General features: G+C 40.3%; 1 protein-coding gene across 1 annotated transcript; it reads left to right on the forward strand.

The window, feature by feature from the left end:
• Positions 1 to 5,478: 5,478 nt before the first annotated feature.
• NRP1 (neuropilin 1) lies at positions 5,479 to 117,367 on the forward strand. Its single transcript, XM_035545500.2, is given in 19 exon segments — positions 5,479 to 5,630; positions 5,829 to 6,304; positions 9,494 to 9,668; positions 51,005 to 51,186; positions 55,831 to 56,058; positions 63,372 to 63,527; positions 66,504 to 66,670; positions 84,121 to 84,276; positions 87,118 to 87,262; positions 88,844 to 89,038; positions 89,041 to 89,174; positions 93,735 to 93,879; positions 96,780 to 96,884; positions 99,880 to 99,939; positions 107,092 to 107,229; positions 109,931 to 110,202; positions 110,704 to 110,797; positions 112,302 to 112,358; positions 113,626 to 117,367. Coding segments are annotated over 18 exon segments (2,766 nt in total). The 5' UTR covers positions 5,479 to 5,630; positions 5,829 to 6,237; the 3' UTR covers positions 113,916 to 117,367.
• The last annotated feature ends 26,812 nt before the right edge of the window (positions 117,368 to 144,179 follow it).

Genomic DNA, 144,179 nt, shown 5'->3' on the forward strand with positions numbered 1-144,179 from the left:
ATAAATAATCCAAACAAGCATTTAGCTGAAAAGCCATTTAACATCAGCTGTAATAAGTGACAAAGAAAATTGTGATAGGGAACATCTCTTGAGAAAGATGAGAGATGAATGAGAAAGGGAATCTGATCTGTAATGAATGCAGTGCGACTGCTTGTTTACAATGATTGCTGCATTGTAGCTAAAGGGGGTGCATGACAACCATGCAGCACCGCTGTGACAGCTTCCATTTCCCTAATAACATTGCACCCTTCCTAGTATTATTCTATCAGATGTAACATATAAAGTAGTGCATATAATTTCCAATAATATGATATAATTATATGGACCTGTACAGATGAATAGATTACATGAGCAGGACACTAATTTTCCAGCCAAACACAAAGCAAGACAAGAAATACGAAGATACATCTAACAGTATTTTCACCTTCTTCTTAATGATTATAGACCTTCAGTCTAGCAAAGCCTTATTTTGAAAGGAACTGTTATTTTGGCTTCTTGTAGTGGTTATCTTAGTGTAAACACAGACATTGATATACCCATTGTGCAACCAAATGGAAGAAACTGAAGTTGATAAAACAAATTTATAATCTAAGGGTCCATTATCATTGTTCAGGGGCCTCTTTTCTTCTTTGAAGTCAGTGGGATTTTGTCATTGCCTTCAGTGGAAATATAATCAGATCCTTAGTCCATATCAGTAGATTTGGTACGTATTATTTCCTTCATCACAGAAAGAGCTATTTCAGAACCCCTTGATTTCAACAGGCATTATTAGAAAGCACACTACCATAAATACACTTTCATGCTGCGTATATCCCCTACTTCCTATTTCAGAGAAAAAGCAAGTAACACTGAGAACATGCAAGTATTACTGAAGAACAGAGAAGGAGTGGGGCAACCTGGAATAACATGGTGTTCACCATGCTCAGATCTGGCAGCCATTGTACTGCAGGCAGAAAAGGAATTAAGCCTAGGAGAGACCTGACGAGCTTGTCAAAAAGGAAATGGGAATAGAGTGATATGTCTGATGACTTGCTTTTGACACAGATGAAAATATTTGACTTTTGATAATCAGATAATCAGCTAAAAAACTTTGGGTTGTGTTAATTTGTTGGAGTGGAATGTGTTTAGACAGGATGATGAACATGTTTTGATAAGGCATTTGTGAGACAGCACAGTAGTGATTCCAAGGAGTTTGGTAGGATATTTGGAAAGTCACTCTAACCCTAACAATGTAGTCAAAGGGGAGGTAACACAAATGCAAATGAATCTAAGGTTCTAAGTATATCTTGCAATATATGGTCATGTGTAAGTTTAAATAATGTATAAACCAGATAGTTTGGATTATATATATATATATATATAAAGAAAAAATATTTGCACTGGTAATGTGGAAGAGGGTAAGATGAGTGGTGAAAGAGGAAGGATCATTTAGATGCATGCGGTTGTGTGTGGAAAAGAGGTGTAACATGAGAGGACGAGGTGAAAAAGCGTTGGGTGTGAGAGACTGAGTAGGAGGATAAAAGATGTAGGAGATAAAACAGTTGAGAGCAGAGAGATATAGACAAGAGAAAATGTATGTCAGATCTTAAAGATAAGGGTAAATACCTTCAGTACAGTACAGCAAGCTATAGGAAGCCAAGTAGTGATTCACATGGCCAAAGCAACAGGAGAGAAGATGAAACAAGTCCAATTTGGGAGAGATTCTTGGGGAAGATAAGTGAAAGAAAAGGAAAACATTAGAAAGGCAATTATAAATGAGTACCAGACTACATATATGAAGGCATTAGTAGGTACTAGTCATAAAGCAAATGCATTTCTAGTTCTCCCCTAAATATTTGTAGGAAGTCTCAATTTTCAGGCACTTAATAATATGGATGGGTTTAATTTGTTGTGTTTCTTTTTCAAAATAATAAAAAAATAAAGGTGTCTTTGGCCATAGATTAATCATTTGCCAGACTTAGTTTTTAATTAAATGCATTACTGTGATATATGAGCACATAAAGGAGTAAACATCAAAGTTGCTCTGTTTCGCTATTGTTAAAATGGGAAAACTGTTTTTTCCTTTGGAATTTTAAGTTTTATATTATATGATTTAGCTCAAGGCAAATATTTTTTATGGCTGAATTATAAACTTCCTGAGAAACAGGTTTATAACAGAAGTGCAGACAATCTCCAAAAAAACATTATAAACACCAAGTCAAATTACGAAGCAAAGATGAGCCTGAACCCAAACCCTAGAGCCTGCCACTCCATTAGCTTTTACATACACTGGATTCAGATTCAGTCTTTGTAACACTAACTCATCCTCGCCATAAAATCCCATTACTGATGTGAAAATGGAGAGCTGAACAAATATGTAAGTAGCTGCAGGATCAAGACCTAAAATACCGTGACTAAAATGTGAGAAGTGGATTATAAAAAGAAACTTCTGAATGTTTCAGTTGATGCCAGTTTATATTCAAGATGATTAAAGATTAAACATTTTCAGATAAATATATGTAAACCAAGGATAAAATGTCTTCGCTCATCATTTCAGGGCAATTCATACATGGAAGATACATGCGTCTGTGTTTGTGAACCAGAGGGAAAAAGATGGGTAGAAAATCTAGACCAATGCCATTCACATCATGATAAGAAAGGACATTAATGTACCAGACTCTGCTATATTTCCTAGGCTTTGAAAATTCAAGAGAAAAAAAAATCCTGGTGGGAAACCCAAAATGTCCAGAGTGCTGAGGAAAAGGAGAAGTCCTCCTTCATGGGCCACTTCAGACACAACAGAGGCCATTCCTGTCCAGTTGTCTTTGTGGCCTTGTACATTTTTCTATGTGCAAGAGAAGGAAGCGCTGATACTCGAGACCTGAGCACACTGAAGTAAGCCTTGGTATATGGATTAGCAGTTACAAGGGAGGCTGAGGTGATAAAAGCAACCTTCATCATTAGTCTTACAATTTATCACATTGTACCATCCTCACTAATGTACATGTTCTGTCAGTGTTTAAGTATTTAATTTTTCTTTCAGAGAATGGAATATCTTTAAAATGCACACTAGCTAGCAGCACACTGTGCCCACATCTGCAGAAGGTGACTTTTTAAGCTGATATGGAAACAAATGGAAAAAATTCCGCTGTTGGTTGGTTTGTTGGTTTGTTTGTTTGTTTGGAGCATCTTTACAACAGGGAATGGGTATTCCCTCTCTTCAGATTCATAGACACCACCTGACAGGACAATGCTAATGATGGCAAGAGAGCCATCTGTAATTCACAATATGCACAATCTCTGGGTATCTGCCTACTACTTTTCACTTACAAAATTAATAGTGGCTTCTGAGACTGGGTTTTTTAAGCTAACATTTATGTATACACTTGCATATACACCTATTAGCTATCATCAGCAGATAACTTCAGAATTTAAAAATAGATGTACTTTAAAGTGTATATTGTCGCTCAGTCAATGCAGACTACGATGTGCACACATTGGACAGGACCAATTTATCTCAAGGACTGCCCAGCAGCATAAGAGTTTTAATAATCAGAGAGCACTGTTACTTCTCACCTTCTCCCTTGTTCTGGTTACTTCACTAAGAGAAAAACAGAGAGAGGGCTTAATGTGCTACCCAGAATGTATACATCCTAATCAATCACAGAAGTGCGTAGGTATTGTATATGACGATCCAGAGACTGCCTAAAGACAGAGAAATGAGCCTGAAGTAAGTCAATCTGACTACCTCCAGCCTGCCTGGTTTCCAGGCAAGGACCACGGCCTGTCTGGAGGCATGGACACATGGACATGGGCACAGACATGGGCATGGATGTGGGCATGGCCACGAGCAAGGTTGGAGGTTGAGGAAGGAGAGGATGAAGTGTGCAGAGAATGTAACAGGATCAAACTCTGCTTTAGTGCATGGTATTGCAGAACTGCAATCACAGAGGAGAGCGGGAGTGGCTGGCAAAAATTCAGAAAGTAGTGATGAGAGAGCGTGCAGTATGAAAGCAGCAGACAGATTTCCTACAGACTTAATCTCCAGACTTCAGCTGACCTTAAAGTCGGGGGCTTCAAAAGGGCAGCGAGGGAGAGTGAGTGTGGAAGGCTTAGACTTGGGGCAGGAGACAAAGGGATGGAGGAGGCTGAATCTGCGTACGATTTCTGAACACAGATGTAACACATTTGTAGTTAATCTGTGTGGCTGCAGACTTACAGCTATGTTTGAAAATTATTTCAAACATGGTTACATCTTCAGAGCAGACAGAGACTTACTGCTGTGGCTGCACTGGGGGGGGTGACCCTGCCCCAGCAAAGCCCGGCTTTTTTCCCTCTGCATCCTTCAGAAATCCTCCTTGCAGAGCAGGTCCTCTAACAGGCCCTTTTCCTGACGAAGCGTTAACAGTTTTCCTCGGCTGTGCACCAGTAACAATTGTTTTCAGACTCTGCTGTGGGAGATGAGAGTGGCTGACATCCACTGCTGGCCACAGGTCATTTTCCTAGTGTAGACCCATCTTTGGGGACCATTTAACACCGTGTTTCAGTTTTCAGCCCTCAAGCTCTTCATCTATCTCCTACCCCAGTGACTGGATTGCCTCCACGCAGCGGGAGCTCAAAGCGTTCCACATAAAAGAAGCGGTCAGGCTCAGCTAAGTAATAACTCCCGGGGTGCAGGGGCAGCCTGTAAGGCAGGGCAATGGGGCACGGGAGGGACAGGCCCCATTGCTGGTGAGCACCAGACCAAGCAGGCAAAGCAGCGGGATTCAGAGCTCGCTGGTGCCGGCTTGGAGGGATTGCTCAGAAGACAAGACCTCCCTGATGGAGATTTCATGCTACGTAGCCTCCCTGGGGAGCAGGGGGACCCCGGCCACTCCTCAGCTCCTGGGGGAGATGGACAGGCTGGGCGACAACGGGGATGGGAAGGAGGTTGGGAGGCAGGGAGTGCGGGAAGGTCCCACCCCGGAGATGCAGGTGGGTCCGGGTGAGCCCACGACCCGGGGCTCCCCCCAGGGGAGGCATCCCCACAGCTCAGCCCCACCAGCACAGCCAGCACCCCGCGGCATGGCAGGGCATGGCGGTGCCCCACGGGGGGACAGCGGGGGCTCGGGGGGGACACGCGTGGGTCTGGGGGGGGAGAAAGAAGGCAGGGGGTGAGGGACGGCGCGCCACGGAGGGGAGTGCAGAGAGGGGAGGTGAGGGGAGGTGTGCGGAGGGGCACGGCTCGGCACGGCTGCGAGGAGCCACGCAGGAGCCAACGGGGCGCAGGTGGGTGCCCCCGGCCGGCTCGGCGCTACCTGCCGGGGCGGGGAGGCCGCTCCTCTCCCCCCCCTTTATCCCCTCCGCGCCCCCCGCTTCGGCTGGGTGCCAGGGCTGGGGCTGTGCCCTGTTTGTTCGGCGGCTCTTCCGCGCTGCCGATGTCTTGGGGGGCTGAGGAGGAGAAGGAGGAGGAGGAGGAGGAGGAGGGCGGGGAGGGGGAGGGGACTGGGGCTTGGGAGTCGGCGGCTCCTCGGCCTCTCTTATTGCCGCTGAGTTGCGCTCCTCTTCCTCAGGCTGCGAGCAGGAGCCGCCCGGCCGCTTCCCCCTTCCCCGGCCGGCCGGGACTCCCCGCGGCAGCGCCGCGCCCGCCCGCTCGCTCCCCACCGGGGCAGGTGAGTGCGGGGCCGGCCCCAGACCCAGCCCCCGGGCACCACCGGGCACCTCCGGGCACCACCGGGCACCGCCGACCCCTGGGGAGCCGCGGCGGCGCCGCAGCGGGGAGCGGGGCAGGCGGGGGGGCCGCACTTTGCCAAACTCCGGCGCCCGTCCCCGCTCACCGCCGCTCTCCTCTCCTTCTCTCCCCTCCGCAGAGCACTCCCCGGAGCCCGCCCCGAGGTGCCAGCAGCAGCCGCCGGGATTTTTGTCTGTCTTGTTTGTGTGTTTTTTTTTTTCCTTTTTTTTTTTTTTTTTTTCCCCTCGCTTTCATTTGGCTTTGTAGTCTCGCTGGGAATGGCAGGGGCAGCGGCGCCTGGAGAAGGAACAAGTGTGGGGAAAGGGAGAGGGAGCCGGAGCTGAATGACAGGATGCGGGCGACTTGAGGCACGGAAAGAGAAGCCAGCCTCCCTCTGCCCCGGGGACTGCTCTTGCGGACCGTGCTTTCTGCTCCTCGCTCCGGCCGAAGGATTTAAGACCTAGGAAGAGTTGTGTGTGGAGGGCTTTTTTTTTTTTTTATTGTTATTGTTATTATCATTCATCCTCTCCCTGCTCTCGGAAGGGAAAATGGATTGGGGACTTCTCCTGCACTGCGCAGCCCTCACCTTCACCCTCGCCAGGGCTCTGCGAAGCGGTAAGTGCCACGGGGGGGGATGTCGGGTCTCAGCCTGGGGAACCGAGGGCTGGCGACGGGGCCCGGCGGTCCCAGGGCCGGCCCCGACCCGCGCCCGGTAGCAGGGAACTTTGTGCCCGAGGACCGAACCGGCGGAGTCCGAGCCCCGGTGCCCCCCGGCCGGGCACGGTCGTCGACTTTATTTTCCGCTCTTTGGGGTCGTTTTATCAAGCAGGGTGCTCGTTCTCGCAGGCTCAGGACAGCCAATTACCTTCATAGTGGTTCCTCCCATAGGCAATTAAATAAGTCTCGCCTCCGATATCTGAGAGATAATGAGCATTTAGAAAGGAAGGCTCTTTCTTCCCCCTTTCTTTTTTTTTCCAAAACGTAGTATTTCAGAGTACCGTGCATGTTACTAGGTGTATGTATACCTGCGGGCAGCCCTCAGAGAGCCCTCTCGCCTACCCCTTTGCGAAGTCTGCAGTTTACGTGCAACTTGCACGGTGCCAAGAGAGAAGCTGAGCCTCTCTGTGAAGGCTCAAGACTCTCCTTTCAGAGAGAAATCCCGTAACACATGACCGATGTAGCTTAGTTTACTATCAGGCAGCCCTCGAAAATACAACTAATTAAAAGCACCGCGCTCCTCCTTGCCCGCACAATGCCCGGGCACCGTGAATCTTTTACTGCATGATGCATTTTTAAAGACGGTCTAATTGTAGGACTGCTTGATGTTTAGGTCTCGCACACGAAACAGTTTGTGTGAGTTTTCCTTTCCCGGCAGATGCTGTGCAATTATTATTAACTAATTATCAAATATTTACTTTTGCCTGACTGGGTTTTCAATCAAAGTAATTAAAAGAAGAGAGCACCCTCCACTTAGGCTGGTATATTGTTTTAATAAGAGACCACAAGTGGAGTGTCATGTAAGAGAGAGTATTAAAATTGCGTGTTTTATGATGGAAGTTAATCTCTTTCCCAATATGTTTTGAGGAGGCTGCTTAATTTAATCAGGACGAGCTGCCTCCCCCAGTGCCGTGGCACAGGAGCGAAGGCATCAGAGGCGTGCGCCAAGCCAGGCACGGGGATGCTCCGGGAGCGCTTCACTCACCCCAGGCAGGTGGGGGGCACGGGCAGCCACCCCCTGGTCGTACATCAGCCAGGAGTGCCCCAAGCCCTGCACCCTATGAGGAGTGAGAGGGGGCATCCTGCGCTCCTGTTGCTCATTTCTTCCCTTTAGAAGATGGGGAGTGGGGCAGGGTGCTGGGCAGAAGCCTCCAGTATGAGCAGTTAATGTGGTGGCCCTGCTGGTGTCATCAAGGCCATCAGCCTCCTCCGTAACCTCCCAGACCCACTGATGCCACCTTCACCTACGTCCAGCACTAGTGTCTGCTAAATTAATTCATTAACCTTATTTAGAGCTAATGGTCCAAAGTCATTAGAAACTGCTCTTCTTAATCAAGTGTGAGAGAGATTGCACAGAGCCAGGGAGTCTAGCAGACCGCATTATCTTATTACACTGTCACTTTCCCAGAAGTCGCAGATTAAGGAGCGCTGGTGGTAGCGAGTCCACCTCAGTGTCCTCTGAAGTGACTCTGTCAAGTGACTAGAAGCAGCACTGCTTTATTTCAGGCATTTAACAGATGCCAGACTCTGCCATGTTGTTTGCAGGGCTGGAGTGGGCTTAATGAGACAGGATCACTTTCCGAGTGTGCTTACACAGGGAGGAAAAGGCAAGATTCCCTGAGAGCCCCAGACAGCGGATTAGCAAGATCAGCAGTGACAGCTTTTGAGCTTTGAGCTGCAGCGCCTTTTGTTTTGGTCACAGGAAAACAGTCTGTTTTGCAAAGGCAAAGCAGAAATAAATAATAAGATAGCCATTCCCAGCAACATGCTTAGCAATATCTGATTATGGACCACACAGCTGAGTACGTATCATCTCCTTCCCTCTTAATTTACAGCAAATAATATCTATAAAGTGTGTAGGTTTATGCATTTTTGATGTATACTTCTTCATTCATTTCCATTTGACCTGGTTTTCCTACAATAAAATCCCTTACATTTATAAATTCATGCTGAGAGCAAAGAATGCCATTTTGCTTTCACAGGGAGGGTATTAGATATAGCATTGCAGTCCCTATGTATCATTTTGGGGATGTAGTGATGTATAGGCTCACTTATGAGTGCAGACAGTCTTCCTCTCTGTAATTTACTGTCATATTTATTGCTCAAAAGTAAACAAATAGTGTGTGGGGAAAGTTTTTCCTCCCCAAAGATTTGTATGTAGAAAACCATAGTAGTAAAGAAGTGAAAACACAAATCTGCACTGGACAGTGAAGCAAGCAACCACATAGATTGGGTTTCTTGCCTCCTTATATTTTTCACACAAGCCTTAAAATGCAACCTTGACAACACTGGCCAAAGGACCAAGGTGCAGCATGCCACATGTCAGAGTTACACTCAGTGATTTTGAAAACTTTGGCAACTATTTTGTTATTAGAAATAAACCTTTGTTGTTGTTGGGGGGAGGGAGGGAGGAACAGAGGGAAGAGGAAAGGATGTTGTTCTGCTCCATTACTTTGATGCAGTCTCCAAGCATGAACAAACTTCCTTGAAGGAATAAATAGTGGATGATTTCTGCTTCACTAAAACCACTTTGTTCTCTGCTAGCCTGGGTTTGAAGAGCACAGATAGTTTCGAACTGCCTAGATTTATGGACTGATAAAACAACGGGAGGGTCTGCTGCAAGCGAGCAGGGATCCACCAAGACAATCCCAGTGGTCAGTGACACAGACCAGGCTTCTCACGGAGCCGGACAGGGGGTCAAATGGCAGCCTTTTAGCTTCCCCACCCCCAGCTTCCCTTAAAACTTCATACTTAAGCAGATTATAGTTGGGGGGATAATTGAGGCTCTGACACCCTTCTGAGGCAGCACTAGCACTGCTGCGAGGAGGCAAGGATTGAACGCTGTATGGGGCGGTGTTTCCTCAGGGGAGCTTTTAGAAGTTGAGGAGTGGGGGATCTTCTGCTCCTTGCTGGTGGGTTCTGCCGGTGGGTTTACGGGTGGGCAAGCAGTGTCAGGCCCTTGTCCTTCAGAAAATGCAGCCTTCCCGTAAGCGTGTGGTAAAAGTTTGCTTGAAGAAGGCTGCCGTGCCGGGTGATTGCCGGGGGGCAACCACAAAAAAAGCCAAATCTGTTTCATTCCCACTGCAGACAAATGCGGCGACACCATCAAAATATTAAACCCCGGGTACCTCACCTCTCCGGGCTACCCCCAGTCCTACCACCCCAGCCAGAAGTGCGAGTGGCTGATCCAGGCCCCGGAGCCCTACCAGAGGATCATGATCAACTTCAACCCCCACTTCGACCTGGAGGACCGCGACTGCAAGTAAGTGCGGGCGCCGCGCTCCGGAGCGCCACGGCGCCACCTGCCGGCCTTCGAGGGGCAACTCCGGCCTCCCCCGGCCTCCACGGGGCTCCCCCGACTTCCAAGGGGCTCCTCCGGCCTCCAAGAGGCTCCACGGGGCTTGCCCCGCCGCCGGCTGCAGCCTCCCTGCTGCCGGAGCCTCCCTGCGGAGCCTCCTCCGTGGGGCGAGGGGAGGCTGAAGGGAGGCTCGGCAACTTTTGCTCCGGGGGATACGGATATGGGTTGGATTTCGGCCTCCCCGGGGTGGGGAGAGGCAGGATGTTGAGGTCGCGGGTTGCGCTTTTTGCCACGCCAAGCACCGTTCGTTTTCCTGCTTGCTTTTTTTTTTTTTTTTTTTTTGAACGAGGCTCTGAAGTGTTAAAGAGCGGTTCTATGTCGTTTTGCGTCCCCACGGCTACTGGCAGCCTGTGGCAGAAACGGGCACCTTGTAATTTGCCAGCTCTGCTTAAGGCAGAATTAGTCTGGAATTTACTCTCACCCATTAAGATGCAGTGGACTGCAGGTCCATAGATGTATTTCCCTCTTTCTCCCCTTTTCTCCCCTTGCTGCTGATTTATAGCCAGTAGCTCTTCTTTTCCCTCCTCCTGCTCTTCTGTAGTGCTCTGAGAGGAGGAAGGGGAAAAAACAAGGCTCCTGTGCTCCTCTGTGCTTGTATTCCCACTGACCATCTATTTCCAAGAGTGGGAAGGGGAGTAAGAGCCTCCCAGAACACTGTTCTCCACTTTTCCCCAGGTCTTTGACTGGAAACCACATAGTTTGCACAAGACAACACATGGTCAGATCACTCCCCTCTTTAATACACCCTCTAAATTCAGCCTACTTATTTCATGAAGAAAATATTTTAATGACTCACTGTTTAAAAATTTGAGTATCATGGGTTTTCAATCCCCTTCTGATAACTGCGAGACTCATTGTTTATTAATGCTACCAGCTAAGATTTTCTCTGCATGTCAGAGAGAGATTAAACTCAGTTGCCATTGGTGCTTGACATTTCATGTGCGTATTCAGTATTTTACAGGCTCTGGTACTGTACAGTGGTGCTTAGCATCATCAGGAGTGGTAGTAACAGACTGTGAGGTTAGAGTGTTGGACTTAGAGAGGGACTGTACTCAAGCACTTAATTTTTATCATGCAAGCCTTTGTTCATAATGTTTAATAAATAGATTACTTAGATCATAATTATTGATTTCTCTTAAAATGAAGTTCTTTAATGATGCAGTGTGGTGGTGCTTAGCTGCTTTGTTGTTGTTTTTTATAATCTCTTATATATCAGCATTTCAGTACCACAGTCAAGTGATAATGCAGGAAAACCCTGTGCTCATAAAACTAAACTGACTCTTTGTTAAAATGAATTTTTATTGTGGTGTTGGAGCTGCGGCTCATATTCACACCATATGTTCACACGCTCACTTCCCGTTCTTTAATTTTTAATTTGCTGTACTCAGGCAATGATTCACTTCCCCATGCCTTCTTGATACAGATTTACTTTCTTTCTGTGGGACAGTGCTAATGCTTAAAAATGTCTGCGTGTGTCTCTCTCTCTTTGTCTTTTAGACAGAGATTAGGAAATTAAATCAAACATATTTCAGTGTCAGCCCCTTTTTGTTCCTTGCTAGAATACATGTTTTTCCAATGCTATAAAACCAACATGGTCTTTGACAGCAGTAAAGTGGTGTACAGCATACAATTATTTAAGGAACAAGTAATCTTTGTGGCATAGTGTTGTGCTAAACAGTGCCAGATTGAGCTGAACTGGGTCCAGGGAAGAGATTGACTCCCTCCCTTCATCGCTCCCTTCTCAATATTCATTGTCCACTCTCCCCCTTGCATTATTTCTTCCTCTGAAAGGGGGCCCAGTGCAGTAATGAGATGGTAGTGGGTGGAAGGAAGTCTCTAAACAGGGTTGTTTGCATTGTCTTTGCAGTATGTGATGGTGATGACTTTACCGTCATTTGGTCTATGCTGAAATGCTAATCTTCTAGGGTATGATAAATTACTCAGCTGCTACTTCACTTATATTTAAAATTGCTCTTTTTAACTTGAGAGGGATTGTGTTTGTGCCAAGAACCTTAGGACCAGAATAATAGAAAATGATTTCAGCAACAGAAATTTGTCAACAAGCTCTGTGGTTTCAAATTTCACTGTCTACTTACAAAATTCACATTCCTCATACCAAATATTGCGTACAAATGGAGAATAATGCAATAAAACCTATCACAAGATTTTTTGGTTTTGCAGCTAAGTACATTTTGGTTTCCTAATATTCTTCATTTATTATCAACTCAGTGTGCAATCTAGAAATGTGCAATTTAGGTTACACACTAGCTTATTGAAAGGTTTATCACTGGAAATTAATAAGCACTTAAATATGAAATGCAGATAGAAAATGAGAGATAGGGGAATTCATGTCTGGGAACAAAAAATGCCCCATACAATTAAAGTGGACTAGAAGAGAAGATTAGCTTTCTGGCCCAGCTCCCAAAATCCTCTTTATAATGCTGTTCATTGCATCTCATACCTTGGTTAGAGTTGGAAATAACTTTAATAAGAAGAACCCCTGAGCCCAAGGGGGGAAACAGTATGACTTTGGAAAGGTTACCATCTTCTTCTGTAGTGTCAACAAGAAAATCAGGAGGCCTTGCCTAACTTTTGTAAATATCACTGTATATAGAGGGCTAGGCATATTGAAATGTAAAACTGGTGAAAGGTTGATTCTCTGAGGAGAATCAAAAGAAGCAAATCTAAGTGTTAGATGTACTGAAGCTGTTTGCAGTGAGTCTCTTTGTATGTTAGGGTCTGGGATTCATTTTAAAAATGTGTCCTTGATTTACCTACTTACTATGCTGTGCTTTAGTGGATAAGTATTTCTCAAATGACTCCTAATAAAATTCATATATGTATGATTTTCTGATGATCATTTGAGTTGTTTCAAGCAAACATGGTGAAAAATCCTGTTTTTCTGGAGACAGTCCAAAGGACTCAACTTTCACAGTTTTGAAGAATAAAGATATGCAAATTATTAAAAATATGTTCACACAAGCTATGTTCATCTAACAAAAAATCTTCTAGTCAGAACTACTGAAACAGCATAATGGAAATACTGGGTCTCAACAGGAAGCATACAATCATGTCAACCACAGATTGTTATCAAGAATATTAATACATAATGAAAAAATACACAGTCTCTTTTTAACTTTTAACTTTAATGAATGTTATGCCTCCTCTTCAGGAGGCAAAGAAACAGAAATTATGGTTTACTTTAAGGGAAAACCAGTTTCTGTTTGCTGTTTTGCCTTTTTTCAAGCAAGCTCCGATAACATCCATGCATTTGTTTTAGTCAGGAACACGGTAAAAATCAATAGAAGAGACAAAACATATGGCGACATATTAGTTAAAATGCTGCAATGTTTGTTGCATGTGGTAAATGCTTTTCAGCACTCAGTGCAAGCTGTACAAGTCTCGTGTTGCTGAAGTATCCTACTGTGTAAATGTAGCCATCTTGAATCCAGTAAAACTTTATACCTAGAAAATAAACAAGAATGTCACTGATACAGTACTTTGAATTTATGAAACTTTTCCGGTTTCCCAGCAATGCACACTATCAGCATGATAATTTATAATGGTTTGTGACAAATGTTGCTGAGCAAAGAGGTGTGTGGTTACATTCAGATCAGATGTCATTATCTAGGGAGCAATAAAAATTTCACAGACACTAGGTTAAAAACATTAAGAAAATGAATGTGAAGCTTTAGAAGAAAAGGGCTTAAGAAAGGTGGAGGGCTGTGTAGAGAAAGCCCAAAAGTGGTTTTCTTACTGACAAATTATTGACTTTGTTGCCAGACTTGACTGTATTGTTTTACAAGGTTTTCATAGACATACCACACAGCACAATTGTTTTATTGGCCATCATTTATAGATGTATAGAATAAATATCATCCTTACGCGACAATTATAGAGTATATACACAATGCTGTCAAATCAATTTGGGTGGAAAATTTGGCCCATTTTGGGAACATTTCAGTCATAGGAGAGATGTCATAGGTAATTATTCTTTATATTGTGTTTACCAAGGATTAGTTACACCAATGAGATTAGGGCTGTATAGAAATTGCCGTCAGTTATAAAATGCAGAGCAAAAAAATACCTATGTTTGTTTATATAGAAGAAAGCAGTTCCTCCAGACCCTTGAGTCTGGAAAAAAGCATGGCTAGCCAGACATACTGAGTGCAACTGTAGCCCCGCAGAACTTCTGTAGCCCTTAATGATGTTAGAAATTCATCCATCTTTTGTATTTCTAAATAATGTCAATGGATTTATGCTGTAAATCTGTAGGCATAACAAACTGAGGCTGGTAAAATAAACAGGAGCAAGGCAAGCCATGGCTCAGCCTTTCTTTAGTTTCTGCAAAGTTTAAGCTTTCATTTACTTTTGTCTAAATCCTGGTTCCCATTCCTCCACACGGCGAAGGCTGCTTTCTGCAGACTTCATGGTTTGTATTTCTCTTGTGCAGAGGCAGTTTGAGCCCCAGGTGGCACTGAGCTGCTGTGGCAATGCAGCGATGTCCTACGAGACCTGTGCGCGAAGGGCACAGCTGGGCTGCCGTCAAGCCTCAAGTGTCAGAAGGATCCTTTGAACTACTAAGGGCTGCACACGTTATAGCTGCTTTCTGACTGCCTGGAGCTGTGCCTGGAGCTTGGCTCAGGGCTTTCCAGCCCTGAATTGCTCCCAAAAACTGTTCAAAGGTCATCTCAGGAGTAATGCAAGGTCTGGACCCCACACTGTCTTGTTATCGTTGAAAGCAGTGGGAATTTTGTCTTCCACTTTCGCAGAGCTGTATCCCATTCTTCTTTCTGGCTGTGAAGAAAGGTGGAACACTGGCTCTGTAAGACTTTTATAACTGCATCAGTCATGCTGATGTCAAATGACAATCAGAGTTTCCCAATTTGTTCTCCTCAGCTGCTGTTGAGCTTGGTAGGCAGTGAGGTGACTGCAGTGAGCTGACAACACCAGCTAAGCAGCAGAGACAGCAAAGGAGCAGATTACTTTGGGCCTGTGAGAGACAGGAACAATATTTGACCATGGTTGAGCACAGTAGAGAAGCCTGAATGAGTTAAGGCCTCTGAGCTTTCAACCAGAAATACAACTTTAACAGCCTGGCCCTGCTCCTCTGGGCATCAGGGCTGGACTTTTAGCCATTTGCCTCAGGACAAGGTACTTAAGAAAGGTGTGAATGTCCCCTCATCATCTGCTGAGGGCAGCTGGAGTAATGCCCATGTCCATGTGTGTCTTTTGATTTGAATGAGCTAAATCACCCATCCCACATACCTTGAGCCACCCCACCAAGCACCTCACCACAGGAGGCTGGCATATGCCTGCCTCCCTGTCGAAGCCAGGCTCGATGTTGCCATGAGAGGGATGTGGAGCTCAGCACTCACCTGCTGGAAAGGCTGCACCAGGGCCGAAGGGGTGGCTTCTCCAGACCCTTTTCTGTATCAGAAACCTCTCCTTCAATAGGAACACCTAGCTGCTTGGGGCTACTAAGAGATTATTTGGGATTACTGAGGGGATGGAGGTGCTCATCCTTCATTCTGGTCCCCACAACAAGAAAAAAAGCATTTCTGGTGGAGTTTAGGGTGAGAGTTGCTGCAGTGGACTTGAGGGACATATAATATCTCATGTTTCTGGGTGCAGTCCTAGAGCATTTCTCTATTTCATTTAAAGTACATACATGAAAGGCTTTCTCAGGTAGTGAGCTGTTGGTGACCACCACTATGTGATACTCTCTGGAAGGCTGTGGTAAATGGTGCCAAGGAAAAGAGTTAGGCTAGAGCGTGCTCAGGATCAGGGAAGCAAATAAAACCTGTTGCAGTAGAGTCAGAGTATGTTATTGCTTACACGTGTGTGCACATGGATAATACTTTTCCTTAACTTAAAGGTTCTGAATCATAGTATTTGGTCTTTGCTACAGGATTCAGTGTGTATTTCCATACATGTATCAGACACAAGTATCTAAAAATAGTTCTGCTATTTTATTGTGCCTTTGATACCAAATAGGAGTTGAAAGAAGTTGGAAATTAAATTGTTTTTCTGATTACACAGTATAATAAATAGATTCTTTTGTTGTTTATCTAAGCAGCTAGCTCTTGTGAGTCTCTATCGTTAACCTGGCTAACAATTCTTTCTTTTAGAGTGGTGGCTTGGGTTTGAGTTTTCTCAGGAAAAGTTTTTAGGGGAACCACGTCCAAACTACCTGGTCATAGCTAGACATCTCTGTTTGTATGTGTTAGGGATGGAGAAGCTGGATGCAGAGCCTGTTTTTGCACTCGGTGGACATGGGTACATGCCTGGCACTGTAGAGCCTTGATTTGGGTCCCTGTATGTAGCACAGTGCAATTATAACAACAGTTTTATGCAGGTGTTTATATTAATCCGGACAGTTAAGTGAACTCTGGGGAAAACTCTATCTTGATGTGCTACAACCAGATGCCCTTCAGACAGGAAAAAATCTAAGGGTCAGATATGGATTCCCATGAGCCTCATCCTTCAGCCTTTCTGCAGACACAGAAACAAATTCAGAACAGAGGACTGAGTCCTTTCTAAACTGAAACCCAGAATCATTGGCATTAACACCATGAAACACTCAACATGCTTCCAGTCAACCCCACCCCACTCTCATCTTCACTCCCCTCCCCCGTGCTAATCTAATTAAAACAAAAATCTACGTGTTGCTGAAAATTAGTTTCTTAATTATAGTTTATTACAAGCTATAACATTGATAATTATGATATAGAGAGAGCTGATGTAAAACCAAATTCAATTATTTTCTTTTGTAGTATTTCCAAAGAATGAAATTATGTCTGAAAACAGGATACACATGCACTCACATGTATATGTCTAGACTTATGTGTCATACAGAACAACTTGGATACAGACGTATATGTTACGTGCACATCTCTTAAGATTGTGCATACATACATACATTTATACATATAGTATAGATTTGTTAGTTTATTAGAAGTTCCTAAAGTAAATCTACTAATTAAAGCGCTAATACCCATCTTAAGGCTGATAATTAGGTATAAAGAGAAAAGGAGACAGGATTAGTGTTCAGATCATGTTCCAAATGCCTCTTAATTGGGTGTTTGTAATCAATCCTGATTGCAAGAGGCAGTGGTTTGGCAGTATAAAGAATGAAAAAGGCTTAGCCCTACTATTTTCCTGTTAGTTGACTTGGCCGTAATATTTAGGTCAGGATCCACTGTCAAACAGGGTAATTTTGTCAGCATTAGCAATCCTCATAAAATATATAAAAAACTTTTCTAAAGATATTTTCTTTCAAGCTAAAAACTCTCAATCTAAAGAGTTATTTTTATCCCGAATCTTAAAAGTGTTTTCAAAGTGAACCACAGAAAAGATTTTGTTCTCCTGGCCTCCATCCACCACTGACTTCTGAAATCAGGTCTGAGTTCACTGTGGGTCTTTCATTGCATTGACCTTGGCACTTTTCTCACCAAGCCACAGTTTTCCATCACAAAACCACACAGTTTGGTATAATGATTATTTCTTTATCCCAAGTAACCAAACAATTTTTTAAACAGGGTGACAGATTTCCCTCTTGCGTTGTGGGAAGCAAGCACCTGGCCATTTCCAAATAGAGTTTTAATGAACTTCCTGAAGGAGATTTGAGAGTGGTTTAATAAGTCACCTGCCAACTTTCTGGGAGCACAGGTCATTTTCTTTTTTCTGTACGAATTCACAAAAATGTGAGAATAACCCCCCTTCCCAAGTCCTAAACTTCCACAGAGGAAATTGATTTTCATGGGCAATATCAAAGGTTTTTAAAATTGTAACCTCAAAAAATAAAATTTCTGATCATTTCTCACACATAAGGTACTTGGAAACTGTGAGCCACAAAGCTGGTTGTGAACTGTGTGATCATAATACATTTAAACAGAAAATGATTGTCCTTATTTAGACTTATCTTGCATGTTAATAACATTACAAGTATTTTACGTAATGCTATAAAATGAAGAATTTAGATGGCTCAAAAGGACCATTGAGAAAATATATGCATATATGGAAGAGACACCCACTTGACGTGGTGATTTCTTCCAGAGGAAACTATGCACATCCCAGAAGTACAATAACCAGCTGTTGTACAGGAGAAACAGGGGCACTTGTCTGCTGCCTTCCACGCTGATGTGGAGCTGCAGTGGCCCCATGCCTCCCCTAAATACATATGTCTCACACTGAATGGGAGCCTGGGACAATCCCTTCCTTACGTTCCCACCAGCTCGAGCTCCACTGCACATTTGCCCTGTGGGCTGCCCCCATGTGCAGACACAGCCCATCAGGGCTGTGGGGCGGGAGGGCGGTTGAAGCACCCCACTGCAGCTGGGAGCACCCACACTGCCCACAGAGCTCAGCCCTACACTGGGGCTGCTCCCCACTGCTTTTCATATGGGAAAAGAAGATACAGATATTCTTTTTTTTTTTTTTTTTTAATATACTCCTTCTTCAATTGGAAGCTAGGCACCTAGGGAAAATTGAGAGGTCTGTTCACACGCACGTGATTGTTCTGCCTCAAGCTTTGAGAAATGCTCCCTCAGCCAAATTCCAGATTTTTCCTCATCATGTTCACATAAACAGTCCCACCGAAGTCAATTAAAACAACAGACTCACTTGTGCAGGGCTAGCAGTGCTTGAAAGCTAGGACATACATTTGTGGCACTATACAAATTAGTAGTCACTTTTGTAACAATGGATTTCAGGTGCTTGCAGAGAAATTTACTGTACAGTAGAAAACTCAGCTTCTATCTTTATTGTCCCCTCAATTCATAAATCACCATATGTAACTTATAATTTGTGCTCCAGAATCTGAGCTCATAAAAGTGAAGGTTTGGGACAAATTGCTAAGTGCATTGGTAAGAATTGAAGTTTGTCTCAGTGTAGAATCTTGTGCCAATCTGTCATTAAGCCAGGCAACTTCTGCCGACTCTCGTCTGATGTATTCATCTGTAACAAGGGAAGCAGATCAGCAATTTAGAAAAGCTTTAGCTTGATCACCATGCAGAAATGTAGACTGTGCTGCCTATTTCCATAGCGATCACTCAACTTTGCCAGATGCAAAATGGGAGGCTTACATCTCCCATGCTAAAAACCCTTCTTATAGGAAATGCTAGTCTGTTGCTCCATTTGAGTAGCTTTAGTTAAGTCTGGAAAAATATGCAAAGGTGGCTCTTAAATAAAAGCTTTCTTTTTCTTTTTCTTTTTTTTTTTCTTCTGTTTCATAGCCATCTCCATAATCTGTTTTGGAGACAGAGGCATAAGATGTTTTAGCATGGAAAGCATATGTTCTGATCGCTGAGCGTTTTTTTTTTTGTTGTTGTTTGTTTGTTTTTTTTGACATTCCCACAAAACCCCTGAGACTTGTGTCACAATTCTATAAACTTTATCTATTTGTATATTCCTATTTGGGCTCAAATCCAAAACTTCCTTACATATATTTATAGCAGAAAATTTAGGTTCATCTCTGTGTATTTCAGATGGCAAACAGTTAAAGCAGGTACATATTTTAACCACTCTATATAGTCTAACATCATTCTATTGCATTTCAAAAATCTTTTTGTTTGTTTCTTTTGTTTTGTTTTTTATACATAGCATATGTACTATATAATGTAGGTGTATACAACAGATGCAGGACCACAGGGAGCTGGGGAGCAAGTGAAGACTGTTCCGCTGATGCCCAATAGTCTTGCACCTGCTAGCATCTCAAACATAAAATACCACAAACATATCGTATTATGTTCCTTACTGGTTTCCATTTTCATTTATGCTCCACAGCTATAGTAGATGATGGCCTTCAGACAGTATAATAGTCTTCTTTATCTCATCTCTCTGACATCATTTTCAAGTTCCTTATTACTCTTGAACAGTGTAGCTAATAGTGCCCAAATTGCTTCTCGTTCTTCCCATCATAGCATGTCATTATTCAAGAAACCAGTGCTCTTCAGCCTTTCCCACACAAATAGCTCTCCCCCAAACTAAACTTAAACTTACTACCAAGAGCCAGTCTCAAATTTCCCAGGCAATCAGCGTACCCCTGTTGCCTAATACATTTTTACTTTCTAAGTTTTTACATATATATATGTATATTTTATTAACAATACTTGTGTGCTCCTTGAGACTTGAATCTTTGTCTTCTAAAGCCTAGTCTTCATGCACTGATTTTTGTACTGGTTTAATGACTTCAATTAGGGATTTGTTTGTGTATAGTTAAAACAATTCAGCACACACAGGGGGATACGTTTATTCTAGTATAAAGATGCCTTATGTCAGTACATTTGCAGAAATAAACCTTACTAGTGTCAGCAGTTTGTAGCAGGGGCTGTACTGCTTTATCCATAATGGTTTCTAAACTGGTATAGCTAAAGTGGCTGTAAAAACAGTGTATAGACTGGTACATAACTCTTGCAGAGATTTTTGTGTACTGTAATAGCTAATTTTGTGAGCAAATTTAATAAGATTCCCCTGCTGCTTGCAAGTTTTGGATTGCAATATATATATATACGTACATATTTATATGTACTTATTGGGGTACTTACCGACAAGTAGATTTTTTCCCAGCTTTTACTCTTTGAACGCTATGTCAGGCTAAGTGTCTAAGCTAAGCAGTTCCTCTGCGTACTGTAACTTATTCTTTCCAGGAAGGTTTTTTTTTAACTTGCCTCACTAGGCAGCTAGATAAATTACTGTGGTGTGACCTTCAAGCACCTCGCTCACTCCATGGAAATCATCCATATGCACACTCTCACCGCGTGATATTCCATATGACGTGCAATGTAGTTTATCCCTTTTTTAGTTATTCCTCCCCCCACCCCCAAGGCTGCAAACTGAAAACACATTCATAGGTGTAACCACAGCTCAGCTGATGCTCTGAAATCAAATTCTGAGTGCTCTGAAAATAAACATTTGATCACCGGGTAACTTTTGCATGTCCCCATATGCTCAGCATAGAAAGGAAAATATATCCTTCCTTGCCACATCTCAGCTTCGGCTATTTCTCATCTGAAAGATTTCAGATTATTTAAATTTATATATCTAAGGAAAGGAAGCTTGTTTTCATGGTCCACAATCTTAATTTGTCCAAAGAACACTCCACTGAAGTTAGTGGATCTACAGAGATTTATGTCAGCTGAGCGAGAGCTGACTGTACACTTTAACAGCACCCTAGAAATTTTCAGAAGACCAGCATTGTAGCTCAAACTGTATTAACTTAGAGTGAAGTCAAAGTTCTGCCATTCAGCAAGATCAGACCTCAATACTTGTGGAGAATGGGTAGGAACTTCTTAAAAGAAGGTAGAATATAGACCAAAGTCCTCTTTCTCATGTTTTCAAATATATTGAGGGTACATTTATTGATGTTTGTGAAGTCCCTAGAGACTTCTGGGTGGAAGTGTAGTGCAGTGTAATAGTTATTTGCCATTGTTTTGCATTTCTTAATCTTCTAGCTGTTAATTTATTTTTTTTAAACAATATACTGCTGTATAAAAATGCATGTGGCAATCTATCGACTTTCAGAGAGAAGTGTTATCCAAACAAAAATGAAGAATAGGACTCGTGCTCACAAGAGACATATTATCCGTGATGAGAAGAATCTATAACAGACACAGCACTAACTCAAAACTGAACACCAAATAGCATCCAAATGCAAGCAATTTCCAGTGTGTGCATATTGCCAGTACGAAACCAGGCCATTCTGAAAGCGCGGCGGCCCCCGAGGAGCCGTGAACCACACAGCAGCAGCGCTAATGGCTGTCTTCTCATGTGCAGCGAGGGAAAGCAGCACTTTAGAGCCGCCTTGGGCAGCTTTTAAGTTATTCATTCTTAACTTACTTCTATAAAGCTGTTATTGGGTGGAAGCAGATGACAGAAAGATTTGGGGCCTGCTCTGTCTGCAGCAGGGGAGACTTCTCCCTTGCACATAGGATAAAATTCTGGCCTTCTTTAAGTCAGCAGCAAAATTTCTCCCCACCTGTGTGAGACTGGGTTCTCACTTGAACTGAATAAAATGATTTTAGGCTCCAGAAAACCCTTTTTTGAAGAACATTTTTCTGGTGCCAGTATATCTTGTAAACCTTTTCTGACTTTGGACGTTATTTTCTTTCTAGCACACAGTGCACGTAGGGGAGCAAAGAGGCCCATGAGTTTTCAAATGCATTTGTACTGCTAGAGCAATAATGAAATACAAAAAATACCCCATTTTCTCTTGCACATTTAATTCATGGAGTATGGTGCAGGTTCTACCCGTTTTCCTAACCTGTTTTCAGAACAATTAGGGCTGCTTTGTGATTTGCTTGATCCCCCGATGCCTAGTCCTTCCCCATCTCCTCTCTGTGGGTGATTTACTCTCCTGACTAAAACACAGTGGTTTTCTTTCTTAATATCATCCTCTCCAAGTTTTGGATATCATGTCAGGTCTCAAACTATTGTGAAACTTTATAAAACTCCTTGAATCTCAAAAAAGACTGAGGATTTCTTTTTTATTTTAGTATATTTTTGGTGATTTTCCCCGTGATAATAATAGCCAGAAAATTCCTTCATCTTAAATGAGAAATTTGCCAATACCATGATATAAGCAGCTGATGCTTTAAAACCTGCCATCAAATTTCATGACACTGGTGATAAAAATCATGAGAGCTGGCAATGCTGTGTTCTTGTTACAGTCCCAGCTTTCTGATGCTGCTTCTTTCCTCAGCCACAGCCCTGAATCTTCTATCACTCAAGTGATAGATTTTTAGAAAAAAAATAAATAATCAAAAGGAAAATAAAATATTAACTTCCATTGATTTCACTGCTTGTCTATGTTTCTTCACCTCTCACTGCATGACCAAAACTTACAGAAAACAGAATTCATCCTAGGAAAAAAAAAAAAATCCCACTTAGTCTACCACCCTTATCTCTGAGTATATATATATGTAATAATATTAGGCATCCTACAATTATGGAAGTAAAATTTTTGTTTGACTTCAAAATGAATTTACAGAGATGAGGAGAAAAAAATAAAAATAAAGGCCAATAAGCACAAGGACATGACTTTTGGCTAAGGAAGGCACAGATCTGTAAATTACTGGCATATTTTGGGCAAAGCTCATACTGGCTGCTGCAGGGTTCTTGCACTTTCCCACTGCTCTTACCTGGCAAGTGTACCGGAGATAGTAACTAAGTGGACTGACAGAAAAAAAAAAAAAAAGAAAAAAAAAAACACTTTCTTATTCCATTTTCTTTTATGCATTGCACAAGCTTATGTTTTCAGGTGATTGCTCTTTTTCAAGTATTATACACACACAAAATGTGCAAAACAGCAAATATTAAGGGTCCCATCATCACCCTAACTATGCCATTTTTACGTTGGCATGTTTCAGGTGAAGACAATAAAGTTGTGACTGATGGCTTTGTATTTCCCTCACGGGCTGGATCCTTTCCTGCTGCAGTTACGTTAACTGCAGTGGGGCTGCTCTGATGTGCACCAGCTGAGAAGCAGCCATATAGTTCTAAACTCAGGGGCTGTTCTGAGGACAAAACTAATTTTCAAAACATTTTTATGAAGTCAAGGAAATCTTAATGCCTTTATTCTGTTATAACTCTAAAATAATAATCCCAAACTGACCTGGGAGCTATTACTCGGTGAGCACTGGCCCCTTGGAAGGTTTCAACTTGTCAAGTTTATCCATTTTTTGAATGCACAGAGGAAGTCATTAAGGCACATCAGGCTGCTGATTGCTATTAAACTCTGCAGAGAATTCTGTGTAAAAATCAATGCCATAACAGGGCTACAAGAATCTAGGAGTCAGGAAAAGCACTTCTTTACCCTCTGGAGCTCAGAAATGGATTAATAGATTTCATGAAACCTCAGAAAAAATATCGCCTTTGAGCTAGGGGCCACATGTAAACCTCCGTGACAAAATAATACAGCTCAGAAAGCTCCAAGCACGTGAAAATGGGATTATAAAAGAATTGTCACTCCCGTGGCCTCAGCTGTATGTGCTGGAGAAATCTCACACATCTGCACATGTACCCATGCACATGCTCATTTATTGTATCCCAAGGAACACCTTTTTTGCTGTATCTACACTAAGGAACTTGGAGAGAAAAATTCTGTCTAGTAAAGCATGATCTTACATAGTTCTTGCCAGAAGAGTACTGAAGAATTTTCCAGACAAATTCAGTCCCAAAAACAGTGAAACTGTATCTTAGATGGCTGGTGGGTTCTGCTTGTGTGGGAACAGCACTGAAAAATGCAACACAGCTTACTACTAGTTGAAAACATTTAACAATATTTTTTTTTCCATGGGAAGAAGTAGTTTAAATCCTATTAGGAAGCATTATTGTAAACATGTAATATATAAACAGGCAAAGTCCTTTGGCTCCAAAGCCAATTGCCATGTAATGGCTTAAATTCAAACCGTCCAGTTCTCTTCCCCCAGAAAGAGAAGTGGCAGCATTCATTTCAATTTTTGGCTTGAATTTCTTTCGATTTTTGATGAGAAAATGTTGAAACATCTTTTTTATTTGATTATTTTTCTTTGATTCTTAGATGAAAATATAATTTCACTGAGTTGTAATTAATTTGCTTCATTCCATCATAGGATCATTTGGGTTGGAAGGGACCTCAGGAAATCATCTCATCCAACTTCCTACTCAAAGGAATTGCATTTTATATGTACAAAGGCTAAAATGAAGTAATCCATATAAACGAAGTGCTTCCATAAAAACAAAAGAAGACCTTTTCATTCTGAATTAGGATGCTTAAGACCCTTTATTTCATGTCATATCCCAGCCTTTTTGCCCAAGTCAGTACTAGTTTCTCACTAGCTCTCCTTATTCATATTAAAACCTTAGATTTCATGTTTTTAATTAAAAAAAAAAAAAGTCCTCTTGTTTTTCAATTTTAAAACACATGAAAATGTCAAGTACCTCCTGGCCATCCCAGGAGGAGAGCTGAGGGGTAAGGCCACAAGCCTGTCCCTGCCTGAGTGGGCCTTGTTCCACCGTCTCAGCTAAACCCAGAAAATGCCTTTTTAAAGAGCCCAAGGATGAGCTATCTAGCATCAGGGCTTGGGGCAGGCAGGATGCAGGGCCAAAACTGCCAGCTTTGGTCCAGAGGGAGGTAACCTTTGCCCAAAGCTCATGAAGGTTGCAGATGTCCAAGAGCTTGCCCACAGTCCTGGGGAGCTGCTGCTGTGCATCTCCCTGAGTCCATGGCAAGAGCACGAGATTGTGGATGCAGCCAGTGTCAGCAACCCCACCCAGAGTATCCAGGCCCAAGACTAAGGTCTGGAGAAAAGGATCAAAAATAGGCTTTCTGCTAAGGGCTGGATCAAGCGCACGCAATGAAAAAGCTCTTAATAAGTGAGTTGTTAAAGCCTGTTTTAGTGTGTATGGTCTGGAGCGGCTACAGTGAGGGGGCAGATTGCAGCTCAGCATCGAGGATGGAGGCTCCTACACTCTCATTATAGCAGGGAAAAATCCACTCTTCTTGCATGGATAATTTGGAAGTTATGAATCAGCCTGTTGTTTTTATTTCAGTGGAGTACAGACAAGAGTTGTGTAAAATGAGGCTGCTGCCTGTCTGTCAGGCAGCTGTAGTTTTTTACCCTGCAGCCTCTTTTAATGCGCATTCTTGGCAAATTCTGAAGAGAAGCAGTCACAACTGTGCGCTCAGACATTCGAGCAGATCTCATACCCTTGTCATTGAGCTGAGGACTTCACTCGTGCATCGCCCTGTGTTTGATGCAGCCATTAAGCATCCTGACCCAGTAACCAGAAAACTGATTTGGTGTCTAAATCAAAAGGCACTTTAAAAATATGTTCTTGAATCATCTGGTTTTGAACAGAGGTTAATATTTTCTTGCAGTATATCTACTTTTCCCAGGTGTTAAATAGATCATTCGCTATCTGCTGGTTCTTAGTTGTTTTTTTAAAGTACGTGTTAAAGGCTATTTCAGCCTAACTCTACAGGGTTTTAGGGCATAAGAGATAGTTATCTGCAGAAAAAAAATGCCCTTCTCTCAAATAATTAGCAATTATCTGTAAAAACAGGAGTAAAAAAAAAAAAAAAAAAAAAAACTTCTGAATTTACTACGGTTAAAATAATTTTAAAAAAAGTAAAAAAAGTAAAAAAAAAAAAAACTTTTCATCTTTAGCTTTTTTCATCTCACCCTTCCTCCCCCTTTCTCAGCACCCTCCCCTTTTCCCCTCACATTTTCTGAGCAGGCTTTGCCAAAGGAAACGCTGATGAAAGTAACTTTCAGTGGCTGAGCAGTTCCCTCCGTCACCTCCTCCCTGTCCACCCCCTAGATTGCAACAGACATCTGCCTTTGTGCACACCATGTCAGAGTCCAGCAGAGACATTTTATGTTCATTGTTTCTCCAAAATAAATAAAAGCAGCGCAGACGATGCGAACTGGCTGTAGACATCCCATTGCTAATAATGGAGCTATGTTGGTAATTGCTAATAATGATGCAGTGTTTCAGCATGGGAACGCTGTTCTATCTGTAATGTGGATCTGGCCTGAATAAAGTGACACAGATGGTAACATTATTGCATATTTCTTTGTAGTGGAAGTTGACATTTTACTGTGGTGGAAAAAAAAAGTCTATTCCTATATTTCTCTCTAGTTATTTCTTTAATATTAGCATTACTGGCATACTTGATCCATGAACTGTGTCAGTGGCACCTAAGGAACTTGCAGAGGAGCCTGCAAAGAGAGGAGAAGCAATTGTTTCCACTTAGGGAAGAGCTTAGATGCTGTTTGACAGAACGGTATTCAAGTCCCTTGGCAGGGATGACCCATTCTGATCACACGCAACAGCCCAACAACAAACGGCCAATTTGCAGTAAATCAGACTTCAAACATCTCCATAGCTGCTATCTGCAAGACGGATCCTGGAGTCCTCTCTCATCGAGAAGAGCTCCCACATGTGCACCGGGAGTGTTTCCTTGCATTTTGCAGGCTGCAAACAGCAGGGACATGTGCTCTGCTGGCTGGCTCCTGGCTTCAGCTGCCTTTAATGCGCACTAAGTACGTGCTCCTCTGGGAACGCCCGGCATTCTCCGTGCTTACGTGCCCAAGCCCTTCAGCACCCTAGTGAGCCAAAACCAGTGGAAGGGCATGCAGCTACTTTGGCCTGACTGCAGCACGTTTCCTTTGAAAGGTGTTTGTAAAGCTGTGGCAGCATGTCAAAGATAAGAGAGGCAGGAATTGGTTGTATTTGCCAAGTGTCTGCCTTTGTTGGCTCTGGCCACAAGAGCAGCTACCCTCACTTTTGAACTCTCCAAACTTGCTGTGTGTTCACCCACAAAAATCACTAAGCTCACTCAGAGCATGAGTGTCGGAGCCAGAGTCGTCCTTCCTGCAAGATTAGGTCACAGCATTAGATCAAAGCCCTAATATGCCATTTTACACCATGCGGATGCAACTACCAGCCAAGTTTCAAGTCCCCAGCACAGGTGTCTACTAGCTGCACTGTGTACACATGAAAGTAAGGGCCAGAAGCCAAAATTATGAGCTAAATTCATCTTTGTTCCCTGGCATTACACCTTTCTCATCCACACTGATAACTTCATCTCCAATTTAAATTCCAGAAGATTTGCAGGTCATTGCTAGCGTCTAAAACTTTGCTGTTTGCCTTTCCCAATGCTGCAATCTTTTGCAATTTTCCCTCTTCCTCTGGCAATTCAAAACTGAGCTTACTAATGCTGTCTAAAAAGAAACAGTTGTGAAAGAACAATCTACAAAAGAAGCTTCTTGCTGGCAAAAGAAGTGCTGCACAATATTAATTACTGTGTGGAGGGAACATGTAGCAGAAAGCAGTGTTAGCATGTGTGTAGGAAATAAACAGTATATTTGCTGCAGAGTGGCCATGCAGCTGGAAGTGCAAGGCATGAGCCAGAGTGACAAGCAAGTGCTACTTAGAAATGATTATGAGTAAAATAGTGACAAAATGCAGAGAGTATCCTTCATCTCATTAATTTACACTCCTAAAAGCTAGGTGTCTCCTCTAACCTGGATACTTGGGCTTCTCTTCTGATTTATGGGAGGGGAAATACTTCCAGCAAAAATACTTTCCATCCTAAGGCTGATCAACAGGCTAAATCATTCTTTATAGGTGCCTCTATCTCTCTCCCCAGACTACCAAGGGATAACTAGCTCAGAGCACCTCCCTGACTTTTAGATAACTACTGTAAGGTGAAATAAATTCCTCCTGAAGTCCTCAGAAATAGCTGCCTGAAGTGGGCTGGAAAGGTGGCAGACTGAGATAGCTGCAGCCATTTCATTTCTGTCGTGGTGGGCACGGAGCTGGCTGCCAGGGCTGGTACAGTATTACCCATGTCAGCGAGGCAAAAAATTTTGCAGAGGTTTGGAAATAGTTCACCACGTGACAGGCTTAATGCACAAGTGCTACAGTCAGGTTACCAGTAAAAATGAAAACAGAAAATGAGCACAGGAACTTTATGTTCTGTTTATTTAGCAGTAAAAATTTTCTTCAAGAACTGAAACTCCTGTTTTAATATATATCACTTGTTGATGTGCTTACAGTGTAAAAGCGCGCTTGCTGGGACAGTGCTACATGCAGCTTCTGAGATGAGGCTTGCCACTGTACTTGGCTCAAAACTGTCCTGAATCCCCCCGGGGCAAGCTGACAACCTGTGCTCGCTGGTCTGTGGCATTCAGAGTCGCTCCTGCAGAGCACGTGCACCACAGGAGCACACTGGTTGGCAGTGAGGGATCTTCTGTAGCAAAGAAGAAATTTGACAGGACATAAGAATGTGAAGTAGAAGGGAATGGAAAGAAAATACCAGAGTATAGGAGCGGCATACAACATAGACCGCCTAACTCAGCAAACACATTTCATTCACTTGAGCTTCCTCAGCCTTCCCTCAGTGCATCCTCAGCTCTGTTTAACATATGCTTAAACCATGCTTAATTTAATGTGGCCAACAGGTGCTTACAATTAGGCACGTGCTTAGTAACGTGACTGAATTAAGGTCCAAATATTCCTGCTTCAGCACATGAACAAGACTGTTTCTATTAAGAAAGAGCATTGCATGCTAGGGCTTGTAATTGCTGTAGACCACACCGTGTGGAAGATGAGGCACTACAAAATGCTTCTAATTCAGAAGACTGTTCACATGCATCCATTTAGGTCTGAGCTTGAAACTTTTTCCTAATCAGGGTCAAAGTAATGACCCTGTCTTAGACCACGTTCCAAGATCAAGAAGCCCAAATCCTGAAGTTGCTATTGCTGCAAAACACCAAAAGACTTGAAAGATGCAGGTCAGACGCAGGTCGTAGACTCCTGGCAAATTGTCAGGGCAGCCTCCTCAAGTTTCAGATGTTTTGCTAAATTATAATAAGTAGTTGTGTACTTTAGAAGTCAGGAAAAATAGAGGACACTAAATTGTCACTTACAGACTGATTTGTTGTCTCTCTACCTTGCATAGTTAAAATAGGGTGGGTAAAATTAAGCAGCAATAGGGTAAGCAGCAATGATGCCAGCATTTTATTTTGCTGAGGATTTAGCAAAGCCAAGGATGCAATGCTAATCTAGAGTTGTTTCTCTTTTTCCTTAAATAATATTTTTATTGAGCAAGAAGCGGATGTCAGAGTGGCCTTTTGATCAGCTAAAAAAAAAAAACAGTGTCTCTAAGGGAATCTTTCGTGTTTATTGTATGTTGCTGCATTTGAAAAATGCTGGCCTACAGTAGAAATAGACTCCTTAGCATACAAGAAGTAGGACAAAACAGGATGAGGCCGAAATGGGAACTGTATATCACAGGAACTCAGAAAGGCAGGAAGTAACAAAAGAAGTTGAAATTCTTGATTAAAAGTATAATTGTACCAGCTTGTGCAAGAGGATAATGACTTTAAAATGTCAGCCTTTGTGCCTGTTCATAATGATAAAGCTATTAGACCATATGTACTGTTCTTAATTCCATTTCTCATGGCAAGTCATTTAGGATCTGCATCTATTCTGTCCACTAAAATCTAAAGTATTTCTTAAGCAGTATATTCAAACAGTAGATTAAAAGCAGTGCTAGCTAGAGTAGTGCCAGCCAGGGCTGCTACACAGTGGTTTAGAACATGTCAGAAATTCTGTTGTAAGCCCCTATTTTTAGGGATTTAAATTTGAGCTATAAAATTCAATCCCAAAATGAAAGTCCGCCAAAGAGTGAATATTTAAACCTAAATTCTTAAAAGAAAAATACGTCATTTTTGTATTTTAGAAGTTCTATATGTAAAAAGGAAGGCCTTAAAATACTTTCTGCAGATCTGTAACTGAAAAATGGGTCTATTTCAAAAATCAGCGCAATAAGGAATGAATTCTTAAAGCAATCAATGGCTTCTTTATTTCAGAACATAAGTTGTAACTAACAAGTTACCCTGCTTTAAAGCTGCTGCACAGTTGAATTTGGTCCATCTCTGTGTAGCTATTGGAAGAAAAGAAAAGAAAAAAAAAGGAAAAAAATAGCATTTACTTTCAATGGTTATTAGATCAAATGCTAACTTCTTCATCAGGAAGTTAGATCCTGGAAGAAGAACTAAGAGCTCAATTTTGCGACCACAATACTTAGCAAAATAGTCACTTTTAGTGTCAGTAGAATTGCCTTCAAAGATAGGAAGACAAATGTTGTGCTGGTGTCCCTCAGAGTGCTTTTGCCTTTCCCAGCATTTCTGTCAGAGTGTCAGGGCTTCTGATCCCCAGACGTGGGTTGTGGTGCTTCCAGACTGAAGCTGGTAATAGCATGTTTTGTAATTATAGGCACATGCCAACAGAAAAGCTATAGAATAAAGCATCATTACCAGATGGTTCAATGTTTCGGGAGTTGGGGAAAGATGTTAGCAGAGAATTCTGCAGCAGCTTCCTCAAACCCTACCCAGCAGGTGATATTTATGGACTATTTACAAGATTTTCGCATATGGCATGCTAAAGAAGTTTGTAACTTTTATACTCTCTCATCCAGTTTATTTATTTCACAAAAATCCCACTCCAAAGGTCAGCTATGTTTGGTCTGTCTCAACAACTCCAGGCCTAGGGAAAAATACTGAATGTAATCTCAGCATGGTGTAGTTAAACAAATGTGTTTTTAAACATAGTAGAGATGTGTCTTTTTGTGTCTTGTTCTCATACATCTTAGGCCCTGTGTCTCTTAGCTCTAGCCATCATTTAAATGAGAGGACTGTTTAGCACCTCTTTCACATTCAAATGATATATTTGTGTTCTTTTGTGTAGAAATGTCTGTATATTTTCAACACTGTTCAATTCATGTGAAAGTAGACAGGAACAAACCAAGGAGACAAAGATTATGTCAAAAAGGGTGAACAATACTGAAGTGATCATGATGCATCTATTCTTCTTTTCAAAATCCTCAGAGGAAACCCTCCTTTCCTTTTCTAGCTTGCAAGTGGCATGAGGAAGCTCATTTCAGACTCTTCCAGCCTGATGCTCTTCTCTTAGTGCTGGGTTTCCATCCCTGAGCCTCCTCTCTTGCATTCAGTTCAGGAATGGAGAGCAGACCCAGATTTAGTGACTTTCCTCCTCACCTGGCAGCAAAACAGGATGACTTCTCTTTCTCTGTCCGCCTCTTATACACATACTTTAATAGATCCCTTGCTAAGTGACAAACTGCAAGTGAAATTCAGGTAATGAACATGCCACCACTCTGGTCTGCTCAGTTCAGTTTTGAGGGTGCAAAACGTGCTTGCACACAGCCACAGATCAGCTTTTCAACTTGCATCCCAAACATAGCTGTAGCTGGGAGTTATTAGTATCGCAGAGTTAAATTTACTGTAGAAGACCAGTGAAAAATTTCAACAATTGCTTGAACAGTTGACTCTCTTGATTCACAAAAGCAGTATGATTACAGGGCAACTATTATATATACAAAGTCTGATTTGTGATATATGTATATAATCAATTGCAAATTATGTGCCTTTCAAACATCTGCTGGGGTTTATTGTGAGTCTATTAGAGGATATCTAATATCCAGTAAGAAATGATGTGTAAGAAATCCATCACCTCTGCTCTGGCAGGAGGGGTTTGCAATTCAAACAAGATGCTCTGTCTTTGTTATATAGAGCCTCTGCATTGGAGGATCTGAGACTTTCCGCTGAACCATCATGAAAATATTACAAAGACATTTCTGCTATAAAAAAAGCCCAGTACACAAACATACAGTACACAAAAATGTGTACAGCTTTAAAACAGGTAGTTTTCAAGTCAAAATTACAAAACCATTATTTTCATCAGCTGCTAATATCCCAAGGGCTGTTCCTTTAGGAATACTATCTGAGAACATAGATCCCCTTTGCTCTTAGGAGTCTGATGTACAAATCTTGGAAGCAGGATGTGTACAATGCATAGGGAGGTTTGTGATTTCTGGTTTTAAGCACGTTTTGTCAAACCACCTCAATTTACAAATTCCATGTTCTTCACTGGAGCAAGAACACTTGAAACTGCATTTCAGCTGCAAGACATAAAGGCAGCTATTAAATAAGCCTTGTGCTACATGTTTCTAGGTGTACTAAGGAGGACTTGCCTTGGGCAAGGCCTCCAAGGGTTAAATTGTGTCCACTTAAATTGATAGAGCTGTGTCAGTTTTTGACTCTGGTGGAGCTGTAGCAGCCAGACAGGACACCACGTGAGTCCCCCAGCTACCAGCATCCATGGAGTTCCATAAAAAGAAATAGAGACAAGGAGGGTGTGATGGCTGAATGCAGATTTTTGGGCCTCCCTTTTGGGCCAGGTTCCTGCCTGGTCCTCCATGCAGGAGCGCCGCTGCTCAGCTCCCCTGTTGCTCCCAGGTTGAGTTGCATGGCAGACTGATCTGGCTGTGGTTTTCCCTTTTTGTTCTCAGCCTAAAGTAAGTTCCATCATCTCTGTGAGAATTTAGCTTATGCTGAGACCGTGGGATCGGGACCATGGCTTACCCTGTTACACCTAATTAGCCCTGGGAGTTCATCTCCACCGCACAGAAGGCCAAGAATATAGGTAGCTTTAAGAAAGAAAATTCAGGATTTGCAAGGAAGATGTAGAATATCCACAATTACATTTCATATGATACAAAATAATTAAGGGATATAAGCCATAATGGTTTGTGGCACAATCCAAGTTCTAACAGATGGGGATACGATGAAATTTCCCCACGGGAAAGTGATTTTGTAATTGTAGAGGTGGGTGTATTCCTTTTACTTCTGTATTTATTTTAGCTGTGCATTTATGTTTGTATAAACATTAAGGAAAAACATCAATCTATAACCTCTGGGTATTTTTACCATTTCTTTAAAATACAGAAGCAATTGCTGCATACTTCTTAAAGAATAAAAGGGGAAAAAAATTAAAACCCTCATTTTTCCCCACCCACACGTTTCTCTTCACTTCAGAGATCCCAGCCCTCAGATTGCCCCTCCCTCTGCAAAAGCCTGGGAAAAGATTCACAGGCACATGTGAAAAATGATAGTTTCACATGGCTGCAGTAGGTTCACATCCTTATTATGTAAATGAGTGGTTTTGGTTTGGGCGTCTCTTTTGTGGTTTTTGTGCAGATGGTTAAATACTTAAACACAGTGGGCCAAAGTGTTCCTACTGGAATTTCACTGGCTGTGGCTAAGCTACACCAGGAATTGAAACAGGCAATGGAACCCAAATCTACTTTTGCTCATAATGAAATGGCCAAATGGGTAATGGGATTGCAGCACAGTAGCAGGGAGGGAAAAAGCAACCACGGACAGATTTCCCTTTGTCTGTTCAGTAATTAATGAAGTACCTGGTGCACAATAGATCTGAGGAACCTCGCCTTGCTGCTGTGATCTGTACTTCCTCCAGACAGGTAAGCACAGAGCTGTGTGTGCTGGAGACTGAGTAATTAGCCCAAGCAAGCTGTAAAATCTTTAGGAAGCAAGTGGTGTCTGTTTTCGTTTGCACAGGATGCCAAGAGATGTATTTAAAGTGTGAGAGTCAAAGGTCAGTTTGACATCATGTACTCTGAGCAAGATTCCTGTTTCGTGTTAGAAATACCGGCTGAGAGCCGTGAAGCTATTGTGCTTGATAAGGAGCAGGATTAATCTGCAGCAAGGAAACTTTAGGTTCAATATTATGAAAAATGTTGTAACTGCGAGATCACTTAAGCAAAGTAGCAGGCTGTCAAGGGAGACAGCCGAGGCTAGAAGTGACACTTTTCCGTCAGAGATGGCTTGCAGAATAATTAATAAGTGTTTCTCTTTGAACAGGGAGGGGTGTGGGGCTCCGCTAGAGGTCCCTGCCAGAGCAAATGAGCCCGCCAATGGAGCAGGCAGGCTGGGGCTGAATGCCTCGCACAGATAAAACGCAGCTCCCTGAAAGGAGTCTTCCAGCCTCTTCTCAGCTTGTGTTACATATTCTAAATGTAAATTGAATGCAAATACTTTGAGCTGCTCACTACAAAGCAGCCTACAGTCTCCTGCGCCACATCTGACCCGCTGGAAATTTAAGGGGACATAATAATGGTTCGTATAATTCTTTCAGAACTAATTGGGTTACGACAGGGAAAAAGGCTGCCCCAATCTCTATGATTTCTTGTGCCTGTTTCATATTTATTTCCATTATTTCTTGTTTCAGTTACAGTATTTCTAAGTTTTTCACCAGTCCCTTCCACTTTCAGAGTTAATGAATGTGTTAACATTGCATTCAGTGACAAAATGCATAGGCTGTATGTGAGGCTGAAGTTCTAAATATTCTGCTAAGGTTTTTATCTTCAGATTGCTCAGGCTTATCCGCTTGCACTAAACCGGTGATAACAGCGTATCTTTCTTTCTGTCTTTGCTCTGGAAAGATAAAATTTGTCATTTCCTAGCATTATATCCAAGTGCGGAAAATTGCAAAACAAATACATTACCTCTGAATTATTTGGGGGGGACAGTGTGTGTTAAATTCAATTTCAAAATCAAATTGCGTGAGGTTAAATCTCAGTCCCTAATTCGTGCCAACAAAATTGGCAAATCATCTTAACAAAGGGCCAAAGAATTATTGCCTTGATAATAACAGCAAATTTGAACTTGGCAGTTTTATAGATTGGCCTGTGTCTAAAAAGCCCATGGCTTTCAGAAGCTTTAGTAAAGGTTGTTCTCCACCATCACCAATGGAGCGGTGCTTCACAAAAGCAAACATTCATTTTGCCCACTAACAGGGGGGTTGGCAAAGTGAAGGGGGGCATATGCAACACAAAAAAATAATCCATAGCTTTCCATCCACTGCACCCTAGAAAGCCACAACCCAGGGAACTAGAAGAAAGAGATCAAAAGGCTTTAAAAATGTCAGGTGACAGGATCTTATTTAAATTATTAGGTGAGATGCATTCTTGCTTTTAACTATAGCAAAACATATCACGTGGCCTGTTTACCTCTCTCCCTTTTATGCTGTTTTTGACAGGCTGGTGCAAATTGCATGTAGAAATTGTATTTCTGCTTTCCAGCATCACTTTGGATAATGTTTGAAAACATGTTTTTGTAAAACAGTGTAATATTCAAAGGTACTTGAATCATGTAGAAGCTGGAGGATTTGTAACATACTCTTTACCAGTATTGACTGAGATAAAACTAATTTGAAACTAAAGGAACCTGCCTTAGGTGAGACTCAGGGAATGTAGGCACTTGGGAAATATAAGAAGGCTTATCTGTAATTTTGTTAAGTGATTCAACTTCAAGAATTACGCATTTCTAATTCACGTGCATGTCTTAAAAGTTTGGGGGGTTTTGAGCTTGCAACAACTGAAATCACTAAATCCATATAAGAAGAGTTTTTTTGTTGTTGTTATTTATGTTGGCTTATTTGCAGCAAGTTAGATGCTGGCCCAACTTGATGTCATGCTGAGGAACAGTAAAACCGTTCTCCGCATCTCTGTGTCCAAGCTCTATGCGGCTAAATCCTTTTTCACACGAGTAGGCTCGCTGACATAAACAAAACCAGGGTGGTACAGTCTAACTCTTAAAGTATTTCATGAACATATCAGTTCTTGATACTGTTGTTCTTATCGCAGGTTTTGTAAGGTAAAACACATGGCCTGGGTAAGAGACTGGCTGAGTATTAAACTTCTCTGGTTTACTGAGTAATTTATGTTTCTACATCATGTGAGTAGTGGATAGTACAGATTTAATAAAGCACCAGTCAGCTGAGACTGATGTGTTTAAAATGAAAGAAATGGAAATAAAAGGTCATCGATTTACACATGATTGACGATCACACTTAAAAACAGTTTTCTTCATACCTTCTAATTAGGGGTTTGCATGTCTCCATGTCTGTGTATGAAGAGTGGGCTGAAATGAGTGCAAAGACCTCTGCACCATTCTGTCTTCCTTACTTATGCTAATGCTCCAGGGATTCTTCCATAGAATAACACAAATATTATGGAATAAGAAAAACAGGATGGGCTATTTTTAGGATTCATAAGAAACCATTGTCACTTACCTTATAGCAACTCTCTGTTTTTCTTCATGCAAGGGGTGTTGGTTTAAAGCATGGGCAGGGGACTGCAAAGCTGAAGCGAGCGGGACTTGCATTCTCAGGGATTAAAAGCATTAAAATCTGTGTTGGAGAAGAGCAAGCTTAAGCTCTGGGTGTAAAGGGCACCAGTCATACTGGGTGACAGGCACTTCACAGACAGCATGACTTGCTGTAGGGAAGTGTTTCGCTAATGGTGCCTGCTTCCTCTCCTGATACCCCAGGTAGCTAAGGCAGCACCTGCATGGCAAACAGAGAGAGTCCTTACAACGTGACAGGCTCACGGCAAGGCTGGCAGGGAATACTGTTAACCTCACAAGCCCTGATGTGACTGAAGAGCCTCGAGATCTGTATGGGAGACAAGTCTCAAAATTAACAGCCTCATTAATCAAATCACAATGTTTTGACAACTTCATGGTGTGTATGCAATCTATCTTATACACAATTTGGCTAAGGCTTTCATGAAACAAGATGATTTTTGCTATAACTTTATGTGGTAAAACTCCATCCCACAGTACAATTACTGGGTTGTATGCTGATTATCAAAGGGTGAAAAAGCTTAATCAGCTGAGCTTTGAAACTAAAATACTGCCAGGAATGTGAAGGAGGTATCGCATCTCCTTGTTTCCTATTTGTTTTTTCTAGCTGATGCATAGCCATCCTCATCACTTGCTTAGAAAGTCTGGGGAAGGGTGTCCAACCTCTCACACCTGGGCTCAGGTACAGGACATAGCCCTCCTCACAGAAGAAATCCTTTGAATTCATTCACCAATTTGTTTAGTCAAGAGTGAAACACGTGGAAAACCTGCTGGGTCCCCTTAACACAGCACACCAATGCTTGTCCCTCAGCTCACCAAATCACCAGAGCAGCAGGATGCTCAGCACAGGGTAATTCAGGGCAATCCTTGGTCCCTCAGATGTCAGACAATCATTTTCTGCTCAAAAACAGACTCTCCCCCAGATCCTTTGTTCTTCAGGTTTGTCGTAAGTACCTCTTCTAAGGAGCTTAGGGATCACAGTAGCCTCCTCCCGCACCTAGGAATGTATGCAGAACACTTATTAAAGCTTTGGGGTTTTAATTGTGTAAATGTCTGCACACCTAGACAAGACTATATCCACAAGTATTTCTGGGTTATAAAGAAATGTTACTGCTTGTTATAATGTGCTTATGAGAATGAGGCATGATGTAGTGGCAGGAGTCGCACAGTGCCATATTTCATTACGCACATTTTGAAGTGGAGACTCACAAAAATACATAGTATTACAAGTCCCTTTGTCCTTCTTGCTCATTGTCCATTTGCAAAGGTAAAAATTTAAATCAAAGTTAGAAAGGATTAAGAGCAAGAACACAGTTCTTTCAACTACATTTAGCTATCTACAAAGGATGTATTAAATCGCTGAGTTAATGACAGTGTCACTGTCGTAGCCATCTCACTTCATCCAACACCTTCGAATGCTTTCAGGGAAATACCACTGATTTTCCAGACTAGGAAACTGAGGCACAGAGAAGTTAGCTGACACCTGGCTTCACTGAATAACAATGCCATGGGAACAGAGCCTGTGCTTTCAGCCTTCCAGTCCATTGCTTTGTGCTCTTTCTGCTGTCATCTCCCATCTCCATGAATGGCCCAAGCCCCATCACACTGAGGGTCAGACTCTGGCAGCTGATTGACTCCCAGCTTCTAACCTGCCACATGTTGGATGTCTGTGTCCACACTGCAGTCGAAGACATGACTGCAGTATCAGTAATGGTGCAAAAACTTTATCCAGTTAGTGGCAAAGCTGTAGTGGCATAGGTTTTATTGTCCCCAGTGGGAACATCCAGCACTGAACAGAGCCTATGACATTATTAGTACCTCAACCGGTTAAGTAAAAATAGCTCAGACATGTGTCCCTGTGCTGTAATCACATCTCCAAATGCAAGAATAGCAAATTCTGGTGGAAGTTATCACTGCTCTGAGCAGCAGCATTAATGAGAAATACTGTGATTTTCCCAGAGCATAATTCTGCACAGAAACCTTACTCAGATTCTTTCCAGCTCATATATCCTTTTGTTGTTGGCACACGAGGCTCTTCCATGATCCTTATTCCTATGGGAAAAAGAGACAATCCTTCATGAATTCCTCTCTTATCCCGCTGCTAGCTCTGATTTTGGTGAATTGCCATGCGGAATTTTCACAGGGGAAGGGCCAAAGGTTTGAAATATTTCTCAAAGTCGTCTGCTTGGTGTGCTTCCTAAACCAGACATGTGGCAATCATGCAAGGAGGGGGAAGGACACTTCATGGTGTCTGTTTTAGGAGAAATGTGTCGTAAAAGAGAAAAAGATGAAATATGGGATATTATATGCCAAGGACGTGAAAATCCAATTCTTTGGAGCTGTTTCAGGAATCTGTTTGCCTCAACATGTGTTGTTACTGTGAGTTGGGCAAAGTTTTGCCTCAGTAATATTCTGCTAGTCTCTTAACATCCCTTTGTTCAGAGAGAGAAAGGAGGACCGGCTTTACAGTGCCCGTGAGACCCAGCTCAGGTTAAAGCTAATGAAGAACGCGTACATTTAATTTGTTGAAGGGGTTTTCTGCCTGTTTCAGGAAAGAGGGGGGGATTATTACCATTTCACCCCCTAATAAAAAACAGGATCCTGTATCTTGGAAATGTTTACAACATAACAAAATGAGGTTATGTTATGTTGTAAAATTTTAAAGGGGGCTGTGCACTGACACCTAGGCTCAAGGGGCGGGCAGAGACTTTGCTGCCAAAAGGAGTCCCGAGCTCCTTCTGTGCAAGCCAGACATCTCCGTGAGCCGGCTCAGGGGACTCGGTGCAAGGAAAGGGATGGGGCATTATCTCATTTCCTTCCCAGACTTCCTACTACTGTTTTGGACAATTTATACCTTTAAGAATGCATAAGGCAAACAAACCTTGTTCTCCCCAGTGTGTGAAAACCTGTCTTTTGCATTATTAAGCTGCAAAGGAAGGCCTGGCTTATCTTGCTCAGATTCTCTGCACGTACAAGAGGATCTGGCCCAAATGTATTTCACGGCTTGTCTGTCTGGGTTAGTGTGCTGCTTGCCGTGAGTGAAGGAGAGGAAAGAATCAATGCTTAATACCACAGAGCCTTACAGAGATTGCTCTTGTATGCTTATCACTACCAAATAGACAAAAAAAATAAATGCATTAATAGATACCTGACTGGAAGTGTAAATGAAACAAAAGCTATCGAATCAGGATTTTATCCATTTAATTGCAGAATAGGTGTTTTCATCAGCCTTATAATGGTTTATTGCCTTTCAAGGCTTGTTTATTGTAATTGATTAATGAAGACTTAGAGCACCACTCTCTTATGGGTTAGAAGGGGAATGAAGTTGCAATACCATCTATGTTCGTAATTCACTGTGTTACTGCAGGCTCCCTTGATATTTGAGATAATGCATTATTATAGCTCCCTGTCACACTGTCCATCTCCCAGAGCAGAAAGCAAGGACAGAAGCCTGACCCATGAAACACAGAAGGCAAGTCTACACCATTACCCCATGCTTGCTTGGGCCCAGTAACAGCTATTTCCAAAAGACTATGTTGTTGTCTGGATCACAGCTGTAGAAACAGACAGGACAAGGATGAGAGAGAGTGGTTCCAGGAAAACATTACTGTAGACCTGAAAAACAGCAATTCCTGTGTGAGTGCATTAGTTCTGACTTATGTTTTGTGTATAGAGTGTATATATCTATATATTATATAGATAATAAATATTATAATATACGTATTATGTATAGGTCCAAATGCTCAGAAAATTTAAAAGACTGTATCTCAAAAAGTTGCACTGATGAGGGAAGAAAAGGAACTGGAAAGACAAACTCCATCCCATCTAATGAATACTTCCTTGACATATGTGCAGCTCCCGCTGGGGATTTGAGCTGGCGCATTTATGCAGTATGGTCCCAATTATTGGAGCCCACGAGCTGTGTATGTGTTTGGGTTGTGTGTACGTTCATTACCCTGCTTACTTTCTCAAGTAAGTATTTAGTACTAGAAGAAAACTATGCAAAAATCCTTAGCAGACACTTGTGAATTCTGGCAGGTTTTCAACTCAGTTTCAAAACAGTGTAGGTCAATGCACCTCTGATGCAACTCAACTAAACCCTGTAAATTTGCACCAGGGATGACGCTGATCTGCTGTGCACATTTTCCTTCCTGAAAGTCATTGTCACATGCCTCTCTTTCTAAGGAAGACATTTTTATGAGAGGTGGATCACTGGGGTGGGTTTCTTTTGCATGGCTGATTTGCCCCATGCTCCAGCCGTAACAATGCAGTTTCACTAGGTGCTGGGTCATACGGCTGACCTCAGCTAACAAGCTGTTCCTGTTTGTAGGCTACTGGGAATGTTTACTGGCCACTGTTTTCCTCCATTCTAAACACAGTTATTTCTCAAGACCCATATAAATCATAAGGTCACAAAACTCATAAAAACTGTGACATTCACTGTGATACAGGATACAAATGAACTAACTTCAGGCTTAGCAGCTTTAAACATCTATGATATATTTCACCATAATATAAATATATTCTTTGAAGTTATATATACTTTTTAGTTCAATGATACACACATTAAAATGGTAACAAAATTGCTCAATGGGACAAAATTTTATATACTGACGTTCCAAACTGGTGCAGTTTAACCGAGCTCTCTTAACAAAAAAACAAATGTACTAGAATTGTGCTAAACTGAGCTTAAGAGAAATACTGATTTGTTTGCAGTAAACATTAAGTATCCATGTACTTTATAAGAAAATGATGCTGAGGATGTTATTGAATTTCTTAACGTAGACTTCAAGACCAGAACCTTATGGTGAGGTTTGAACTAACATGCTGGATTGATAAACCCATGTGTGCAAAAACCAACTATACCTATAAGAAACACACTCAGTTATCAATACTAGTTCTATTCATAATGTCTGTACTGAAGCTGGACAACATATCAGTAGAAAATAATTGGTAGCCATTATGTATAATATATATATATATTATATAGTTTAATTTGCAGAAGTTTTCATTCTGCTTCTCTGTTGTCATTTGCTTTAGTTGTTTTGAAATGCCTGTGCTGAAAGTTTCTCAGGCTGCTTCTGTGCACAATAATGAACTTTGGAAAGAGAGAGCTGAAATGATTCAGTCTTTTTTAGTTCAAGGAATATAAAAACTCATGCAGTGGGAAGCACACATACATGCATTCACATGTTCCCATTGCAAAACAGAAGAACCGTGGGACTTTTTTCAGGCAGCTCTTCAGACCAGTTACTGAGACCAGGGGGATGAAATTTGAAAGCAGCCTCCATGAGTAAATGTTCTTTGCGCTGTTCTTGCAAAATATCGTTTAGATTTCCCAAAGCCATGGCTTCTTTAAAGTTGCCAGCTACACATATTACTCATGCTGCTTAAGGGCTGTTTGTTAAAGTGGCAATGTACACAACCAGATGATTTTGTGCTGAGATAACAGCCCGCCAGGAAGCATGCAGACATTGTAAGTGGGTTGATCTCTGAACTACAAATGCTTCTTATTCAGCTTTGTGTGCCTCCCGTGCCAGAGTGCTTCTAGATGCTATGGTCAGACACTTTGTCTTTCCATGTTTGTATTATATGAGAGAAGTAAGGAGAGAGGGTTTTCATCTCTAAGTGTTACAAGAAACTGCCAAAGGTCTTCTCAGTATTATGACAATATTTAGCTAGTAATTCCCCAAATTTCACACACCCTAGGAATTAATTTTCAAGCTAGAAAAGCTTTGAAAATTTTGATCTTCTTTATTGAATTCAAATATGTTTTTTTTTCTTTGACGATAACTTACGAGTCCATGTTCCCCACCAAAAACAAACAGAAAGGAGTTCTAATTAAACGCTGACAGCTCAAAAAAGTCAGCAATGAAGCTGTATGTTCTCCAATAACTCTACTTCTTTGAAAGTATGCCTTACACCCTAGTTGTGTGACTATATACAGGTTTTAGATCCAGTTTCAGCAAAAATCAATGCATTCATTTACATGCGTCACACTTCCAGGCAAGCAGGACCAAGAGAAATCATTTATATCAATACCAACTGTGTATATGAAGACACTAATCCAACAGTGGATTTTTCATTTTGGCCAATGGCCTGCCCAAAGGGAAAGTGATGCAGAAAACAGAACAAAGAGAAAAACATTGAGAAATATTGAGTTCTGAGTGCCTAACACTGCATCCTTAATGCTCTCTTAATACAGTTCCTAACTGAAAATAAATGAATAAATACCCATCATTTTACTGCATTTACAGAGCTTCAGGACATGGTTGCCATGGAAGAAAATTGCCGTAACTTGTGTCCTAATGCTGATATGTATGTCTGCAATTTCCTTTCTCCTTTAGCCTCTTTTAGTTTCATTAATTACGGGTGTTGCTCAGAGGGGTTATAGACAGCCCACAAGGGAAAAATATTTGAGAGTTTCAAAAGCGTGAAACTTATTTTATGTTCTGAACTTTCACAGTTTCTGTGAAAAGCTAACATCTACCTAATACTTTTGAAAGTCAAGTTCCTTAGGTTATGATTAATATACCACATAGATCCCAACAGGATAATTACAAATTAATCAGCAGTTCAAAACTCCCAAATGGAGTACTATAAGGTTGCCATCCCTTTAAAGCATTCCTTTTCTACTTTCATAGAAAGAAAAAATAATCACAGAAGAGCCTGATTTTGGTTTGATTCAGCCCTTTCTCTGTTCTTCAGGCATTTGAGGAACCAAACCTGAAGCTTCAATAACTTAGCAATTAACCAGGCTTTTTAGTGAATTCAGCAGTACTTGCTAACAGCGCTAATCCAACCACAAACCATTAAACTAGTTAGGCACATGAAAACAATGTTTAATGGATATAGAGGCATACAGATAAGAGTTTGGCTCCCTGCAACAGTGCGTGTGTATATAAGCACGAGTCTCTGTAAGTAATTTAGTCTAGCTCTCCTACAGAAATCACACAAATGTATTTGATTTTTAATTATGTGAGACTTTTCAGCCCCTTCTTCTAGTTGTACGGTTTAAGAAAACTTCCAAGTTTTGAGCCTCTGTTAAGAAGCTTTATTTGACACCCACAGAAGCTGCTAGGAATCTTTCCATTATTTCAGAAGGAGCTAGACTGACGTTACTTAAAACACGATATCTGGCTATCTAGGCTTTGTTCCTTGCTGCTTGCAAAATTTCTAGAAGGCTGTTGGCACTCCATCTCTCTCCTCTGTCTCCACATATGTAAAATGAGAATGACAACTTCACCTCAGAGGAATGTTGCAAAGCTTCACGTATAAACAGATTGGCATACTTGGGTGAAGTTGCTCAACTAACGAGAAGTGTTCTGATGGATGGGCATCTCTTGGGAGGTCATAAAAACAAAAACAAAACTCTGTAATTGAGTTTGGGGAAATTATTTTTGGGGCTTTCATAAGCCAAGTCTTATGCAAGATGATTGATTGTGCCTCCTTTTTTCTCTCTCTTATCACCTATAATATCTTTCCAAATCTAACCATGTTGACTTAGTGGCTTTATACATAACTAAACCACAGCATAACCCTCATACCTGAAATGTGCATACAAAGGAGCACAAAACTAAAATATAGTCAGTGATAAAAGCAATTACTTAAAAAAAGAAATGGACTTTGTTCCAGTTTCTTAAGTCCTTAGCTGGCTCAACATAGATAAAGTAGCTATGAAAGAACCAGTAAAATTTAGCCGGCATTTTATTTTGTGAAGAACACTGGGAAGTTGGCAAGAGGTAAGATTTTGCAGTGAAATAGGGAGGTGAACAAGTTGTAAATGACTCTAATATCTTCCAGATGGCATATTTTACTTGTGAACTGAGTTTAGAGTAATTAGAGGCATGTGAATTTCCTATAAATACTAAACTTCACCAGTTTGACACTAGAAAGCTCCATCGTCTCTGAAGCCTTTCAACTCCTAAGTGTTTCTTTTTCCCCACTTAAAGTGGAAGTCATGGATTTGTAAATTTGTCTTATTTGACAGACAGAAACCTTTTTCTGTGAAAATACAGCATTTTCCTATGCCAGAAAGTTATGAACTGAAGTTCCTCACTGAAGAGGTTTAAAATTGAATGTTTCTTCCCAGAAGACATTTTCATTTTTATATACTAGAATCATTATATTATAATTTATTACAGTGTGTGACAAGCAATGAAATCAGTGGAGTTTGCCCTAACTTCAAGATCAGATCATTTCATTGGTAAAATGATTTTTGCAGATAGACATGCTGAAGACCTTAGCAGATGAATTTTGCTCTTACTTCCCCTAGGACTCTGCAAAACTGAAATGGTAAAACCTGGTCCACAGCCTCCGATTCTGTGTGACATTGTTACATTCATTCCTGGACTGAATCCTGGTGTTCACATTTCTGTTGAAGAATTTTCCAGGTTTTATTTGGTGTAAATAGAATAGAACTAAATAAATATAAGGAAAAATATTCTGTCACCACTTCCACCCCCTTTAACCATACATCAGTGTAAACTGGCTTAGATCCATGGACATAAAGGGGCTAATCTCATTTGCAGCAGCTGAAGATCTCTCTGCTGTTCTCAGTGGAGCAGTATAGATAAAAGTACAGATATAATCTTGCTTATTTAGTTCAGATCTTTGGTTCTGCCAGTCCCAGGTATTCAAAACACATGAGCCAAACAACCAGAAGCATGTGATAAGATGAAGGATAATCGGATTTTAAAATAGTAGTGATTATTTTTATTACTTCTGGGTTTTCAACTTTTATTGGTTAAGGTATGTTGTATATCAGATTCCCCGGCCCTGCAGAGAATTAAAAGCTTGATTTTAACATAAAAGGTCAAATCCCAAAGCATTAGATGATTCCAGAAACCAGCGTAATAACAAAACCATTGCTAGCATTAGTTGTAATCAAACTGTTACAGTGGGTAACTGTAGATCTTCATTGATGTCTTTGTTACATCTTTTCTCTTTTTCTCTACAGCATTGTCTCGCACTAAAATAGAACCTCACTAGTTCATTCTTAATGGGGACCCACTGTCAGTTAATGGCATTAGTAAATTACTGAACAGTGGCCAAATCCCAATGGCCTTATTCCCAGAAATCTCTTAGGTTGACAGGAGCTCAGCATGAGTAACTTCAGTGAGTTTTGGCCCTGGATGAAGACCATGAAAACAGCAGCTTAGAGAAGACCAACTGAAACAAAAGCCTCCCAGATTGACAAGGATTTCAGTAAATTACAAATCATTAACTGATTACAAATTGCTAATTTAAATATCCAGCACTTCAGAGAACTGTGTGATTCAGATGATATACTGTTTCCCTCAGGGTGCTCCATCCACACTGTGAATCCTGCAAAGCCAGAACCAGCTTAAAAGATTCCTGCCATGGGAGCTCGCTCCCAACTCCCCTGTTTGCACAGTGTGCGTGGCCTGGCTGGTGCTAATTCAACTGTGTGTGTGTTCCCACTCTGAGAAATGATCTCCTGGGGTTTCAAATAGATTTAAGAAAGAAAGCAAGAAAAACAGAATGGTCATTTCACTCATTCTGCCAAAGACATGTCCACATCAACAGCTGACTTGGCAGGATGGAGGAAGACTTCTGTTGGGAAGTCTTCTTGCAGTGGGAGTTACCTCCCCTCTGGGTGGACACTGCCACCGAGAGTCCAAGCCACCAGCAAAGGCTGCCTCTTCAGCACCCCCTCAGAGGTGTCACCTCACCAGGGTTGGGGACAGGAGCCCTGGAGAGCAGTCGGGCTGTGCGAAAGCTCTTATGTAGAACAACCTGACAGACGCTGAGGTTCCTGGCAGAAAAACAGCCTCTTTGGGGCTGTGCCTAATTTTTTTATTTTTAACAGCATGTGCTTCTTTTTCTTGTTGCTAATAAACTGGGATTAAGGTTGGTATCCCTTGAGTGCCTGCCGTTCTTAAGCTCTTAGCTCTGGGATACAGATTGCCTTGTGCCACAAGCACTGCAGTAAATCCCACACCGCTAACCTTCAGTCACTAATGGGGCACAAATCCACAGAGCAGAACCACTCGAAACTTGTTATTTAACTTTCCTCTTCCAATGCCTTCTGTTCAGCTAGGATGGAGAATTGTGAGGAATAAAAAAGTTTATTATAGAATAAAGGCAAAAGAAAGATATATTCTGGGAAACAAATTCTCATAACCAAGGATAGTCTGTCCAGCATGGATAATTTGAATCAGGGAGAGATTTAACAACTTGTTGAAAGGGGAATCAGAGAAAGAAAAGAAACAGAGAGGTGGAACATCTTTTCATTCTAACAGGTGAATAACCAAAATATTCATAACTGCCCTATAGGTGAATGTCATAGTAGGCTGCAGAAAAATACGGCATATTCAGATGTAAATTATAGTTGTATACACTTCACTGATTGCTTCATAACATAAATTTACATTTCAGCTGAGTTCTACGTAGGTCTTAGGAAGGATTTTTTTTTAGGCAAAAGGCATAAGCTTTTGCTGCCCTAATAATAGGAAAATGTGCAGAAGCATGTAGCTTGGCAGAGTGGCTGGCTGCAGCACTGGCAGGGCTTTCCAGCACTCTCACTTCCCTTCACGTTGTGCTGTGGTGCATTTCAGTGGTCGCCAGCATGTTCACAACTGAAAACAGACGTGAGCACTGTTATCACCTACTAGAAACTGGAAATGAAAAATCCACCAAAATCTGTATTCGGCAGCTGTTTATGTTTTTTTCATTGCCCATTGCTCATTTTTATAGGTATGGGTTGGCCTTTTCCTTGAACCTATAACTTACACTTTCAAAAGAAAAAAAAAAAAAAGAGCATGCTTTTTGCAATTCCTTCAAGAATTTGCAGAGGAATTCTAGATTCCCTCATCACTCCAGTGGGAATATGTCCCAGCCATTGTGTTGCTGAACCATGAAATTAGGACCGCCTAGTGAGAGCATGCCCAAGCACTGGCTGGGAGGAGTGGGGCAGCACAAGATCCCTACCCTGAGCTTCAGCAGGCTTCCCTCGAGAGACTACCCCAAACAAAACCGAGAGTTTTATTACAATGCTAACTGAAAGTGAACACAAGTGGGATATCTGGAGAGACCCAGGCAAGCAAAAGGGAATGCTTTTTGCATGCTGGCATAGCGGCTCCATGAGTAAACCCGCTGACAAGCCACTGGCGTGGGCACACCTTTCCTATTTTCACACATGAACTCATGTGCTAGTCTTTCACCTGAAACTCAGAGCAATGGTTAGCACCGTGTTTATATTTACATCTCCATGCCATAAACCCTAAAGGACTATAACATTACAAGAAATAATTGCCACACCATTGGCAGCAGTAACTGAGCGAAGAATTGCCAAGTGGGAAATCTGAATTTGCAAACTCAGTACTCTGGGCTGTGTGCCAAGGCTGTCTGGGCGCTGCAGAGGTGACACATTCAGGCTCCTCACAGGGAAGCCAATGTGCCAACTGCATCCCTGGCACAGCATCTTCTCCTGACATACTTATGGAGAAGAACTGCTACCAAGTCCAGAGGGAGATGCAAGCTGCTTTCTGAGCTTCCTTGGCAGAAACTCCACTTTCGAGTTGTGACTGTACTTTCCCCTATTTACAAGAACAGTTGTTTGTGATACACTACGGTCTCGTAGGATATTGAAAAGTGCAAAAATGACAGTAGGACTTCGGTTTCCAAGGATAAACTAGTAAAATCCAAAGTTAATTTCCCTATAACAAAAATACTCAGTTACTGCAGCCCAGATTTCAGATGTTGCTGCCAGTGTGGGAGAATTCAAACCCATTGTTCACCCATGGTGAAAGCCATGATCCCTAAAACATGAAGGTTGTAGGGACTATCTCTAGTGCTTCCCTTTTTCAAATCTTACTTCATACCTATTGTCTCACATCTAAACTCTTCTGTCTGTCAGTAATTTTTCAGAGCAATAGAAAAAAAAATCCTCCAATTTCTGCAGGCCTGCATGACCTATAACTTGCAAAATCCATTAGAAGATAGCCTTTTTGTAACCAAATTGTTTCATTTACAACTGCATAGCAGCCAGAAAGAGCACTGTAAATTACAGTTCTGTCACTATAAGGGACAATGGAAAGGTGTGGGCAGGCTATTGCTGTAGAGGAGGAAACCTGGGAGAGCAATAGAATTTAATTTGAATGTTTTTTGCCTAATATTATTTCATATAATAGCAAAGCTGGTACTTACTCATCGATGATTTTTTTAGTGGTATATGAAAGCTTTAGTAAGACTGTAGAAGATTGTTTATTCTTAAGGTGCAGCAGAAGAAAGATGCTGAATTCAAACCTTTTTTTTCTTTCTTTCTTTATACAAATAGTAAAGTCATGGAAAATTGGATTAACATTTATAGATAAAATTGTTCATAATATGTAACAATTCAGCAGTAGAGTTCTCAATATTAATTTGAAAAATCAGGTACTTTTGAGGCTTGAGCACTGAATGGCACCTGGGTAACTGATGAAGTAATGCTGTCAGAGAAGAGCAAAGAATGTCACTCAAAATCAGAAAGGGACTGACATATCTGAACCCCACTAATGTCAGAGGATGCAAAACACAAATAACTTTAAGCATCTGCTCTTGAGCTAGAAGAAAATTCTCTGCATCACAGTGTTTGGAATGCTGTGGTTTTGAGTGGTTACTCTTTCTCTTTAATAAGCAGTTAAGGATATGGAGAAAGGTTGTCTAGTTAAAAAGTCTTAACACTTATTATTCCTTAGGGTCTGAAAACCAGCATCCTACAGCCCTGAGTGCATCCAATAGGTATTCCAAGGAACTTAGAGCTGGTATTCTTAAGTATATTTCTAATGGGAAAAAAAAAAAAAACACTCTTTCTGAAGTCTTCTAATAACTCCTTTCACAACTTTCAGATCCTCCTATCCATCACAATGAAATTGTAGCAAGAACAGAGGTTTCATTAAAAAAAATGCAGGTTACTCAAAGAGTTTGTAAAATTCTCTCATAAATGAACATTTCCTCTTTGTATTTCCACCAATTTGAAATGGGACAGTGAAGCTAGCTGAGCAATTGCTACTAGAAAAATCAAATACATAGGGGGAAATGCAGTTAACACAATATTTCACATATGTTAATGCTTACAGTTCCATCAGTGTCAGCTTTATTTTCTACTTGATATACACCAAAGCTGGCACACAGTTTTAACTGATGAGGTAATGTCATTTTTAATTTAAGGAGCCTTAAGCTGGCCACTTTAACTAGTGATATCATCTTTGCAGTTGTCTCACGGGACTTCATGTAAACATAAGTAATATGCCCTGGACGGTTTGGAACAGGGTTGTTAAAAATGACATTGGTCATCACAAAGACATTCTTTTTCCTTTGATCTCTTTAAAAATGTCAGACACTTTATTTTACTGTCATTTTTAGCTCTTCCTTGTATATTAATATGTTCAGAACATTTCAGTGAACCTAATAGTAGAATAAAGGTCTAAACAAATTAATGGCTACATTTTAATGTCAGTTGTAGTAGGCTAATGAAAAGTAAATGAGATTGTCTGGCTAACAGCAACCTGTTAAGTAAAACGGCAGCATGCCTGAGATACAAAGAATTACAGGCAGAGAAAAGCCTTTCACTACAATCCAACAGAGACCAGACCAGAACCCAGCCTCCAAATGCCACCGCATTTTAGGAAAAGATTAAACCAATTCTTCAGACTGTGTCTGCCCCTCCTTCCCACCTAGGGTTAAGTGAAATCATCTGCTAATAAAACTTAAAACCCGACTTGTCTCCGCACCTGCAGCTCATGCCTCTCTGTGACCATGATGCTCATTTGTATTCTCCGCGCTGGCTCAGTGCACCAAGATGCCGGGCTCTCCCCAGCCCACTGAAATCCAATTTGTGAGACCCAGCCTCACGTATTGGCACTTCTGGTCACCCAGCTGAGGAACCCCAACATGACTGGTGCTCCCAGGCCTATCAGTATTGCGTATTATTGCTTTTTCTTATGAAGTCCTTGAGAATCTAGCAAGTAACAAGAGAAGGATTTAGCCCAGCCTGTTCAGTAATCATATGCTGAACAAGCATAAATATTGTAGCGTGCTCTTCTTGATTCAAATACCTAAGCAAAGGTGATTTGTAATGAAATAAGTTTTGTCTGAGAAAACTGAAGTGTTGATTGATGTGTGGATTTTGAGATTCAAAATTATTTGTCCAAAGAACGGGGAAAATAACAGATTTTTCTATCACTGAGCTGCAACATGGTGGAGTTTTGAAGAAAAACTAATGTTTATGGATTTATTTATTATTCTGTGGACATATGTTTGGAGGACAGCATATGGAAATCAAAGTATTGTTCATAAAGAGCTCCAGCCAAAAAGACATTTTTGAATTCATAACAGAACTTCACAGTTTGAAAAGAATGCTATGCATTATGTATTGATAACAACACTACACAGACAAAGAAACACAATTTAATAATACAGAATTGTGCTCATGAGATTTCCTTTTTTTTTTCTTGTTAATTGGTTACTTTAGCTGACATTGTCTGCAAGCATAATGGACACCATTCTTCCTAATAGTTCCATGTTGCCAGATGATGTCTACAGACATAATGTAGTCCATTTTAATTATTTCATTTTGCTTACATCTTTCAGCATAATGCATTTTCCAAGCAAGCTAGCATTTTTCTTGATTATCTATGTTGTGTTATGGTTTCTAAATTAATTAGGTCTCCTTCTTTCCTGGAAGTTAAAAGTTTCTTCCTTCCATTTATCTACCAGGTATGATTATGTTGAAGTGATTGATGGAGATAATGCTGAAGGACGCTTATGGGGAAAGTACTGTGGAAAAATTGCTCCCCCTCCTTTAGTGTCTTCAGGACCATATCTTTTCATTAAATTTGTTTCCGACTATGAAACACATGGAGCAGGATTTTCTATCCGTTATGAAGTTTTCAAAAGAGGTGAGAAACAATTTATTGTTATATAGCTGATCACTTTGTGATTTTTGCTTTCATCACAATTTTTAGGAATGGCAGGAATATGGGAAAATGCTTGAAAGAGAAAATTGTATTGCCCTTGTCATTGCAATGTGGAGCATGTATTCAATGGGTGTAAATCGTTATGAATCCAATGGTCAGCTGCATTTGAGGATTGACTCCTCTGGGTGTAATCTGATAGTCTTCATCAGCTGTTTGTTTGGATCTTCTTAAAACCATTAGCTTTCTTCTTTTTTTGTGATAATAATTGCTGTATGATTTACCATGTTACTGCCTTAACAGCACCTTCTGAGTCCCCGTCTTATTCTGGTTAGTGCTTTGCTCTGCATTCCCAATAGACAGCTGTGAGCTCAGAAAGGACCAGAGTACACATGGGCAGCAGATGATGTTGCTGTTCCTTTCACAAATCGTGTTTGGGAGGTAAGGGAGTGGGGAAGGTCACACAGTTCAGAAATTTGTCCTACTGGATGCCTGTGCAGGGAGCACAGATAGCGGTATAGGGTGCAAAAAAGGCCCAGAGAAACAGTCCAGGGTTAACCAGACCTATAGACAGTCTTTCTTTGATAATTCTCTGAATCAATAGCTAAAAGGACCATGAGATAATTTTTTGGCATATGCTTTCCCTATAGTTGGATGGAGATAAATAATTCATATATCCCATTCCTGAAGAATATAGGACCACAACCAGATAGTATACAAAAAGACAAGAAGCTTAAGACAAGGCAAAACCAGCCAACCAACCGACCAACCAACCAAAATTAAATACTGACTTCAACATCAATGATTTGAGTCATATTTACAAAAGCAGATCAAAACTCCAAATTTCCAATGCAAACCACTCCCAGACATTGCTATGTTTTAAGAACCAGTTCAAGTCCCTTTTACGTACCTAAATCAGAGCTGGATTTTCAGTTGTGTTCAGCACACGCACTTGGCGGTAGCCGTACTGTTAATGAGGAGAATCTCAGTAGTGGGGTCTCTCTTCAGTTGCACACTAGTGCTGCTCTGCACAGTGCTAATTGGGGCCACAGACCTCTTGTTCACCATCTTCCTTGTCTGTAAATCCACTCTGGGCTCCCAGAAATTCTTTTGCTGACCTTTAGGGTCAAATTTTTTGAAAGAGCTCTGCATCCAAATGACACCAAGCTTTCCTGAAAAATATCTCTATTTATTTTGATGTCTTTAGGAGGCTAAACTCTTGAAATTGTGTCCTGAAGTTTCTCAGTGCTTATATATATACAGTACCATCTTTCATAAAGACCAAGGCTGAAACATGAGAACAAGTGAAAGAATGACCCGTGAAACAATCTATTTTAGTAACTGAGTGTTTTCAAGAAGAAGAGCTTTTATTTATTTTCTAATAGTGTAGTGGCAAGTCAGAACTCTGACAGGAATGTTGTGCTTATTTCCTTGTGTGGTCATTTACATTTCTCAGTGATACACATTAAGCACGTTAAGTTGGCATTATGAATGTGATTTTACACACACGAAAGTCAGGAAACTCAAAATTATGGCTCCCAGAGCAACTTTAACTCTAGTTCATTCCGCATAAACTGTATATTAATGCAGAAAAGTTATCACCAGGTACAGCATTAGAAAAAGCTGTGTGTACACAAAGGGTACAAGTTATAGTTGCTGTGGGAACACATCCCGTTTTAACTTCTAAGTTAATGCATAGATGCTATTCCAAATTTGCATTTTAATTTCTGTACCAAATAAAGCTGACCAGTTTACCCTGTTATGCAGATGAAGCTCAGATGTGCACACCAGACTAGCATGCCCTGTTTTAGCATATTCACCACCTCACTTATCATTTCCCAGACATGAGAAGCATTAAAATGATCCCAATCCCAAGCTCCTGCGGCACTGAGACGAAGGCTGAGCTGCACTTCAGCACTCCTACATCCTAGGATGTGAAAGCGTCTTTAGTTTTAGAAGAAAAAAAAAAAATTTGCATTACCCTACCTGTGCCCTAAGCTGAATCCTGAACCTGATGCTCAAAGTTGCCACAAGTCATGGAAATTGTGAGGAGAGACCAGCACATGTGATAAATGATAAATGCATTAAGGTCTTTGAGAGTAGGGTCTGCCTTAACTTCTCATCCAGCTCCTCAGCCATCAAAGTACTGAAGGAGATGTTGAGTTCCAGAACAACATGAAATCCATATTGCCTAACATTTAGCTCACCTGAAATGTTCCTTGTTTTGGCTCTAGCAGCCAGCCTCCCATAGGATGGGTAAGTGGCCTACTGACTAGAAGAGGATCAAGATAGTTCACGTCCAGCATTCCTAACCTTAGTTTATGGTGTAAATTGAAAGAAAAGTCAGTGTCAACCAAGAAGGCAAATGATCTTCTGGCTCAGTGACACCTATAGAGAGCAAATGAAATGATCCCTTTCTCTTTCTTTGCTCTCTCTTTTGTCTCCTCTCCCTTCCCTTCAGCTCATCCCTTTTACTATGTTGCATGCACACACACACATGTAATCTCCCTGCCTCAAAAGTATCTATTTTGTTAGGTCTCTGCAAGAGCTTTTTCTGCCAGTTTCACATGAAGACTGCTTCAAGGAGCTCATCGTAGCCTCAGTGTTGATTTAATTCCTGAGGTTTCTTCACAGTGTCAATAAAGGGTCAAAATCTGTGGAGGGCATTTTAGTGAGGCAGCTCTTCTGAAAACAGTTTTTTGTTTCTTGCACCAGATTGGCTTGAACATGTTTAAAACAACGCAAGCTGGTATTGAGATGCCATTGGTGAGTGTAAGGAGCCTGATGATCACACACTCACAGAGCCAGGATTTGGCTGTATTTAATAAAGCAATAATGGTCCTGGCTTACATTTTATATTGCATCTTTTATAGGATTCCAAGAGGAGTACAGAGCACTTTATGCTATGAATGGCACACTCCAAAGGTATTTTATCCTGGAACAGGAGCTACTGGTGGGAGTGAGGAGCAACAACTAGGATATAACCCTCCCATACATGACAAGGAGACAAGAGAATGACAGGGAGAGAAGAGAAATATCTGGCTAATGTGTACGGGGGTGATATAATTATAGGCAAAATGTAGTTTCCCAAATTGGAATGGGTCAGGTTACATGAGCATTAATATCTACATCTTCCAAAATATGCCATGAAGTGTTCTGAATATTGATGTGATAGCTCAAGCATTTCCCGTCAGTGTCTGTTGAAGGACAAAAATACCTGAACTGACTAAATGCATTCAGCCCTCTCTCTTGCATGCTGAATTTACTTGGGAGGTGGCCAAATCTGTGGGGGGTAATATGTTTGGCACATTCACAAGGAAAACATTTTCTATGGTGAAATAAGAGTATTCATATATGCAACAAGCCAGACTGTTTTCCTTCAATGATCTGTGTTAAGCATTGGAAATCCTCTAAGGCTCCTGACTACAGTCTCTAAGGAAGCTGGGCATCCTCATCCACACTGAAAGCTCACACACACTTATTCCCCAGCACAGACCTGTTCCAACCAAACTCGGTTGCCTGTGTCCTTCTTTTACTCCATGTCAGAAGAGCTTCATCTGAGTCATCCTACCCAAACTCCCCAGGTCAGCTGCCATCCACAGATGTCCCAAACCCTGTAAATCACTTTCCATTAAACTGGGAGTGTCAAAAGTCAGAGAGGGGGGTACCTGAGTTGACCCCATGGGAAGATGTGTGGGCAGTGCCTGCGGCTTATTGCAAGCACACCTGCAGATGTGGGATCCACAGAGAGGATTCCCGAGGGACCTAAATAAAGGAGAAACATGATCTGTCAACAAGAGATGGACTCATTTTAGTCCCTTGTATTCGCAAAGGCAAGTCCAGTGACCTGGCCTCGCATCTGCAGCGCCACTTTCCTGCTCTACCAAGAGCAGTGTTGGGAGCATCACTTTATGCCATGGTGGGGACATTGGGGAAACCAATGTGTCAACATTGACATTAGGTGACTTCTAGCAACACCGCCTGTAATCACACAGTTTATCATGCCTGCACTAACAGCAACATTTTACTAGTGCACCTGTGTCAACACCACTCAGAATGAGTCACTCACCCTTGGTACATGTACGAATTACCTTTCACATTTAGTTTGTCAAGGAGGCATAGGTCACATCTGGCAGAGTTACTGAGTCAGTGCTCCAGGAATCTGAAACCACTACTCCCTCTACTGAATTCACTCACCCGCTTTTGGAAAAAAAAAAATCTATTTCACCAATAAAAGCCTGTCAGGCATAAGATTTAAAGATTTGAGCTTGAAGGGGCTATAATTATTTCTCTAGGGCTCTGTCGAGATTTCTGCAGCTTACACTTTCATTGTTCCCACATGACTTTGTATTTGTCATATTTTTTTCCAGAGCTGGTACAAGTTTTCATATTGTTCCATACAAATTGAAAATTGGAGATCAGACAGTGTATGTGAATTGTGCTTTAAAACCTGACTATCAGTAATACAAACAAGCTGGCTGAATGATTAATACAGTGATTAAAATGAGGTGTTTCATTGAAAAGCCACCTTTGCTGCTGGAGAGACAATACAGCCTAATTTGTTTTCCAGCTAACTACTTTGCTTAGTAGCATAGTGTTAACCCAGGTGATTTTTTCTCTCTCTTGCAGGCCCTGAATGCTCCAGAAACTTTACTTCATCAAGTGGAGTGATAAAGTCCCCTGGATTCCCTGAAAAATATCCCAATAGCCTTGAATGCACTTATATTATCTTTGCACCAAAGATGTCAGAGATTATACTGGAATTTGAAAGCTTTGAACTAGAACCTGATTCAAATACCCCAGGGGGAGCGTTCTGTCGCTATGACCGATTGGAAATCTGGGACGGATTCCCTGATGGTAAGAGAAAAATGGACTGTGATACACATAACCATTACTCCACAGTGTGCTGCAGAAGGCATATTCTCATTTTTTTAAATGCCAGAGTAGAAAGGTCCTTGTTTGATTTATATGAAATGAGTTGAATTAAAGAGAAATGGGGAAAACGCTCTGTAAATTCATTCAGTAAAGCATATCACAGTGTGAAGTACTTTTTTTATGAAATATATGTACTTTTGAACAGTTGGCTTGGGAAAAAAATGCATTTTTAGAGGGAATATGTGATGGACTTCCTACACTAAAATATGAAACCCTATAACGAGTCTCAAGCTTTCACAGATAAAACACAAGGATTTTTCAAGTAATATCCAAAAACTTGCACAAATTGGAGTTCAGGTACTAACTCTCCAGCCTGAGGAGGAACCAGGTTTCAGAACTGCTGTCCAAGCAGAGAATTTCTTTGCCAGAGCAAATGTGGTATCCATAGTAACACTCACTGAACAGTTCCCTAGGTCAATGGGCAGTCCCATTGCCATTCAGGTGGCATTGGTGATCAGGCACCACAGGGTTCCTCTCCCACAGTGCTCTCTCTTCCAGCAGCATAAACAAATCCAAAGGCTTTATCTTACTTTGCTAATTTATAATCTCCGATTAGCTGGGCACACGTGCCAAGGTGGGTGTGTTGGTGCCTGTCTGGAACGTACTTCTCTGACATCTGAATAATTTTCCACTTAGTTGTTGACCACACTTGACTTTGTGTAATTCAGTAAGTGCCTAACTAGATATTAGCTAACTCTATGGAGCCAATGAGCCCTCATTTCACCCCACATCAAATCTCACATCCCTTTTTTACACTGAGACTGGTAAACAAATTAGCTGTGTGACTTCTTTATTTTTTCATCTAAGTAAATTGTCCCACAATAGCTAAGTCCCCTCTAGGTAGGGCAACCATGGACTCAGCTCATTCGGCTGCAGCCTGAAAGGGGCTGCTCAAGCTGAGTACTTAACCTTTAGGATGCCCAACCACCCATACAAATTGTGCAAACCTCTATGTAAAACTTTTTGTGATGCCTTTTTCACTATTTCCATGTATGGTGCAGACTGATAAAGAGAAGCATCATGTAGCTGCCTTTTTTCTTCTTTCTTTTGTAACTTGTTGCAAAATTCATTGACTGATGAAAATTCATGATTGATGTTGTTTTGTTGGGTGCTAATTACAGATATTTCAGTTTTTCCCTGGTGTGCTAACCCATATTAATAGATATTTTCTGGCAGTTTCTGCAAACTGCTAATGCTACATCAATATTTCATTTAAATGAAAACATGAATTCAGGAACATATTTTAATAACACATCTAAACTTGCCTGCTTTCCTAGATAAATCCCCAATATCATTTTAACTAAAGTATTTATTGATGCTGTGGTAAATAGGTACGTGCTTTTTAACATATATTTGTTCTTCCTTTTTGTTTTATGCTTAATGGTTTTATCATGGCTCTTTTCAATCCACTCCAATAAACAGCAAAGAAAGAGCCATAACAGTAACTGAAAGACTACTTAGTATTTAATGCCTCAGTTAGGAAAACAGTATTCTAACAACACAATAATGATGTCTGGAACATTTAATAATAGCTTTATTTGTATATAGGCCAAATCTTTTCAAGCTAAATTCCTGTAGAACTTGGATTTCAACTGACTTGTGAAAAGATGATCCAATCAATCAATTTATGTGTAATATTACCAAAAAGAAATGCATTATTGTTAGTGTCAGAGGGTTTCAAAGTGGTAATTTCCTGGTTCAAGAAAGTGACTGAGCCATACTGAAGAGCAATTAACAACAGGCATTATCTGCCTTCCAATTCCCTCACAAACAGTCTAAATCCAAAATGCTCCTGACATCCAATAATGGTGTTTACATGTTTGTAAATATTCAGCTGAATTTGTAGACTAGAAAGAAATGTTTCCTTAGATACAAACTATTGGAGCTTGTAGTGGTTGTAGGGAAGCATTTCCTACATCGTTTCACTGTGGGATGCTCTTTAGCCAACAGTCAGGCTTTCTTGTTTAACTTAACAAAGGCAGAGAGGATGCGATTGCTTCTGTATACATGCATCACAGGATGAATACTTGAGAGGGAGAACTATTTCAGCCAAAGAGCAAAGATGACACAGGAAACTGCTGGTATGATCTGGCAATAGACTGAAGATAGGGGTGGGAGGGAAGAGAGGCAACATAAATCTAATTTGCGTCTACATGGAAGTAGTACATTTCTGAAAAATATTCAATAATGTGGTTCCCTTTGAGCAAGGGAGGCTCCTCCAGGATGAGTCTTTGTTCCTGTTTCCCTATAGTCCATGAAACAACATGTTGAGGATACGTTTTGAAGCACCAGGCTTGAGTCTCTGGTTGTGTGTACTGCTTAATCATTGGCATGCACCCTTGCACAGTTTTAGCCCACATCAGCTTACACTTCCCCACGTAATTCCCAAGCATGGTCTGGAGGGCAGCAGGAGCTGGGGGCTGTTCCCAGCAGGCATGCTGGTTATGGCCATCCTGCTTCAAAAGGAAGAGCCATATGGGAGCGAGCTGTGTCACACTGCTAGTCTGGTCCCAGGAACAGTCCCTGGCCACTGACCGCAGGTCCAGAGGATGCTCCCTGGCCAGCTTTATTTCCTCATGTGGACATAGACATAAAGAAGGAAGCTATTTCACTTTGCTATACTACATTACTGCTCACATGCCCAGTTGAGGTAGAGGTTAAAGCCCCCATTGCACTACACTTATATAAACACAGAGTAGAAGGATGTCTAGCTCTAATAATGGGGCAGACAGCTGGCCTTAGAGGAAAGCAATGTACAAGGAGTTTAACACTTTGTTTTGTTTTACTATAAACTTTTATTCTAAAAATGTTTGGGAAAAAATGTATGTCCTTCAGTTCAAGTTCCCTGATCCAAGCAACACAGCTCTGGTTTGCAGAGATTATGATTCTTCTTGTTGTTGTTTCTTTCTTTTTTTTTTTTTTAACAATATGACACAGAGAACAGTTTGGTGGAAAGTAGTCATAACTGTAACCAGTGCAGAATGAGGTGGGCAGTCTGCTGAACATGGTGCTCTCCCCTAACTCTGGAAAGCAGGCATCAATGTTTGAGCCAGGTACTGCCAGTCCCTGAGCAGAGAACACCACCCCTGCACCAGTCTCCTTCCCCCCAGAAAAAAAAAAAAAAAAAGAGAGAGAGAGAGAAATTTTCTCTTAAATAAAAAATAACAATGATATTTAAAAGGATATTTTTTGTTCAGAAAATTCACCAGCAACCATAATGATCATTCATGAAGAAGTTAATTCTGAAATCTCTGTCATGTTCGTGAAGTCCTCAGCCTTCCTGGTCATCCTTTTAGTTGGTTGAATCTGGCAGGTGCTGAGTACTTGCATCTTGATTCTGCAAAACAAGTGCTTATCTTTGGAACACACGAGCGGTTAGACTCACTTCAAAAGGAATTCACAGAGGACACTTACAGGTCTGAAGTTAAGCACTAGTGTAAGTGTTTTGTTGGTTCAGGATGGGAATGGTAGGCATTCAGGAATGCCTTAATCCTGGTATTTTGTTTCTACATAACTGTATGCCACGGGAACCCTTTGGTCTATTCTTTAAAAGAAAGCAAAAAGTGAAACACTGTTGGAGAGTATTTGGGAATTACATGTGCATTTTGCAAATATTGTGCAGAAAAGGGATAGTGGTTTGAAGACCGTAACAGGTAGAGCAGGAGCAGGAGAGAGTAGATCACAGAATAGAAATGTATGATTTTGAATAAATAAACTAGACACCAAAAATGTCTTTGCCCAAAGCACAAATACACCTCAGCGAGCCTTGGCCAAGAACAGTCCATTGATGACTTTGAAGAAAAATAGCCCACTCAAAACCAGGACTAGCTTAAGTGATGAATTGCACATATTCATCATGCAGCTCTCTTTGAAACACTATAGACTGTCTACTAGGGCTCAAAAGTAATTTAAAGAAGTTTACATACGGTTTGAGAACCACAGGCTAAGCATTGCTGCTTCGGTCAATACCACAAGAGCTTCCACTGAATTACAGAGCAAAACAGGAGACTTTACTGCAGTTGTTAACGTCAGTGCAAATGAAGGTTGCTATTAATCTGGATGTTTTCCTCCTCTATTGTGGTTGCTTTCTACACTCTTGTGAGAAACCATTACGATATAAGTGTATGTAAGCTCAGTGTGACTAGTGGACTGCGAGAACAGGATTAATTTTTCAATTCTTTTCTTTTTAGCATCCTAAATAGTGTGCAAATGTTTTGCCAATAACAATCACACTGCTGTGAAAATACTGTTCACAGCACACCAGCACACTTATAAAGGCCAAGTTTAAAATTCAGTAAAATGGCTAGTTAACCGAACATTTCTTCTAATATTTTAGAATTTTTTTCTAATATTCTAAAAATATAGAATATTAAGCATATTCTAATATTCTAATAAAATATAGTATTTTTCATTGCTTTTTTTTTAATTATTACTGTATTCCAAAAGCTCAGATTTCAACCAAAAGAACAAATACATATTTCAACAAGTCTCAAAATTAGCTGATACTTACAGTCTTTGAAGGCTAGAAGGGCAAACAGCAGATTTGGAATTAATTTCACCTTTTATGCTGTCAGTTGTATGAAGCAAAAGAAAAGAAGAATAAGTAGGGACGATGTTTCTATTTAGCCTTAAGCTGTCAGCCATATTCTATACAGATGATAACTCAGATCCTGTAAACCTTCACACATATTTACTAAGAATAACCAAGGATTTATTCAAGCACTAAAATTAGACTCTGCATTTTGGGGAAAGCTTGCAAAACAGCCCTCTCAGTTATTCCTCCATCATTTAATCTGAAAGTAGCTGTTTCTACTACAACATACCATGCCAGTGGAGAGAGGAGCCAAAGTCTTAGGAATAGCTAAAGCATGTGCAGTCAAGTGAAGTAGCAGGCTCACAAAAATGCCTCTGTTCTGCAGGTAATGTAGAAGTGACCTTGAGTGAGGATATCTCCAAGTGGCTTATATTTGGAGTAAGCCTTCCTGTGGGATGCCAGCAAAGTGACATGATGGTCTACAGGCAGAGCCTGCAAAGAGCTTTCTGGGCCTAATGACTTTTCAGCACCTGCTAGCCTAAAATTCCCATCTGGGGCTATATCTGGTCTATTATGAAAGCTCATTTCAGGTCATAAAGAAGAGTCAGGAAAAAGGAAAAATGCAGGAAAAAAGAAGAATTTTAGTTGTGTTAGCTATTTATATAAGAAAAGTAAGAATCTCTATTTGATCCAGTTCTGCTTAGATCAATACCATATTAGCTCAGACGAGTAAGGTTTACATGTTGTGCAAAAAAATTCAATACCTTTTTCTGTCATGTTCTGCAAGTTTTTGGCTCCCGCATCTACACAGCTAGCAAAGGGAATAGTACTGTGATAGCAGTGCCAATCTGCAGAAGACTGAAATGCAGAAACATTAAATGTGTCTTAAAAATTATAAACCAGTGAGTCATGGGGAATCTTAAAGCCTGTCTGCTTTAAACAAAGTTCTCTTCTGTTTGTCATTTGAAAGAGGCTTCCCTGCAGGAAATGGGAGGAAGGAGGCTCAGAATGTCCTAACATGATGGCCTTATACTCCCTGTTTTCTTGCAGTTCAGAGCAAGATCAGCGACTGTAATGTCAAAAGACCATCATGTGAAAGAGCAGGATCAGAGCTGTTTACACATACAGAATTATATATATGTACCAGAACTGCAGCAATTGGATCCTGAAGTGGGGTATTATTTTGTTTTAAAAAGGCTAGTAATGATAACAGTCAAAACAACTACTTTCTTGCTACAGATAATAAAACTATAAAGCTTTAATAATTTCTAGAATGAAAAAGAATCCAACTCATATGCTCTGTAGGGTGTTCCACACTGTCAATACCACATTGAACAACCCTGGTGAAAAAGGCTGGACTGGCAGGTACTATAAATGCCCTGAGATTGCCAAAGTAACTGAAGACTAACTCTGGCCAGAATATGGTTTGAAAAATAGATGCTGGCAGGAAAAGCTATATCATCTGAGCTCTCTCTTTCTGGCAACTCGAAGGCCTTACAGAAATGTGTAGCTTACATAATGAAGTTATTCCAAGCTGGAACTGTTTTACATGTTGGAAAATGCCAACAAATGACTACAAAATGATGTTAGCTGTGGATTTTCTTTGAACTGTGAATAATTAGGATATATAAACATTTTATATTTTAAACTGAAAGTTAAATGGAGTTCCTAGAGATATGACAAGGTGTTAATTTAAGCCTGGAAACCAGTGGTGTAAGCATTAGAATGACGTTCTCTGATTAGTTTTATGATTGACTCCATGCATGGTGTTTTAGCATTATCTGTTCCTATTGTTTGTAAGCACAGATGTATCACTACTCAACAGCCTAGAGACCTATCTGTAGGGAATGCTCAAGTGCAAGAAGGCCACATATGTTAGTTGTGATTTGAGTAGCTTAATTAAGGGAAAAGATTATCTCACTGCACAGGAAATCCAGAAAAATATCAGGAACCAGTTTATACATTATTAACACTGAGAGAAATCATGTATATGTGCATGTGTGCTTGTTCTGTGACATGGAGATATACTTAAGAAAGCCTTGCACTTTTGAACGGATTAATATTTTCCTCTTGAATTCTTTTACAATATTCTTTAATATTGAGCATATGGGTGAACAATCCATGAGGATGTCCTGAAAGTCTAAATAGGAGGGAAAAAAAGATAATCTGGTCATTGCCTCAATACAAGAGCATTTTTATTTTTTTTTCCAAATCTGCTATAAAATTAACAGATTGTCTGCAGCATTGGGCATAAATCCTGGAAAATGCTGTCTGAGCTTTTCCCAGAACTAAGGGTATTCAGCATCTTGTTGGCTGGGTGGGCAAATCAGGACATTCAGATGTCCTTGTCATAAATAGGTGCTTCAACCACACTTTGGAAAATACTTTTGCTGGTTTGTACATGTAATTTTGTGCATCATTGCCCTCTCTGTGCACTTTAAAGGACACGTTTTTGAAATCCTGGTTCTTTACGTTTTCAGAGGTTTTATGGAGTGTTATCTGGAACATTTTAGAAGTAAGATTACCGGGGCAGGGTAAGCAATTTATTGTTCATTGCTAAGTTATTGATGAGGCTGTGATTTTAAACCGTTGTAGAGGTTCACTTATTCCTGTTGAGGGAATCTCTTTGGGAAGCTATTGTTGTGTCATCTATTGTTGCAGCAGAAGTGGTAGTTTACTATTATATTCTGTCTTTTTGCAGTTGGCCCACACATAGGGCGCTATTGTGGGCAGAACAACCCAGGCCGCGTCCGCTCTTCAACAGGGATTCTTTCAATGGTATTTTACACCGACAGTGCAATAGCAAAAGAGGGATTCTCAGCAAACTACAGCGTGTCGCAGAGCAGTGTATCGGAAGGTCAGTATTTATCCATCCTGCAGAGCTTCTTGGAAAATATTCTCTGTTATGTCTTCTTGCACACCAGGTGTTGCATTAAACTTTAAAGAAACCTTAAATAAATAAGATGGCGGGGGAGGGTTGGTTCTGTTTTTCTTTCCCTTTTTTTTTTTTTTTTTTAAGTACAGCTACCCTTTGAAAAGCTATGTTTTCCTCACAGTTTTATTCCTCAGTATTGCCAGGAAGTTGGAAGAATTATCATGAAAAACTGTGCTGACCGAGGAAACACAGGAATGCAGAGCAATTGAACGGTTACATTAAAACAATGAAACATGAACAATGAATGCACTATCCAAAGCCTTCTTTTATTACATGGAAAAAGCTTTGATGATCGATTTCTTGAATAAAAAGAACCCATTTAATAATACGTGCTCTTGTTAAACCATTTCATAAGCTATCTAAGCTTTGTTCTCTGTCTGTTACTTTTCTCCCAGTTGCCTCATTTTCATGCTTACTCTTTGCACAGAGAATGAAACAAAGTGAGGGAGACACAGGAAAATAATGGGCTGTGTTACAACATGTCCTTGCAGATTTCCTTGCTTTGCTTGATGATAAAACATGCTTTAAATCAAACTCTCCTTTCTGTGACTGAGTTTTGAGTAGATTCGGAGTTGATGTAGCTGTTTAATCAAAGAAGGAACAAAGGAAAAATCAGTAAAATGAAATTATTCGTGTTTCTCCTCACCTCTCCTTTGTCCTTGCATCTTCATTAGCTTCCATGTAGATGCATAGCAAGGAGGAGGTAATGAGACATACCCCAGCTGGCATGGATGGGAAGAATCCATCAGACTGGACACCTGTTTTTTAGATCTTTTAATATGACTCCATGTCCTGGTTTCAGTTAGGACAGAGTTAATTTTCCTCCTAGTAGCTGGTAGGGTGCTATGTTTTGGATTAGGATGAGAAGAGCGCTGATAACATGCTGATGTTTTAATTGATGCAGAGCAGTGCTTACACCAAGCCAAGGACTTTTCAGCTTCTCGCTCTGTCCTGCTAGCGAGCAGGCTAGGGGTGCAGCAGGAGCTGGGAGGGGACAGACCCAGGACAGCTGACCCAAACTAGCCAAAGGGGTATTCCGTACCATCTGATGTCATGCTGAACAATATATAGGGGTGGCTAGCCGGGGTGGGGGGCCGGGCTGCTCAGGAATAGGCTGGGCATTGGTCAACGGGTGGTGAGCAATTGCATTGTGCATCACTTGTTTCGTACACATTATTAGTAGTAGTACTATTATCATCATCATCATCATCATTATTATTATTATTATTATTATTATTATTATTATTATTATTATTATTTTCCTGTCTTAATAAACTGTCTTTATCTCAACTCACAGGCTTCACTTTCCTGTTTCTTTCCCCCATCCCAGAGAGGGAGGGGGGAGGGTGAGCGAACAGCTGTGTGGTGTTTAGCTGCCGGCTGGGTTAAACCACAACACTCCAACCTACCATGACTTGTGCCCTCTGTAGTGGCTAATCCTCCTGATTCCAAGCAGAAGTTGATTTACTTGAAGTCTTACCCTAAAGTACTTCAGTTTCAGTACTTCACCCAAGACCCCTACTACACTGAAGCAGCAGGGAAATGGGGAAATGGGTGGTACACCACAGGAAATGCAGTTTTTTCAGCAAGCTTGATAATTCAGTTATGGAGCACCTTAACTACAAATTCGTCTCCAAGGCTAAGTCAATTTTCACTTTCACACTTTACAGAATGCTTTCTACTCTCCTCCTCTTCAGGTCCAATGCACAGAAGCAGTAAGCTGTAGCTCTCAAAGCTCAAGATTGCATTTGCTCAACAGATGAGGTGAATCAGAGGCAGCAACGGAGCAGGCTTCCCATAGTAACATGGAAATAGTAGTCCTGACCTTAGTACTGAATCCAGACAGCATTCTCTAGTAGGGGGTCTTGAAAACTTTGACTAAGCACCCACCCCTCTGTTAGAGACACAGCTACTTCTCTCAGATCCAGACAAGGTGTGCGAAGAACAACTATGTACCCAAATGTCAGGGCCTCTACTTCACACACTGGCATTTTGTCTTAAGCTACCAGTAAAGGAATGATTTATACTAATATATGGTGAAGTTCCCAAACTGAAGTGTAGGCACATGTTCTGCCCTTGCAATGCAGGTGGTAAACCCCTGGCAGAGGTCCACAAGCAGCTGTTTCTGAGGATCCATCTAAGGCCACTGGCTTCTATTGCTTCAGTAGTAATATCTTTTTAAAGAGTGAGAAAAGAATTCAGACTCCGTGCCCTATCAGCCTTTGAACTCACTATATTGACTGGATTGTCAATTGACTCTAAATTATCTAGGTAATTTTTGTGTCAACAGAAAGAGATTGGAGGGAGATGGTCAACTCATTTAAAATACAGCACATTACAGAAGAGGTGGTAATTCCCTTGTGTCAATACTCTTCTGACCTGGATTCAAATTTAGTTGATCTGTTTCTTTTCAGTGTCCAGGACCTAAAAAGAATAGCTTGAATTTTGATAATATTTTTAAACCATTTTACACTTTTTGTACTGGAGTAAATAGTTCTAAAATAAAATTGTTTTGTACAGTCATATGGTTTGTCTTTCCTGGCTTTGTGTATAATTATGAGTTGAACATACATTGTTTTATATTATGAATCTACAGAAGTGAGTGTGCTACCCTAGAAAAGAGAATTCTATTGTCCTGTATTGAAATGGCAACAATGTTGGGCTAAAAATATTTGTATAGCATTATTATTGCAGGAATTGCCATGGCAACTTGAATGACAGTATTAAGAATGACACTATAAGCCCCATACTGCCTCACTTAAAGTTGCTAAAGAATTCAAAGTCACATAAAAATAAATTCTTTAGATATTCATATTCAAAGCAGGAAAATGTTCTCATTATTCAAAGTCTATATCAAAAAGCTGACCATAGTAATGATGGTAATTTATTTTTCTTCAGATTTCCAGTGCATGGAACCACTAGGTATGGAGTCAGGAGAAATTCACTCTGATCAAATCACTGTCTCCTCCCAGTACAGTGCTATCTGGTCTTCAGAAAGGTCTCGGCTAAATTACCCTGAAAATGGATGGACCCCAGGGGAAGATTCTACCAGGGAATGGATACAGGTAAAAAGATAATACTTTAAGGATATTATTAATAATACTCTGTGGAATTTTATTGAACGTGGAGAATGCAAAAGAAGGAGCAAAATAATACAGTAAAGTACTTCTACATAATCTAAGAATCGTTGCAAGTGAATAGCTCACATTCCTTATTAGACACACACAAAAAGACTTACTCCCAAAGGTATAAAAAAAAGGAAAGGTCAGGAAGATTAATTCTTCTGCTTCCTACGTCTATTGTTTTTTCAGTATTCTGGGCACAAATAACAGAGATTTTGGTTTAGTGGAAAAGTCAATATTAGCTTAACATGCACTTAAAGTGGAATGTCCCAGTAAACTGAGCATGTGCTATGTCTCAAGCTGATTATAGTTAAGCATTAATACAGGGCGGTGTTTTCATGCACTCAGATTTCACCTCAGAAGACCTAAATCCCTTCTAGAATATCTCACATATGAGATGAGTTTACCTGTCCCTGTACAGTGGCTATTCTTCCACGTCCTTAAACACAGCTTTTTTAGCAAGACTGGACACTTGGGCTTTGAAGTGATAGTGCAGGAGTAATCCTGCAAACATGTGCCCCCATGAAGGGACTTCTTGGGTTCAGCAGGTCTGCTCAAGCTTGTTGCTTGCTAATTGTAACAAGCTCCAAGGCATTATGGTGCATGATTCCTGAACAGGATAAAATTGCTTCTATGAATTACTGTATGCAAATAGCAATCTATAGTAACAGGCCAGTATTAATTTCATTAGGTGAAAAACACTGATTTATCTTGATTATGTGGGTTGACTTACACTTATTGTTGTATTCTAGTTTCTATTTCTTTTGGCAAAAGAAAATAAGAGAAGGACTTGAGCATATTAGACCAATATTAGTGATATTGACAGTTTGTTCATGTATGTGAAACTTTCTTCCTGCTCCTGTTGTTTTCTGTAGGAAATTACTAACTGACATATAAAAACAATGCCTCGTTAGCCATCAATAAGAATGTTCACATTGGTTTTTCCTGTGAGGTTTGCTGTCTGCAAGAAAGCTTAAAAACATGTTGAGTAGCAGTTAGTAAAGAGAAGAAAGAGGGGGAAATCTTTCATTTCTGATCCTTGGCACACAATGGGACTCTCAGGTGTCCTGTTTAGGAGCCCTTACATGTCCTGAGCTCTTGGCAACTTGGTAATTGTGTATGATGGACCTAATCAGGCTACAGAGTGGCAAAAAATTCTGTTGATCCTTTTTCCTTACTTCGGAATAAAAGTTAAAATCTCCCCAGCCTTATCTAAGTGCTAGGCTTGTTATTAATCATTGCCACTTGAAATCTGTGGAATGCATGTAGAAAAAGGGTGGAATGCAGCAGAATCAAAGTCCATGTGTTTCATATGGTCAGAAGGCTGGCACTTTTTCTTTATTTCCTTCTTTTCTGCTGTCACTTATGCATTTATGACTGGATAATCAAAACAAGAGAACTAGTCAAATCTCATTCATGTGTTCTATGTGCTTATTAACTTTATTAAGTTATGATGACTACATACGTATATATATAGCTTAATCCTTTCACTTAGAACTAGATCTTTCTGAGAAAAAGTTTCAAAGGCCTTTTTTAACCATTAACTTTTTTAATAACAAACACATAACAGAATCCAAGCTACTCTGCGGTTTAGGCTTAAAACATCTGAGAGTACCTCAAGCCTCCTGCCCAGGAATTTCTCAGCCTCCTTTGTGTTCTGCCATAAACCAGGGTGCTCAGTGGCTGAAACAACTACCAAGCAAAACATTGAGCAGCTTTACGGTGCCTCCAGGTACCCCATCAGCCAAGAAGTTGGAGGTTTATTGTATGCTACCCTGCTCATGCCACAGCTCTCACCTACTTCACCCAGTCCCTGGTTTGGAAAAGGTAGCATGTACCATTTCCCTGAGTATTCTAACACTAGGACATCTCCTCCACTGCCCAGAAGCCATGCTGGGGGGACAAGCACCCCAGAGGCAGACTTCGCACCAGAGAAACTAAGCTATAGCAGCCTCCACTGCAGAGCTGGGTCTTGTTTGCAAGACTGAGCCTACAAAATCCTGCTTGAAGATTAATTGCATTGTATATGCGTGCTTTACACGCGTTGCAGAAGAACTGTTAATCATACCTACCATTAATCCTGTGTAGCATCTCATCTTATCACTCATCATCTGTGTAGCAGAAGTAACCACACTGATAAGCTAGTCTGGGGACTTGCCATTCCCTGGCTTTTCACAAGGTACAACAGCCTAACTCCTCTCTTGTTCCATTTGTGTGATGAGAATATGAATTATTATAATTAATTATTATAGTTTTATTCAACAACCATACTACTAATTCAAGACTCCAAACGTGCTTTAGGTACTTCCCCGTTAAAGTTAACTGACAATCTTGAGATGGGTGCTAAGCACTTCAGATCACCAGGTACCTCAGTAGCAGTGTCCTTGAGCACGTGAACCACCATCTTCTACAAAGGCTTGATGCCACTGGCAGTAAGCATGTGCTGTGGGTTTGTATCTGGATAAAGTATTGAAATCCCATGTTTTCTCTGTACAAATATCCCCAGGAACAGATGTTCATCTCCATAAGAGCTTACAGACAAACAACCAAGGACATGCAAATAATAAAATGCTCTGAAATTACCCGTTGAAAAAAATCGTAATATTTTCTAAAAGGAGGAAGGCACTTTTATATGAAGGACTGAGGTCACTTTGTTCTGTTTTGTTCTGTATGCTATTGTAAACTAGTCATTTGTGTGAAGTATATGCTTTTGTGCAGCACAACTTAAATAGTGTTTGTGGCACAGTGCAAGAGCTCTAGATATTATTCAGTAGCAAAAAGGAGGCTGAAGGATACAGCTGTGACGAACCTGGAACTTTTAAATTAAAAATTTCTGCCTATATGCCATTGTCTGAGAGACAGAGTTTTTATGTATATCATTATTCATTGATCATTCCACATTTTGCAGGTTTCCATACCTGCACACACACTGCAGCTGGTTAAGTAGCAATGTCTGCCTTTAAACTGCCAAGACACATATGCAACTAGGGCATATATTTGAGATATGTACAATTATACATGACCAAAACAGCTTGAAAATTCAGCTCCAAATACTAATTTTGTTAGTGTATTTTTTTTTTTTTGTATAGGGGAAATATTATAGGTCTCCTTTCCTTTCCTTTTAGCCCTCCCTTCAAGGTTAATGTTTTTGCTAAGACAAAAGAAACAGAAAACCTCAGTTACGTATCAGCAAAGGGAGATTGGTATCTACAGAGGACGTCTAGAGGGCATGCGATATGATTGTCTCCTTTGAGGTGTTGACGTCTTTTGGACCATTTCACTGAAAATAATTAGGAAAATAATGTTGTCTTGCTGTTAGCAACGGATTTACATGAATTCCATCTGTGGACATGAAATCCATTCTTTGGTGGAAAAACAGGGTTTCTCCTTTGTGTCTGACAAGGTACTAGCTCCTGGGTGCATCCAAATGCTGCCTGCCTGCCAGGCTCTGTGAAACGAAAGCTGCCTGTTCATTCCTTTCCTTACTTGTTTTGAAATAAATGCCAAAGCTTAGATTCAAAATATCAATAACATGCTCACACCATCAGTCTGCACAGTAACTTCTCCATTGTTTTTACCCTCAAATACGCTTTTTAAAATTACTCAACTGACTTGAGATTTGGAGTGACTCCATAATCAGAAACAGAGTCACTCCAGATTGAATTTCTTCTTTAAAATTGCATTAATAAAGTCTATGGACTTTCTAATATGTATGAAATAAAGATATGCACGAGGCAAGGGTTGCCAAAAATAAGCACGAAGTTAGTTTATTGTCATATGGGATGTTATTAGCTCCTCAAGCTTAAGCTAAATGTCCTTGTTTATTACACTTAGGTTTTCCACAGTCGGCTGCCCTTCAGTGTGAAATAGCATAATTTAAAATAAAAAAATAAAAACAGACTTTTAATTTAATCAAGAGCAGGGAACTGCCATTGCAGTGTAAGTCATTGTCCCTCATTAATGTATCCTTTCACAGGAAAAATAGTATAGTGTTTCCATTTCTGTAATCTGAACAACAAACATGTTAATAGGTATCAATTACCAGCCAGTTTCAGTACTTAGAACCAGTAAGAAGGCCAGTGCAAGGGTTCCACATCTGGTTTTAGTGAAACTGTTCCTGTCTGTGGTATTTAAAATTTAAAGAACTGCTGTTATTGTGCAATTGGGAATCCTAGGGGAGTACAATGTTAATGAAATCCATAATGTGCAGGGATTTTATGATTGCATTTTCAAGGCATTCCTTCAAAAGGGACGACTGATTTCTGCCATGGCAGCAGTAATTGCGTTTTTACAGAGTAGATTTAATGTTTGCATTTAAGAACAGCAGTCACGTTTACACGCATCTGAAAAAGTAACATGCGGAGTCTTCGCGTTTAGGAAACTTTTTGCAACTCACTTTTGAATCCCTTGAGCAGGAGCCATGGCTGACTGTGCATGGCAAGCCTTTGCTTTATCAGGTCACACCGATGAGAGGTGGCAGCGGCGCCCACAGGCAGGGATCCTTGTGGAGTGCCCGGCCAGAGAGTGCCTTAAGGCAGAGCCACTTGAGACCCACATACGTGTGGTTTTGAAGGGAAACTGATTGCCTATTACCAGGGTCACTGGGAACCTCTGCTGTCATCAATCCTCATAATGGTGTGGGTTTTCAAACCCGCAAGGAGCAACACCTTCTGGGTACTTTTACTGCAGAGTCTGTATGCTTTCAATCAAAACGTTTCTTCTAATGCATATAACACAAATCTTTATACTCCCACCAGGCTGGACGATAGTTCCTGTAACACTGAGCAAGACCTACAGCTTGCCCAGAAAAATAAATAAATAAATAAATAAAATAAAAAACAAAAAAGCATGTTTGTTAATAGTACAAGATCCTCAGTTTGTATTATGGCTGAGGTTCAACACAACCATAAATTATTCAGCTTTAAGAATCCTAGTATCAGAGTATCAGATCAAAACTTTGCAGCCATAAGACAAAAGGCATAAGACAGAAAGCATAATCTGGTATAAACACACTCTGCCAGTTCAAATTTGTTCAAAAAAGTTAACAGGGGGTTAACATAAATAGACATTATACTCTGGATTGGGTATTATCTGCCATTCTGCTGCTGACACAGGACCATACAGTAAGATGAACTCCATATTGTGTGTCCTGGCTAATATGACAGAAATGGCTCATTCAACCCAAATTTACACTGCTGGGTTTTCCAGCAGGGCACAGATCTGGAATGAAGTGAAAACAGGGTCAGAGGTCCACAGGGGAAGCAGGCCTGGTGTGCTGCCCCTGGCGTCCTCCTGCCCACCCGGCCCTCTCCCCACAGCCGTGCCTCTGGCACCCAGGGCTCTCACAGGGCAAACCTCTAGTCCAGCCGCCCCTGGGAATATCAGCTGACCTGGTGTAAAATTATCCCTCTGCATCCTGCGGCAGTTAGGGCTCTGGAGAAAGGCCAGGGAGAGGTAAGAAGTGGCCTCCTCACAAAGCAACCTGGGAGATCCCCTCGCCTCCACTGATTGAAATATCAGTTGTTTATTTAACACTAACTCTCCCGTGCAAGGAAAATATACTTCCATTGATTTAAAACACTTCTATGTATACACTGCTTCACCAGAATGAGAGGGACCTCTAAGGTGGAATTTTCCTTCCACATTTGTCTTCATTCCTTTACATTTGCGGTAACCTACCTTCTCTGTTATTTGCTCCTTTGTAAGTGAAACCCACGAGCATGCATAGTTGATGTAAACTGGTATATAGTTTAGTACAGATTTATTCCTGCACCACTTCTGAAAATAATTGCAGTTCATCACTTGGTGTCTCGACCTTTCATCTGTGTCATAGCTTATTTCCTTATCAGGTATTCACTTAAAAATGCAGTCAGTATTTATATATTGCTGCTGCACAGCACATTTGTTTCATTAACAGGTTTATTCTTACATCAGGCAGCTGCTCAGGTTGACTTTACTGAGCAATCTTATCTAAATATTTCACATGAAAGCCCAAGGAAGTGCAAGTCAACAATGCCTCTTGGTTTTATTCTTATTATTTCTGCTTCTTTTGGAGTTTGATATTGCAGTGAAGAGCATCGTCTTTCTGCACAGAACAACATGAAACCTGGGAAACCTCAGCTTCCCACTTCTTGTAGCCTTTGAAGGACTGCCTGAGAACTGAGGTTCAGAGGCTTTGTGGCAAGGCTTGCCCATCATTAGGGAGCACACTGACATGAAAGTACAAAAACTGTCAGTCCTTTGTCTTCTCTACCACTTAAGAATACACGTTGTGCATGTGGTTCATGTCATTTTACAGTTCATAACTGCACTCCAGAAATTACAAAAAGCAGAGTTAGCTTTGTGTGGAAAAGTGTTACAGTTATCTCATGGTCTTAACATACGTTTGCACACGGGCAAAAAATGACAAAAGAATATTCCTTTCTGGAAATCACAGCCAGTGCAGGCTGTGACACAGTGCAGAACTGGGGTTAATTGACCCAGCAGGATACATTCATACCTTTATTTACTGTGACATGGGAATAAATGGTAGAGTTTCACAAAGGCAAGTACTGAAATTAGACAAGAGGGAGAGGGAGAAATAAAAGGGCCCTACAAAGTATGAAGGTTTTTTTGATTATTCAAAGTGCTTTAAGAGCTATTTTAGTACCAGAAAGTTCCCAGCCATAGATTTATCACTCTGGGGAGGCTGAAGGGATGCTCAGAGAGCTGTGTGCAGCCGTTGGCAGCCTTATTGCTCCAGAAGTGCAGGTGCAAAGTGCAGTTTAGAAGAAAATCCTCTCTACATCCCACTGACATGTTTCAGCATCAGCCCTAATACAGAGGGGAGTCCTGTGTGGCTTCGAGCAATCCTGCATGCAACATATGGAAGAGCAGCAGAAGCAGAGCCCCTCTGAGCCTCCACCACCAGCCTAATCATTATAATAGTTGCAGTTCTTTCAGGGGATCCATTATGCAGAGATCTGAGTAGTTTGTATATAACTCTGTAATTACCTATGCAGCCACTTCCCAGTCCAGCCCTACATCCCTTCAATGGCTGCAAGACAGATGGCCTTATATAGCTGATATAGCGAATTAAAAATGTGTCCAGCAAAAGCACTGAATCAGCAACTCCGAAAATAATTTTGTAAATTTGTCTCACTTTTGCTAAATAGTTGGTTCCAGGAGGGAAAGAAATGAAAACCTTTAAATATGCTTTTAAAGTAAATGCCACATAGTTTTGTTGTGTTGTTTGTTTTTTTTTTAATCACAACATCTTTTCCTTCTACTTTATTTCACAGAAATTAAAACCACTTAAAAACATTCAGAACAGGATGATTCTTCTCCCTCTTATTTTTCCCCCCCATTCAATGGGTTCATGTGTTTAGCGTGACTCAAACCATTTGTTATTGTTTGCTGATTTTTTTAATTGCCATCAAGCCAAGAAAAAACAGTTGTTTGTGCCATGCTGCTTGGCGGGGGAGCTCTCTCCCAGACACTTCGCAGACCCCATGTGGGCTGAGGCAGCCTTGCCCATCCAGCACCACAATGCATCTGCTCCACCGCAGCCAGTGCTTCATGCAGAGGTGAAGGAAGGTATCTCAAAAGAAGATTTTTCTGTGTCCAGCAGAAATAAATTAATCTACAAGACCAGGCAGGTGTCCAACTGCAGGCAAGGCAGAGCTTAAGGCTAGAAGTTAAATGACTAAGGGTAGTGGTAGAAACACAGTCTTGTGTAGGAACACACAGCTGAGGCATGTTATAATAAGCAGAGTTGTTACTGAGCTAAAGGTCTCTGCTCTCACGGGGCTGACCCCGGGCTGGAGATGATAGGTTCACTGCTGAGTGCTTTGCAGAGACGGTTGTGCATTTTTATTCACTCTTTCCACACCTGCACAGTAGTATGAAGCTGAGGAGTTCATGAGTCCTGTGGGTCTTTCTCCATTCCGGCATCCATGCTCCAGATTTTCTGTTGTTGAGTTATTATTTGCCTCCCCTGCCCTTGTGTTATTCTGCTTCTCTGTCCCACTTTAATTCTGTTCTGCCCATTAGGTGACATTTTCACAGCAGTAGCAAAATAGGTAAAGTGGAAGGATAAATGACATTTCTCGCAAGTGGTAAATACCTGCCCTTCAGACAGCAATTTGTCTTCTTTCCACAAAAAAAAAAAAAAAAAAGGTATATTTCAACAGAGAAATACTTCCATTCTGCTTCACCTCTAACGTTTTTGTTCAAGGTTTTAAAAAAAAAAATTCTTTAAAAAGTCATCACTGTAAACTTCACGGCCGTCTGATAAACAAAGCCTACTGGCAGAGAATGTGAACCAAACATTAAGCTGAGTTTGGGTTCCTGCATCTTCAACAGCAACTGGCTTCTCCTCAGAGGAGCTCTGTTTACAGACAGCTTCCAGCAGCCAGCGGTACCTGTGCAGTCTGGTCTTTCTCTTCTCTGCAGCCTCCTGTGTTGAACACTTTGGCCAAATTCATTTCTGGTGTTGATCCTCTGAAGTTGCTGAAATGATTAATTTGTCCTATTGCATGTAAAACCAGGGAATATTTTAACTGGTCATATTTAGGTTATAGATGATTGTAGTAGGGACTAAGGTGGCTTTCAGCCTTAACACAGACAGCAGCAGCTCTTCCATTACAAATCCTATTAAGTTCAAACTGTGGGCTGAAGGGCTGACAGAGCACAGAATAATTTTAAAATGCTGTTATCAGGCTGTAAAAATTAACAGTCCATAGTGGTGCTCCCCCTTTCTGTGATATGCTTAACTAAGAAAATACATCCTGTGTTTATTTTACAAAGCCACAGCACTTAAAAATCAATAGCTTTGCCCTTTACATAGACAGAGATAGAGCAACTTTTAGAGAGACAAGGTGGGAGTACACAAACCAGGCACCCTTCTTTGGCCAGCAAAACCCTGAATATGAGATCCCAGCAGCTGGAGTCTGAACACGCTTTGCTGAGAGAAGGGCAGAGCTGGGGAGGAACCAGTCTCCTGCTTTGCTTTAGCACCAGAGAAGTTGCCTTGGTAGTCACCAGCCTGCAGTATCCCTTCTGTTGTCTCCATCCTCCTCCTCCTCCAGCATGGGACAAAAGCACCATGCTCAACAGTGGGTCTTCCAAATCACAGCCTCAGAAGGATTTCATCCACATCTGAAGCTATGAGGGAAACACCAAACAGGACGATCTTGGCATGTATAGCCTCTCTCTTGTTTTTCCCTGAACATTTACGGTGCCTTCACCACACTATGTAACTGTAGTTACCTGACATTTTTCTAGAAAGTAGCAGAAACTCATATTTTTTTAAAAAGTGTTGACTTGTTTGGTGACCCAGTAGTAAATTAAAATCATCATACACAATGTGTATGAAATAGAAAATCGAATTTTGGTGCAATGAAACTGAGAGTTCCATTTAACAGAGAATAAATGAATGCAGGCTCCTGTGGATGACTGACTGATTTAAAGAGACTGTGCCGATTTTCTGAGATGAGAAAACTGATCACAAAAAAAAAACACATACATTTCTATGTGACACAGGCTATATACCTATTCCAATTGCCAGTGAAATTTGGCTTTAAAAGTATTAAATCTCAGATGCTGGCATTTTTCCACATTTTGCTGCTACTTTTATAGAAAACCCAAAGTTTGAACTTTATAGCAAATTCCAGTGATTTCAGTGGCACTTTCTCTGAATCCAGTGATCACAGAGTCAGATCTGTCTTCACTATCAAGGTCTGAGACAGGTTTAATACTGCATAACACATCATACCCTCACATGATGAGCTTCCTACACAATTAACATAGGCATGCTGCTAAACAGGAAGAAGCAGAGGTTATTTCTGGGTGTTTATGCATGTGTAATATTGTACTTACATTTAAAATGCCAAAACGTATTTCAAATCTAGCCCTGCTGCCTCTACCCCCTGATTTCAACAGGACAGCAGCTGGAAAAAAAATGCTCCATGAGAACTTCATAGGCAAAATTCAGTGTTTTCTACCCAAAGCCCAGTTATTCACATGTGAAGCAGTCTGATAGAGAAGCTTTGGATTACTTGTTTCCCATTTGTGCATTAGTTGCTCAGTACACTTGGGGGGAAAAAAGTCCTACAATTATGTCCCTCTCTCAGAAAAGAGTGGTTCTGCAAGTATTGCTATAGAGTTTCGCTTTTCTATAGTTTCTAACACAAACTGGGGAAGGTTACATTCAAGCTGCACTAAATAGTTGTCTTCATTCCAGATCAGAGGATTAAGCTCAGGTTTAAAATTAAATGTAAATTACAAATAAGTATTCAGAAAACGTTAATTAAAAGTATTACGTTCCTGACTCATTTATGGCTCAGCAAGGGTTCCTAAGTATCTTAGCTGGAGAAAGGGGCCATTCACATTCCTCCTTTTTTGACCAAGTCATTGTAAATGTCTTAGGTTATCCATTTGCAAGTTAATGTAGTGCTGAAGCAAAGGTTTTCATTTTAAAGAAGTAATATTTCACAGCAAGATATGCTCCTGCAAGACGTAAAACAATCTTTTTCTAAAGCACTGGGAGTTAATCAGCCTTTCTCTCCATTGCTACAGAGAGGTTTCGAATGGCACAAGATGCTGATTACTTGGATCCCAGAGTCTATAGAAATCCCAATACTATTACATTTTCCTCTCTTTGTTATCAGAGTTTATTGTATCTCGGTGTTCAGGTTTTAAGTAGTTTTGAAGTAAGAAATAAATTAAGAAGAAGGTATTTTCTGAGCCTCCTGAATAACGATCACATCACATCAGAGCCCTACCAGGACGCATAAGGTGGAGCTTGGGAATGATCGCTCCCTGCCACTGCACGGGCACTGGCTGCGTTTCGCACAATACAGTTAGCCCCGTCCAGGGGAACAGGGCATTGCCCGAGCTTCTACACCCAACCCCTTCAAAGCCTCACACTCAAAATATCGTGCAGAGATAATGTGTACCAGTGGCAGCGCTTCTCTCAGCCTACTCGCAGCATTTCTCTTTCACATTTGATCTTTATAGTTTCCATACTGGAGCGATTTGGTTTGCTGAATTCTGGAAATGTCTCAAGTTGAAATGCTAGTGTATTAACCTGCTGTACTGAGTCTCTTTTGTTTCTCTTCACCAGAGTGCTGCTTGCCAATTTTTACAACTACAGCAGATTTTACTATTCAAACAGAACCAGATGGAACACCAGTTCAAAGAACATGTCAGAATTAAATATTTCTTTTTTAATTAGTTGCTTCTGATTTATGCAAAAAAAAATTAACATAAAAGTGGGAGAATGTGCCATGAATCCAGATGCAACACAGCCCACACAAGCATTATCTTTTCTCTGTCAGAGACACAGAGGCCTTTTCTTTCATTTTTTCTTGTCTTTTCTTTTTTCCTTTTTGTTTCTGAATTTCATTTTTCTTATACTTTCTGCATATTTTCTTTCTTCAGCCAGCCCCATAATGATGACCAAGGTTCTTTTATGTCTGTCAGTCATATGTTTTCATGACTATCTTGAATATTCTCTTGGAGAAACTGGCTGATCTGCCTCTGCAAAAATAAATAAATAAATAAATGAAATCACTGAACTCAATACTGCAATCCCAGCATTGGTATCTCAATGCGATAGCCTGCCTTGAATCAATTCTTTGTTTTCAGACAAGGAATCTTTACGCTCACGTTTTTTCTGCTGCAGAAAAGCATTTGGGCAGAGGGCAAAGAGTGTGAGGAATATTTCAACTGCTAAAGAAAGTTCATTTCCTTTTCTCTGCCAAGCGTTCCTATTTCTTTGGCAAGAATATTTGTTCATCTTTGCTTTCATACCTTCCCGTTTTTGCCAAGTCACATAAGCATCAGTTCAGTAAAGCATACTGACTGAGGGCAGTTGTTTAGCACAGGCTAGAAGTTGAGCATGTGATTAGCTGCTTTCTCTTCTGGGGCTTTCAGTATGTTGCTGTCAAGGTCGATGAGAAAGACTTTAGTGACTCAGGAGAGATCCTACTAACAGCATTATTTTCATCTTGCTTTGTTTATGGAGCTGTCACAAATAACACCGAGAATCTTGCACAAAAGTCTGAGATGGTTTATAGGTTTAACTACTTTCACTTAAACTCAGGATGAATATTCACACCCTGTCATTAATCAAGGAGTTGTGCTCTTGTAATGATGACTTATTTCAGGGATGAAGACTTTTGGAAGTAATTTTCCAACCAAATTAACAAAACTGCTTTCAGAATTTGGACTAGAGGCTGTGCCATTTTTATTTAGCATTATAATCTTTTTTACTTCAAGCTCAATCAATAAAAGAATTAAGTGATAGTTTTGTATACATCATGGGAGAACATGATTGGTCAAAACAACAGCAACATCTAATAAAAAATATGGGCTTAACTAATGAAAAAGATCAGATCTTGCTTAATTAAAATATTTGACAGAAGAACAGTGAAGCATCACAACAGTTAATCTAAGTCAGAGCACTGTATGCTATCTAGGGAAATGACACAGTTCTCTAAAAATATTTACTTTGGTGTGTTGTGTCAAGTGATGGATTATACAGCTTTTCAAGCCACAAGAGATGCCCACAACAAAAAGCTTCCTGTTGTTAATCAAACTCCAGCACTTTGTCCTTTATTTTCTCAGGCTGTTGAGCAGACCTACAGTAGGAGTGTTAAAAGCTCGTGAAACTGCTCCCTTGCTACAGCTCCCTCAATGACTGTATTTTATTTAGCAAGGCAGATTTTCATTCTGAAAATAAGGACTTCCATACAATGGCATGGTTATGTATGACAACAGGGAGAAGCAATATTCATTTCATATCATGCATGTTGTGTGCTGTTCGTTAACCAGCAGTTTGCTAAGACTTGCTACATGATATATTGTGCAGAGCTAAATGTTATTCTTTTTCCTTCTCCTTAACTGCTCTCAAATCAAATGTGCATGCCACCACTTGCATGTCTATGTCTTACAAATGTGTCACCCACCCACATTTTTTGGAGACAGTAAGACAGCAATAAAAATATTTTTCCTGGATGCTAAAAGATATTGCAGAATAAATAGTAGGGAAACAATTCATATATAGAAACCACTACTGTCTTGCAATATGATTTCACAGGAAATAAATTGATTTTAGAAAGAGGAACAACTGGGGCTTTTTTACATGAACATTTCTCTCCTGGAAAAAAAAATACACACTTGAGATATTCCTCATTTCTTGTAAGTTCGAGGCTCATTCCTTTAGGCAGGTCTGCTCCCAGTCTTGTACTTACCAATAAAGGTGGTCACATTGCAACACAGGCAATTTGTTGGATAAGGCCCTAAGGCACCATTTTCCAGAAGGGAGATGCTTTTTAGTCTGAATGAAGGCGAGCAAAATTTTGAAAATGTGTCAGTGTACTACAGTTAGTTAAATCTAAAATTCTGGTCATGGAAACGAAATGTCATGATTTCAGGCTTGGAGACAGCTGCCTATCTTGATCACAGCCATACAGCATGCAATAACTTACAAAATCATTTGCATCCTGTAAAATAAATACCAGATGTTTGTTTATCATACTTGCAGAAAGTTCAATGTCAAATAATTGCAGGGAAATGCATTTGATGTTCATCTTCAAAAGTACTGTGTTTCATCACCATATCTCTCTGCAGTTCATTTTACATGAAATACAAGTTCTTGAAACAAAAAGGACAAGAAGTCCAAAACAAAAAGCTAGATGTTAAGGATTCATATTAATGTCTTGGCTGGCAGTGACTGGATCTGAGAAAAATGGTTTACCTCTGGTCATGTAAACACTTGGAGACCTCTGTTGAGAGGACATATTAAGCTGACTGGAAATTTCACGACTCATGAAGCAAATGTCTCCAAAAAGCATAGGAGTTCCTAACCATTTGGTGACACATCTATACTAGAGCTACTAGCTACCACTCTGCAGTGGTTCTTGTGGGTAACAGTACAGAAGAGCTGTCTTACCTCTGTTACATTTTGGTACCTTCAGATTCCAGTCATTATTAGCAGTTGACATGGTTGAGCTCCAACCCCGAGCAGTCCCCTTGACATTTAAAATGTGTACTCTATGCACAATTTTGCATTTTACAAAAGGTAAAGCTAAAAAAAAAAAAAAAAATTCATCACAAAGTGATTAATGAAGATGAGTTTAACAGCTTCTTTAAGATGTTTCATGCAGTTTCCAAGGTAGTCTTCTACATAATTTATTTCTATCCCCTTACTTAGAGAAGAAGATTGGTAAATTTAGAACTTGATTCACAAACACACTTAGGCACTACAGAGAGGTGCTCAGCGTTGCAATTCTGTTTTTATGCACCTGGAGAGGAGCAGTTCCTCTGGAGGCCAGAGCGAAGAACAGCCAAAGGGATGAAAATGCCTTAAGCTCTACCTCTCCTCTGGACCTCCGTGCTGAGACCAAGCTAGTACTAATTCCAACCCTTCTGCTTCCCAGCTGCTTAACCCCACCTTTTTTGTATGCACTGTCCCTCTCTCACAAAACACTGATGGAGAAATGTGATTCTTTTTCCTCTATCAACTTGTGAGCAAACATCCCTATGCATGCAGCAGGTCTGGGGCTGCAGCTTGCCTCTGCAAGGGATTCGAAGCTGCAGCAGACAGTTGAACACTCCAGCCACCTGCCCCTAGGTGAGCTAGGGCTGTTGTTGACATAGCTCCGGTTTTCACGAAGTACATGAAGATTTGCTGATCTGGGGAGAGCACATCTACATGAAGAGATGTTCTTCCTAATGATAGCAGATGCCCCCCTCCTACATTGTATTTCGCAGTTACCAGGGCCGGGAGCATGAATTGCCTCTTCCTTACCTGTAGGCCAAAAAAAAAAAAAAAAGGAGGCCTGCTCAGAGTCTCTCTCTCCCAATAAGCTGTTAATTTCTGGCAGGAGAATTTCTGCCTACCTTTTGAATTCTGTCAGGTTTTTTAGATTAAAGTATTTTAGGATTTTCAATGCCCCAAGATTTAAGGGGGTATATTGAATATTGGTGCCTGGGCCTAAGCAAAATTAGAGCGCTTGAAGTTCTTTGATGGGACAAGCATGAGGTGCCTGAACAGCCAGTGATCAGTAGCTGTAATTGTCCGTTCAGGCATCAGCTAATAAAATCTTCCCCTAAATCCCCCATGTTAAATTTTAACTTGTCCTCAGATGTCTAGAACTCTTGCAATAGGCCATTGCTTGACTTTATTCACAATGAAGTACTTACTGTATATTAAAAAGCCACTACTAGAATCATTTCAAATCAGTTGGAACGGTACAGGCTTGGGACCCTAATCATTTCAAAACTGAAGAGCTGTTTCAAATTGTAAGAGAAGCAGATCATTTAAATAACTTAGCTCTGCACTCCCTCAGACTTCCAGATTTTCAAGTGCACTTCAGCCTGAAAGTGAATGTGGTATTGGACATAACTCAGTGCAGCACACTTTACAATCAGCAGAGTACAGTTTGGAGAGCATTTGAAGTTAAGCTGAGATTGCTCAGTGCAATGATGCCCAGATTCCCCCATTAACTTTCAGATTGCAACAATCTAACATCTGAGACTCTCCAGTTACTTTAAATCACTTGATTGTTTTTGTAAGGCGGTGCTCCCATTTTTTTATTTTTTTTAAAGACTGGATTTTTTTTTTTTTTTTTTTATCAAGACAAAACAAAATGTTGCAGTATTTCACCTCCAAAGACCAAGGCTGAAATATTTCATATAGACTTTACCAGCTTTAAAATCTGTGGAAGGGGCAGCAGCTTTGTGCTGAAAGCCAGTTTTATTTGTCGCACACAAGGCTCCTATTCTTGTGTTGGAAGACTTCAAAATGACTCGTATATGACATGGGCATTGAGAAAGCAGCCAGCCTGTCCTCAGTAGCACTTCCTTCAGCATTCTGAGAGAGAATGCAGAGCATGTTGATTTAACCCCTCCAGCGCCTTTGGATATATGACATACATCCAGGAAAAAGGATGCCTGTGGGACACAGGGGACCTATATGCTGCATCCTGCATGCTTTGGAAATAATGAGAAGGCCTGAGACATTCATAGGACATTTACATGAGAAGGGTTAATTCAACCTATTATTGTGCTACTAAAGTCTGGACAACTGAAGTTGAGGCAAATTAATTGCTTTGATTGATAATTTGTGAACAGTGTAATTTTGTGTTGAAATTAAATGGCTTGTTTTAGGAAACAAAGAGAATATTCTAGCTGTGGAGAAGGCAGGGTGATTAATTTGATTTTAATCGGTTTGTTGCTATGGCTAAAGAAAGGAAGTAAGGAAATGGCAGGTGTTTCATACTCTGTGGTTATCGACCAGGCAGTGAGAAAGTTTTGTGCCTAGTTTCAGCCATTTGGCAGCTGGGACAAAGGTTTCTTTTGCTAGCAGAGCTGACTTTGGTAGCCATGCTCTGGCACCCAGCATCATCCTCCCAGCTCAACTTCAGTGATGCCGTGAGATGAACTAGATGAGGAAACAGATCTGTATTGCAAATAATTTAGGGGGGAGAGTAAAGGGGGGTTAACCCACATCAATTCTCCATTTGGTTGCAATGTAACCTCATGAGGGAAAGAGAAGGAGAGAGTGGTGGAAGAAGACAGAAAGCCTCCAACATGCATTCGTGTGCACACCATAGCCTCCATTTCTCCAGCAAGTTCAAAATGCCAGTGTTTTCTAATGACCGAAGTTCACTACAGTTGTCAGTTGGAAGAGAATTATTGCACTTGTGTTAATGCTGCCTTCTTTTTTTCCTGCAAATACCTCATACAGTGCAAGCTACATTTGCCTTTTCCACTACAAATTACACCATGATTCATAATTATCTTGTGACTAAGTAATACACTATGGGTTTCTTTTTTCCCTGTCTGTTTGCAAGTGATGAGCTCCTGGGTTTCAGCAGAATTCTTGTTATCGTTCCCTAAGTGCATGGCTTTGATATTGTACTAGTAACTAGTATCTTCAGGGTCATTCAGCTCTCACTGCTTTACTCTCCTCTGTATTGGCAATGCCTGGCAGCTTTGTGTCCTCAGCAAATTTCATTAGCATCTATGCAAGATAGTTAATGAGAGTATTAAGGAAGATTGTTCACCAGACTGGTCCTTGAGGAACTTCACAAGTAACTTGTCTGCAGTCTAGTGATTGCCAGTTGCACTGATAGGGTTTCTGGTTCCTCCCCCGTAGAGCAAAAATAAATCTCTGGCATGTGGGTAACACTCCTGAGTGATCAGGCAAATGTTCCTGTCTCCTGTGAGACACTGTTAGCAAAAGAGGAGACTATGACCATGTTGTTGTCAACAATATGCTGCAATTTCCCTTATACAAATCCTTATTATCTCTGCAAAACATGTGGGGATGGTGGGGTCACGTCTGCAGCACTGCTGTTCTCTGAACTGATTGACCTCACATCCCCATTCGTTCATTACCACAGGTGGATCTAGGCCTTCTCCGCTTCGTCTCTGGAATTGGGACCCAAGGAGCCATCTCTAAAGAAACAAAGAAAGAATATTACCTGAAAACATACCGCGTAGATGTCAGCTCCAATGGAGAGGACTGGATTACACTTAAGGAGGGAAACAAGCCTGTTGTAAGTCTTTTCTCTTTTACCTCTCTTTGTCCAAGGAATAGATTACTGAACTCTTTAGTTACTATCTGTTCTAAATAAATAAATAAATAAAAATAAAGGTTTAATCAGCATGATCAAGGTTCACAGTATCCCAAATCCAAAAGACAGAAACTGTCTCAATAGAGATGGGCCACAGAAATTATTTGTGGGCAGCCTCGAGCAGGTGAAAAGGTGCTGCATCGCCCACTGTAGCCATCAGAATTAGAGTGGTTTGGCTCATTTCCCTGGAGTGTGCTGCTGTTTCCCAGTTTGCTAGAATTTCCTATGTGACCTTGAGAAAACAATATGGGGGACCTTTTAAAAAATGTATGTATGTATCTGCTGCAAAGCTCTGGATATGTGTGGTTTCAGTACCTCAGCATAGCCCTGCTGTCTTGCAGGAGTGCTACCAAGTCATTAGTAATTTGTTAGACATCTAAGCATTTCAGTGGTGGAGGTCATGCAGGCAGATAATTAGGCATACCTTTCCATCCTTATAGATTTTTATCACCTTTCCATTTATCAGTGCATTTACTCCTTGTGACCCCCCAATCAAACAGCTTTAGACACTCATAAGAAAAATCTTCATTATCTGCTACCGTGAGCATAAAGCTCGTTACTGAGAAGTCAGTTCTGCTCCAGCTCTCACGTGAATAGTCCCAGTGAGGCTGTGCCTCCCTTTCTGCCTCACCTGGGACATACCCAGGGGCAGCAGCCCCAGCAACTGCCAAGGAGCTGATGAAACTGGAAAGGTTTTGTGCTGACTCTCTTCAAAAGAGCTTTTTTGTGGCCCTTCTTCAAGGATTCAGAATGGCTGTGTAATATTAAGTTGTCAGTGTAACCATATCTAGCTGTAAATATTTGGTTACTGGTTTGTCCCTTACTCATCTGTAAGTGCTATGCCAAGGCTGCTACACTTATCTAGTCAAAACGGTAGCAGTGATCAGCGTGTTCATCTTTCTTCTTTGAAACACTTTGTAAACAAACAAACCAAATAATAATAATAATAATAAAGAATCCTGAAAGCCTCTCTTTGACAGGTGTTATCCTGGTTTTACAGTTGAGAAGGAACTTTAGAAGGTCACATGCCTCACTGTGGGCACTATGTAATGATTTGCAAAAGTACAATATCTGACTTGCCCAAAGTCACAGGAGGAGCCAACACTGCAGCACATACAAGACACAGAGTTTCCTGGCTCTGGTTCCCATAATCTGAACAAATGCCTCTTTCAAATTCAGACCATGCCCGATTTTCATTATCAGCTTCAATTTGTAAACTCTCCAAGAGTGTATTTTACATGAGTTTCCATTGTACGTGCTGTCTTTAATTCATAGCGAACTGAACTAAATGTCTCATATTTGTTCAGAGGGTTTATTTAAAAAAATCAGGGTTCTAAAATAACAATATTTTGCTGTTGATTAGGACAAGAAAAAAACTGTACAGTCGGTCTCCCTCTAGTATCTTTACTCAAATCAAAAGTTAAGGAGGCTTGGCTACGGAAAAATGACAGGCAGCCACCAATGTCCTGAAGGAAGCCTCAGCGAGTTGTGCACTCGTCAGGAGCTGTGTGCGTTAGGGAGACTCACTGCCTTGGATAGGGGCACACCTCGAGAATGGCAGCATGTCCTTCAGAGAAAAAATAATAATAATAATTGCTGAAAAGAAATGTAGATTCATTTAAAATCTCTTGCTGGGCATGAAACTCCGATATTAAATTATTTAAGAAATAACCAGGCCTGATGAGCTGGCAGCTGTGTGCTGCTGGCCTCCGCTGCAAATTAGTGCAGTTATTGCAAGTAACAAACAGGAAAGTAGACACCGTATCTAAGAAATGGAAGAATATCCCATAAAAAGCCAGAGGCCCGCGGCCCTGGCAAACAACAGGAAGTCGGTTCCCTCTACGTGAGAAAGAGGCAGGAAGCTGAATCACCTTCTTTGGACTAGAACATTGCAAGGTTTCAGCTCTGCTAGGAAGGAGTGTGTTTGCAGGATCCTCGACATGAAAGCACAGCACAATCCTGTCTCTTCTCGTGGAAGTCTTATTGTTCATCTGATCTGCCCATTAGCCTCAGGGGACTCAGAGAAAATCTTAGAACCTGCTATATAGATTGTAAATAGACTTCCATCTCAGTATGCAAGGAGATAGAAATACTGAGTGTTTGTTAAAAGGATTTAAAAACAAAAGGTTAACACAGCAAGGGTTGCACAACACACTCAGAAAAACACTTAAGTCCAAGGACAGCAAAACAATACCTGTTTTTAGCTTAACTCCATACAGGGATTTTTACATGGTCTAACTGAAATCCAAACCTTTAACTTGGGCATGAGGTTTTGTAGTTTTTTGCATCGTTCTGTGAGCGTGCAAGGAATAAAACTCTCCTAATTGGGCAGTGAGAGATTATTCCAGGACATGGCAATCCTTGATTTGCAAAGAGCTGCATACAGACCTGGGCATTAGGAATACCTTAACATTGGCAAGGAGTGGACAGAGCTTTGCTGTGTTCAGGGGGGCTCCTGCTCTCCTAGTGGCCCTGAGCTCCCCTGGTCTGCTCTGCAGCATTATGGTGTGCTATGGGACGTGGCAGGTGTCAAGTATTTTTTTAATATAATTGAACATTTTTTCCTCCTAAAGGAAAGCTTATTTTTCTGCAAAATTGTGTTAGCAGTTTAATGAGATAGCTCTCCATGAAAGTCTTTTGTCTCATCCCCCACGAAAATAATCCTGGCTAGACCTTGTATCACTAGTATCTGTAAAGCACAGAATTATAAACACCATTTAAAAGAAAATCTAACATATATATACTTTTTCTTTCCACACAAAGGTGTTTCAAGGGAATAGCAATCCCACTGATGTTGTTTACAGACCTTTTGCCAAACCAGTTTTAACACGGTTTGTGCGAATTAGACCTGTGTCTTGGGAAAATGGAGTATCGCTGAGATTTGAAGTATATGGTTGCAAGATAACAGGTAGGTCTTGGGAAGGATTTTAAAAACAAGGGAACTTCTTGTGCCTATGATGTATATTTTATTTGTATTACTGAAATGCATCTTCACTATTTCCACTGTGGTCTGAATGTAGATATGTAAACAAACTGAGGAAGAAAACCCAACAACACAAACATCCAGTGTTATCTTAATGTTGTTTTAGCATTCTCTTTTAAGTGTTCGACTTTAAGAAGTTTAATAAATAAAGTGCAATTACTTTTCATGTAGTTCTTTTACAGCTCCATGCAAATTACCTGAGATACACAGCTATTTTCCAAATTCACCTCCTGTTTTCCCTTCCTTACCCTCCTGTCCCTCTCTCTCATGACTGCTATTTGTAGTTTGATCTCAGCAGATTTCATATACATATCTAGCTTTATAAACACTGCAAGGTACAAACCCTGAGATCTGAAGCCTATTCCAGCATCTAGACATATAAAACCCAGCTTCCCACTGGTGCTCACTTCTTGGAATGTAACTCCTTTATATCACACAGACACCTACCCAAATAACCGCCCAAGATACTTTCTGAGGTAACAGCAAAAGGTGTTCACTACCATGAAAATACTATCTTGAAAAAAATAAACAGGCACAACCAAGAATTATTTTAGACTCCTACAAAAATGTATTAACATTTTATATGTAAAGTAAAAATAATCTTCTATAAAACCTTTTACAAGGTGTATATTAAAGAAGATGTTAATTATTGAGTATTTTTATAAATCTGATTTTTCTATAAAATGTCATTTTATAGTACTTAATACAGTTTACTGGCACTAATTTTTAGTAGTTCTATGATTTTTTTCTTTCCTTAATGTCTTTCTTCAGTCTTGAAAATGTTTCTTAGTACTGGCTGCCATGGAGTAGGAAAATAAGATTAATGAATACAGAGTTATAAAATTCCAAGTCAATCTATGAAATCCTTCCAGATTAGATAAAGGTAAAATCAGTAGAAGTGGTATTAGAGTCTATATTGGAAATCTTCATTCCTTGTTAGTAGCTTTTCCTACTTTCAACTTATATTTATCTGGGACTATAACAGAAGTAACTATTTAGTTTCTGTGTCCTTTGAAAATGCCTGAGACCAAAGAAATGCAATAGAAAAACTGAGGTACAACAATAAACTGTATTTTATAGAATATATAAAAGATTTCAATTTCCAGCATCATAAGAAATAAGTAATCTGCAACTGGGTTTTGGCTGATTTGGGAAATTTTCCCTAGGGAAATATTCACAAATTCAGATGTGACCCTGCACTCTTTGGCTTAGCAAGAAGAATAGAAAACAAGAATAGAATAAGATTTTTCTGATCCTTTTGGTTCCCATCAAGCCAGAAATACTTGTGGTATTTTGGTACTTCCATTTCCTGCCAAAACTAGGATGTGCAAGTTTGAACAAATGAAAATTATATACAAATCCAAAAAGATTATTTTGAATATAAGAAAGAAATAAGAAATTGCTTATGAGAGTTGAAATGATTGATATGTCCTGTTTCTGTTTTGGTGTTTGTTCAGATTAACTATTTAGTTCATTGGTTTTTTTTTGTTTGTTTTTTCTTTGTAGATTACCCTTGCTCTGGGATGCTGGGTATGGTGTCTGGGCTCATTCCTGACTCTCAGATTACTGCATCTACTCAAGTTGATCGAAACTGGATCCCAGAAAATGCTCGCCTCATAACAAGCCGTTCAGGTTGGGCGCTGCCACCAACTACTCATCCATATACAAATGAATGGCTTCAAATAGACCTTGGTGAAGAAAAAAGGTGAGGGGCATAATTGTCCAAGGAGGCAAGCACCGAGAAAACAAAGTATTCATGAAAAAATTCAAAATCGGCTACAGCAACAATGGATCAGATTGGAAAATGATCATGGATTCCAGCAAGAAAAAGATAAAGGTAAGGAGGATTTCTCTGCATGGGGAGGAGCATCATATTAAATTTTTTATACCTTTATCTCTGATCTTGGAAAGGCACAATGTTAGGATGAAGCTAAACAGGAGGGTTTTGTAGGACAAAAACACTGAAGGGATGCTGTGGTAGTGGTACAATGAGTGCAGGAGCTGATCTCAGGACATTAACCACTCTGGCAAAGGTTTTGTGTATTCAGCAGCTAGTTCAGAAGATGACTTCTGCCAAGGGTGATGCGCCTCTTCAGCCCCTAGGTTACTCCAAAATCCCATGTAACTGTAATATCCAGCACTACCAAAAAAGTAGAGTTCCATCTGCAGTTTTCCACTGACTGTGAGTGAGCTTATTTGAGACACAGAATTATTTTTCCTCTGCTTCTTTTTTTTCTAAGCAGCTGAATGAGGATGGTGTTATTTAACTCAATGGGGTACCTGTTGGATTTCTGAACTGCCTGTAGGCTGCTTTGAGAGCTTCACAGGCTCTCCATGATGGTCTGATCTAAGTCGCACTGCAAGAGTGATGTCATTTTTGACGTTATCCCATCATAGGTGGAAAGTACTATTGTACTATTGCAAGTGAAGCATCTTGGTGCGTGATTGGGAATAAAGGGCAGCTGGTTTGTAGGATCAAGCAAAAACCACAAGGGATTTACAGGGAAGGGTCAAATGAATTGCTGGGTTAAATGACAAGAAAAAGAAAATGAGTACTCTCCAGAAAAGCTTCTGAGAATGTACCTACTTTGCTTTGTCTTTGAATGTATACTCTTCGGGACATAAAATGTACTGTTTAGAAAATTTACCCCAAATCCCATTCATTATTTTCCATCTAGTTTTGCCACTGTTGCTCAACAAAGTGTATTTTTGCCTTGAGAGTCACAACCCTTTCTCAGTCCTCCTTCCTTTCCCTTGAGGGAAGCAGTGGGCACACACAATTGTTCAGGGACTGGTGCTGCAGTACTGGAAAGATCAGGGAATCTGATCCGCCAGAAACGTGCCCTCAAAAGGCAAATCAGTACAGTGTTTGGCAGACGGAAACCTTGAGAGTTGTTCCATATCTTAGCTGTGTCAGTCTGGAAATTAAATGTAAAAGCTGTTTTGTTATAGAGACTCTTCAATTGGGCAAACCTATGTTTCGTTAAAGGAAAAGCTGAGTGGGCCCAGGGATGTAGCTTTTCCAGGCACATTTGGTAAATATTGGACTTCATTCTCTCCTGTTTTAATCTCACTGAATATGTCTGCATTTCTCACTTCTCATCACTTTTCATCATTTGTTTTGGGGATTAAAACTAAATGAATTCAGCCTTTGCAGTCAGCTCCTTTCTCTTGTTACCATGAGTTTTGACTTCATCATAAAGTGTGAAGAGAGTGTAAATCAACAATGGGATCTAACCATTTTCTTTCTAAAATAGATGTTGTTTTGACATGTACATGAGCACTGTGGCTCAATGAGGGAAAAAAATAATGCCATATGCTTTCAAAGCAGTGCGCCGTCTGCTGCATGGCTTTCTGTTTTCTAATACAAGCACTTGCCATCATTGTCAGAAGTTAACGGTTTTGACAAGAAAACTAGAGTGCTAACTAACACACTGAGCCCATCCTCAGCTTTCATCACTACCAGAAATTAACTTTCAAAGATTAATGGAACTAGGAGGGCTGGAATTCAAATCTCTTGTGGCCTAATTATAATCCTTCCCCAAAATTCAAGACATTTAATAAACTTTCCTCCAAAGCACAAGTTTTCTTTAAAGAGAATTAGATAAATCCTATGATTTGGGAGTCTGAGGGATTTAAAATGTTAATACTGGAATGTAGTATTTTTAAATGTAAGTAGAGCTGGATGGGACAGAATGCTATAATGAGTCACAGCAGGAACGTGGATTAGAAACAGCCCTGCTTTATGAAATGAAAACACATCGTTTCACTTGGTTAAAGTCTTGACTTTCAATAAACAAACAACTGCATGTTAGGAAAAGAAAGAGCAATGACAAGCTAAATGTAAAACAGAATATGTCCAAAGGACGAAACATCACCTTGGTCCTCAATGGAATCTTGTCATCCATACCTGTAGCTCCTTAGGACTACCATAACTCTTTCCTCTTTAGCTGACCCACTTTCCGCTGTTTTTTACTGTGCAGAATGTTTCCCCCTTTAGCCTCTATCAAGCACACAGAGGAGTGAACGCCACTCAGATCCTCAAATGACCATGCACAACTCCATACTCATTTCAAAATCCAGCTGGTATTTGTTCTCCAAAGTCTTGCTCAAGCTTACTCAGTACATTCATCTTCGTCTTCCATACTTCTTTCCTACTTCCACTTACCGACTGATGACCTTTCTTGTTTTTCACACCTCCTCTGGTCATGTCTTGCACAATAAATTGAATATCCTGCCATCTGGAACAACCTTTTTAATTTCTCTGCCATATTTATTTTGATTTAAAAAGCTATTAGGAAGACTTTTTTTCCCTCTTGCTTATTTATATTCTCTTTTGTTTAGCAATTATTTATTATATTTGTTTTTGCAGTGCGAGTAGTATGCAAGAAGTAAAGCGATTTGTGACATAGCCTATAGAAAAGACACTCACAAAATGAAGTTTTACTGTATACTTTTTTCTCCTCCCCCACAAAGAATATCAGTATGTGTTTTAAATGAACAGTCAAAATTGAATCACAGGCAGCTCTGCACTACAAAGGACAATGATTCAATATAATTATGATTCAATATAATTCTAGATGCCTATTGAATTCTAATGTCTATGTGTCAGTACTCCAGTATTGATGTCTTTTATAAAACATTTTTCATTATTATATGTTGCTATTAAGACTACTATTAAAAAGGAAGCAAGGATTCCAAAGATACATGTGTCTGTCTACTTTTTGCACATAAAAAGGCATTCATTCTTTCTCATATGGTAGGTAGCTTTTCTGATCATTTGCACTACATTGCTGTTGAAATATAATAATATATAATTGCATGTTAATTAGATCTGACAGGCCATCTACATGTGAATTCTTGACAACTGTCTTCCATGCACTGTCAGAACACCAGGTCAGCCAGTGCCCCTTGAAGGCACCTTGGAGATAAGTCTTCCCTAGGAAATAGGAGCAGAAGCATTAATGTAGAAATTATTTCTTTTAATCCAGTTGGTCATAGCCACCCATCATCATTGGCTTTTGTGACTGGCACTCTAACCAAAGGCCAGAAGGGATTTTGGACCATTGGTTCATTAAACAGATGCAGAGCAAAAACAAGCAAGGCTTTTAGGACTGCACTAAAAATACAAGAAGCAATTGGTTTTACCTATGCTTTTTTCTGTCTTGGACAATGCAGCCTGTTTTTCCCATGGCTTCTGTTTTCTCTGTCCCAGGTCAATAGGAAGAGTTTATTGCAGGTTGGGTTTTGTTATCATTCAAAATGAAAGACAGACAGGTGGTGGTTTCTTCCAGAAGAAGCTTCAGACCTCACAGCTATGTGTTGGAAGTAACAGCGCTTCTAAACAATTCATATAAGTTAGTTTTAATGATTTGTAATTTAACTAATTCATACAAAGAAAAGTTGAAAACACTTTACTTTACTTCATCGTTGTATGCATTTTCATATATTGTTCTTTATTCTCTATAAGATCTTCTGGAGTTACTTTTTACCATAAAATGGGCTAAAAATAACTGTTTGCCTGTCTTGGCTCATAAACACTTCATGGCAAGGACTGTTTCTTTGTACAGTTAATTCATTCTCATGACCGATTATCTCCATGGATGCACCCAGGGTGTTGCTTTAAGTACAAATTATAACATGTTCCATATGCAAAATTTCACTGACGGTAAGCTGAAAGCATAAAACAAATGCCATTGAGAGCTGTATTATGGCTGAAGAACCCAGAGTGCAATTCAGACAAGAGATTTTTGTCTGAAATGTACATTCGCTGACCTGCCTTACCCGTCAGATTATATTGCAGTTTTATCAGGAAGCAGCTTTCTTCTTTCTTTCTTTCTTTCTTTCTTTCTTTTTCTTTCTTTTTATTCTTATTCAATAGCAGTCTCACTGGAAGAACTCTTGCAGCTACTGTTCCTGGAGTTTAATTTATGCCTTTTGAAATAACTACAACTTGTGAAACTCTGTCACTGGGGGAAATCAGATTGAAATTTTCTCTTGAATAGTTGGATTATTGTTGTAACCACTTAAAAGGTGACAGGATCTTCACCTCAGTCATTTTTTTTCCCTAAGAACTGTTGAAAATGTCACCCAGCTAAACCCCAGATCAGAGCGTCATTTAAAAACATGTCTCATTAAACACTCAGCTCTTCTTATGACCCTGATGGATTGGTTGCTACTGAGTTTATGAAAAAAGAAAAATGAAAAATGAAATGCGTTACTTTTCCAAGAAGCTTAAACTGTGTATTTTCCGTTCTCATTTAGGGCAGGAAAGTCTGACACTTATTAAATGGTTAGAATCTGGCCTACATCTCACCTAATTAAAAAGCTAGAGAATGAAGAAAATGTTGAAAATATATTTTCTTTTTTAACAAGTAGCATTTGTTATGCTTTGCAGACTTTTGAAGGAAACACCAACTACGACACACCTGAACTGCGGACTTTTGAACCTGTATCGACAAGATTCATCCGTGTCTACCCCGAGAGAGCCACACATGGAGGACTGGGACTGCGAATGGAGCTGCTGGGCTGTGAACTCGAAGGTAATTGCTCTGCTAGAGATGAATGCACTTTATTATTTTCACACATACATTCTGTACTTGGACTGCTGCTGAACACTGCTGTTCCTGTACAGGCAGCACGTTGGACTCTGGCTTCCGTGACTGCCATTAGTGCTGTTTCTTGGACTAATCAGTTCCTTCTCTGCAGACATTTGAATATGCCCAAGGCACAAATATTATTCTTTCTCCCATTCCTTTGTTGAATCACAGGGATATTCTCCACATTCCCTTAAGCAACCTTATGATTATACTTTCAAGAAGCATAGAGCTATTACGAGAAAATAAAGGAACTTATATTTTGTGTTACCATGATACAACCCGGGAAGAGACACTTTCTGAGAATGCAGAGGGTGTGTTGGACTAAATACAGCAATTATGCCTCCTGCTCCTTCAAACAACGTGAAAGTCGCACCAGACAGTATAGTAGACAATGATTACTTGTCTGGATAGGGTCTGTGCTCTTCTTTTTGGGGAGCAAGGGAGGTCCCCTTTGTTCCATACCAAGCTTTAATTTTGCAGTAGTATGTCAAGAGATGAAAGACCAGGAAAAGCAAAGTTTAGACATTTATCCTTGGGCTGTTACGTGAGGTATAATAATGCTTTGATTTTTGTTATATAAACAATCATTATTTAACATCGTAGATAACTACATGAATTTCACATTTTTATGTGGTGGATAATGTTACAGTGGCATGGGTTATAAATCACAGAGCTTAACAATACATATATAGTAACAAAACACATTATTGGGGGTTTCTTATGATACCTCATAAAGAAGTAGCTGAACAGGCTCCCAAGATGAATGAAACTGAATGTTCTGCCTCCACTTCTTTCTCACCATTTCATTCCCAAGGCAGACAAGTGGGAAGTATTTTCTGTGAGAACTACCACGTTCTGTGTTGTTTTTTAGTGAAGGCCAGACTGAATAAGTGTGGTTTTTACTTGTCCCGGAAGGTGGGTAGGTTGGAAATACTTCTTAGTTCCTGCAGGAAGTCCTCATTTCCTGTGGGAATTCTTAGTTCCTGCAGACTATTGTGCTGCTTGCTCAGAAAAGAGAAAAGAAAACTCAGCACCTGCCCTGTGTAAACTCGCAACCCGTGGGTAACGTCCTCCTGCCACAGGGGTCCTGTAGCCACCTAGACGTCAAGAAGTGAACCCATGGACCACCTTACAAGAATGTGTTACTCAGTGAGATGGAGGAGCCAAAGAGGAGACTAACTAGGCAAAATGCCTTTGCTTTTGGGGAAACTGCTTCACCAAGCATAATGTTCCCCTGGGGCACATTACTTGCATTTATCTTCCCACTGTGGTGCACTTCTGAAGGTAGCTCACCTGTAGGTCACCCATGGACAGGCAAGGTCAATTTCAAAGCACCCATGGGAGAAGCATAATAAGAAAACTTTGTTGTATAACTGTGTCTTAAGGAGGGAGTTGAACGAAGAGAAGTTACTTGAGATTTCCTGAGGAGGACAGGAGCTGAGATGAGAAGAGAAGCATAGAGATAAGCACAGACAAAAGTAGAAATCAGCTCTCCAGCAGTAATGAGCAAGGGGAAGCTTTGTGTGCTCAGAGCATCCCAGGGGGTTTATATGAAATGGTGGCAGAGATGTAGGCAAGCTTGAGGCTATACAGGGGCATGAAGATCAAGATAAGAAACTCAACTCGATGTAGAAAGCTAGAGGGAGCTCCCAGAGGGGTTTTTAAAGAGACACAGGTAACAGACACTCTGTATAATTCATAACAGGTAGAGAAGTGTTTCTTAAACTAGGGCTAGATTATACCTGTAAAGCACAGATTGGGGTCCTTGTTTCAGCCCATAATATAGCTACTTCAGAAACTACCATCCCCTCTGACATTATCAGTCTAAGTGCATAGGGTCTTGTGCGGCCAGTGGACTCTGGAGGCAGTAGAAGGGCAAAGAAGAATCCACGGAAGAGAAGCATTATTGTATAGCTTATAATACAGTAAAGCATTGTTAATGACAATAACAGTAGTTGAGAACAGGCAAAGCCTGGACCATGTTCCCAGCCTGGTTATCTTAAGCCAGGGAACTATACTTAGAGCATAAAACTTAAACATAACACCAGGTATCTGTATCCTGATTTTCCAGATGTGATATGTTTTGCAGACACTGGGATTTAGATATATTTTCTGGCATCTTTCACAAATCTCAAGATCTTAATTGTAATAACGAAGGTCAGATTTCACTGGTTATGCAGCAGCTACCGGAAAGTCATCACCAGTGAGAAGCAAGCAGGTGGCCAGGAGGGATGACTGACATCATTGATGTCTTACTTATTTATAACTTCAACAAAAACAAAAGCAACTTCTTCCAGATCTTCTCATTGAGCACAAAGTGATTCTACATCACATTGCCTTCCTGCCACTGTTACCAGGACTCTGCTCAGACATTTCCTCTCTTATACGTGCTCTGCAGAGAGATTTCTTTGGCAATGTGGTAGGTGCTGCAGAATCACCACCTTGAGCACGCAGCCCTCCTGCTGCCTTGTACAGGCCTACTCACAGGTGCTTTGGCCATGCAATAAAATGATGGGTTTTCTATCCTTCCCTGAGACTCCCATTTTGCCTTGCCAGACCTTCACTCCTGTTTTTTAGGAACAAGTGTTCATCAGCCAGTCCAGGGCTTTGCTGCACAGCTCCACTCAGCCCTTGAGCTCAGACACGGCAGAGTGCCCTAGGGCAGGAGGCAGAACAGGTACTTTCCATTGCAAAGAAATGCTAACTAACCTGCAAAGTAGAGTTGCTCCTTTCCTCAAAAACAACACATGATGACAGCATATGGTACTCATTAAAATGTTAGTGCCAATTGCACGTTGATTCTCCAGCACACTTTTTAACTGGGCAACTGAATTTTGTTTCAGCTCCTACAGCTGTTCCTACCGTTTCCGAAGGCAAGCCTGTAGATGAGTGTGATGATGACCAGGCGAACTGTCACAGTGGCACAGGTGATGACTACCAACTGACAGGTGCAGAAACCATCCTCATTCCATTGCAGCTTCATTGTAGCTCATACCCATCACCAGTAACCAGCTAAATGTTTGCACTGATTTAATCACTCAGCATAAATGGACATTGGTATGCAGTTTGTATTGTCAGTGCTGTCAAAACATAGACATCTGCCTTTTACATATGACAATACTTTTGATTGTTTTCTCAGCTATGTAATTTTTGAAGCAAATAATAGTGACTAGTTGGAACAGAGGGCATATTTTTGAGCAGGAATTGTGTCTAATCAAATGTCCTAATCAAACTTCCTCTTATTAAGAAAAAAGATGGACAAACCTTTTGAGATTTATTGTCTGAGACTGAAGAACTCAAAATGAAATATTGTTTAAGCTGAAGATACTCTTCCACACCTAAAATTTAGCATAGGACTCAAATATCAGCCCCAAATCTTTCTCAGACAGAAACAAAGCAGATTTGTTTCATCAAAGCATACTCATACATACACCACCGGAAAGATTTCCATGAGCTTCCCCACCAGCACTGCATTACAGCCACAGAGGGGCTGGCATTCTCCAAACTGCCATCACTAGCAGAAAAATAGCAGGGAGGGACATAGCGTAGTCTGCATGTGGAAGGGAGAAAGCTTCTTAAATTTCCTGTGTTCTCACTTCTGCACCAAACCACTGTCCTTCTGATACAGCTGACACTGCACCACTACATTTTTTCTCTCTTCTGGGAGGTCACTTGCTCCACATAGCTCTGGGCCCATTTGAGGAGATCTTTCTGTAGCAGATCCATACTGCTACAGCAGCTAAGCTTATTTTTGGACAGAGCAACACAGGTTATTTCATCACTTCTCCCTGGTATACTTATCTAATAAATGTTTATTACTTCTTATATCCATGATATAAAATAGTATTAAAACCTGGCAATAGCTGTCCAAGAGGACTTTGGGAAATCTTAGGTAAGAGAGAGATCAGCTTTTTGGAAGCAGCCAAGTAGAACATCCGACAGCAAATACAAATGAAAGTGCAGTTTCAGCTTTCTGAGCTTTGCCAATGTCTCATGTAAATGCATGTTGCAAATCAAATATTGAAAAACAATTCTTGAGCAGAAAAGACACTGCACAGTCACTGTCACTGCTTTTCAAATCAGTGTTCCAGATGAATCTTATTCTTTATGAATAAGAGCCATGCAGGGAGTCTGATAAAATAGTCTGTATCATGTTAAGGTAGCTCAGGAAGCTTTCAATATTACTAAACGTATTTTTTTTATTTTTCTGAAAGCAAAGAGTTGGGTCAGAAAACCCTGGGGCTTCCTGCAAAGGCCTGCACTCAGGGTTGTCTTGCAAGACCCAATAGGTAGAGACACATTTCAGATAGAGGCTGTGCAAGGGGAAGGAGACAGATCTATGCAGGCACCTTCCTCTTCATTTGCTCATAGTCTGTGTGCTTCAGGCAGCTCAGGACTGCATCCCACATATCCCTTAGGGAAGGGTTATTGAGCAGAAGAAACTCCCTCTGGCAATTTTTGCAGGCTGTGCTTAGGGAGACATTTATAACCTCTAAGACAAGGGAATAGCTATCAGCCTTCCTGAACACCAGCTTTCTGGGGAACTGAACCTTTTTCACTACTAAAATTGAAAATTACTACATTGCCCTTCTACCAAAGTGCAGACACTTGAGTATAATTTACTACACCACCTAGAAACCCTGGCCAGTGCATGCTCAATTGTGGACACTGCAGAAATTCTGTGTTTTACTTATGACGCTATATATAACACAAAAATGCACAGAAGTGATTTTACCAATAATTTCATTGCAAACATTCTTTTCTTCCTCCAAAACGCATAGAAGGAAAGTATGTAAATCTCACAGCCCATTAAGGCTAGCAGAGAAAGGCAGAGGGGTTTTATCAGTGCCTTCCCCTCTTCCATCCACTCCCAGTGCGAGCATGGTGCCTGCGTTCTCGCGGGTACGGCTGCTAGAGTCACTTCCCTGATGGTACTCGCACATATGTGAGTGTCACAATGAAGCCTTCCTTGCAATTAACTGTAATTGTGCTGTAGGCCAGATTCCTTCCTGCTCTATTTGGACCCCATACAGAGCTGCTCTATTTGCGTGGGTATAGCATTTCCCATCAGATCATTCTCACAAACATAAAGCTGATATAGCTCAGGCATTCATTCTCATTGGAAGTCATCATAGTCATCCTTTCTATAATGCTTTAAGTACTTGCTTGCTGGAGAAGAGAAAAGCCATTGACTGGTAATCAGCACCCCACTGCGCATTTATAATTGCGCTAATTTACTTTTTGTTTCCCTTATCAATATAAGGCTTACCTTAAAAAAGTCAAGTATTTTTAAAATTAGTGGGCTTAGGGAGAGGGCCTGACCCCGCTCACCTCTTTTTCAACTGCTTGAAGAAGACGACAAAGGGAAAGTTCTTAATTCCTCCTGCTCTTTGAGACAGAAGTGAAACCTGCCTTAGACGATAGCCAAAAGTTGGGCAATTCCCACACACCTCTCCTGTGAGCTGGGGCTACAGCGCAGCCGAGCAGCAAGGCACAGGGAGGACCCAGCACGCAGCAGGGACTGGAGGATCTCAGGTCTCTGATGTGGCAAGCATGTCATAGCTGAATGCACAGATGGGTGAGTGTTAGGAGGGGCTAGGAAGATCAGTCACTGATATCCCATGTGATTTTGAGCAAATCACTCTCTATAAAGTGAGGACAGCCATAGGGACATGGTGAGGATTTATTAGTTGGTGTTTGCAAGGACTCCAAAGACAAAAAGCTTTATTTAATGACAAATACTAATTTTTTATTTTATTTCATTTTATTTTTATAAAGGAAACCAGACCTTTATAATGTCATATTTTCATGCTTAACATACTCAGTTACCTACATGTCTAGTAAAGGTGGTAATATTTCAGATTTATATATAGGACATTCCTGATGATTGCTGTGTCCTTTGTTGTGTCCCATGTATCATGACTTGCATAATTTCTTTTCCAGGTGGTACTACAGTACTGAATACAGAAAAGCCAACAGTAATAGACAATACACTACAACCAGGTAAAAAGAAAAAAAAAAACTTATTAAAAACGTAATAAATTCCATACCCAAATTTCATACCAGAGACAAAATAATGAATTGCAGCACTTCCTGACTCCCCATTCCCTAAAAGTCTCTGAAGTAAAGAAGCATCTGGTCTCTCAGCTCTGTACAGTAAATATTTTATTCCTTTCATCCACATGTAGACACAGCAGAGAACAAGATTTCCTTCTGCATCAGCAAATGCCAAATGCTGACAAAATTGAACTAACTTAATCACACAGTGCACTGTCTCTAAATGTGGCATGTCAGTAACACAAAGTGTGTTTGCAAACTCCAGGAAAACAAAAACAGAGCCACACAAGCCATTCACTATTTATATCCATGGTTTTACAAAACTACGACAAGTAAAGTTTGCCAGTTTTCTCCACCAGGGAGCTGGCAGTTTTACAATATTGTTTTCTAGCAATTTTTCTCAAAATGGGGTTACATAAACTGCTACCATGAACTTGAAAAGGGAGAAGGAAGTTGTCACTGGTAGCAGGTCCTTTTTACTTAATCAATACAATGACTAGCAGCTTTTAAAATCCTTACTTTGCTCCTTCTGCAGCTTTCATAACATTTTTTAATATCCTGTACAATTTACTGAGAGTGGAAGAGAGGACAGATTTGGGCAGAAAATCTGAGCCATAGAGACTGGGAACACCAGTTTAAAGCTCTGTGCATTACTGATTGCAGAGCGGTAAGGAGGTCAGTTTTCAGCTACTCCCATTTCCTCCATTAAGGTACAGTCAGGCACAGTCTTGCAAGTGATTTATTAACAGGGTGGGTAAGTGTTTATCATTGTTTCCTCAACTATGTGACACAAACCTCTTTTGCTTCAAGTAGAAGAAAGGTACTAATAATGCAAAAATTTCCTACAGGACACCAGTGGTGTCGAGCTGATAAAAAGATAGAGCTGGCTTCTCTCTGACATTGTTCCCCCCCTCGGCTTCTGCGTTCTGATATTGCAGAAGTGAATGCATTTACTGTCCCTAAAATTTGTCTCCAGGGCTGTACAGTTTGCTTGGTCAGCATATACTATTTCTAGCTCTGCCCTGCTGTATGAGTGGGGCAGATTGAGGGGTACCAGTGCCTTCGCAGGACACTTCTCTGTGCTGTTCTCCCTCAGCCAGCAATTCTCCCCCAACCCCAAAATTTAGGGTTGGGGAAGGGGAGGGAGGTATCGCAGCGGTTTTGAGTAGAACATTTGGATTTTTCTGTCTGAAACGATCTTGTAGCTTTTTATTTGGCTGAAATGAAGGATTTATTTTACAGTTCTTTTGACTGTTTTCTTGCATTTAAACAAATGCTAATTGAAAATTCATAAAGTGTCTCCGTGGTATGCAGTTTTCCTCGCTCCTCCACAGTGCCAGATGCAGTTACAGGTTGTGTTTAATCCCTTTGGCTTGGGTGGGACTCTCCAATAATAGATTGACTGTTTCTGCCAGAGATGAAGATATCCTCATTTTCTCTCCTTACTTCCCTCCTGCACCACCTTCGTTTACTGCATGATGAGCCAAGTTTTTTCTCTACTGAAGAAGTTTATGAGGTTCCCTTCAGAGCATGCCAATGCTACTTCCCTGCATTGTGTTGGTAGAAGCTGTTTCCTTCCGGGGAATAAGGAACAAGTTCACATCCCAAACTCCAGGCTCCCACATGGCAGCACATTACAAAGATCATAGATAGAGTTCAGTCAGATGCCAATAAATAAGGTTTCCCAAATCTGCAGTTTAAGACATAAAGGTTTCCAGCTGCTTCGTAATCCCTCACTGAAAACCAGCCAGAAAACTCCCCAAAAGGGGCAGCCAGTAGAAATTTGAAGAAATTCCCCTCAACATGGGGAAAGCCTTCTTGGCATGGCAGTGGTGCATCTCCCTCTATGGAGGGGGCACGGCTGGACCTCTTTGGCACAAGAAAGTGTGTCCGAGCTAGAGGCCATGCTGCAGGGAGCAAAAGCCTGCTACAGCAGCCACAAATAGCATAGTTTAAACTGGCCTTGAAGCTACAGAGCTGCTTGGGCTCCCCCTGGCCTCAGCTGGCCGAGGATCAGGGGATCAGCACACTCCAGCTCTTTCAGCTATTCTCAAGCTGAATGAGGTATCCATTTAACACACCAAGGACTGAGCCTTCAGCTTCAGCCATAATTCCCCCTAAGGTTTACCTTAAGATGCTAATACACCTCGAGGCAAATGGTGACCTCCAAGCCAAAGAGCTATTGAGGAACAGCTGCAGGATGCAGGCTCCTGCGGGTAACCCTGCATGAGCTACACATGCCATTGCCAGCCACAACAGCTCATGTCACGGTGATTCAGGACATATTTCCCAGCCCTCTCAGTACCAGCTCCTGCCGTGGCACAGGTACTTCTGCAATAATACGTGCTAACAGCTACGTTGCTGTCCACCTGCCTGCACTCATGCCTGCAAACACCCCTAATCTTGTTATCCCAGACTAACACACTTGTGTGTGTCAAAGCCTGAGATTATCCTATTCCCGCCAGCTTTCATACACTATGGAAACAGTTAAGTGCAAATAGCTGGAAAGCCTTGTGTATAAACAAGCTTTCCATCAAAGAGACTTTTGCAGTTCATTTCAAGGGGACTGAATTGTAAGAAAATAAAAAAGAATCATGATTTCAAACTGCTAAAAATGTTTAAAGCTTTGATTTTTTTTTTTAAGAGAAGATCTACTTTGCTCCTCAGACTTAAAAAGGTGCCTTTAGCAAACCTGTCCATCAACATAAATACCTTTCAGGCCTCAGTCCTACGACTCACCAACATCTAGACTTTTTTAACAGCTCTTTTAATTCCACAGAAATATCTGAAACTCTTGACTCTTAGCTATTTACATCCAGAGCAAGCAGTTCATTTACATTATGTACTCTCAGAATGTAAGCTCAGTCCTTTGTAAAGCAGTGTTCAAGAAGTAACTTATCTTGTTTTTCATCCATGTAAGAGGTATTTCAGGAAAATATAAATAAGAAATCCTGAGGTTAAAATCTACACAAAGAAATAATTTAAAGGTAGAATAGGTCTGATCCTCATTTATGGCAGGACAACTTTGCATCAATAAAGGGATGTAAAGGGATATTAAAGCACTTAAATTAAAATTTACTATCACTTAAGGTAATTCTATGCCACCAGTATAAGCAGTATAAAAAGGTGAAATGCAAATAAGAATCAGACCCAATATACTACTTTGAAGTGGTCCAAATTATGTTTGTAATTTCTCATTTTAATGTTGATGTACCCTTTGGCAAGAGCATCCTATAGAGAATTTTCATAGCATTTTTAATGCCATCATGCTCTTTCTTGCCTCTTGTCAGAAGAGTTATAAAAATATGTCAAAGTCTGTGGGCCGCAAAAGATTAATGGACTTGCAAGAAACTCACTCAACTAGATTTTCAAATGACTTTCTTGTTCGTGTGCAGTAATGGTTCCAGCTGTGAGCAAGATGTGGTCAAGAAGTACAGCTGTTGGTTATTCTTTGAGAGGATAAATCTGTTTTAATTCAGTATCACGTACCCTACATTTTCAAAAAGACATATGGGATTTCGTCACACCTCCCTCTCAGATTCTCATCTGAAGTGGTGCTATTTAGTTACATAATAGCGGGTTTTCTTCATCCTCTCAATAGGCACAAACCCCAAGATCAATCACCTCTTGGCAAGGGAATTATCTTAGCAGGGGAATGGGTCAGCGCTGCAAAGGGAGCTCACCAAATGCTACTCATCCTTCCTTCCTCTCTACTTTCCTTCCTTCCCCAAGAGCTGCCAAGCTATAGTTCAAGGACAAAGAAGAGGACAGATTGCCTGTAGATTACTGTGAGCTACTGTATCAGCCCCCTGGGACCTTTAATAGAAGAATTGAACTATTATGTCTTTTGCTGGGACAGTCCTCCTGTCCATACGACTAATGAACCTATCCTGATGCTACAAGTGTCTGTTATTAATTGGCTAGCAGGTCTATTTTTTCTTTTTATGGGTCCCTGGGAGAAGTATTGGAAGAGACTTAAGAACAGACAATAAGAGATGGCATGTTTAAGGAGCCCATAAAATGAGAGTACTCTGAAATGCCTTGCCTTTGACCTTCAGTTCCATTGCTGTGATTGTCTAAAGAACGCATTAACACGATCACTTCTGAGAAAACAGTAAGGACCTAGCAAAAAGTAGCTGACTGAGAGCAGGTTACATGCCTAATCCTGCTCAATTTCAGGGGATTCTCATTAACTTCTGCATGAAAAAGAAGTTCATTTTTATGTTACTCTATGCTGTCTGTGAGACCAAAGCCAAGGAACACAGGCATAGCCAAAACATATCAGACTTAGGCTCTTTGCCAGTTTACTGGCCTATATGTTTCAAATGAAAGTGTACAAAAATTCTTTATTAGATGGTGCTGTGAAATTTAGTCCTGCTTTGAAGCTCTCCTTCTAATCCCAGCGTTCAGAGCTTGCTTCAAACCATGAAGCAGAAGGCTTTTGTGACTCCCTGCATTTTAGAATTAACAATTAAATTTTGGATATTTTCCTCATCTATTTCAATGTCCAGTTTTCTTCGAATTGTGCTCAGCTTTAGCAGCATTCAAGGGAAGCAGTGTTGTTCACACTATATGAGAAGGTATTTCCTTTGATCAGTATTGAACTTCACTGGATGCCTCATAGTTTGCGGGCTATGAAATGGGGAAAACAGAACATTGTAATCTTCCTTCTTCTTCACCCATTTATATATTTCTCCTGTGTCCTCTGCTATTTATTTTTATTCAGAGTTGAACAATCCTTGTCCTATCAGTCTCTTTGTGCTATATGCTTATTTATGCTGTTACATCTTCAAATATATGTGATCTCTCTACCACTGTTCTCCTTTCTTGTGGTTTGAATACCACGCAGGCTATCATAAGCTTTGCATTATATAATCCTTTGGGATTAATAAAATTAATTTTGTTTTAGGTTTTCTAGGGCCTTTTTTAAAGTTCTGTTTCATGGCTCTGATGGCAAAGCCATGCAATATAGCTCTCTCTAGGCCTCCTAAACAATGAAAGGATATTTTTCACAAACTTAAAACCCTTTAATTCATTTCAATGTCACTCTGTTTCTTTAAAAAAAATTCCCCTTGATTTTCAGATGTCCCCTTTCGGACAAGATCTCTTTGATTACGGTCCCATTGTCTAGGAAAGAAAAAAAAAAAACATATACTGAAGTAAGAAACATAATGGATTGCCTTTCTGTACCCATGTGTGCACAGGCTGAGTTCTGCTTCTTCAACGTTGTGAGCCCAAAGAGAGATTGTTCACCACGATCTTCCCCTTTCCTAGAAAGGGCTGGGGTCTGCCAGGAAACACGTTTTCTCCACATTGAATTCCTGCAACAGACAGTATCTGTTTAATTCATTTGTTCCCAGTTAGGATGCCGCATCCGTGACAATGTCGGGTAGACCCCTCTGGAGGCCGGCAGGAGGGCGGGGGCGGCAGGCGAGATGGGGCAGATGAAAGGCAGGAGAAGAGACAGGGCTCAGTGCTGAGCTGCCGTAGCAGAAGGGATGGATGGGATCTGCCATGCACCCAGACCTCTCTGCTGACAGAAGGGCATTTTGGGGGGCCCAGAGGGGAGAGGGCACCGTGGCTGCCATGCAGGAGTACGATGAGTTGAGTTAAAACTTTGTCTGGGAGCGAGGTCTCACTGAACAAGGACACAGCGGGCAAGGAGAGAGTGATAGATGAACCCCTTTTGTATCTGTCCTGTCTTAACCTACTCACTTGAGGTTTCCTTTGAGGTTCATAAAATAACAGTTCTAGTTTACTTCCTATTAAAATCTGGCTTGTGAGTTCAAAAGCCTTTCCAGTCTTCCCTGGGCTGCTCACTGTGTGGAGAAGGTCTTTCCCTCTTCAGACTGGAGGAGATCCACCTCAGAGGTCTGCCCGGCTGCAGGTCCCAGCACACTTCCCACATTTCTCCATATTTTCCCACAATAAACAAAAGACATTCTAAGTTTTACATTACCTCTCTCTCTCTCTCTTTTTTTATTATTAATTTTTATTTTTAAGTAATGGGAGAGATAGCAAAAGAACACAATTGTTCCCCCAGAGCTGATAGTGATGGGAGCACAGAGTCCTTTGTTCTCAGTTTATATTTGCACAAAGTATCTCGTTAAATTAAACCTAAGTTTTTTCCTTTAATAAGGCGTGAGTCATGTCTGAGAAAAGACTTCAGAATTTGGTCACATTGCTTTAGAAAGAGTATTGCTCTAGTGGGAGTTGCCATTGCTCAAGGTGAGGTAAAAGTTCATACCAGTGGGGTAGAAATCAAAAGCCCAAAAGATTTCAAACTGGTTCTGAAAATAAGAAATACACGGGATTTATGTGCTATCTTTGTATAATATTCCCATCCAAATTCCAAGTTGTATTGAATAAAATAAGCTACTAGGTATTAAACCTTTGGGCAGAATTGAAGAGAAGCTGAAAACAAGATATGATCTCATCCTGACCATAATACCAGACTTCCCTTGTTTTATGTGGAGCTTGTTTTGAAGCTTATTTTCAGTTCACTTGGCAATCAGCCACATTTGTCCCTTTTCTGTCTCAATTTGTCCATTTCAATGCTGCCATCTTGTGGGCCTACTTGTCTGGAAGATGCTGAAATACTGTTTCACACTGAAGCCACGTATTATACGTTTCACCAGAAATCCTTTATGGACAAGAACATTTCACTAGTATTCCTGACTTTTCTTATTTTTATCCAAAGCTTATTGTGATTTGTTGCACAGTTATGGTGCAAATGTATATTAACAACCAGTGAATATATCTGATAAGCCAGAGCTTTCTTTTTGAGTCATATATATTACAACAGAGTTATCAGACAATGTGTATCAGACAATGTGGGCAAATCAGAAGAATTAATCTAACGACATAATGTCACAAAATATGGTTCATAAAGAGACAAAAACCAGGTATATCATTTACTAGACATAGCCATTCTTCATCTTTTTCCTAGAAGGGCTGCTCTTGTTATGGCTTCTCAGACTTTCAAGTGGGAATGGCTCCCTTAAATATCAAATAAATACAATTGGTTCTGAAATGCAAAATCTGAATAACGCAATTAATAATCATATTTCCTTCCTTCTTTTCTCTCTTTTCCTGCAGAGTTGCCAATATACAACTTCAACTGTGGGTTTGGCTGGGGATCTCACAAGACTTTGTGCCACTGGGAACATGACAACCAGGTGGATTTGAAGTGGGCAATTCTGACCAGCAAAACTGGGCCAATTCAAGACCACACAGGTAATCATGAGTTCATGATTTAGGCATTTTACACAGGAAGAAGTTGTTCTGTTTTACACCAAGATGCCTTCCAAAACCACAGGAGCGTGAGTTATACCTAAAATATGAATTATGGGAAAGATAAGTGTGGGCAAACTGATCTGTAATGTGTAGACACAACTGACCATAATTGTCCCTCTGTTGGGGAATAAAGATCATTTATGGTCAGGAATTGAAGATATTCCCTCCTTCTGACTAGCCTTTGGATAACTGCCATCCAGGGTAGGGGGAAAAAAAAAAAAAAAAAGAATAGCCAAATATTCTGCAAATATAACTTACCAAATGATACCGTCCTGAACAAACCTCATGAACTATTCCTGTTTATAGTTACTGTCTGCTACAGAAAGGTGTTGCAAGTAAAACTTCCCCAATGGACTTGTTTTGATGTCCTCCTCCTCTCCAACAGGAGCTGGCGATTGCAGTGATCCTTTTGCTCACACAGAGTTTTTCCAGAATTATTACCCTGGGAAATAGATTGGTTGGTTTTGTAGTATCTAACTCATGGCTCTGCATAATTAGGCAATAAATATGCTGCTGGCTAGTGGAGAAGGGAAGGCAGTGTGTGACCTGCACAGTCTCTCACTTCAGTGTTCTCTCTTGCATACGTGCAGATTAATCAAATGTGTTAGAGATGAACCCCCCCTTCCCACTTCTGCAACCCCTTTGCCTAATGAGAATGACAAGGAAATTAGACAAAATTGGACTTTTTAAATTCTGAGACATTTTCAATTGAATCTTAAGACAAGTACAGTAGTTTCAGGGAAAGAAAAAAAAAAGAAACTTATAATACTTTGACTATAAATGGCATTGTACAAATAAATGGCATCAGATTAACTAAATGCAGTTAGCTGAAGTGAAGGCTGTAATGGTGGAAAAATTGATGTAAAGTAAAGTGAAATGGCTCAGTAGGATCTGACACTGAAAGGAGGTTAAAAGCTATGTTAGCCAGAGACTGACAAAATCTAAAAGGCATGCATAAGTAAAGCTCTAATTAAGACAATGAAGACAGAGTTCCTGACCCAGCACTGCAATAATATTCTGGAAATGAGAGCTATCAGCACTTTGCCACCAAGGATTATAGAGAGACTGAACCTGTCTTCAATCAAGAGATGAAGAAATGATATTTTTCAAATGAGATTTTGTTGTTTCTGCTGGGCCCTGCTAGTGCAGAAGGCTTATCCATTCCATCAACTGTAACTTCAATAAGTCTTCCAGGCAGCTCCTTTCGATCTTTGCTACACTCACTTTCAATATTGTCCAGAATTTTCCTTCATCTCCAAGGGCACCTTCACCTGCCAGGTTTGCCATCTGGGCGGGGTGAGTGTGAACGCAGACCACAAGCAGTCTGAATGGCACTGCCATCCTAACCATACCCCTCAGCGTGGCTATTAACCAGCAAAGCCACCTTGCACATTGGCAGAACAGCAATGAGCAATCCCCAAGTATATCTTGCTCTCAGCTTTACTTGTATAAAGCTGAAGAAACTCCACATAAGTGATATTCAACAACAATTGCTTTATGACAGCAGAATATTCTATACACCACTTCAAAATGTACGTTATGATTAATTTTGGCCAGTTAGGTCGTCTGGGATGACATCCTAATGCTGTGATTATTTTCCTTTTTTTGGATTTCCCTATCACCATTCTTTGATGAGATTTGCACACGTGTTGTGCTGCTCTCTACACAGAAGCAAAGTTGGAAAGAACATATAGGCAAATAACATATGCCAGTAAATGCTGTTTCCATCCTGTTACGTGACTATATAATGTATGCAATTTACTCACCCACAACAGGTGAACTTTGTATTTTTCTACCCTAATCCTCTGCAAATAGGCTGTTCAACAGCTGACTGAAATGGCGGCTTGGCTAGTGCAAATCACAAGCACTTTACTGTAGTCAGTATCTCACTTAGCATTTTGTTACCAAATTGCATTCCCCCCTGCTTCCCTCCCAGTGTGATTAAACAAGTGATTTTTCAAAGTTAAGGGGATCCAGTGTTTAGATTTCAACATGTATAGATCCATTCTGCTCTTCAGAAAATACCAACCATAATCTTAATCTTCTGGAAAATGGCTCACAAAAATACGGAGCCCAATATATTATTGCCAAAATCAAATGGAATATCTCTGGCACCATTTGTGACAATAGTATAACTTGATTTAGGAACACTGTTTAGATTTCAGTTCCTGATCTCAGACCGTAGCTGCTCACAGCTATCTTCTTCTCCAGTGCTCTTCCCATTCTGACCTTGCCTTCTCAAACACAGACTAAACAGAGATTAAAACAGCTCTTTGCACAATCAGTGTGGAGCAGGCCCAGGGGATTTCTGCCAAGCCTGCTGCACAAGGACTGGCTCTCCTCAAGAGGTGCCCACTGACTAGTGCAGCATACGTTGTCACACTGAACGTGCTCTTGCCTCCTTTCCTGAGCAATTCTTGGCACAGGCCATCCTGGTGAGCAGCGCAGGAGACAATGGCGAGCAGATATAAACTCTCCTTGGAGCACGTGTGCTTCCCCAGAGCTCCCAGAGCACTGCCCTCAGCTGTGAGACTTGGCAGGAAGCAATGTGAGCAGGGGTGGCTGAGGCTCGGGTTTATTAGGTGAACAAATAAAATGACATTTGGTCACTATTTCTAACGCAGTCCTTCTGTCACAGCAGGAGATGGCAACTTCATTTACTCGCAAGCTGACGAAAGCCAGAAAGGCAAAGTTGCCCGGCTGCTGAGCCCCGTGATTTACTCACAGAACTCTGCCCACTGCATGACCTTCTGGTACCATATGTCCGGCCCGCATGTCGGCACCCTGAAGATCAAGCTGCGGTACCAAAAGCCAGATGAATACGACCAGGTGCTGTGGACCCTAAGCGGGCACCAGGCAAACTGCTGGAAGGAGGGACGTGTTCTTCTGCACAAGTCTGTGAAACACTACCAGGTGAGTGTGGCCATCGTTCGCTACGCTGACAGAGATGATGCCATGGAGACCTCGCTGGTCGTTTTATACGCTTTAGCAGAAAATGTCACTGGAGGATTTATGTAGACAGGTTTATACCTACAGATGAGGTGCTGCTGCTGTGACAGTAATAGTAGTGGCATATTTCATGGTATCTCAGATGACAGTGATACAAGCAATTTGTTATAGAAGACCAAATAAATACATTAGAAATCATTTCTCATCTGTCACAAAACTGCATCCTTGCCACAGTTTTGCTGCTGATGTAAAAGACTTCAGTGAAGTTATGACATTATATACATTCACATTTGCATGTGTAAGTTCAGAAAGACTTACAGTGCTGACTGACGGGCCACAATCAAAATATATGTAATATGGCATCGTGACAACTGGAGACGTGTGTTAACAGCTAATTAAAATTTCCTGAATGCTTCAATTGTGTGTTAACATGAAAACAATGTGAAAATTATCTTATTTTTCTAGGTGGTTATAGAGGGAGAAATTGGAAAAGGAAATGGAGGAATTGCTGTGGATGACATTAATATTGACAATCACGTAGCACAAGAGGATTGCAGAAGTAAGTACAAATAGGAAGAACGTATCGATATCTCATCCAAAATATGATTTAATTAGGTAGCTGGTTGGGGGTTTTTGGTTTTGGTTGTTTTTCTTTGTTTCTTTTTCTGTTTGTTTGCTTTTTGTGTGAGAAAGGGACACATAATTACTGCCTATATCGGAAACTTTGCACTGAAAACACCCTGATTTGGCCCATAGCTTAATTCATAGGCTGACCTCAGTACTGCAGTGATGCTGTCTTTTGGTTCAGAACTGGCACCCTACTGATGGGTCACAGCACGTTCACATCCTCACATCTCTCCCTGTATTTTTATTGATGTACTCTTAAAATTATTCTGCTTTTCCTAATGCTCTTACCTGACTTAAGTAATGCTCAAAATTCCAATTTAATTTCTTCACCCTTTTTAGATCATTTACCACTTGAAAACTATCCTAGGTTTTTTAAAGCACTGTATCAAACCCGCATTGGATGTGCAAGCATGGTGCAATGGCCCATGCCCTGTCCTCTGCTGTTCTGCAGCTCTGAGGTTGCTGTGACTCGTTTGCTATAGTCACCAGCTCCCAGACATATATCACTGAGTAATGTTAGATCATGGCCTGTTCCACATCTGAGCCAAGCTATTCTTGAGCCACTATTTCAGAGGTTTTATTTCTGGCCAGTCTTGAGTTATTCCAGTCACTGCTGATCATATCTGCATTGCATACTGCATGTAATTTGGCAGCAGCACCCACAGATAAACACAAGAAACTGAATCCTGTCCTTCACGATGGAGATTAAGCAATGACTTTCACATAGGAGAGGAAATAGAACTGAGAAGCGTCGGCATCAGAAATATAAACTTACGCCATCTGAGTTGGCAGCACAACTGAGAATAATAATAGAGGGTGTTCCTCACCCTTTGTGGCTAACAGCCATTTGAGGATAACATGACAGGCTTCCACTACATGGTAATTTCATTGCCAAATAAGAAGACTGTACAGTCTCTTCATTGTGCAGTCCATCTCCTGGGGTTCATCCTGGGCCACCAGAGTGACTGTTACCAGGAAAGAGAGGCAGGACATGGTGCCTGATCTTTCTGTGGTGTCCTCCTTTTAGGAGCCAAAGCCAACAGCTCAGTCTGCAGCCCAAACATGAGTGGTCTTGCTGCAGTCGGTGAAACTGTTCTTGTGATTAACTATGCCTTCACTGATGAAGTGTTATGGAATTGGGCTCCAAAATTGTAAATACAATGAATGAGATGCTAATTTATCACACTGATTTCTCTTTCCTAGGCATGGAAAACCCCTGCTGATAACTCTAAAACTGTGCCAAGATTGGGTGGAGAGGAGTTTTTAAATCCTTTTTTCTCCATTAATTTTCAGAGCCCATCATAATGAACAGTTCTGTCAAGCTGACATAATGATGCTCTGACACAGAAAAATCTGCTATACCATTATTGCCAGCATGATAGTCAATCAGTGTTTGTAACCTTAATAATCAATGTCAATTCTCTTTGCTTCATTAGAATCAACTGATGTGGAGAATGAAATAGATGAAGAAGACCCAGAAAGTAATCAAACAGGTAAAAAATGTGTTATTGTTACAAGAACATGAATTTAAAAGTGTATTTTCATGTGAATTTTTGTATTCTATTTATCTATTTATTTATAGATTGGTTCTCTTAACTGCTTATGGTACTGTGTTTTTTTTATTTATCTAGATCAAATACTAAAAAAGCTTATACTTATACTAATGATTTCATATTTTAATTCTTCTATGCCACTCAATCTTATAGATTTTCTATCATTTATAACTATCTCAAACATTTAAAATTATATTTTTATATATTTGTTACATTGCATACATCTATACGTACAGACGCTATAGATCCATAATATTTTGTTATCTAGAAGGCATGCCCAAAGCTGAAGAAAAGCTATCATTATATCTTACAATTTATGCCTCATGCGGTGTCTAGGTAATTAGGCTCAAAACTCTTCAGGCTAATCATTTCTCAGACCTTGCTGAAAATGTCATTTTATGACCAGTCTACCAAAGCATTATCGTTTTCAATGATGATAGCTGTAAATGGATCATTAAATGGATCATAACTGTCATATTGTCCCAATAATAAAATATAGTCACATTTTTTCAGGCATAGAGCTTAGGTGTTTTTTTTTTTCCTCTCTGTTACAGTCAGTGGGATTGTTATCATTGGTTTCAGTGAAAGCAGCATTTGTCCAGAAAGAGTTTTTTGCTTTTCCTGCAACAATTAGCAAAGTTTATAAGTTTATTTTATGTCCTTAATAAACTCAAAGAGGTGAGGGAAAACGTTATGATACCCAGTGAATATTTACACAAGGGGGCAGAGTGCTCTGCTGTGTCAGTTCCGTCCCTGTTTGCATTTCAAGGTCCAATCCTGAAGTCAGTGAAGTGGAGATGGACTCAAACTCGGTGGAAATTCCTGATCAGTGTCTAAGACTATAAATAGTCACACTGAGCTGTATAATATTTATTTAACATTTTGGAGCTAAATACCACAGGCAAAATATAACCAAAAGGTCTGGTTATTCATTCCCAAGACTCCTATGTAAATCAAGACAGAGTCAGACCCCTACTATCATGTAGCAGATTCAATGGCTGAAGAACAGTATGAAGAAATCAACAACTATTTGGGCCACATTATAGTTTTCAGCTGTTTATGACTACCCTCCAGGAAGCTAGGTTTTCAAATTATGTAGCAATTTATGCCAAAAACTTTATATTCTTTTTCTAAAATTCCAACTCATCAAACAAAGCTCTAACTCTAATCTGTTCTGAACATTTTGCAATTCTTTACTCCATTTCAGGGTTTACGCCTCGATATCATACAGATGAGGACTACGATGACAACATCTCCAGGAAACCAGGCAACGTCCTGAAAACCCTAGATCCAATCCTTATTACTATCATAGCCATGAGCGCACTTGGGGTGCTTTTAGGAGCCATCTGTGGAGTTGTCCTGTACTGTGCTTGTTGGCACAATGGGATGTCAGAGAGGAACTTGTCTGCACTGGAGAATTACAATTTTGAACTGGTCGATGGTGTAAAACTGAAGAAAGACAAACTAAACACACAGAATTCTTACTCGGAAGCATGAAGGTATAAAGTGAGTGGAGAAGTTTCAGAAAATCGAGATGGAAGGACATAGCTCGGTCATGCTGGGGAACTGTTGATCTTCTTTTACTGTACAGGCTGAAAAGTGCATTGATGACACTGAGCCAAGCTTTTCTCAGGAGCTTCAATGAGTGTGTAACCGATAAACATGGACACCAACCTGTGTTAACAATCTGAATCATGTACAGTCTGCTTTTTCTGTTGGTTTTATTTGAAATAATCAAATGCTGGTGTTGAGACCAAGTATGATTGACTTATAGTACATTTTGTCTTTCTTTCTCTCCCTTTCTTTTGTTTTCTGTTAATGGATAATTTTGTTTTACTGTGCAAAATCCAAGATGCTGTCACAAAATGTATTCAGTGGGGTCCTTTGGATGGACATGCTGTCTGTAGCTCAGTGCCCAGAAATTATTGGAGTAACAGCAATTTAGTGGACTCCTGCACCTGTATTTGTGTATAATTGCTCGTGTTGTGCATAGGCAAAGAAGGTTTAGGATGTTTTTGAAAGTACTGCTGCATCAGTACCAATATAGTGTGTCAGCTCTGTTTACGAAGCAATACAGTCAAATTTTATTGATGTTTTTCAGTGTTGTACTAAATTTTGTGCTTGTGAACTCCATAAAAGAGTATGTGCCATCATCAGACACAACTGGTAACTGAGTGTACTGCCTAAAATCTAAACAAAAAAAGTCCTTGGCACTGGCTAGTGTATGTCCTCTCAAGTGCCTTTTTGTTTGTACTGCTTCTCATTGTGTTAACATTGACTACAGCTCTGCTTCTCTCCAGTTGCGCCCTTGTCTTTAATCATATACTGATGGCTCACTGACTAAAAGAAAAGTATATTTTAGGGTAAGAAAGTAGCCTAAGGAAGGCAAGGGCTAATCAGATTTGACCACCTGGCTCGATTGTTCTGCTTTCTGTATTTCAACTTCATGTCTCTTGACCCTTTTGTATAAAGCTGCAATATCCCCTTTTATTGTTCTTTCATATAGAATGTATTTTCAACTGTAAAATCTCTCTCCCTTTTTCTTCTCATTCTCTCTTTCTCTCTCTGAGTAGATTGCATAAACATTTGCCATTGCCAAGGAAAGAAAACTGCAGCTTTAACTTGTTGGTAATGGCAAAGGATTTTATTAGAGTTTGTGTTAAAAAAATAAGGGAAAATTCTTAACTTTACCCTCCAAAGTCGAACTTTGGGTTTCTTCTTAACAGCATAAAGTGACAGTATCTTTTTTCCTGAAGTCATGAAACACATCTTTTATCCTGAACAACTTGCCTGTTAATTACACTAGGGAAAATGAATCCCTCACTGAAACAATTGCCTTTAAAATGAGAAACTTTCCTCCTGCCACTACCTGAATCAGACTTCTGTTCTCTCAGTAAACCTGTATTTTCATGCTAATCAATGCTAATTGGGCTTGCACATGGGTACTGAGGGCAGAATAAAATCCCACAGTGCATGTAGGGGATGTTCGTACCATTCTGTTATATCTGACTGGCATCTCATACCACGAGGTTTCTGTTTGACCAGAAGTGCAGATAGTGGTAGATTCAGTGAGCTGAGATAATTTAAGCTGTCAGGAAAATGTGCTCAACAATTATGTGGCAATTTTTTAATATTTAGGGACAAATATTATTGGACAAATAATATCCAACAGCTTATGCAGCTGGTCCAGAAGGGTAAAAAGAAACAAGTATGTTGTGCTCAGGAGAACACAGGAGGAGGTGAGGGGGCAGAGGGTTTCTCCCCTACTACCACTGTGAGGGCAGCCCCAGGCCATCTGCAGTGACCTCCACTACACAGCTGGAGCTGGGGAGCTTCAGCCAATGCAAACCTGGTGGAAGGGGTGTCCTGCAAAGTCCTGAACTCCTTCCTCACTGAATTCCCTCCATAGAGCCAGGGAAGTGATTGTGACTTTTGGAGTTAGTCCTTTCCAAAACTGATTTTGTAGTAGAGCAATGAAGTATCCTGCCCAGGGTTAGGACTACAGAAGGGCTAATTCACCATTGAATTACTACAGCAACAGAATACACCCCTATTTCTCAATTAAATGTTTTGAAGCATATCTACCAACGTAAACAATGCTAATCATAAAACAGAAACTAATCACAAAACAGAAAATCCTGTGGAAACCAGTAACCCAGAAATTGAAGAAGAGGGAGGGAGACTAAAGGTTAAAAATATGAGGTAGGTAGTTGAAAATATTTTAGAGGAAGACTCAATAGAAAAAACAGTGGACAGTTGCAACTTCAAAGAACTCCTAAAGCAGAGACTATAGTGAATATTCAAACACACACTTCAGGTCTTCATACCTTTGCCTAAATTGTAAGAATTACCTCCCCAGGCTCTAGACCTTGGGTCATCCAGAAGGTGAGACGGAGCACCTAAGGCCTGAAAATTAAGCCCAAAATTTAGACCATGAAATGGCCCCAGTGACAAGCTCACTTTGGCAGAGGCAGAATTTTCATTTATATCTTACAGTGTAAGCTGACCATCATGGTATCGCAGCAGCTAGTTAATTAACCCAAAGATAATGGATTTTTCAAAACTATTTTCAGCATACCACCATGTGATTCAGTTGTGTTAGGATCTGCTATCCTTAGCTCAAAACACTTCTAGTCCACTAGCCTGAGAGTTACATTTATGTATTGCCTTGAAGAGAAAATCCCACTGGGGAGCCCAGATGCAAAACTTTTTGAAATATTCCCATGGATTTCAATAGATTCTGGACCAGCTCTTGGTCTTGGTCTGTTTGAAGAGTAAAGCTGGTGGTTGGTTTTTTGTTTTTCTGTAATATTTTAACATACTGAGAATGGTAAACATAAAAAGAATTGTATCTCCTTTGTGGTCTTCAGACCTTACTATGATAATGAGGATCTAGCACTGAAGATTTGATTTCTCTGAAGGTAATAGAATGAAAGTTGCCCTTCAAAAAAGGAAAAATGATACTGCAACTTTACATTGAAAAGTATCTTGCACTGATAAATATATTTAAAAAAAATTATATGTTTATAAAGTTATTAATTTGTAAAGGCAGTGTTACAAAATGTTCAGTTTATATTGTTTTAGATTGTTTCATAATTTTTAAAGTGTAAAATAACATATTTTTTTCTTTATTGAAAAACTATAAAAATCTTCTGTAGTAAAATGATTTCATTTTACTGGTATATTATTGCTTCATGTTTTGTACCATCATAAAACTTTGTGCAAATTTTTTTTACAGAAATTTTTATTTTCTATGACAATATGACACTTGTAAATTGTTGTTTCAAAATGAACAGCGAAGCCTTAACTTTAAATGACATTTGTATTCTCAGACGCTGAGTAGCATAAAAAAAAAATCACATAGAACTGAACTGTAACTTAAATTTCCAAACTATGACTACTACATTCCAAAGAAACAGTTGAATTAAACATTTTCATAAAATATCCCATACCTGATGTATTTTATTATACTAAAATGGATTTATTAAATGTCTGTTTTTCTTTAGAATCTTGCAACAAGCACAATGTTTTAATCATGGCTACACTTGTTCGAAGGCAATTAGTTAGAATAAAAGTTAGGGTATATCTTGCTAGCTTTAGGTATTTACTGAACGTTTCTAAACTTAAGTTTCTCATCTAATCTGGTTGTCTCAACTATCCTTATGCACAATGGACAGACACCTGGGTAGGACAGTTCATTGTTTAGGGTGGTTTTAGCAGCATGGTTTTAATACTAAGCACTTTGCACATTAAAATTTGTCAAATCTTTATTTTGCACTTATGAGCAGTGCACATACTGTCAGTATGTCATTAGTTTGAGTGCTCATGGACATACTTACCTCAGCTACTTTGCTACTCCTGGGAAAAATATTGTGCTTATTACCATATTTTTGATGATTGTGATACTTGAAGAGAAAATATCAAATCTTTTCTCCTTGAGAAAGCAGTATTATGGGTATGGGTTTAAAATATGAGCTGGAACTACAGCAATGCTTCTAACAAAACTTTGCTTTGTGGTTAGAGTGGGGATTGCTCTTGAAAACTAGTTGTAAAGGTTGTTGTTCATACAATCACTAAATCCAGATTTCTTAGGAATGTACTTCATTGCATTCTGTTTGTTTCTGTGATACTCAGCCGCAAGGCATTTTGAGGGAAAATAGATGACAATGGAATTAATTAGTGGGAAAAAGAAAAAAAAATCTATAAAGTGAATCCATTGAGGATGAAGTTGAGAAAAGACAGACAAGTATTTCAAGTTAAGAAAATTGTCTTTCTTTCATTTAGGGGAAATTGATTAGCCTAGAAGCTAATATTTACTTAGCACTAAGCCTTCCATTTCCCACACTAAAGAGACTGCATGAAGGAAAGACAAAAATACTGCAATGGGTTCTGGTAGTGAAACCCACCATAACCTGTAAACTTGGAAGAAAATAATGACCAGATGGAAATAACAGATTGTTCATCTAAAGAAAGCCAAAGCCAGGAGTACATAACTCTGAGGTTCAAATATTAGGGTCATGGTCTGCAAAAAGGGTCTTAGGCAAGTAGACACAAGCAAACCCTGTCATTATTTTACAAATCAAAGAAACCAGCCCTAAATCAGCAGCCATGTAGCTGCAGTGCTGGACCCAGTCTCATTTCATTGCCCTTTAGCAGAACATAAAATATGATTATACAGCAACAGGCAGATGCGCAGGAGAAGCAGGGGCAGCCCAGCTGACGTACAGTTGGGTAAGGACCCTTGGCATCACGGAAAGGACAGTCATGCCTACCTGTACAAGCCTGCCTGCTGGACCGAACCTACTGACCCCAGTGGAAAAAGAGTCTCCTCAGTCCTCATAAACTGCCTTCTGTGAGGCATATGAGGACTTAACAAGTGCTTACTAGCATATTTCTAAACTTGATCCCCATATGTCTTTTCTCATGTGTAATTAGTCTATTTTTAATTCAATTCTCCTAACCCACTTTCCCAAAGTCAAATGTCCAATTTGGTTTTGATTTTCAGATCACAGGTAAATTTGCAGACATTATGGTTGTTAGATCCCAGAACTAATTCCCTTCCTATTCTTTAATTATCCTGTCCTTTGCAATGCATTATGCCTAACAGCATATAGGTTCAAGCAACATTAATTTATTAGAGCTTTAATTTCTTCTTTTATACCATCTTATGCATCAAGTCACCCATAACCACAATTTTATCTACAAGTGTTTGTTGAATTATAACAAAGTGTATTTTTTTTCCATAGGATACTTTGTATAGCTGTTTTCTTTGCCCATTAGTCCCCCTGTAGACCCTAACTGGTTTTCTACAGTAGGTCAGTTCCCTGTATAAAGTTCTATTTTCATATTTACAATCATTCAAACTGTAATCTTATCACCTCAGGACTGATGGTGCCTCAATGGTTATAGCTGAAAATCTCATTAAAAAATCTTCTGGCACTTTTCACAGATGGATGGATTCTTATCATGTTTCCAAACCTAATTTCACCTTCAATAATCATATTCTCCTATTTAAATTTACATTGTTTTTATTCATCTTAGGCATTTAATTCATGTCCCTGTCACTGTGCAGCATCACTGTGCACCATGCACTGTGCTTCCCTACAGACAGCTGCATTTTCATCATGGGTGAGCTGGATCCTATTGAAAAAGGAATGACAGCTTTACTGGAGTGCCATTGGTACGAGAGAGGGAGGTCCAGTTGTGCTCTCAAGTGAAGAAAGCAAGGAGGAGGTGTTGTCATAATGCAGACTGAAGGATTTAATTATAAGAGGCTGGAGGATGAAGGGCTTGCCTGAGGAAAAAAATATTTCAGGTGATACAAGCTGTAAAAAAACTCCCATGTTCAATTCTCTTGTTTTTCCCTCACCAAAAAAATAAAAATATAAATATAAAATTCACAATTTCCCCAAAAAGGTTTGCATTACAGAAATCTCTCAAGAAGTTGCCATGTACTTTTAATTCCTCATGCACAGAGGAAGGGAAGGGATCCAACCCATCTGTTAGCTGAACCTAAACGGTGAACTTCTTCACTCAAAGAGGCAAATGGGTGCAGACGTGCCTTTGAAGACCCAGGCAGCATCTCAGGGCATTCTTCATGCATTATTTTTATCTTGAGCACCTCTATTCCCTTTCCTCTGTAACATGTTTCTCTATGCCAGTTTTCTGCTTCCCTCCCTTCCCAAACACTTTTACATTTCGTATTACTAAGGCGTGCATAGCATGAAATAGCCCTGTTCAGTGCCCACATACTCTGTGTCGGAAGAGAGGAGAAGAGCCCACTTCATCCCACCACTCCTTTTCCACATCCCTGCCAGGGATGTGTTCTCCATGTCAGGGGTACAACTGGTATCCCTTTAATAAATAATCTACCTTTCAGGAAGCTTCACTGTTTTATAGATCAGGAGTGATATCTTTGCATTAATCCACTAATTAAATATTGATACCAATCTTCCCGCTTAGTATTTACTTACCGGCTTCATAACTGTTAGCATAATTGAGTGGGTCACTCTTCTTTTGCCTTTTGAGACTACTGACTAAACCCAGTGTTTTATCTTTCTCTCCTTTTAACCTTCCAATCTGACTGTGTTTCCCATAGCTCTGTCAGCAAGGGAAAAAAAAATGGAAGCATAGTTGCCCCCTTTCTGTCAAAGAGACTGAAATAACTCATTGAATAAGTAGGAGAATTAAATTTATTTTAAAATGAGTTTTTGTGGAGTGAAAAACAAAGACATCTGGCTGGTTAGAGGTGTTGTTTGAGATGGCTGTGAAGCATTAAGGAGGGAGTCACTGGATCTGTCTGAAAAATATCCTGTAACACCTGTAAAGGTTTAACTAGACTGCAAAGTCATGAGAGCACAAGACTATTGAAGTAGGCAAGATGTAAACATATTGGTTTACCCCAGGCATGGTTGGAAAAATGAAAGAAAAACATGAAAATACTTAGTGCTAAGAGTAGATCGGAAAGGATCTTCTTACTCTAGGATCTACTAGTGTCTCTTTCAATCAGTTCTCAGAAGATGGAAGGCAAAACAAGGACTGAAGATAACTAAAGCTCAGTCCTACTTACAGCTCAAACTGGCTAATTCATGTCCTAGAGTTATCAAGCAGCTCTGAGACTGAAACAAGGAGAAGTTGCTTGCCACCACCCTTTGTGTAAAAGGTCTTTGACTCTTAATCCCAACTCCATTGCATAACCTTCAGTTACACACAGGCAGCAATACCACTTTGCAGCCATTGCCCACATAATCAAAAGTATAAGAAATATTTGTTGTAGGACATATTTTCTTTCTTTTGCATTTATTTGGCCTTACTTATTTTTAAGACAATACTTGCAAAATAAGCCATGTTCCCCCAGACTCTGTTTTGCATGGTGCAGGGCACCCCAGATTCTGTTTGTCAGCTTAGGAAGCCCATTGTGGGAACAGACCTCCCATCTGCTCAGCTGATGCTGTTCTGCTGCCCTTCTTCATGGCCTGCTGATTGTTTTGCATCACTATCCTGTTTGCAGTAAGGTCACTGAAAGTTCATTTGAAATCTAGACTATTTCAGTGCCATAATATATAGACAACTCAGGATCATCTTTGCTACTTTTAACAAGTCTTTTCACAATCTATTCCCTTTTCTTCATGCACGCTGAGGTCTTTAAGTGGTCAACTTAAATCCATATATCTCAATAAAGTGGCTGAATCACTGCCATTGAATGGTAGGCCATTATCTACAATTAGTTTATGGCTCTTAATAGCTATTATTGCAAAAGATGGATTTCTCTATAGCATGTGTCTTACCAAAGATCCTGTTAGTACTCTTGCTTATGAAAATTTAAGTGGTAGCTGCTTTCTGGAGAAGATCAGGTTACTCTCCAAGCTGAAATAAACTGGTACCAGCTAATTACTATGGGTAATAAATAGATTATATGCTTTGTGAGGACTCTGGTTCTTCTTTGCTATGTTTTGTTTGTAATAATGTAAGTGTGCACAGCACTAGATAGCCAAACAGACTGAAGAAATTCTGTGAAGGTGTCACCATCTAGTTTAAGAGAAAAATACTAAACATCTATCAGCCACAGGGACATAGTAACTTGTCTCAAAAGAACAGCTTTTCTTTTTCTGTTTATAGAAGCATGGTGGTTAGAACACCTAGAATAAGTGTGTGTCATTTCGATGGAGAAAACGATGGATTTATGAATCTCCTTGAGGAAATGCCTTCTGATGAAGGACATGAAGGAGCAGAGAGTAGAGGCAGAGTAGATAGGGTCATGAACTTCATTTTACTTCTCATCATGAGTAATAGTGCTAAACTGATAGTCAGTCAGATCTTTCATTTTCTTTAATTTAACGCTATTCTTCTTGCTCCTTGCATTACTGACCCCACATTATAACTGAACCATGTGTTTTATTACAATGCTAAGCACTGCTTTAAATGCACATGAGAAGATTTCAGTGCTTTTTATACTGCACAGTTACGTGTGGTGAGTTTTGCTCTTTTCACATAAAGAACCATCTCAGAACTAACAACTTGTATTATTTTAATCAAGTCTCATTTCGCACAGGTTGTGAACTTTAATACAGACTGCCATTTCTTCTGGGTTTCAAATATAATGCACAGCTCAGCACAAGCCTGACCTTCGTGGTTTTATCTCTGCACATATTTGCTGAAGGTACTTCATTAGATACCAGTGCTGATAAAGCTTTCAGCTTTCTTACTGGCTTTTTTGGAGCTGTTGCTGATTACCAATACACACATTTTAACCAATAACACGCTGTCTGTATATTAAATATAGTAAGCACACATATATACTATCCCCTTAGATGCAACTGTGATTCTGCAGCAGACAATGAAGAAGCACTAGAAGTACAAGAATGGAAGTTTTGCCTAAAGGTAAAGGCCTGTTTGATTATTAAGCATATGAAAGTCAGGTTTGGAGCTTCCCTGTGACAGTGCAATGCACTTAGAAATACAAAGAGCATCTCTACAGGCAGATGTATTTTCAGGCTGCTCTCACATTGCTCTCCTGGCTCACTTCCTAGCTCAGATTTTGCAGGTTAAAAAGAGTATTTAATATTCAGCAACTATTTTCCTCTACTACTTTACGGATCCTTTTTTTTTTTTAACTAAAGCAATTTGTATTTAATGTTTATATTGTGACAGTGCCTGCAGGATGGCGAAGTTGGGATCCCATAGTGTAAAACAACATATAAAGATACAGAAAATGTACATTCCTGCCTCACAAACAGGAATCATAATGTGGCTGTTATGAGGAAAGATGGCTCTGAAGCCAGTGTCTTCAAGTGCCTTTATTACCAGCTATGTCTCTTGCATTTTCCAGAGCCGTTGCTGTTTTTTATGATCAATGTATCAAATGAATGGAATGCTACTACAAACATTGCTGACCACTTGAAAGTTAATTGATTAGCTTTCAAGGGTAACATTCAGCTTACCTGCTAATGGCTAAATGGGACATCATCTCCAAAGCCGAAGTCACAGCCACTGTTACAGATGCCTACCTCACCGCAGGGTGAATTTTCTTCTCATGGTATCAGTTTCTCCTGTCTACAGAATAGTCTGGGCTATAGTTGAGATTATATAGGGCCTACATTTTCAATGGATAAAATGAAATGAATAAAATTTCCCAACTATTTCTAGTTATGAGCAAACAAGTGTTGGTTTTGTTTAGTTTTCCTGGGGATAAAGATCTGAACTGTTCTGACTGATTTTGGCCATGGTTGCTTTTGACATCTTAAAGTATTGGTACACCTGCTATCGTGCTAGCTGAAGCTAAACTTAAGTGTTTGGTTTATGGTAGGACTTTCAAAACCTACTGGTTTAGTTTCAGTAGCAAAGGCAGATAAGCAGTGTGAAGGTAGGCAGAAGATTGGTTCCTTTATAACTGCGTCATCCACTACTACCTACAGAATTATGATATACCTTGAAGAAGTCTTGTCCTACCTTCATACTTTGGCAGACTTGGGTTTGACTGTACCTTTATTCAGGATCTAGAACTGAGAATTAAGCCTGGATTTTTATAGGCCTCTTTGAAGTTGCTTCTTAGGTTGGTTTTACTCCAGCTGCTGTGAGCTAATTACCATGCATTCCTGCAGTGCTGCAGTTCAGATTGATTGTTGCCTACCACACAGTCATCTAATCATTTTCTCACTTCCTCATCTTGTGCTTTGGTTTCATTCTGATCTGCATGTATAACTTAACAGAAAGGTGTTTTTTCTTCTCAGAGATTTGATCTACTTACAATTTTATTGTCTTACACTCCTTCTGAATCCTTGAGTGAAAAGTATGTATTTTTGAAGTGCAGTTCTCTGCTCTTACTAGGAAGCCTCAAACTCCTGCAACATATTGCGGTATTTCATAACTTGCCATGCATTTCAAGTCATTATCTAAGATGGTTTCCTAAGTATTTTTCGCAGCAAGAAACACATTTATGACAGTGACAGGCAATATGAAAGATGACCCAAAATTTGTCTGCTTGTGATACAGGAGTCCTAGTGAACATATTAATGAAACCTGACAGAACGTTACAATGACGTGGAAGAAACTATCAGAAGTGTTATTAAGGATTATTATAGATAATGTTATTGACACTTCTATGTCTGCAGTGAACCTTGAGGTCTTTTCTGATTACCTTTATTAGGAAAACCCATAGTTCTTATCTGCTTATGCATTTTAACAAAAAGGTCACGTCTTTCTTCTTTTTGTATTTATGTGGGCAAACAGGATAAGTACCACTATATGCCATAGTAATCAACATCTTTGTGAATTTTGTTCTGATTTTTCAGTGCTTCCTACACAAAAGAGACAGAGGCACCCATGTTATCTCCATGCTACTCCTCAAAGATTTAGGGGTCACCAAGTTTGGGAGAGTTTTGATTTTCATGTCTTCCAAGCCCATTTTCTGTTTCTCCATTTTCACTATGCAAACCAAAGATGAAGATTTGCTGTGCCCCCTTCAATCATTCTAAAAAAAAATACCTGTTTCATTTATGATTATTGCCTCAGGTCAGTTCTAAAGCAAATAAAATGCATGCAATAGACAGCTGTCATCCCTTAGGTGCATATGTTATAAATGGCTGGGAGACATTGTACAAACAAACTATATAAATGATAGATAAATGGGAACTGGCTCATTATTTCCAAGTCATTTAAATAGGAGTGAAAAGACATCCTGAAATCCATTAACCTGTGCTGAAGCTGGGGAAAGCACTGAGCAATCAAAATGTCCCTTCTCTTCCTGCTACTGGTGCTACCAGACCCAGTTCTGCAGGTCACACTCAAGTAAAACAGCCCAGAAAATCAGATGGAGCTTTACAAGAAGGAGAAAGGTTTAGGGCCACTGTCCACTGTTGCCAGCTGAAAAACAATGCCAGTGTTTTAGAGGACTGTTATCAGATAAGTAATAAGTGCTATAATAATAAAAAAAAAATAAAAAATAAAGTAAAATAAATAAGATTGTAGAAAAACTACAAAAAAAAATGCAAAGTTAACCAATTACAGAAACAGAGAAAACTGTTCAGTAATTCACACAGACTTTTAAATATGAAATAATCATCATTCTTTTGCACAGAACACAATTTTATCTTTTATCATTACAGCTTAAATACAGCTCCCAGCAATGAAACTATTTTTGACATTAAATCCAGTATAGTAGTTGATGTCACTGTATGAAAATCAAGACCTGTAAGTTCAGAATGTACATTCAGAATGTAAGAAAAATCCAGATGGCAAGTTTCAAATAACTACTGTTGCTAACAAATATCTAAAGCCAGTTTTTATGTCATTTCCTAAACTTAGCATCTCTTCATTCTCTAAGCAGCTGAAGTAATTTCTGAGTCCTAGGCACACTGTTTGGTGCATAATGGCATACAGATACCAGTTCACCTTAGGCACTTAACTCACTGAATTAACTCACTGAATTCATTAAACATCCAATTTAGCTGTTCTGACTTACTGTCAGCAAAAACATATTTCTCCCAACACAGATGAAACGGTGGAAGAAAAATTTCCTTGCGTCTTTTCCCCAAAGCGGTTCCAATGCCCTACTCCTGCTGTAAATTACTATTCAATGTAATCCAAAGTCTCAAGAACTTGTTGGCTTGTTTGCCAATAGCCAGTAGTTTGCCAAAATCTGAAAAACTGGTATATGATCATGGATTATTTGCATCATATAGCAGGTTTACAGATTTTTGAAACTCTTCTGCTCCTAATTTGACTGTAAAAAAATGAAAGCAGCAGCAATTGATTAATATGCATATAGAATCCGTCCAAGATTTTTGACCCAACAACCTGGTGGCCATCACATATAGTAGAATAAATAAGTAATACTTTAAAATGCATCTGTAAGACCTGGCATCATCTCAATATTCCATACACAACAGAACTATATGGCTGTAAAATGTATTTGATAGTCAGTGGTAGTGACAGGACTTGTCTTTTTAAATTCCATGTCATCTCTAGAGTAATTGAACTCTGGTGCAGCTGCAAGAAGCTTGAGTTCAACTTTCCAATACATCATTATCATTTGATAGTAAAGCCTTTACTCTTTTTCCAAATACTGAAGAGCAATGCAGCAACCCTAAGAATGAATATTCCAAAGATCATAGATATTTTTAGACCTCTAAAACAACCTACCCCTGTGGACTGAATAAAAACATATCTTGTCAACCAATCAAGATGAAGTGATTCCCTAAAGCAGGGGTTTGGCATTATGAGAACTTTTTTAAAGCTTGGTTTGAAACCTACTTGAACACAAATTCAAGTATATTGAAGGAGTTACTGGAGAGCACTTAAATTATTATATATTTTATATCTGACCCTAGATTCTATGTGACAATGATTAAATACAAGTAAAGAGAAGTAGCTCATTAAGCAAAGAGTGTGACTGCAGTTTCCTACAACATGTTTTCATCTCCATCTGGACAATGATTTCTATTGTTTTCTCTGGCTTGTGAAATAGAACCAGCTGTCACAAGTCCCATTGTCTTTTCAATGAAATAGAGCATTTGGCTGTGGCAAATAGTCTAATTTTTCTACCTATTCAATGTACAAGTTTGGTTCTTTCTTTTCTGAAGACTGCACTGAAGGCCTAACAAGAAGATACACAGCTTAGTCATATTACAGCCTTAAGCACTTAATTAAAGGGGGTGCTACTAGAAAAGTGGATTTAATCCCAGTGTTTTAATTAAATTCTAGCTTGGCAGAAGTCCACCTGTCTGGATGCAATTGGATATAGCTCTCTTTCCTTCTTGAACTAGACATTACTACTCCTATTGAACTGCTGCAGTGATTCTCCTATTGCACTTCAGTGCATATAAAGGCAGTCTCCAAATACAGAAAGCCTCTTGCATGAAAGGGACTGTAACATCAAAGCTACTATTTAAGACTAAAGTATCACACCATTTACATATTCAAGTCATCTGAGCAAGGCAGTGTTCACATTGGTCCCTTACTGAGTGTAGTGGTGTAGCCATGCAAGCATGGAGCTCAGCGCAGGCTACTAGAATTAGTTTGGAAAAGCATTCACTATACTGCAAACAGGAGCCAAGTCATCACTTCAGAACTGTACTGGATATGTTTATATAAGCAGCAGTAACTTCATTCTGAACCATAGAGAGAACAGAGATTTTCCCTCAGAATAGGAGAGAGGGTCAAGTCAGAATACTGAATGTACTGAAGGTGGCTACTATTTTGCAGCTTCACTTTATTCATCTTTGAAAATCCTAAGTAGTTAAACACAACATATTTCAGAGAAGTAGGTTTCTCAGGGGACAGGATTGTGACAAGGAAGTTACAAAACTTCTGCTATTAAAACTCCCATGTCAGTAGTCTAGAGATGGAAAACCTGCAGTGCAGAGGAGCTAAATATGACCCAAGGTCATAGTCCGGTTGATCTTATGGTGAAAAGGTCTCCAAATCATGCAGATAAGTACCATCACCAGGCTTTTGTTCATTAACCAGAAAGAACATAAAGCAACACAAAGTGGAGGTCTTATTTTCTTCCACTGCATACAAAGAATTTTAAATCCTGGCAGTATTCTTGAAACAAAAATGGTCATTCGCTGCCTCTTGCCAAAGAGTTGCATGTGGTAGGGAAGAGGACAAGTGTGGAAGGAAGCAAGGGATGAGGCTTGGAAGCTGGAAGCTTGAAAGGAGTGAGTTATCATCCTTCTGCAAAACAGCAGAGAAAGAGATCAAGCTCTGAGTCACAGCAGTGGGATTCATCTTCATCCTCTCTAGTCATCCAAAAGTGAGGTCAAAGCAAGCCATGTAGTTTTCTTCTGTGAGTAGAGATGGGCACCTCCAGATGGCAATTCAGCCCACGTTTCTTTGATGTCTATCTTAAGAAAAGATGAGCCCCTGGTCTGTTCCAACAGCCATGTAGCTACATGCCACCACTGACTCAACGCTTCTTAGTTAGTTAGAGTTGAAATGTCAACATATGTATGAATCGCTCACCACCCCCACAGCCTTAATCCTCTCTCACATCTAACTGTTACTGCTCGTCTTTTTACTCCCTTCTTCAGGCATAGGAAACAACTGTTGAGAGATACTTAAGCTTCTAGAGAGCATGCTGCTGTTAAGCAGAAAGCACAAAGCATGTGATTTATTATTTTCTAAAACTACTGAAAAACAGACTAGTCTCAGCACGGATACCGGTCTGTACCAGTATGATGGCTCTGTTTCCCCTTAGGTGACATATGTGAAATATTGAGACTACACCCCCTCCCCACATGAAAGCAAGTACTAAGAAGTGCACATGTTTACCAGCCTGAAAGTCGTGCCACATAATACCACTACAACCTGGCAGGCACTTGCCAGTTTCACTCTCCAAAAAGCATTCTGCCACTCTCAGTTTGCCCATTCTGCAGTTAAAAAAGAAGACTTTTTTTTTTTTCTAGATAAAGAACACTAAAGCCCGAGAAGGAGTTATTAAGGGGAAAAAAAAGAAAAGACATTTCTTGCAGAAAATAACTGCGTAATTAAGTAGTAAACCATACCACAATGTGCATTGTTAGGCTTATTGAACTTACATGACTCCAGCATATTAAGAAACTAAATGCATTCAGATACCTGGCAGTAGGCAAATTTCTAAGTCAAAGTTACGAGTGCCCAGTTTCATCCTTAGGGAAAATTATAAAACAGCTAGAGGCGTGTTTTGTATTGTTGTTTTAATTTAAGGTTCACAAAAGCTGGTAGATACACAAGGTTTCATAATAAGAAAATTCTGGAGATTGGAAAGCATCTGCTAAACTCATCTAAATCTCAAGTGCCCAATAACCCCATGCCACTATGAAACACACCTATCTCAGTATTCAACCAGGTGGCGGTCCAGGGAGGAGTTAGGTGGCTGCTTGCTTCTGCACAGAGTCACTGAAGGCATCTTCCCGAAGGTGTAGCAGTGATCTGTGTCTGTGTTTTTTGCAATTCTTCTCTCTTTCATGACTTCTAATTTTAAGAAATACCAATGCTACTGGCAGGCAATTTTCTTTTCCTCAGTGAGGCAATTCCCTCCTCTCTATCACGTTGCAGACAACTTGTTAACTTCACAAGTTACTTTATTGTTGTGATTAGTCTGCGGCCCCTTGGAAGGCTGGAATAGGGGCTGCCAGCTCTCAGAGATAAATGATTTGGAAGTATTTTTATGCTCTAAGCTCCTCTAACATCAGTTTGACTAAGCTCCTCTAACATCAGTTGGGCAATTTTTTATTTTACTCTCATCAAATGAGAACTCTCTGTGATCTTTTACCCACGAAGACCAAGAAACAAGTTACAGATGCTAAACATGAGCACTGTCAAACTTTCATTGGTCATTCTTCCCTTGCCCTTGGAATAGCCTTGCTGCCTTTCCACTCTTTCCCTGCCTACCAACCTACTATGTCTGCAGAAGGCACAAGTTTGGTCCCACACCTTCTGTTGCAGTATTAGCACCGCAAGAAGACCTGGGAATGGGAGAAGCCACTTGCAAACAGATACCTTGCCCATGCCTAACACAGAGATCATGCTAACTGCACACAAAGATAAAAGCAATCCACAAAGCTCCCCTCTTCCTGAGCTAACCTCCCACTGTGGTGCCTTCTCTTCACAGTCCTAATGCTTCGGGACCACGATAGAGAGCAGACAAGTGACACTTTGTCATCTGCACACAGCTTGCCAGCTCCCCCAGCCTGCTGTCATTTTCTTACGCCAGATGTGCCAGAGCGGGAGGGGATAACAGCAGGTCAAACACCAGGAAGGGGAAGACCACAGCTTGCAAGGAGGCCCCCCTGCTCATGGAAACAGGAGGGATGATGTGCATGCATTCGCCTCTCCCCAGCTCAGGGAGCTCCACGAAACAGGGCTGGCAGCTTCAGGGTGAGAGTACCCAGGAGAGGTGAGAGTGTGACCAGTGAGGGGCTCAGGTTGGCAAGAGGATGTGGGGAGATGGAGAGGGATTGCAGCAGGGCCTGGGAGGGCACTCGAGTTAGGGTACTGGGACTCAGTGTCTGAGGGACATATTAGGGAGGGAGAGGCTCTCCGCCAGATAAAAATTTTGGATCTTGGCTGGTAGGACCTGGCACTACGGGCACCCCTGTCATAAGCATTTAGAAGCACTTCGGGTTCTGTCTTTCCCAAATGAGTACTTGTAAGTCGCCTTAATGTTAATGAGAATTACATGCACACATCAGGGAAAGAATAGTCCCTCTACAATGGGCATGTGACAGCTAAAGTGCATCAGTCAGCAGGGAAACAAAAGAGGTCATAATTTATGTAAAAGGTTCATTTTTAATGTAAATTCTGCCCCCAAATGCTCTGCTTACCATCTTGAATCTGTGGTATTTGGCAGTGGAAAATGAAAGGGGTGAAAAACTCACTGCTGGCAGGTAAATGCATAATGTGATAGATTGATTTAAAATCCTTGTCATCTTCCTTTTTCACCTGCATACATAACGATTCTCTGTTAGTCATTAGGGCTCCTTGTACCTTCAGCACTCTAAAAAAATATTGGCTTTGAAATGATACTTCATTGTTAAGGAATTTTTGTCAGCTAGCTCCATTTATCGATGTATCAAAGCCATTTTACAAGAGAGAGGCTCCGCTTTGGCACCAGTAGTGCATACATTACGTGCCTTGTGAAGACTTGCATCTCATTCCAACACTGAATGGAAGTGCCAAGAGCCACCACAGTACATAATGAGACATGTCACCCAGCAATGGAGGCAGCAAGGAGACATGAATGAATCGGCCCCCGATGTTTTCCCATGGCCAGAGATGAGAGGAGCAGGCACACAAGGGGTCACATAGACACATGCTCGGGGTACATCCCTGCACCAGCAGAAAGGGCTCTGCTGTAGACCCCCAGGGTGGAGGTAACATATGTCAGCAAGCCGAATTTTTCTGTTGATCTATTTACACCTCCTCCCCAGACAGCATGAGCCATGCCAGCAAACACTCTTTTCTCCAGCCATATGTGCGTCTGCTACAAGGGCTTTTTTCAGCATACCGGTGATAACTGGGGGTGTCACACTGTTTTTTGAGCAAAATTTTGCAGCATAAGCCAAACCACAGAAAGAGTACTATGAAGTAACTACCTCCAGAGCTCTTCAGGGTGTCTTGTGAATTAAAACATTTTTCTTTGTCCTTTTGTTTAGATCTTTGCCTTGTGTTGCCAAGCAACGGGACAGGGAAAGTTAATGGCAAAAATCCCCTTTTAGACTAGGTAGGAGGTCTTTGAACTGAGTTGGTACGGAGTAGAAAAGACAAGGGTTAGCCCCTAAGAGAAGAGAAAGAGCCCTCAGTCATTTGGATCTTTTTGTCTTTTCCATGCATCCTAGAAATAGAGGATGCTGCAGCAGAGATGGCCAAAGGCAGGGCTTTCCTGCACATGGTTTATTAACATGTCAGTTCAAGGAAACTGAGCCCAAGTGCAGGCTATGCACTGAGAGATGTCAAAAAGAAAATAGCATAGCACCAGTGATTCCTACTCCAAATTATCTTACCAATATTTCTGCCTCAAAAGAAAAATCTCGACCCAATTCGCTGACACTCAAACCACTTTTAGCCTTAGCCTCTGCAGCCCCAGAAAGAATCTCTGCCTGCAGTAAATCATAGTGAAGCTATAAAGGATGCCACGGCTTCCTGCCAACAACACCTACTGCACTTTTCAGATGACAAAATCAATGCCCACAGCTTCCCTGTGATTTGGGACATATATTTTTTTTCAGTCTGGAAGTTAATAGCTTGAATGGGAAAGCAGGGCCCAAGACACAAGGAAACTGTTGCCTTACACTGGCTCCCACATACAATTTTGCACAACTCACTGAACACAGTCATTGGACTCAAGGAGTCCTGGCCATTAGGCACTTCTACCCACCACCATCAAAGAGTCCTGACCCTGGTCCCTTCTATTCACTGCCTTGAATTATCTTTTAGTAGTATTATTAATGATCCCAGTCCTGTTTTCTAGTTATACTACAGAATATCCACATGGCCCAAGGCTAGGATTTCAAATGACTGGTGTTACTTCTAATTACATGCTTCATTTTCTAAACTTGTGGTTTTAGAAAGTATTGATTAGATTGGTCTTGTTAGTAGCATTTTCAATTCATGGTTTTGTCATGCCTTGTACATTTGGCATTACTCCCAGGATCTCAGATAGTGGACTCAGGACACCACACAGGGACATTTCCAGCTCTCTTGGCAGAGAAGAAACCCTGGGAAAGTTTAAGCGTTTTCACCTGAAGACTCAGAAGAATGCCAAAAAAAATATTAAAGAAGCAGCTTCTTGATTTTTTAAACTAAAAAAAAGTCAGTTCAATGACACAAGAGGTCCTGTTTGACTCGTCTAGACAGAGCCTGTGAGGCCTTGCCAAGATAGAGGAATTCATCTTCAAAAGTTATAGGTGCTATTTGTGCCTCATTTCATCTCTGAAGGTCAATGAATGCATCAGTTGGAACATGTAGGAGGTGTGAATGGAAGCCAGATTCAATAAGAAGAGAGTTTAGAGTCTGTTGGGTATTTATGAGAACCAACAGGAGCACAGAAAAAGATATGGGAAAGGCAGATTAGTTCTGAGGGCTCATGGGAAGAATTTAGTAGTCCCAAATGGAGCTGGAGAGAAGTCATACTTCATAAGGATGCAGACCTGGAAACAACCTCCTCCCCTGTCTAACTGGCAAACCTCTTCTGAAGTGAAAAATATTCTATGTTAATTATTCTCCATGTTTGGAAAAAAAATATTGCAGATGAAAAACTCGATCACAATAAGAAGAAATCACAACGAAGACTAGTTATTGCCACAGAACGTTATGGGTGCTGTTCTGAGAATTGTGCTGAGACTTTGCTACAAACATATTCCTAACACATTTTGATCTGACAGTGTAGTTCCTGTGATTCTGCCTAGTCTAATATCCTGTCTCTGGGAAATTCTAACACCAGCAGCTTCTGAGGACAAGAGAAGAAACGTCTAACAGTCGAATAGCATGGCCTACACTACAAAAATATTATCCAAAGGCGTAACAGTGAAAGATTAATTTCTGAAGACAGAGTAGTTCCACGCTGTAACAAATGCCCCATATGCAACAACAGCACACTGTTTACAGCTTATATGAATTACAAATGAAAAAGTCTTTTCTTTATGTCTAACAACATCATGGAATTTAGCAGCCATTTGTCTGAACACAGTAAAGGTTAACTGATTTAACCTAGCAAGGTAAAATCAGTTGTGAGCTGTAAGAAGTAGGAAAAGATCTTGTAGGTTTAAAATCAAGGAGATCCAACTTTAAGATCTCAGCTAAAATTATAGAAAGTCATGGATATGCCAACATTATAATACAATTGTACACAGCCCAACTCACAAGACTAGGTCTAATATTTCCTTATTAACACCTTAGCTCTTCTAAACAGGAAGTTACACTGCAGACGTTTCTTCCAAGATCTCTGATAAGGCTGACACGTATGTGTAAATATGCATATATATACATATGCGTGTGTGTGTATTGTTGTTATTAAAATCTGTGGTTTTTACACTTGTATTACTTTGTGACTAGATGTGTTCGCACCTGCCAAACCTCTTTTTTAGCAGAAAAGACAATAATAAATTTCTCTTTGCAAGTATCTGCTTCTTCAGAGTCACCTAACCACCATTATAGCCTTCCTGGTTCTTTGCTAGTCTACCATAATTAATGTCAGTTATAGATTAGTAAGAATATTGTGTGACAGACATAACAGAGCAATTCTAGTCAGACTGTAGACAGATCAAATTGTGTCTTTAGTTATATTTTAAAACATGAGAAATACAAATTTTACATAATGCTAAGAGCGCTAGGAGTACATTGTTCTGGTTTCGGTCCTCCTGAAGGGACAAGAGATAACACACTAACAGGAAACCACAAGGCAAATACACAGAGTTGAAAGAAAATGCCTCATAATTTCAATATCAGTCTTTCTCCCTCCTCCCACACACTGGGTTCTTAATGGAAAAACAGATCAGTGTGGATGACCACATTTCAGGTGGCAACAGGTTGCTTGCCTAGAGGCTCAGAAGACAACCTCAGGCTTCATTGTTAAGCCAACCTCATGATCCAGAAGGATCAAAGATCTCTGTAGAAGACAGACTTTGCCTGAGAGAGGTCCCTGTGCCAGCATCAGCTACCATTAGAGTGTAGAGAAGACAACAGATCACCTCCAAAGAAAACCGTGGAATAAAACAGAAAGAAGCCTTTGTAAAGGCTGCCATGCTACTGCTTTGCTCCCAGCTGGCAGGCAGCCCATGTTGCTGGTAGTCTGAGCTGCAAAACTTTCTGGTACTTAGGAGATAAGGACAGATACTGAGCCTGTGGAATAAACAAGATGTAGGCTTCCCCCTTCTAAGGATTTATGCCAAGCAACCAAGTTCCAACATCAATGCCTGTATTATACTTTCTGTGGTCAAGCATATTGCCAGACACTACTGGAAACTCATAGTATCCTATGTAAGCTACTTTTTTGGGGTGGTATTCCGAGATGAGACTTCAGGGTATGAGATGCTATTGGGAGCACAAGGGTGCACAGTCCTCTCCTGCCATTTCTCCCACTGACTTCTCATGCTATGAATTTTAAATTTTTCATAGTGCTATTTGAACTATAGTGACTTTGTAATTTGAACCTCCCACTTATGTTTGAGTCATTCTTCCCAAGAAAAGTAGTTGGTTAATATAAAACTGTGGCCAGGAAATCAAGGGCTTTTCTTTCTGCTCCTAGTTCTGGCACTGCCTCTCCCCATGCCATCAGCATAGTCTCAGGCCTCTTACCATACCTGTGCATATAGAATATTTTAACACTTGTGCAATTTGGAGAAACAGTCTGGTTACCTGTAAGACAAAAGCAGCCCCATACAAATACGAAGAGTTTTATAAGCAAAGAACTCTCTATATGCCATATGGCATTGATATTGATATATCAATGTACTCCTCCCTAACTGCAGCAGATGCTTAGAAGTCAGTAGTTTAACCACACAATATAATGCACTTTTGTGTCTTTTTCTGTGAGCAAGAATAAGCCAGATGCTTTTCCACAACATATTGGCAGAAATATGGTGCTATACAGCCAGAGAAAGCAAAGTTTACCTCCACTGCAGATGAGCCCCTACAGACCTGCTTTTTAAATCATACTTTCCTAAACCTGATTACTCTTGACAAAAGATTTACCTACTGATAGCTATCCAGATGATCAAATACATCTGAAACTGAGACTGATGTATCATCAAGGAATATGAAACTCCCCTAATGTCACAATTATATTTTTCATATTTCTTTTTATAATACCATTAGACAAAGGAAACAAATTAGTGATTTTCATTTTTCCTCCATTAACTATTTTTTTTGCTTCTTTATCTTTTCTATTCACTCATTTATCTTCTTTCTCATTTCCTCAGAGAGCAAACAGTGCTAGCCTCCTTTCCTGTTTCCCTCATTAAATATAATTTTACTTATTTTTACTTTACCCCTACCCATTAGTTCTCTAAAGTTCTCTTCCAGCTGCATATATTAAACACCTCACTACTCCAATCATTCTCTGTTGCAAATATCATCACCTAATTTTGGCACCTGGATCTTTGCTCTTTGATCTTTTCATTGGCATCTACTGTGGAGTTCCCGTGGGGATTTGCTCATTCACTGCTAAACTCCCCGGCAATTCACATCACCGACTTCTAAGGCTCTACCTGTCTGTATTTCATGGTGTGCTTTCACAAGTGTTTTAAGCCAACTGAAGACCATGCAGCCACTGAGGAGGGGTGACTCTGCCACCCCAGTGTCTGTGGTTGTATGTCCCCACCCCACTGCTTGCGCTGGCATCACCACTCGTGTAACCGCACTGCCAGCCAGACCACAACTATGCTTTCAGTTCTTTGTGCTTTTTTTTGGTAGGGTAAATTTTCAGGGAAGTTAGGTGATGCATGCCCAGCAGGGACAGCAGGGCTACAAGCTGAGGGAGAAAGGCAGGACTGCCTCTCTCTGTCTTGGGGCACATTGACGGGCTTACAGTACGCATGAAACTGCTGTCTGGTAAGTGCAAAGACCACACAGTGACAGGGAGAAATGTGCATTTAAACTCTCTCCAGCTACCACTTTTCTCTTTAAATCACAGTCACAATTTTATGTGGGCAATGAACTGCCCTTTGCAGGGAGAGGCTTGCTGTTTGCTTCACTGAGCAATTGAAACTTGGCAGGCCTTCACTTCAGCCAAAATCAGAGCCCACTGCAAGAAGGGGACAAGTCTTGCAGTCCTTGGTGATCGACTTCAACAGAAGTTTGGCTGGAGTGGGGGAGGGAAAACCATTAACGAATAGGTCTAAAAATAAATGCAAGGGTTTCCTGACATTGTTTTCTGTTCTTCTGTATTCACCTAATGAGGGAAAAAGAACACTGGGTTTCAAACTGCATTTTAGTTTGCAGTTAATATTCAGGTCCCATGAACATATATACACAATAGGAGGACTCAGAAACAAGAGCAGGTCTTGACTGACGCCATGATGACCTTCACTTCTATTGTTCCTGGGTGTTGTGAGAGAGAAATCACTCACCGTCACCAATACCTCTTCAAATTACTTATTACAAGGTTAGGTATCCAAAGACTTAACACTTAAGGGTTATTTTTCCTGCAAAAGCTCAACCATTTCTTTTATAAAAGAAACCAGTATGTTACATTCATAGGTAACATCTTAAACTCTTACATGCCAGAGAATATAATGAAAGCTCTAATTGTTTCTTTCGGTATCTTCAGGGAACCTGTCAGAAATTCTCCCACATCTGCAGCAGCCAAATACATAACTTTTCTAGCAATGTATCTATCTATGTCATAGGACAGGCTTGAAAAAGAGGCGACAATATTGATCTCTCAGAAATCTATACAAAAACTATTTAGGTTCATCTATCTTGAATACCACAATTACAAAGCACAGCTCTGACTGTTAGATTGCTTGATACATGCTGAAAGCTAGCAGTTTGAGTATTTACTTTCTCCTTCTTACAAAAGTATCTCATTGCAAACTGCCCTGAAGGTGTTCAGAGAAATCCACAAGTTTTCCTAATGGTTTACAAAAGTAAAAAAAAAAAAAAAAAAAAAAAGCTTGTTTCTTAGTTTTCTGTTATGCAAGTTATATGCAAGGGGCAAGCTCCACCAGGGTCTGGAGGTATACGGTGTCTGGTGTACTGAAGTAGCAATCACTAGGGAGATATTATGATGAAATGAATAGACAAGAAAAAACAAAGTTCTGGGGCAGTTTACACTGATGGTTCCCAAACTTGGGATGACATGGTTACAATAACTGCCTATGTGCTAACTTCTATAGCACCCCTGGGCTGCTTCCTTCGAGTCATTAGAGTAGCAGGAAATTCATTTCTACTGTATTCTCTCTCAAAAGAAAATGACTACAATCAAAAAAAAAAAAAATGAATACAATAGAACCAGCAGGATGAGCTTATTTACTGATTTTGGCTGGGATGGACTAAATTTTCTTCTTTGGTGCTGTGTTTTGGATTTGTGACCAAAACAGTGTTGATAACACACCTACCTTTAAGCTGTTGCTGAGCAGTGAAAAAAATTGGGAGGGAACAAAGCTAGGACAGCTGACCCCACAACTGACCAAAGGGATATCCCATACCACGTGACATCGTGATCAGCAACAAAAGCTGAGGGTCAGAAGCAGAGGGAGCAGAATGTCCATTAATGGCATTTGTCTTCCCGAGTAACTGCTACATGTGATGGTGCCCTGCTTTCCTGTGAATGGCTGACCATCTGCGTGCCAATATGAAGTGGTGGATGAATTCCTCATTTTGCTTTGCCTGCACATGCAGCTTTTGCTTTACCTACCAAACTGCCTTTGAGTTTTCTCAAACCCATGAGTTTTCTCACTTCTGCGTTTCCAATTCTCTGATTCCAGTGGGGAATGTGCAAGCAGCTGTGTGGCACTCAGCTACCTACCAGCATTAACCCACCACAACTTATTTCATCTTTTTTTCTGTGCCAGTCACCCTTGACTCCATTTCACAGAGTTTAAGATCCCAAAGGATCGTTGGTTCACCTTGTCTGACCTTCAGTGCACAAAGGGACGTATAATTCACTCACAGCCTCAGGCAGCTCCCTACAGAACTCTCAGACATTTTGCCATATCTTGCAAAACAAAACCTCTCCAGCAATACTGTCTACCTGCCCTTTCCTCTTCATGTGGTCAGCTTCACAAGACAGACTCAGACGCTACCTCCCTCACACCTTGGCCACCTCCGAACAGCCAGCTGGATTAGACTTCTGCACACTATTACACCTACAGAATTTTCTCTGCTTATTGGATAACAGAAATATCTTTCTAAAGCTGTAACACCACGCAGGAAGACAAGCCTATCTCAAGCCTGCCTAGCAGTCTTTATCATTTACCTCCCTTTGTATCCACTGATGGCTACAGAACATGCTTCCATGTCTGGGCTCCTTCTCTCTGCAAGATTTTCCTGAGCTACTTTCATATTAGGCCTTTGTCATAGGGCTTACAGGTGTGTTACTGCACATTTGGCATTTTTTAGAAAACACCATACTGGATTTTTATGAGTTCATGAAGCGATTCAGATAATCCCATAAGAGCAATGCAGGATTGTAAATAAGGCAACAGTGGCCATTTACTATGATGTCCTTCTCTCTCCTAGAGTTCTGGTGAAGATCCAGAAAAGAATTAGGGATGGGACAGATTCTTCTGGGATCCCACATCCTTTTGGCCTGGGTGAGCAACTATCCACCACTCTGCCATCAGCTGGGTAGGAATTATGAAGCCCAGGGCCACAGTGCCAGGTTACCTGCTGCTCTTTTAATCGTTAGTTCCTACCCATTGAGTCACAGCGCTATCATTCATTAGGGGGCAGAGTGCCTTGAACACAAGATAAAGATAGTATCAGCATTGTTGCTGTGTACATATCCTGTTTTAGTCCTTTCTTCTTCTAGGTTGTGCCCTCCCTGTGACTTCTCCATGACCTTACCACTTGCTCTGAGTGCCTCTGGTAATTGCACATCTATGTTCATATGCTTTCCTGTTGTTGCTTTACCTTCATCTGCTGCATGTGCTCCCAGCAGACAAAATACAAGGTGGAGAGGGCAGAAGTTGTAGACAAAATGCATTAACTGAGAAAAATAGGGGTATGAAAAAGATCTCAAAACCCAAAATTGTGCTAGATATAACAGAGTAGTGTGTCCACAGCTTCCCCATGTAGTTCTTCTGATGTAGTTTAATGTGACAGTTTACAATGTACCTGAGTGCTCCCCTTCACTACTCTGTTCTGCGAGCATTAGCTGAGGAAAGTGGCTAAATATTACATAAACTGGTTTGGGGATTTTTGATGTTTTGTCTTGTTCTGTTTTTAGGTTGTTTTTTGTTGGTTTTGTTTAGGTTGTTTTGTTTGTTTGTTTTTAATACGATAATAAATTAGAAATTAGAATAATTCAGTTGAAAGGGACCTACACAGGTCGTCAAGTTTAACTGCCTAACCACTTCAGGGCTAACCAAATGTTAAAGCATGTTGTTAAGGGCATTATCCAAATGCCTCTTGAATGCTGACAGGCATGGGACATCAACCACCTCACGAGGAAATCTGTCCCAGAGTTTGACCACCATCATCATAAAGAAAAGTTTCCTAATTTCTAGTCTGAACTTCCTATGGTGAAGCTTTGTGCCATTCCCATGTGTTCTATCATTGCTTTCCAGGGAGAAGAGACTGTCACCTCCCTTTCCATTTCCCATTTTCAGGAAGTTGCAGAGAGTAACAAGATCACCTCTTGGCCCCCTTTTCTCCAAACTGTTATTAGGGACAACTGTAGAAAATATTAATCTACATGGAAGAGCAAATGATCTGCAAGGGGGTGAACTCTAGTGGGCAATACCTTTCAGCACAGAAGCTAATGATTGCTTGTCCCTTGGAACATAAGCATCACAACTTTCCATGTGATGATTGCATTTTATTGGTGCACCCCTTTCTGCAGAAGGACCTAGGGCTGCCACCCTCTCCTCTATATTTTCACTCTCCATCTCACCAGCTACAAAGCTTTGCTCAAGAGGAGTGTGAACATGGTTGGCTGGTGAATCTAGCATGTCCTCAGTGGGAGGTACAGCACACAGAGAGGAGCCAACCAGGCCAGGAGGCAGCTGTTTCTCCTCTGCACTGATTCAGACAACAGGCACCAGCAAAAATCCCTTTTCCAGCTCCTGCACATCTCCAGATGATATAATTACTTGATCAAGCCACAAGAGGAGATTTTACAGTCAGGACAGAGCTGAGAGCAGAGTATTTTTGGAGGCTGATCATGAGTTACAGACATTCTTCTTTATGAGAAAATACTAGTCTGAAGTCTGATCATATTCAGGAAACATTGCAAAGTTTTCTTGAGAAAGATATTGTTCACAAAAATCCCCCCTAGTCCTACCTCTTTAGCATGAGAAACACCATCCCATACAGAGGAATGGCTCTGTAAAGGCAGAAGCATCAAAGACTTTGTGGAACCAATGAAGGACTTTGATGTTAATCCTTTATTAATATACATATATATATATATATCTATATATATCTGCATATGATGGTATGAAATAAAGTGAATGGATAGACAAAGACTGTCCTGTCATTCTGAAAACCAGCCTCCCTTCCAGACTCACCACTGCCCATCTTCAGGAATGTCTTTTCACTTCTTGGTGCTTTTTTCTATTTTCTGCTTGAGATATTAAACATATTGGTTCTTTAGAACCAGTAGGAATAAACCATTACTTTTGACAATAATGTTTGAGATCTAGCTAATTTAGAATTATAAAAATATTGTATAAAAATGAAAATTATATAATACACAATTGGTGAGGTACTTGTTATAAAACTATGAATATAATTTAAAGCTGGAATAGATCTCTGTATTCATCTAATTTCATCTCCTACAGGTCACTGAATAAACGAATTCCCTGAATTCTTGATTTAAAAATACAGTTTGACATAATTTATTACAAGCCTCTGACCAATTATCCTCCTTACTAATAAACTACACTTTTATCAGCTAAAAATTAGATAAAGCATTGTAACTCTGTCTAGAATGTTACACAGCAAAACATTGGTTCCTTTTCTCATATTACGTTTGATTTACAGGTTAAAATTCACACAAGATTTTAAATATGTAAACAAAAATTTTAATTGCTCTGACAGCCTTTAAAAATAGTCAAATACATATAGTGTTGGCATTATTGAAAACCTGCGTAGAAACCGAGTTTGTATCCAAAGTCAGTTAATCTCTTTCCAAAGCGCATTATAAATAAGAATTGATTTGGTAACATTTTAGAATTGTATTATCAAGAAATTCAGGTCTAAACGTACCATTTTAACTTGATTTGCCATTTCTCATTATCATTTTACTATTTATTTTGTCCCATTTTTCAACTGAATGACTTAAGTATTGCCCTTGAGATGTTCCTATTTATAGCATATCTTAGAATTTATTAGGTTCACAAAAACTCAGTCAATGATGTTGACCTTTACAAGAAAGAATCACTCAGACTCCTTAATTCCATTTCACTGCATTGCAGTGGTAGCTATCTTTCTCTGTTTTATCTAAATTTTACTTACTAATTTCACTATCCTAAGGCTGTCTCAAACAAGATGACATTTTCAAGCTTCATTTTTTTCATAGCTTCTTTATTAAATGCAAATGTTCTCCTCTTGTAGTTTTCTTTTTCATTAAATTTAGGATAGACAAACTATGAAGAAAAAAAAAATAGTTTCCAAATTCCAATTGTGAAATATACCTGCAAAGGCAGAGACGCTTTACCTTCCAGAAAAGCATGGCCACGTTCCACCGAAGAAACAAACTGAAAGAATGACCAACTGGGTCATCTTACACTAATGTGGGTTATCTACTTCAAAATGAATAGAAAGAACAGGAACGCTAGAAATACCAGCATACAAGAAAAAAAAATATGCAAAACTGAATTAAGTTAGTAGATTATGAAGAGGTTAAATAAAATGTCAGCAAAGGGAGGAACATACATCACTGAAAAACTTCAGTGTGCAGAGCAGATAGCGTGACTACTGATTCACAGAAAAGAAGGTGATGGCAGGTTAATTAACCACATTTCATGTATCTGTAGAAAGATCACAAAAGGAGCAGAGACTCAGAAATGGTAGTAAAAGCTGCTATATTTTAATTTTCAGAGCAGAAATTGGCCTGGAGTTTGTTTGTAATTGCTGTTACTAACTGCTGACTATTTCATTCTGGCATCCAGGAGTATTTGCCCGGTGAGCAATGCCTGAACACAGAGGTAGGTTCATTTAAAAAATCAAAGGAATCTAGAAGGATGACAAGCCCAGACAGAATCAGAATATTTACTCAACCAGAGCAAAATTCAAAAGCAAAAACCCCAGTGCAATGACAGAATGAATTTACCATTGCACACAATGGTAAATTTACCATCGTCAAATTTACCATTATCACAAGGAAATTTTGCCGTGTGGAAGGATCATGGGAGATCATAGTTCCAACATTTCTTCCCACTTCCTTTAGTGATTACAAAAGAGGCTGCAAAAGTGTTTCCTCTCTGCAAACATAACATCTTTTCTGTCTTGCAGCATCTCTCTGCAACCCAGAGTCAGCCCATGACCTTGGCTGCAAGAAGAGCCACTGGAACTGGCAGTAAGTAAGAAAGAAAGAAAGAAAGAAAGAAAGAAAGAAAGAAAGAAAGAAAGTAAGAAAGAAAGTAAGAAAGAAAGTAAGAAAGAAAGTAAGAAAGAAAGTAAGAAAGAAAGTAAGAAAGAAAGAAAGTAAGAAAGAAAGAAAGTAAGAAAGAAAGAAAGTAAGAAAGAAAGAAAGAAAGAAAGAAAGAAAGAAAGAAAGAAAGTAAGAAAGAAAGTAAGAAAGAAAGTAAGAAAGAAAGTAAGAAAGAAAGTAAGAAAGAAAGAAAGAAAGAAAGAAAGAAAGAAAGAAAGTAAGAAAGAAAGTAAGAAAGAAAGTAAGAAAGAAAGTAAGAAAGAAAGTAAGAAAGAAAGTAAGAAAGAAAGTAAGAAAGAAAGTAAGAAAGAAAGTAAGAAAGAAAGCCACTGGGAAACGGCAGTAAGGGGCAGGCAAGCATCCCATCCCCACTGAGGCATCACAATGCAAAATAAGTAGTATCCAGATCCAGACCCTGGAAAACTCTCCTTCTCTCCAATGTAGAGAGGCAAACCTACAAGTTACAGCATGCATTTGCAGGCAAACGGACACTACTTTACAGGCTCTGGGGCACTCTTGACCATCCTTGCAGTGTGTGGTACTCTAAGAGGTGTCCAGCAATCATAATTACTTACAATACCTAATGCCTACCCAGGCAACTTACAATACCTAATGCCTACTCAGTCATAGCAAATCATTTTATTACTGTACAAAATAAGGATAACACATAAGAACTATTTCATTTTGTCATACACAGATTAAAATAGGGATCTGTAATAATAAAACTGCTATAGAAAAATAGGAGGCAGGAATATATCCTTCTAGGTTATGCTTATCGATTAAGATTTCCCCAGTCGCTTGTACACAGGAGCTGGCTTGTGTGTTGGGCTATTCACCTCCTCACCCTGAAGGTGGGAATTTTCCAGAAAGAACTGCACCTTATCAGCTTATATGGTCAGAGATGGTTGTCCCTGTTGTCACCTTTGACACATTGGAAAATCTTCTTTTCTATGAGGATTTGCCACTCCATCTTCTGTGACAAGTCACAAGGCAGTGTGAGAAACTAGGTTATTTTCCTTTCC

Source organism: Cygnus atratus, chromosome 2 (genome assembly GCF_013377495.2).
Source record: "Cygnus atratus isolate AKBS03 ecotype Queensland, Australia chromosome 2, CAtr_DNAZoo_HiC_assembly, whole genome shotgun sequence".
Classification (NCBI taxonomy): domain Eukaryota; kingdom Metazoa; phylum Chordata; class Aves; order Anseriformes; family Anatidae; genus Cygnus; species Cygnus atratus.